Genomic DNA, 144,179 nt, shown 5'->3' on the forward strand with positions numbered 1-144,179 from the left:
TTCTTTCTTTCTTTCTTTCTTTCTTTCTTTCTTTAGAGAGAAAGGGAGAGAGAGAGAGAGAGAATCTTAAGCAGGTTCTACAATCAGTGCAGAGCCTAGCACAGGCTTCGATCTTATGATCCTGAGATCATGACCTGAGCTGAAATCAAGAGTTGGACACAACCAACAGAGCCACACAGGTGCCCCAAAATAGTTTATTTTGCTTATAAATATGGGGCTTGACTAGGATGTTTCACTCAAGGTTTCTCATGCTGATGTTTCCAGATAGTGGCTAAGGCTAGTCATCTCAAAAGCTTATTCACTCATATGTTTGTAGCCTAGTCTCAGGAGACTCAAACAGCTGAGGGCTGAAACAGCTGGGAGACCTTGGCATCTCTCTCTTTCTCTCTCTCTCAATAGAGTCATTCATTGTTGTTTCTGTTTGCAAAATTGCGGTTGTAATACTTTGTTGAATATATCACAATCTATTTAATCCATTCTGCTGGTGGGCATTTGGGTTGTTTCTAGTTTGGGGCAATTATGAATAGTACTGGTAGAAGCATTCTTGAATGCATTTTTTGGTACACAAACGTGTAGATTTCTCAGATATATACCTAGGACTGGAATATTACAGGTTTAAATAAAAAATTAACATCTTTTGAAACAGTTCTAGTGTATATTTGAACAGCTGTGATAAAAGTTTCAATAGCCATTTTCTTTGCTTGCTTTCTTCCAACTGTCCCTACTCCTACCACAAAGACAAGTGTTTTTAATAACTCTGTGATCTGGTGTAATCAAAATTGTAAAATGAATCATTTGCCCTCTCAAATTATTTAAAAAAATAAACAAAAATAATTTTTTCTTCTTCTGGATGAAACTGTTAACTGTGTCAACACTTCTCTGTAGCTAGAAACCTTTCTGAGTTGTGCCCGGAATTTATAAAATCTTTTTCTTAGAATGGTAGTCAATCCATCCATCACCCATCTATTCATCCATTCATTAATTAGCTCACAAGGGCCACATCTATCACAAGACTCTTATAAAAAACCCAGTATAAAGTATAAGTATAAAAAACAATATACTTAATAGCAACGTAACATTCCTCTCTGATATGGGAGCAAAACACATATGACCACTGTTACTACTTCTATCCAGTATTTTTTTCTTAACAAGTGCAAAAAGGCTAGAAATAGACATAAATGTTAAAGAACTAGGAAAAAAGAAATAAAAAACTGTTATGATTTGCAAGTGATATGATGCTGTTTATAGAATATCCAAAAGAATCTATTGACATGTTTTTAGAACATCTAAGTGAATTAGCAAGGCCATCCAGATGCAAAATCAACACACAAATATCAATTTTACTTCAATGTACCAGAAGCAGATAGGTATAAGATAAAATTAAAAATTGATACCATTAATAGGGTATTTAAAACACCTGGTATTAATGAATAATTCCAATGACTTCTACACAGAAACTTATGAGTTATTGAGAAGAATAAAACAAACGTAAAGGAAGTACATATGTTAATAGATAAAAACCTCAGTGTTGTTTAGAGGTTAATTTTCCTCTCATTTATTCCTTTTTAAAAAACTTTTTTTATTTGAGAGAGAGAGAGAGAGAGAGAGCAGGGGGGTGAGAGCAGAGGGAGAGGGGCAGGGAGAAAGAGAATCTCCAGCAGACTCCACGCTGAGTGCAGAGCTTCTACTGTGGGGCTTGATCCCAGGACCCTGAGTGAGATCATGACTTGAGCTGAAACTAAGAATCAGACGTGTAACCGATTGAGCCACTCACGCTCCCCTCCTCTTAATTGTTCTTGTATTCAGTGTAATCTCATTTGAAGGTGAACAATTTTCTTGTTAAAAATGACAAGCTAATGCAAAACTTTTAAAGAACCTAGAATAGCCAAGACAGTCTTGAAGGAAAGGAAGAAAAGAATTGGAGGGATTTCACCCGCACATATCATCGACTTAGTCAAAGCTATAGTATTAAGACAGCATGCAGGGACGCCTGGGTGGCTCAGCAGCAGCGCCGCCTTCGGCCTGGGCTTGTGATCCTGGAGCCAGGGGATAAAGTCCCACATCGGGCTCCCTGCATGGAGCCTGCTTCTCCCTTTGCCTGTGTCTCTCATGAATAAATAAATAAAATCTTAAAAAAAAAAAAAAAAAGACCGTATGGAATACAGATAAACAAATACACCCGAAAAATACCCATGGATATTCATTCTGCCAAAAAAGTGGCATTTCAATTTAGTGAGACAGGAGAAAGACGGTCTCTCTCTCTCTCTCTCTCTTTTTTTAAAAAAATATTTTATTTATTTATTCATGAGAGACAGAGAGAGAGAGGCAGAGGGAGAAGCAGGCTCCATGCAGGGAGCCCGATGTGGGACTGGATCCTGAGTCTCCAGGATCATGCCCTGGGCTGAAGGCAGGCACTAAACCGCTGAGCCACCCGGGCTGCCCAAGATGGTCTTTTCAGTAAGTAATGCTGAAGTAATTAGGCATATGTAAGAAAAAAAAAATGAATCTTGACACTTACTTCACACCATACACAGAAATCATTCCACAATGATAGCAGATCTAAATGTCAAAAGTAAAACAAAAATGATTCTAAAATAAATCTTAGGAGATCATGTTCCTAAATTTGAAGTAGACAACCATTTCTTTAAAGACACAGAAAGCACCTATTCTAAAGGGAAAGATTGGTAAAAAGTAATATAATTAAAATTAAAGATTATTTTCATCAGAAGATATTAATCAAATATTAGAAAATTCAAGCTACACAGTAGAAGATATATTTAAATGTACATAATTGACAAGGCACTCATATTTAAAATACATAGGTATCATACAAATAAAGTAGAAGAAACAAGTAATCCAATAAAAAATTGAGCAAGAGACTCAAGCAAGCACTTCATAAAAGCATAGGTTAATATGACCAATACATTTTTTAAAAGGGTGCTCAACTTAATTGGTCATAAGTAAAGAGTGAAAACAATAAGATGACTTAATGCACCCTTGCCAGAACAGCTGATGTGAAAAAAGACAGATAATCCAAAGTTGTTGAGGATGTGGAACCACTGGAGACAATAGTATAAATTACAACAATCACTTTTGAAACCTGTTTGGCAGCATCTACTAAAGCGGAATATACATATGCCCTACAACTCTAAAACCAGTGCATCTAAAGACAAACACAAGAATATCTCATAGCATCACCCTCTGAAATGCCCCAACACTGGAAATATCCCAGTGTTCAATCATACAATATAGTATGATAACCACACAGAGTGGAGTACTGTACAGCATTAATCTAATATAACAATTTTAAAATCTCAAACAGTAAAAAAAGTTTCATAGTGGCTACTTTCAAATGTTACTTAGTCTTTAGTTAGATGTTCAATTTTCTGTTTGATGGTAAGCTATGGATTTGACATAGTCTTTTTAAAATTTTATTTATTTATTTTTAAAGATTTTATTTATTTATTCATGAGAGACACAGAGAGAAAGGCAGGCAGAGACATAGGCAGAGGGAGAAGCAGGCTCCATGCAGGGAGCCTGATGTGGGACTCCATCCTGGGTCTCCAGGATCACACCCTGGGCTGAAGGTGGCTCTAAACTGCTAAGCCACCAGGTCTGCCCTGACATAGTCTTATAACAAGTACAGAGCATTTTCTATTATCATATATACATCATATGTTATATGTTGGAAATAGTGTGAAGGGGACTAACTGGAGAGAAATACTCAACATGTGTTCCTGACAAATGCTTGGTTTAAGTGTTATATGAAAATACACAGAAAGAAATCATAGTTCATGATAAAAGTAGTTTTCCTCTTGTCAATTAAAGCTTGTTAGATGCATGTCCTAATCATTTCTCAATAATGTAAATTGCATAGTATTTGTAGCTCAAAAGGATGAGGCACATTGAATTGTGTTTCAGCTTTTTAAAACTGCATAATAATTTTTTCCACTCCTGTAATATCAAGTATCTACATAAATTTTCAGGATAGCATTATGGGCCTATGACTTTTGTATATTGCTACACAATTGTCCTGAGCCTTAAGCATAGTTTGTGAGCTATGATTTAATATAAATGATAAGATCATAACTCAGTCAAATAAGTTATAAAGGGTAGACTTTCTCTAATAGATGCTTCTTCCTAATAGCTTATTTACTTTGCTATAATTTGAAGGATGGATTTTAACTAGAAGCTGACAAAGAAGTTATACAATTTCTATTCAATCTTCTTAAAGAAACTGTCTAGCAATGGAGTAATCTGAGTGAATTGGAGTTTGTGATTCTGATTTTGCTTCCTTCTGTGTGTTGTCTCAAGATGTATTAGAAGCTGACTGAAGCAGAGTTATTATTATTATCGTTATTATTTTCTAGGAATTGCTTAGAAATTTAAAACTCATCCATCACCCAGAAAACCCCTATGAAATAGTTATTATTCCCATTCTACAGAAGAAAACGAAGATTCAGAGAGATCATACAATAGGATTTGAACAATAGCCTGTATGAATCCAAACATTATGCTTTAGCCATTGGATTCCTGTGTTTTATTCATTTGTTCTTTTAACCATTAAGATTCCTGGCTCTCATCAGCTTTCAATCTGGTAACAGAGATGGATATAAAGCAAATGAGCAAATACATAAATAAGAAAGATATAAGATAATGGTAATGCAGGAAGGAAATGAAAAGAAAGTGATGTGATAGAGATTGAGATATCTGAGGATATATCTAAGAGGAGATGCCATTTTAACCTAGATCTGATTGACAATAATAACCTGTCATAACAATATCAGAAGGAACTCTTTCCAGGCAGAAAGAACAACTAATGTAAAAACCCAAAGGCAAGAATCTAGTTCTATGGACAGAAGAAGGTTAATATGGTTGAAGTAGAGTTAGTGATGTGAAGCATAAGGGAAGATGAATCAAGGAGGCAGGCAGAGCAAAATCATTTAAGACTTTGTAAAGTAGGGAAATAATTTATATTCTAAGTGTGATGGAAAACCACTGGAGAGTTTAAACTGGCTTTTGTGTGAATACATAATTGTTTATAATAAAAGTAAAGATGAAGGGTCCAGCTCGGGGTCACTACAGTGATATAGAGAGATAATGTTAGCTTAACATAGGAGGTAACACAGATAGAAAGAAACAGTTTTTGAGGCAGAGTTGACAGTATTTTTAAACTGATTAGATTGTGTAGGAGGGAAAAAGAATCAAAGATAGCTTACTGGCATAAGCAACTTGTTGGATGATAGCACTATATATTGAGATGTAGATTAGAGGAAGAGTTAGTTTTTGGGTGTCATAACCACCTGTTATTCATCCCATTGGTGAAAGAAGGGTCCTGTGCCCTAAAATATAGGAGATGGTCAAACACACAACACCTGATACTGGACAAATGAGATTGATAGCAATTTATTAGTCAAGGGGAAGAGTACACGGCATAGTATGGTAGGCCATACATGTGTTGTACTTGGGAGCTGGGTGAACCAGAAGGGTTGTGGGAGGCAGGCCTGATAGTAACAGGAAGGTACGGTGCCCATTGGTTCTTGCAGGCAGATATGATTAGCTTGTTTGGATGATTTCATGGGTTAGCAGGGAGGTGAATCTGTTAGGTTGAATATTAGCTTGGGGGACAGTGCAGCTGGTCTAGCTCATGGGAGTAGTATTCAGATGGGGAAACTTTCCCCCTGGGTAGGAGTACTTCTGGCAAGATCAGAGGAACTCACAGCTAGACTTTTGGGGCCCTGTGAGGCTCAAAGATGTCAAGGCAGCACTTGAAATTTTAGATCTTATAATATAGGGAGGGTGGGTATTGAGGTTTTTTGGCCATGTTATGTTTGAGATGTCTGTGTGAAGACTGCATTTGCATGGAGGTGTCAAACTGGATATACAAATCTAGAACTGTGAGGGTCAGAATTAGAGGTAATGATTTATCCTTACATGGATGTGTAAAATCATAGTCCTGGATGGGAGAGTAGAGTAGAGTATATAGATAGAGAAGAGAAAAGGGCCTAAGACTTAGCTTTGGATACATTTCCACTTTGGGAGCAGTACCAAAGAGACCAGGAAGAGTAGCTGGTGAGATAGGGAAAACACCAGGAAGGTGAAGTATCATGATCCAAGAGAAATATTTCAAGAAAGAAGTGAACATATGTGACAAATGCTCCAGAGTTGTCTTGTAACTTAAGTAGTCTCTGGATTTACAACCTGATAACCTTGAGCAGAGAATATCTGTGGAGTTGTAGGAAATGGAGAGGAAACCAGACTTTCTGTGCTGGTCTCAATTTGTAGCTCAGTGAAACCAGTGAGTCTACTGGTCTCTAGATTTAGTTGTTTAATTTTGACAATGAAATCTGCTTGGAATCTAAGTCATGTGGATCTACAAAATAAACATTCAGGGGCACCTAGGTGGCTCAGTTGGTTGGACATCAGACTTTTGATTTAGGCTCAGGTCATGATATCAGGGTTGTGAGATCAAGCCCTGCATCAGACTCTGTGAACAGTGGGGAGTCTGCTTCTCTCCCTCTCCCTTGCCCCTCCCCCTGCACACTGTGCATGTGCTCTCTCTCTCTCTCTCTCTCTCTCTGTCGCTCTCTAAAATAAATAAATAAAACTTAAAAAAAGAAAAGAAAAGAAGCATTCATTCTTTTTCCATAGGAAGTTAGCCTTATCTGTCTTTCAGAGAGCATTGTAGTAATTTATGGGGTGTTTCTTATCTTATAGGGTAAGTACTTAGTCACCTGACAAATTGCAACAGGTGGAGGTATAGGCCACCACCACATGCCCCTGCCTTCACTAATGCCACATTCCCTCAATAACTATTGTGAAGCCTTGTTAGCCTTTTCGTTGCACAAGCAAGGCAGGTACCTGCTTCAGGATATTTGCATATACTTTTGTCTGTGCCTGAAAAAACAATCTCCATTTTTTTCTGGATAATCAGGATCATCCTAGGTTTCTGTTTAAATGTCTGTTTCTCAGAAAGCTCCCTGGCCTCTCAAGTTAGGTTATGTTTCCTTGGCATGTATTCTCAGTGTAAATTTTTCCTTTACAACTCTTTGATGGTCATGATTGAATGCATATACAGGTAATTAGTTGAGTACAGGTAATTATTATCTCTTTACTTAACCATAAGTTCTAAGATTCCTGATCTCTATTTTGTTCTTTTTTTTTTCTATTCTTTTTTCTATTCTATTTTGTTCTTAATGACGTTTCTAGTGTTTTGCAGAAGTCTTAGCATAGTGTGAATGAACCGTAAATCTTTTGGGTTTTCTCTTCTCAATCATAAGTGGAAGTGGAAGGAATCCATTTAACAGTAAGGATAAAAACAAAACTGATTTCAACTGCTTTTTCATTTTACCTTGTGTCTAGGATAGTTTATTGGAATTTTTTTAAGACATTTTATTTACTTATTCATGAGAGACACAAAGAGGCAGAGACATAGGCAGAGGGAGAAGCAGGCTCCCTGCAGGGAACCCGCTGCGGGACTTGATCCCGGGACCCTGGGATCCCGGGATCATGACCTGAGCAAAAGGCAGAAGCTCAACCACTGAGCCACCCAGGTGTTCCCAGCTTATAGGAAGAATTTTTTTAAATATTATAATAACTTATAATAGCTTTCTGTGTTCCATTTCACTCTAAAAAAATCTATTAAAAGCCATTTATTTCTCCAGTCAAACTTGGCCATCATCTTTTCCTTCATTTCATCCCTGATCTTAAGAGGTTGATCTCAGACAAGGAATGAATACATCTGTTTTAAACAGTATGGTAATAAAGGTGAATATTTCATATTAAAGTCTTCCTGAAATTAAACAAAAAAAATGATTGCATTAATGTTTCTGGGCCAAAATAAAATGTTATGTACCCAGGAAATCCAACAGCTTCGACAAATAATGTAGAATAATAAAAGATTCCTTTCATTGCTTGTAATGATTCAGGAAATTTACTGCACACCAAGTTTGACCTGAAAAGTTACAGAGAGGAAAGGCTTTGGTCATTTGTAATCATATTAGTGTCCATTCATATGACTCTGATGCATGGCTAGAAGAACCCAAGGAGAACGTGAGGAAGATGCGAGCACTTGTTTGGTTGTGTGAATCTAGATTGGCATTATAAAAGCTGGCAGAAATAATCTATTTTTTTGGCATATTCACATCTCGATACAGTTTTTTTTTTTTCACTCAAGACAGTTTTAGTATTGGCTTTCTTTACTCTTAATTTTGAAAGTAATTTAACTGTTAGTGAAAAAAAAAAAACCCTTGTGGATTATTTAAGTCTCCTTTCCTTTGTATACTCTGTTCTCTATGCTTGAATTTTCTTCTCTTTGGAGAATTCGTATTTATCCTTCAGGATTCAGCTCAAACATCATCTGTGAAAATTATTCTCTATGCATCTCCTCTTTCCTTGTAATTCCAGAGAGGCAGAGGTGCTCTCCTTAGTCTATTCCCATGGTGTCTCACAATAAATCTTAGTCAGTTATTATGTTGAAGTGAAATTATTGTTCATAAATGTAACTGAGCCTTAATATTTTGAAGATTCAACAAGATGGATTCAACAAAGATAGATGCTATGTTTATCAATAGTATCTTAGTGACAGATGAGAACTGTAGTCCAAGAGAAAAAAAATAGAGGAAACCAATAAAAGAAAATGACTATATAATAACCCTTGTTGTGATTCCATGTTCATCAATTTTCTGAATAATTGTTTTTCCATGTGGGACATTAATGTGCTAGTTAGCCAATGTTCTGGTATTTTCTCCAATTTCCTGTCAGTTTTACTAAAATAATATAATAAGAATGAGGACTGGAGTTTGTTTATTCATCAGGATAACTAGACCTCATGAGATGTCTGAGCATCTTACTGATCAGCATCCTCTCTGAAAGCACTACATATTTTGAGACACTTGGTAATGGTAGTGCATTTACTTCAAAATTACCACCTTAAATGCATAGTATTCAGATTTAAAGATGAAGATAGCAGAATTTGAAAGGGTTGTTTGTTTCCTAAGATTATTATCAGAGACAGACACATAGAGCCTTTACTTCAACCAAGTTCGTGTGGCTAGATCTGACTACTCTAGTCAAAGTCACAGATAGTTTCTGCAGTCAAGCTTCCTGGATTCAATGTTAAATTTTACCAGGGCACCTGGGTGGCTCAGTCAGTTGAGCACTGAACTCTTGATTTCAGCTTAGGTCATGATCTCAGGGTTGGGATGGAGCCCTGTGTTGGGCTCTGCACTCAGAGGGGATTCTGCTCAAGATTGTTTCTCCCTTTGCACATCCCCCTCCTCGCTCATGCAAAGGTTTCTCTCTCCCAAATAAGTAAATAAATCTTTAAGATTAGGGGTGCCTTGGTGGCTCAGTCAGTTAAGTATCTGATTTCAGGTCAGGTCATGATCTTGGAGTCCTGAGATTGAGCCCCCCATCTAGGTCCCTGCTCAGGGTGGGGAGTCTGCTTGTCCCTTTCCATCTCCCCTGCTTGAGCACACTCTCTCCCTCTCTCGCACAAATAAATAAATAAATAAAGTCTTAAATTTTTTTTAAGGGTTAACTTTCACCAGAAGCAAGCTGAAATTTGGGCAAGATACTTAAAATCTATATTCTGTGAGGACAATCATAATCCTAAATTGAAACATTACAATTGTTGCAACCGCATTCTGAACAATAAAATGTCAATCATTTAAGAGTATTAGCAATGCAATTACCTAATGTTTAAATATTTTTAGCTGCTTTCACCTGTATCTGTAGAGGTCTGTCCTTATTAGTCTGCTTTTCTGTTATCATATGAGGTGGGTGGGGACTACATTTTATATTTGACCATCATCTCCATGGACTCTGACAGGCATAAAAGGGAAATGACTGATTCATGATTGCAGAAGTTCCTTTGATTTCAGAGAGAAATCAGGAGGTGAAGTCTAAGAGAGGTTAAGCCAGGAGAGGAAACAGCCATCTCTAAACTTAGGGTGATAGGTTTTTCAGCATGTAGAGAACAACTAGCATGCATACTTTATGTTTCATTTTTTAAGATTTTATTTATTTATTTGAGAGAGAGAGAGAGAGAGAGAGAGAATGAGTAGGGGGTGGGAGAGAGAGGCAAATGGAAAAGGAGAGGCAGACTCCCCAATGAGCAGGGAGCCACGGGACAGGGCTCCATCCCAGGGCTCTGAGATCATGACCTGAGCTAAAGGCACACACTTAGCTGACTGAGCTGCCCAGATGCCCCTACTATGTATACTTTAGTTGTCGTACTCAGGGTCAAAAGAACTTGCAAAGAGGTTGCTTGATTTTGCTTCACTAGGAACTTGGAACTCCAAATCTGAAAGGTTTTCCATAATCCAAGAACAAAGAAAGATACTTCCTGTAAAATCTTTTTTGCATGCATATGAAGCTTGAAAACAACTTTTTTTCTAAAATATTTAAATTTTCCTTATTACAAGTTCCATTCCTCAGTGTTCATACAAAGCACTTTATTTTTTTTATTTTTTATTTTTTTAAATTAATTTTTATTGGTGTTCAATTTACCAACATACAGAAAAACACCCAGTGCTCATCCCGTCAAGTGTCCACCTCAGTGCCCGTCACCCATTCCCCTCCAACACCCGCCCTCCTCCCCTTCCACCACCCCTAGTTCGTTTCCCCGAGTTAGGAGTCTTTATGTTCTGTCTCCCTTCCTGATATTTCCCAACATTTCTTTTCCCTTCCTTTATATTCCCTTTCACTATTATTCATATTCCCCAAATGAATGAGAACATACACTGTTTGTCCTTCTCCGATTGACTTATTTCACTCAGCATAATACCCTCCAGTTCCATCCACGTTGAAGCAAATGGTGGGTATTTGTCGTTTCTAATTGCTGAGTAATATTCCATTGTATACATAAACCACATCTTCTTTATCCATTCATCTTTCGATGGACACCGAGGCTCCTTCTACAGTTTGGCTATTGTGGACATTGCTGCTAGAAACATCGGGGTGCAGGTGTCCCGACGTTTCATTGCATCTGAATCTTTGGGGTAAATCCCCAACAGTGCAATTGCTGGGTCGTAGGGCAGGTCTATTTTTAACTCTTTGAGGAGCCTCCACACAGTTTTCCAGAGTGGCTGCACCAGTTCACATACAAAGCACTTTAAAATATTTGTTAATCACCTGAGAAAATACAGCACCTTTCAAGATATAAGAGCAAGCAATTGAATTACAGACCAGAATATTAGGGAAAATTTCTGTGTAATTGACGAAACATAAGTGTAATGATTAATTATTTTGCATGATTATTTTCATATAAGGAGTATTTGCACTCATTTTATATTTTAACATCCATAGTCAAGAGTAAAAGAGGCTAATGATATCTCATTTCTCCATGTGAGTCTATACATATGTTTGTGGCGCATGCGTTTCAGATATGACAGCCATTAAAATCTGATTCTGAAATAGTCTACTACTAGGAGAGGAGCTACACATAATACTTCTCTTCTACAATTTCATCATTGCCAAGGACCAGTGCCAGGTGCGTGCTTCCATTCTTCCCTTTTCTGTATTTGAGTTTGTAATGATGTGGGTTCCATCCCTTCTCCACCATTGTATGCTGGATTTGGGGTGGAGCAAAAGGCTGATCATTTTAGACTGTCAGTTGTGGAACCATGAGTAACCCTATCCCGAGCAGGATGGAGAGGACTGCACTCCGCCTGGATATCTTGATCTTTGAACTGGAGGCAGTAACTGGATGCCATTTTGTGATGCCTGGGGGGTCTATGTGCAGTGTGGGGGGTATATTCTGTGTTGAGCACAAATGGTGTGCAAAGATATTTGGTGGTCAGATGGGTTATCTGTGGCAGAAGGCTAGATTTTCTTCAGAGAATTAGCCGCCCTCTCACAAGGTCTATATCTCTCTGGCTCCCTTGCATATAGGTGGTACCATGTGTCCAATTCTTGTCAGTGGACTATAATTAGTAATAGATGTACCCAAACTTTTCCCACATGCTTTGGTTCAAGAAAACACTCCCACTGGAAGCTGAGTTTTGAGAATACCACAGCCGCAGAGGGAAAGAGCTCAATTCATGGAGAACCACATACTCTAAAAGCAGGAATTCTACCTTTGGACTTTATCTGAAAAATAAACTGTTTAAGGTAAATTTTTTTTGTATCATACATTTAATTGCTCATTTAAGTAATGCACAGATGTATTTGGTGTTTAAAAGTCGAATTATAAAAATTATTTAAGTTTTGGGGGTGACTCTTACCTTTTTTGGGTGACTTTGAAGTGACTATATGTTTATAAGACTATTTTCAATTTCTGTCTTTAAATGAATGGCACATCTGATTTTAAAGCTATTTTTCCTTTTTTTAAATTGATATAGTTAAGTCATCAACTTTAGTAAATTTGTCATAGACCTATGCTTTCTGTACTACCATCTTCTTCTTTAAATTGTAGAGGACTAAGAAATCATTTGTCCTTAGGGTCTTAAAGCTTTTGGATTTGCAGTCAATTATCTTTTTACTATTCTTATGGTAAGTATTGCAGATCTCAGCTTGGGATAACAGACAGGAAAAACGCAGAGGACTTAATTGGCCACAGGTGGTGTAGGATGGAGGGAATGGATGAGGTGCAACATGAAGGGATGAGGCGGATACAATGGAGTTCCTGTGTAGCAAGGTCTACTTTGGTAAGTAGGGAGGTAAATTTCACAATTTTTTTGGACGTTAGTCTGGATGTCTATTCTTTTTTTTTTTTTTAAGACTTTATTTATTTATCATGAGAGGCACACAGAGAGGCAGAGACACAGGCAGAGGGAGAAGCAGGCTCCTTGCAGGGAGCCCAACGCAGGACTTGATCCCAGACCCTGGGATCATGCAGGGAGCCAAAGGCAGACACTCAATTGCTGAGCCACGCAGGAGTCCCTGGATGACTATTCTTAAGTAAAGAAACAGTATTGTTTTGACCTCTACTCATGAGGCCTTGAAATGAAAGGGTAAAGAGTTGTCTAGAAAATTTATGCTCTTCTTGATCTCTTGTGCCTTTAATATATAAGCAGAGAAAATTTAATTTCAACCAAACTCCTTCATTTTTTAGTAATTAGCCATATTTGTCAAGACTGTCATTTTAGCATGAATTCTCTGAATATATAAACATATACCTATGGAAAATTGTCTTTCAGATGTCTGGGTTCTTCCCCTAGTACCCAACAGTTTTGAGTCAGCTTCTCTTGCTTAAAACCATCATATGACTCTTCACTGATCCAGGGTCCTCATGCACTTCCCACTAGGTCAGTTTCATTTGGTCTCTCTTTGCCTAGTTTAGGTTCTCAGTGGCTCTTTGGATGCTGAGGGTTTGTTGCTATCATGATTGCTTATTTTGAAATCTATTAGTTCAACCATGCATCCTACAAATTCTCCTCACCTACTTCACTTAATTATCTAAGACTTAATGGTGCTGTGTTAAATTAAGAGTCATGTACTTTTGGGGTCTGCCCTTTAGAATCACAAAGTTAAAGTTTTACATGTTTTCATGCTTTCCTTAGCCTGGTGCATAAGCCTGTGCTCAGGGGATATATTTGTTAAAATGCATTTGTGTCTCAGGCCACCTAGGACTGCCCATACAGATCCACTCTTAGGTTATTTGGAGGTTGGAGGAAAATGGAACCCAACATTTGAGACCTCTGATACAAATCAGAATTCTGATTTAGCACACAGGAGCATATTCTGGTGCCTTTTCATTCATACACTATAGGATCTTTTCCTATAGATTTCCCAATACACTTTAAAACAAACTACAGGTGTTTTGTTATAAACTGAAAGAACATTTGACTGATATAAAATACAAATTAATCAAAAGGCTTCACCTTGTCCTCCTGAGATCTCAGACTGGGCATTTCAAGTTCTTTAGGAGGAGATTGGGTCAACATTCATTGTTCCTTGTTTGGCTTGTGAGAGTCACAGGAGTTATTTTAATCTCTACATGTGTTTATGAATATGACATTATATTTAGACAGTAATTACGTTAATTTCATCTAATAGTGATATCATCTGCCAATCAATAGCCAAATATTCTAACCTTTAAAAAACACAGCAATTGTTTTTTATGTTTGTAAGCCATGGTAACAATAAGCTTTATAAAAGTGGACATATTTCTTGTGAATACAATTAAAAAAGAAAGCTTCACTCTTTTCCTGCAGAATAATGCTCTTGAAAATTTTTGTAACTTATACAATATGTGCTTGTTAAGGAAAACGTGGTTAACGCAAAAATAAAAGGAAAATTTTAAACTGTGCATCTACTAATGAAAGACATTTACATAACATTTAAATATGTATTTTTTCCTCAAGGCACCTATAACAAACATCTACCATCATTATCAAATACCTAACGTGTGTTTGGGGAATTTCTACCAATGAGGCAGAACCTGTCTCCCATTTTATTTTATTTTATTTTATTTTATTTTATTTTATTTTTTTAAAGATTTTACTTATTTATTCATGAAAGACACACAGAGAGAGAGAGGCAGAGACACAGGCAAAGGGAGAAGCAGGCTCCATGCAGGGAGCCCAATGCGGGACTCCAGGATCCCGCCCTGGGCCAAAAGCAGGCGCTAAACTGCCGAGCCACCCAGGGATCCCTTGTCTCTCATTTTAATTTTTTTTTTTTATTTATTTATGATAGTCACACAGAGAGAGAGAGAGGCAGAGACACAGGCAGAGGAAGAAGCAGGCTCCATGCACCGGGAGCCCGACGTGGGATTCGATCCCGGGTCTCCAGGATCGCACCCTGGGCCAAAGACAGGCGCCAAACCGCTGCGCCACCCAGGGATCCCGTCTCTCATTTTAGAAGCAGAAAATCTAATATTCATTTTCAACTGGGCTTGTTGCTAAGGGCATGCACCCAGCCTAGGCTACACCAATCAGATGCAGCCACCATGGGCTTTGGATTGAAAGCTAGTGAAGCAAAGCAGCAGAGATGTAGGAGGACCCGTTCCAATGAAGATGGTGCTGCAGTGGTGTCAACATGCAATTTCCAGAGGTTAAAACAGCAGTATGTCAGCAGTGCGGGATGCTTGATTTTGATGATGGAAATTTTGCAAATAACAATGATTGTGCCCAGCAGTTCTGGTGGTGGTATTGCTACTTTCATGGCTCTAAGCTGTTCTTTTGCCTGTTGCCAGTGACTGCATTGCCCTAGGCCTGTTCTTTGGGTTCTCAGAAAGAGTTTGTTAGTTACCTGACATATTTTATAAAATTCTTTTTGACTGGGCAGCCCGGGTGGCTCAGCAGTTTAGCGCTGCCTTCAGCCCAGGGCGTGATCCTGGAGACCCAGGATCGAGTCCCAGGTCGGGCTCCCTGCATGGAGCCTGCTTCTCCCTCTGCCTGTGTCTCTGCCTCTCTCTCTCTCTTTCTCTCTCTCTCTCTCTGTCTGTCTCTCATGGATAAATAAATAAAATCTTAAAAAAAAATCTTTTTGACTAAGATTTCCTGAGTTCATTTCTATTGCTTGTAACCAGAAACACTGAATTAGTGGATTACTTTTTATTATATGATTGGAATCATATCACACATGCTTCTGAGTCTAGAATAAATTCTACCTATGCTCTAGAGTTTTCTGAAGAAAGCTCTTATGCTTAATTTCAGGATCTTTTGGGTTCCTGGACCAAATTCCAAAGTGTGTGTATGTGTGTCTGTGTGTGTGTGTGTGGGTGGGTGGGTGGGTGGGGGGAGTTTCACACACAACTACAAGCAATTTTCAGACACTAGCAGGGTGTTTGAAAATTCAATCAATTCTGACAGTCTACTTGTAGGTAGCATCAGAATCCATAGGTTAAAGGCTTGGTTCTATAAGACTGCTTCCTCACTACCCCTTTCCACTCTTTCTCTTATTTTTCTTCTAAGAGTTTAATGCTTTTAGTGCTGATTTTTAGGTTATAGATGCATTTTGAATAAATTTTTGTGTGTGATGTAATATAAGCATTCATTCTTTTGCAGGTGGAAATCCAGTTCTCCTAGCTGCATTTGTTAAAGAGTTTATTCTTTCCCCATTGAGTGGTCTTAGCACTCATGTCAAAAATCAGTTGGCCATAGAGGTATACAAGTCTGTTCCTGGATCCTTAATTCTGTTCCCTTGGTCCAAGAAGATGTCTATTCTTATGCCAGTACCATACTGTTTTGATTACCACAAATTTGTACTAAGATTGAAATCAGGAAGTATGATTGGAGCCCTTAAGTTTTGTTCTTCTTTTTCAAAATTGTTTCATCAGGTGATGCCTGGGTGGCTCAGAGGTCAGCATCTGCCTTCAGCTTAGAGCATGATCCTGGAGTCCCAGGATCAAGTCCCATGTCGGGCTCCCTGCATGGAGCCTGCTTCTCCCTCTGCCTGTGTCTCTGCCTCTCTCTTTTTCTGTGCCTCTAATGAATAAATAAAATAAAAATCTTAAAGAAAAATTATTTCATCAGTGTAGGTACACTGCAGTTCCATATGCATTTGAAGATTGACTTTTCCATTCCTGCAAAAGATGCTGTTTATAATTTTAATAGGGATTGAATTGATGCTTTAGATTTCTTTGGATAGTATTAACATCTTAACAATACTAAGTTTTCCAATCCATGAACATAGGATGTCTTTTCATTTATTTGTTTGCTTTTAAAATCTTTTAGTGATATGTTGTGGTTTTCAGTGTACTATGTTTATGCTCCCTTCAATAATATGCGATTGGATTCAGTTTACTAGGGTTCTGTTGAGGATTTTTGTAACTATATCCATAAAGGACATTTTCCTGTAATTTTCTTTTCTTCTGATGTTTTTATCTGACTTTGGTATCACATTAATGCTGGCCTAATAGGATGAGCTAAAAAAGTATTTCTTTCTCTTCTATTTTTGGGAAGAATTTGAGAAGGCTTGCTGTTATTCTTTCTTTAGTTGTTTGCCATCTGGTCCCAATCCTTTAGTTTTTAGATATTTTTACAATTCTATCTTTTTACTTGTTATAGATATTTGAGATTTTCTATTTCTTCTTCAATGACCTTAGGTAATTTGTGTATTTCTAGGAGTTTGCACTTTAGATCATCTAATCTAGTATTTCTTATAATACTTTATCTCCACTTTCATTTCTGAGTTTAGTTATTTGCATATCTCTCTTTTTTCTTTGACAGGTTAGCTAAAAGTTTGTGCAATTTGTTGATCATTTCAAAGAACCAACTTTTGATTTCATTGATTCTCTCTGTTGTTTTTCTATTCTTTCTTTCATCTCTGCTCTCATCTTTGTTATCTCCTTCTTTTAATAGTTTGGGGCTTAGTTTGTTCTTCTTTATCTAACTAGAAAGTGTGTAAAGTTGAGTAATTAATTTGAAATAGTTCTTCTTTTTTACTGTAGGCATTTATAGCTATAAATTCCCCTGAACACTACCTTCATTGCATCTCCTAAGTTTTGGAATGTATTTTTGTTTTCATTCATCTCAAGCATTTTCTAATTTCGCTTGTGATTTCTTCTTCAATATTTTGACTGTATAAGAGCATGTTGTTTAATTTCCATATATTTATGAATTTTCTACTTTTTGAGGGTTATTGGGTTCTAATTTCATTACACTGTGGTTGAAGAAAATATTTTTTTCTAACTGAAGTGGGAAGCCATGAGAGGATTGTGAGCAAAGAAGTGAAATGATATAATGCTATTTTAAAAGAATCACTCTGCTTGCTTTATTGAGAATCAGTTTTAGAGAGGGCATGGAGTAGAGGCTTTTGCAGTAATCCAAGTAGGAGATTATGGGGGCTTGGACCAGGTTTGTAGCAGTTGATATGGTACATATCAATTGAATCTTGGGGATATTTTAAGAGCTTAGAGGATGTCCTGATGCTTTGGATGCGTGGTAGGCTGGTGAAAATATTCTGCTTATTTTTTCTCTTCTCTTTATGATAAATTGATACAATAGGGTAGAGGATACTTGGCTTGTATCTGAGTGGGTTTGAGGAAGTGGATCAAGTGCAACTGTTGGAAATGGATAGGCAATGCTGACACCTGACATGGAATTGTCTCTGGGCACTCTCTTTGAGCACATGGGAGGAACACCAAGAGAGCAGTCTGTGGAGCCATCCTGGAAATCTCAAAAGAAATTTTTCTGCATTGTCTTCCTCATCTATTTTCTTTTGAAGTTTAACATTCCTATTCTTCAACCTGAAATGGCTGCATCTTTCCCAAGAAGTGAGTTTAGCCTCACATGTCCAAAGTCACTTCTATTAATTGGTTATTCTTAACCCTTCACCTACACAGCTTTCTGTACATATGGGCCCAGGGCCAGGTAGCAAATTCCCAGAACACTCATACATAATCCATGAAATCTTGTGCAGACTCTGAAAATAGCCCAGGTCTAAGTGATGGGAAGCTATGTGGCTACAAATGCCTCAAAGGGCTTTGGATGGAGGCAGAATGACACAAGCAAAAAATAATTTTTTTTTAAATTCTCCCCATGCAAACAGTGTTACTAATAATGTTGTTTTGAACATTTGTTTAATGTTTGGCTTTGCCCTATTCATGCATTAGCTCATTCAATTGAGGAAATTATTATTTAATCTATTTATCTATCTATCTATTTATTTATTTATTTATTTATTTATTTATTCTCTTTTTTATTGATATGTTAAATGAGGCTCAGAGCCGAATCACTTGCCCCAGGTTCTCCAGCTATCAGTTGGCGAGGCTTAGATTTAAACTCATCTGTCAATTGTTGAAGCCTTGAAGCTGTAGCTCTAAAATGCTATGCTCTGTACTTAACTTCATACTCTTTCTATTCTATATTGCAATTCATGTGCTCCTGCTCTTCACACAGAATATTTTTCTACATTTTGATAACTTTTATTTCTTTTTTTTTAAAGATTTTATTTATTCATTAGAGACACAGAGAAAGAGAAAGAGAGACAGAGAGAGGCTGAGACACAGGCAGAGGGAGAAGCAGGCTCTACCCAGGGAGCCCGACGTAGGACTCAATCCAGGGTCGCCAGGATCAGGTCCTGGGCTGAAGGCAGGCGCTAAATCACTGAGCCACCCAGGCTGCCTGATAACTTTTATTTCTATAGATGCTTTTCTTCTGCAACAAGGTAACTTAGGAAAACTAGATATTTTTAATGAGGAAAACTAAGGAAGAAAGCACAAAATAATTCTGAGGGTGTGTGTTCAGGCAATATAGGACCTTCCATAATATATATTTTGCTAGCCAGTAGGAAAATATTAGGACAGCCTTTGCTTTTAATATTATTTTTAATATTTTTAACGAAAAAAGCAAAATCAAATCTGTCACATATTAGCACGTATACAAAGGGTTTGCATGTATTAAATTATTCAGTATAATTAGAACAACTTAAAAATACTTTATTTACTAGCTACAAACTTTATATTCATCTATTTCTTATATACACAGAATTTTTTGCCAAGCTATTTTACAACATGCAATCACTGACCTTGTACAGAGCTATCATACTTTATTCATTTTTTAATTTAAAAAAAATTTTTTTTGTACTTTATTCTTTATTCTTGCTTAGTGCTGAGGGAAATTATTACAACATTATTCTACATGGCCGGTGTTATGCTTCATTTCCTTAACTTTTGGAATGCTATTAGCAACAAATGAGATCTCAATTTGTTACTATTAAAAGTGTGAGAAATTGTAACTCCCCGATGACTTTGCATTTGTTGGACTAATTTACCAGACAATAATCGAAGTTTTCTGATGAAATTCTGCATTAACAAAATTCAAGCTCAAATCTCAGCTGGCTAGCATTGATTTTTCACATTTAGTTTGTGCTTCTGAGGTTTGATACTAAGCTTCTTGGCATTCTTCTGTGTGCTTTGTAAGCATGGAGGTCACTTTGAAGTTGATCAGATCTCTGTTGATAAGAGATTGGCAGGATCTGGAAAAGAATACAAATTTGACTGTAGGTCAGAATGTCACCATCATGAAGGTGGGAGATGGAATAATGCAGCAGTATACTGAACTTGCTAAAAAAATAAAGATGTTAGATAAGATTCTACAATAATCATGTTTGCGTGAATTTTTTCCTCTGCAAGTAATTTCAAAAACACTTTTCCAGATTCAAAATAATGAAAATACAACATTCATTATTTATTTACTTTTGTCTTTTAAAAAATATTTAAAATGATACAAGTATTTCTAATTCTCTCTTTTATCTCAAAATATTTTGTATTTTTCTGTTGCTGATCTAAATCCAAAATATCCTACAGTGTTTTAACTAACTGCCTCATATTTCTAGCCTGCTTTTACCTTCAAATAATGAAAAACATTTGCAGTGAACTTTAACATCAGAGAGTAGGGTGAGTTTTGGAGGTAAATTATCCCAAACACTGACAAATATGAAAATATCAGCATAGCTATATTTAAAGTGACCTCTATTAAAAATGATTTCATGTGTATTATTCTCAGTGTCAAAATTCAGACAAAAGGGCTAAAGTATTCTCTCTTTCACATTGTTCTTGTTTTATTATTATTTTTTAAACTTTTGACCTTAAAAATTCTGCTTAGTAAGTTTTCATTTAGGAGTCGTAAGTACTGAGTTAATGATGTCAGTTTTCCCAGTACTATCTGGACCTACAGAATTTCTGTCCCAGTTGAAGGATGATACTTGGTAAGCACAGCAACAAGAAATCTACGGAAAAACCAAAAGACAAAAAAACCAAAGAAATCAAACAAAACAGCAGATTGAAGCAGTATTTTTCCTTAGATGTCCTAGCAAATTATGCTAAATTTTCCTACTGTGCAAAGACCAGGAGTTAGGTTTTTCAAACTGTATTTGGTGGTGGCTGACTATGGTGAATCTGAGGGCTGTACTTCACATTCACATTTTGCAGCTGAGTATGGTCCAGTGTATCGAGAAGTTTATTTTTTTTAAAGATTTTATTTATTTATTCATGAGAGACCCACAGAAAGAGGCAGAGGCAGAGGTTAGAAACAAGCTCCATGCAGGGAGCCCAATGTGGGACTTGGTCCTGGGACTGTGGGATCATGCTATGAGTTGAAGGCAGATGCTCAACCACTGAGCCACCCAGGCATCTCTCAGGAAGGTTAATTAATGCTAGTCTCACAATCATTTGTAAATTTAAGAAGACAATGTTTGCTTTAAAATGTTAGACTTTTGGGATCCCTGGGTGGCGCAACGGTTTGGCGCCTGCCTTTGGCCCAGGGCGAGATCCTGGAGACCCGGGATCGAATCCCACATCAGGCTCCCGGTGCATGGAGCCTGCTTCTTCCTCAGCCTGTGTCTCTGCCTCTCTCTCTCTCTCTCTCTGTGACTATCATAAATAAAAAAAAAAATGTTAGACTTTTTCTTGACACTTTCACATTGTATGATAAACATTTACATGTTTTGGAATAGAACATTTAAAAAATTATATTCAACAATTAAATACTAAATAATGATAACTTTGCTTATTCAAAGCATGCACACAAGCTTCATAGATTTTGTTAATCTTTTTGTGGCACCTCTGTAGTAACCACTTACTATTTTGGCATTCAATTTTGAATTTAATTCTTTGAAGCTGTTGGGATCTCTGGGTGGTTCAGCAGTTTAGAGCCTGCCTTCAGCCCAGGGCGTGATCCTGGAGACCTGGGATGGAGACCCATGTCAGGCTCCCTGCATGGAGCCTGCTTTTCCCTCTGCCTGTGTCTCTGCCTCTCTCTCTCTCTCTCTCTGAATCTCTCATGAATAAATAAACTCTTAAAAAATAATTCTTTGAGGCTGTTACATATGTTAGAATTATTGTATTTGCACACTTAGCCTATGTGTATACACATATACACATGTGTCCATTTATTGGTACAATCAGAAGAAGATGGAGTTCTTTAGAACTTTAACACTTTGTAACAATCAGGTATGTCTGGCTTTGGGTTCAAAATAGGAAAGAAGACTGGAAAATTTAGTGTAGTAGCAGCAATTGACCATGATTTGTTTTTGAATAATTGCTTTTATCTTGTTCTTCAAAACAATAGTTGTTTCTATACTGATGGAGACATAACAATCCAGTAACACATTACAGGTAATTATTTTCACTGGATAGCTTAAAAAAATCCCACGGAATATTTTAAACTTTCTGAAAAGTTTGTATTATACATCCATATTCTCAGAAGGTTTCTCCTTTTTTGAGCAAAATTGACAATATCTTTAATTCAAAGAAAGAGGATTTAAAAGCACTGAGGTCTGGAAGATAAATTCTACACTTAAAGTGTTTTCTTGTGTGTGTGTGTGTGTGTGTGTGTGTGTGTTTTCACTATGGCTCTCAGAAATATGTCAATAAGTTTTTCTTATAGTAAACAGGTGCTCCTTTAGGACCATTAGCTCATTTATTCCTGGGAGATGTCTGAATTATTTAAACAGACAAAAGGAAAGTTCTCTGTGGAAAGGTGTGTATTATATTCTTGTTTGCCTGGTATTAGTTCACATGTATCCAAACTATTGTCCTGCTTTCTATTCTAACAGTTGATTGATTCACTTTTCTACATGTTTGTTAGTACATATAGGTAGTACATAGACTTTCTTTTCTAAGGATTTGCATTTGAGTATATTTTCTGATACTTTTCCCTAGTCCTTACTCTTTTTTTCAACGGAGGGAGAGGAGGGGAGAAGGACGCTATACAATTGATAAAGTCGATGTCCATCTTAAGCTTTTTCCTTGAGTTATGGGGTAGAAACACTTCTTCCTTTGGGGCTGTTAGATGTTCCTGTCTGCCATCATAATTATGAATTACTATCTTTAATTGTTGCCTAAAAATTGGTAGTCCATTTCAGAAACGAATGAATTTCCTCTCTTCTTCATTAGAAGGCATCTTTAGTGTTTTATAATCTGCCTGTTTTCTAAAAATTTTTAAATATTTGTGAAAAATAACATAAAGAGGATCATAAGAATTTTCTTTGTCCTTTTAAGGTCCTTTTGAGTATTTTTTAGTTTAGTATAGTCAAAAAGTAAAGGATTATTTTTTTCTTTTGAAGCCACTGTCTCAGAGAAAATAATAAAGAGAATGACATGTACAGCTGCCTAATAATTTTACTAGATTTCCTTTCCAATTACATTTCATGGAGAAGATCTTTAAATTTTTTCATCTACAAAGTGAGTTCATTTGAGCAAAGATTTTCATTAATTCCTACTCTTTGAGGCAATTTTCCTTCATTCTAATGGGAAAATGAGTCATTTAACTTTTTTCTGTTTTATAGCTATAGATAAAAATGAAATGTTTCTTTTATATATATTTTGTTTTTATTCACTCACAACATTATGTTTTTAAAGCTTCTTTCATCTCTTGGAAAAATCATATATCACTTTAGTATCATAAATGTATATTGAAAATTTTAAATGAGAAAAACCCAACACTCTAGAAGTACTTTTCAGATGTCTCTTTAGTTTCTTTCATGTAATAGTTTGGAGTTTTCAAAGAATCAATGGACAGCCCATTTTATTTTTGAGGGGACAGATATCTAAATAGTGTCTCTGTTACATTTCTATTCTACCTTTCTCAATTGAAGCATAGCTGCCCTCCAACTTGCCCTCTGTTTCCAGAAAGTAGGTGGGATAGGACTGCTAAACAGGATAATGGGGGATATGCTGACATCATGATGCCCTCACACTACTCTCTGAAGTGAAGTGAATTTAGGAATATTCATCCACAGATGTATAGGGTGAACTTATAAAACTTGAAGTGGTGGAGGCAGATTTGGAATTCCTGCGGGAGCAGCCACTGAAGCTTGGATCTCTTGGAGTCACTCTCTTCTTCCGACTGGATTTGGTGTTGTCTGCATCGCTGGGCTCAAACACTACTGTCATGGACTCCATCCTGGTTACTGTATACAGGCTGCTGTGCCGAGTCGGGTGAAACCTGATGGTCTTGAGCTCCAGCTCATCATAGTTAGAAAGTTCAATGAAAGGGCACCAGCGAAACGCTCTCTTGAAGCCAGCTCGAAATCTGAAGAGAAGCAGGCCACACAGAAAGAAAACATCATGTTTTTAGGTGGAAATTTCCTTTAATTGCCACAGAAAGCCCTACTTACGGCAATTAAGCAAAATCAATTTTTGAATAGGATTTTCTAGCCAAACTCTTAAAGCGTATGCCACAGGATTGGTACTAGTGTTTTCAGTTTTCTTCTTTGGATTTTAATTCCCTATCAATGAGAAGCAAGTCATCAAATAGTAAAAGCACAGTACTGAGTAATCCATATGCCAAAGAAGCGTGTACCTTTCTTCAATAATATTGTACATTTACTGAAGTGTAATCAAATTAGGTTTGGTGGTTAAGGCACTTAAAAATGACAAATTTAAAAACAGCTTCTTTCAGAAATGTTTACACATTGATAAAGTCTCATTTAATGTTAGAATTAATTACTGATCTTAATGTTTTTTATCTAATCATATATGAAAGTGCAAAATCCTTTGCTTAGTAAACCATTAAATGAAGTTGATTAAAAACAGATGCACTGCTTGTGGGATGGCTTGAATTGATATATGGCTTATGCAATTAATGAAAAAAAAAAAAAGGAAGAATTAAGTATTTAACAAACTTAAGGCACAGTGCAGTAGAGGCCCAACTGGAAAGAGTTTAGAATTTAGCTCACAGTTACTTACATGAAATTCTATTTCTTGTTGTGCTCAAAACACATTGGTTTCTTAAGGGAATTATCAATCTTAGGAAATTTAACTCTGCTTCTCCATGTGCTGACCATACACCCAAGGTGATTTAATCTGAAAACCACATTTTGCCTTTCCCTCAAGTCTTAAATTTGACTGCAGTCAAAATACTGCCTTTTAAAAACTGGACTTTAAAAGCAGCTTTTCCCTGACCGCTTCAATTTCTTCACAACCCATTTCCATGGAGACTGCACCCTCTCTTACTCACTAACCTCATTATATAGGCAGAAGGATTGGCGTTCTCCTTGCCCTTACTGTTGATTCTATAATCCTCACAGCAACATCTTAGATTTTGAAGTCCATTTATAAGACATCCTTGTTAATAGAGTTCACTGACATATGACATCATCTCTCCATCTTATAGAAATTACCTGTATATTTTATGAAGTGTCCTCATTTCTCTGAGGGCTTAAGCACATATTCAACTCACCTCCTTCAATTATGATGGAAATTTTTTTTCTGTGCAGACAAAATTCTGAAGGGTTTGGAGGGAGACTTTAGACCATATAAAAATTTCCCATTTAGACCTTTAAGTTCAGTCTTTTGAGGATGTAACTGTAAAGGTGGGATATTTCATAAAGTAGGAGGAAATTTAGAAAAAAAAATCAAACTCTGTACTCCTCTCAGTGAATTTAAAAATATTTCCTTCTTTTGGGCATTTTTAATTTGCACCAAGAAGCTGGAACAACATTATATGCTTTCAGCTAAGCCAGGAATTATGAGAAACTTGGGTTTGGTAATCTTGTTTCTACCTTTTATTCAGACAGCAGTAGATGATGGGGTTGTACATGGTCGAGCTCATTGCCAGCCAAAAGCTAGCCAGGTAGACCTGCTGGATGTATTTCCACCTATTTAACTGTTGATAGATTGCAGTGAGGATGAAGTAAATATGATAAGGCAGCCAGCAGATGGCAAATGTCACCACAACAATTATCATCATTTTTACAACCTAGAAAGAAAGAAGGAAAGAGGTCAATTTTGGAAAATTTAAGTCATTAAATATATTAGTTGCAGTAGCTTACTGCAAATCATTTTTCTGCCAATACAGTTACATACATAGCATGCCTAAGGATTAGTATTTAAAAAGTGGGAGGTAATATAGGGATAGCTGCCTAAGATAAATCTCAAGAAAACATGCTGATGTCACCATTCTTTCTTTACCGAACCCAAGTGAATGGATGGCACTAAATCAATCAGAAACAGGGATGCCTGGGTGGCTCAGTGGTTGAGCATCTTCCTTTGGCTCAGGGACTAATCCTGAACACATCAGGCTTCCTGCATGGAGCTTGCTTCTCCCTCTGCCTATGTCTCTGTCTCTCTCTCTTTGTGCTTCTCATGAGTAAATAAATAAAATATTAAAAAAAGATTTAAAATAAATCAAACAGAAACAAACGTATTATTTGGCCTGAAGACAGTAAGTGTTTATAAAACTCTAACAAGCCTAGGGGAGAGAGGAACAGGATTTGGCTGTGCTAGCATGAAAGGTAAAATAGCAGAGATTCTGTATCTAAAGAAACAGACTGTTGAGTCACTGTGGGGATAATGTAAGCTATAAGGGTTGGGCTGGTTCCTCAGTATTTATAATAGTCTGAATATAGCTTAAGACTCTTCAGATTTTTTTATTCTACTACCATGCCCACTAAGCAAACTTCTGAACATTAATTTGGTTTCACTTGTAATCTGGTATTGGGAAAAGTTTCTCTGGATAGTGATTATGTGTATTCACATTAGTCTGAGGAAATATCATTAATTTTAAATTTATACATAGGCAGCCAACTGGTCTATACATTAAGTCATATGAATTTGGTAAGCACGGATCATTTCCTTGATTTCCACACCTTTGAAAAAAAATATTCTGGAAAACCCTGGCCAAAAATAGCATATCAACCTTTATTCTCTACCACTAAGGCTTTTTAAGTTCCTAAATGACAGAAAGGATGTCTTAATTATCTTAATATTCCCAGCACTAGCACAACCCGAAGTATATAGCTGAAGGTAAATAATTAGATATGGAATGAATGAATAATGAATGACAATGCATATTTTGCTATAATAAGTTGAATGGGAGGATGTTTTATGTGTCCCTAAATGAAATAAAATCTGTCCATTGTCTATGAATATAAGAAAAGTAGACTCAAAGCAGCTTGGCTTTGTGTGGAAAAGGAAATAGTATTCTATGATGACTTCATTTGATATTTCTCATTAGTAGCCTACCTACTAAATTGGGCTATACTTCTTTTGGCAATTTAGAAATAGGAAAATAAAATATTTAGAATGATATATGTTAAATAAAGTAATTTCAGGGTTTACCCTTAGTCAGATCAGCACACAAATCAGAGAGAGTCCTGACATAAATGATCTATGAGGCATCTTAGACTATGAAAATACAATATTCATGGACTGGATTCATCATTTCACAGCAAGTTAGGGATTTGGATGGAAAATTGGCAAGGTTAAGAGTCAAGAGAGATATGATTCTAGGACTAGGCAAATCGTGAAGTGGATCAATCTGGAAGGCTCTTTCCCAAGGTCCTAATCACTGAACCATCCAGGTAAGTAGTATTGAGCTGATGGAAATTGGTCATCATAGCTGAAGATCCAGGTCAATAGCTCACTGAAGGTCATTACTGGCCCTACCATCTAAAGGTTTTTCTCAGTGCTCTTTAAACTTTAAGCCCTTTTTTCTTTTTTCTGAAAAGCTGTGTTCTGATTTCTATATTTATGTCTCCTATTTCTTATGCATGTATTTGTGGAATATAAGAAAGAATGATATTTTATTATAATACACATTTATACAATGTTTCATGTATTTAACAACTTATTAGTTGATTTTCAATTGTGCTTTAGGAAGCTGAGGCAAAGGCTAAAAGATTTGACCACTGTGATTCATGAAACAAAGCTGGAGTTTTAAAACTAAGATTCTTAAGTCTTTTTTCTTCCTGCTTACAGTTAATAACATTTATTAAACATCTACTGGGTCTAGAAAACAGTATAGAGAAAAATAATGAATAGAGGACTCATTTCTTATTCTGAAGAACCTTACAATATAATGAAACAATGTAAATAAAATGCATGGAAAAGTGTGGAATATAAGCATGTGCATACAAAATAGAAATAATATTTATGAGAACTTACTATATTATGAGCAAGAATGAAATGACTCGGTACATAGCAACTGTAGGCTCAGGGGATATAAGACTAAATTAAACAGGTTCTATTGCCTTTTTATCTTGAATATACGAACATCATACTATTCCTTAAATACAACAGTAAAGCTCCTGCCCCAAATTATTCTCCCACCAGAATACTCTTCCCCTAATTATTCCCTGTGGGTACCACCCTCACATTCTTCACACCTTTACGCAGCTGTCCCTTTCTCTGTGACTCCCATTCTGACCAACCTGTTTGGAATTGTAGTCTTCCCTTCCAGCACCAAATTCCTTAGCTTGCTCTTTATTTTCAGTTTGTTATGTTTATTCTTTACTTTCTGTCTCCTCATGTTAAAATATAAAAGAGCCAGAATTTTCTGCTTGCTTTGTTTGCTAATGTATGCAGGCACATAGACTGGGTTTCATAATAATCAGTGCTCAAAAATTTTTTAAATAAATAAATGAAAGTGAATACAAAAAAGAAAAAGAAAAAGAAAGAAAAAAAGAAACTAAGAGTCATATAGGCAGTTAGGAGATGTCCCTAATTTTCCTCAGTCACTAATTACAGGTATCATTTATTTGTCTTCTGAGTTTAAAATGGGCATGGATGTATAAAATGAGCCTGATATTTTATTGCTATCTTACTTTTATAAGGCAAACAAATTCAAAAGAGTTTGACTGTACAAACAATATAACCAATATATGATTTTGAGTGCATGAAAGCATTAAATTTTATTCTGAATAAATGTTAAAGGGCAAAAAAAAATCTATGACAATGTGAACATGGTACAGGTTACTCTGTTAAATACAGTATCAGCAAATATGCATAAATGCTTCTTTGAATGTCTTTGAATGCTTTTCTACAGGCTGACCACAAACTCCAGGTGCATGAAATTGTTTTCTAACAATAGTTAAAGACCTACAAAGACTATCAGAATCTTTTAAGTGACTTCCAACCATTAATGTGGAAGAAGTCCATAATGTGGAAAAATTAAAGTGCATGTGGAGAATTAAAATAAATGAAAATGCCTCTGGAACAGAAGTTTCAGACAACTTCTAATTACATATACAGGGCCTTATGGACTTTGTTATAAAATAATTAGAAACTTATTTAAAAATAAAGAAAAAACTTAAAAGACCCTAAAAGATTAAAAAATAAGGAAAAATCTAAAAGACCCTAAAGAAAAGAATCTTTTACAGCGAATCATGGTTATAATATACTTCACCTACTTATTTCTGTAAAATACATTTTAACTATTAGCTTCAGTCTCTGCTCAGAATATCTTGTGGAATTATTTCAGATATCAAACTTTCAGGACCCCAGGTGTAATGTAAATGCAAAAGCAGGGTCTTGGGTGAGAGAAATTGCATTGATTTGTGAAGTGCCAAAATCATGAAATTGTAATCCTACTCTTTAAATCGCTAAGGAAAAGAGGACTTTGAAGCACAAACCTCGATAGATGTGCAAACACTGTCTCATGGCAGGACAATGGCACTAGCAGATACACACTAAGCGGGAAAGGTGCTCAGTTGGTAGACTTCCTAGAAATCCTGAAATTGTTAGGCAAGATAAGAGGCTGGGATAGAGACAATTCAAATCTTTCACCATGTCTTAACAAATTTTGTTACAACTAGATATAAAGATTGATTGATATTGGGTATTTCACAAATCTGAGACATGTCCCACTTCTAAGGCAATGGGATTTATTTTCCAGGGCAACATGAACAGTTGTGCCTACCTACTGTCCTTGGCACACTTACTAGCAGGAGGAAGAAGGAATGTGGGACAAGCGATGTAGCTCATACAATTCTACTGCCTGTTTTTAGTAGTTAAGAATCCACTTTATGCACATTGGTGGGATGGAAATGCATGTCCTGGTAAGTGAAAATAAGCTTTGGGCACCTTTTCTTTGTGTATTGAAGAAAAAAAAATCTTTGATTTTTGTATCCTGTACAGGTTACACTGGAATGCCTGCAGCTGTTCTTATCTTTCATATTAAATTAGTGTAAGAGGGATGATTTTCAGGTTTAGGTCATAAAAGAGAAAAAAAGTAAGTCTAGGGAATGAAATAAAATAGTGCCAACCATAAAAAATGTCTAGGAGTTATATTCTTCAGTGTAGGATTTATTCTTTCTAAATGTCTGAACTGGAAAATTTCAGCACCATGTGATAGGAAGCTTCTTGTTTTGATTAGAACCCCCACAGAATGTATGTTCTGGAGAACCATCCTATGGATCACACCCTACCACTTCACCATGCCCTTTTGTCTGCACAAATGTTCTTAATGGACTGTTATATTTCTTTAAGTCAAAACTTCAAGCCTGTTTATTTTAACCACACATTAGCAAATTAAAATAATATCCTTAAGAATAGGATATGGGAAAAATTCAATAAAAGCCATCAAAGTTTAAAATACTGTTTCATGGGCTGTTAGGTTGAGCTTTTGCCACTTCAGTTACATTCAGTAAGCTTAAAACTTTCAGTTTGAGTGTGAAAATATGAACTAAGTAATAATAGTTGTGAAAAAAAGTGCACCATGGTCCAGAAGCGGAGTTGAATTTTTCTAGTAATTTTAGAGTGAGATGAGAATACAGGCATATTGTGTTAGAGTTGTCCAAGAAATGGGATGTTCGTGCCAACTACAAGTAACATGGGCATGCAGTTAATATTAGTTTACAGTAATGCCTGGAAGAAATTATGTCAAGCCCAAACAAATGGAAAAAACCTCTGTATGTCTGTGTGCAATTGTGGAAATCTGTGTGTGTGCGTGTGTGTGAGTGTGTGTGTGTGTGTGTGTGTGTGTGCAGTGCTGTATTTGGACTCCACTCTTTTATGTGTTATTGGTCATGTTTTGTTTTTAGTGTATTTTCATTTTTTCCACTGAAAACTTAGACTTTGAGACCAACATTAAGATTTTAGGCTTACTACGATCTGAAGCCAAAGAAAGTGATGCAGCCACTCAAGAAGATTAGGTAAGATTAGAAAAGGAAATACATTAAAGCAAGACGAATAATGACTGATGTTATGGGATCCTGGTTGGAGATCAAAATGTATGGAGGCTTCTTATGGACAAAATCATGTTTCCCCCATTTTTTTTTAAGTTTACAAGACTTGCTTAATTCTTTCTTTCTTTCTTTCTTTCTTTCTTTCTTTCTTTCTTTCTTTCTTCTTTCTTTCTTTCTTTCTTTCTTTCTTTCTTTCTTTCTCTTTCTTTCTTTCTTCTTTCTTTCTTTCTTTCTTTCTTTCTTTCTTTCTTTCTTTCTTTCTTTCTTTTTCTTCTCCTTCCTTCCTCCCTTCCTTCCTTCCTCCCTCCCTTCCTTCCTTCCTTCCTTCCTTCCTTCCTTCCTTCCTTCCTAGCTTTCTTGTGATATAATTGATACCTAATGTGTATGTTTAAAGTGTACAATGTGATGATTTAATACGTATATGTATTGTGAGATGATTACCACAATAAGGTCTATCTCCTTGTTTTTGGTTTTTGCATGTGTGTCATAAGCACATTTAAGATTTACTGGCAACTTTCAAGTATGTAACCCAATAGAGTTAACTGTAGTTCCCATGCTTTACACCCGATCCTCAGACTGTATTAATCTTATAACCAGGCCAGTGGGAGAGCTGCAGGAAAGGCATCCCCAGCTGCTTATGGACTGGCCTCCCATAGAGTCCATGACAGGTTGGTAGAATCCAAGTCCCTCAGATAAGTTCTGTTTACCCTGCTTGCTGTTTTCCCAGCCACTCACCTGTCTCTTAGTTCTGCAGCTCATGAATCAGTTCTCTGGATGGAAGGAGAGAGAAATGGGCCTTTTCAGCAATGCCCTGCAGAGCTGGGGCAGTAGGTACTCATTCGTTCTCACTCACTCACTCACTCACTCACTCACTCACTAATGTGCTTTCTTTTCCTGCCTTGGGAGAAATCACCTCTGAGATAGCCCCTCTTAGCCCTGGGCTGTCACTTTCAGGAAGAGATGATGTGGGTGGGGTCAAATGGTTTCTCTTACCCTCTTCAGTGCATCTGCAACAGATTTTTTTTTTCTCTAATGCTGTTCTTCTCTGCTAGATTCCTGGACTTCCACGTGACTCTTTGGTCCATGGGTGACTGTCTAAATCAGTGTTTTCCAGGGCTCCTGGATTGTAGCTGAGAGGAGCTAGAGCTGGTTCAAGGGCCACCATAGGTGCACAGTTGCATGGAGGTCTCTATATCTATTACCCGGCCCATAGTGGGTGAGACTCTATGGTTTTGGTGCTGGCGAAAGAACCAAAGCCAAATGGGGTTATTTTCAAGTTGTCAGGGGTATAGAGCTATTTCTGTGTCTACAGCTAGGACCCTTTTTACCCTCTTGGCTGCAGGCCTGCCTTCTCAAAATGACTCTCCTCCCTCTTGGACTGTACCAGATCTATCTGGATCCTTCAGCTCTCACAAAGGCACCTTTGCCTGTGGATGTATACCAAATTGTTATTCAGGATATGACAAGAGATGTCTTATTTTGTCATCTTGCTGACATCACTCTTCAAAATTCGTTTTATGTCCTAATCCTCATTACCTCAACATGAGACTGAATTTGGAGGTAGGGTGTTGAAAGAGGCAGTTAAGTTAAAATGAGTTCATTAGGATGAGGCCTACATCAGGATGACTGGTATCCTTGAAAGAAGAAGTCATTAGAACACTGACATGCAGAGGGAACACCATGGGAAGATAAAGGTTTGCAACCATCTGCAAACCAAGCAGAGAAGCCTTAGAGGAAACCAACCCTGACGACACCTTCAACTCAGACTGCTCATCTCTAAAACAGTGAGAAAGTAAATGTCTTGTTTAAACCACCATTCTATTGTATTTTGTTATGGCAGCTTGAAAAGACAGCAACAGTGTTTAAGATGTTGAGGACACTAGATGATATGGCTTCATGCCAGCAAAATAGGAGGCAAAATACTATACAGGGTCCCAGAAAATGGAGATTTCAAGAAAGGTTATACAAACCTTTGTATAAAGGCCTGTAGAATTGCTTTTAGCAATATCAGAAATAGACTAAGATCTCCAGTTGCATCAGATGAGCCTCTCTTAGGTTATATATGGTCTTCCTTAGGAGCGCTGTTTTCCTTGATAATTCCTTTGCAGCAGAAATAATGACACTGCAAGTTGAAAGCTTGTTTGCTGAATGAGAGGATAGATTTTTCTTGGTTGTTATACAATTCAAAAATCCAATTGAATCTGTCACTTGAGCTTAAACTGAAGAGTGGTCCCTTTGATTAAGGCAAGGCGCTTCTTTGTTATCACATTTAGGTGTTCACCTCTGACAGATCAGAGCTGTTATGGCTTGTTAGGGTAGAGGAAGAAAATTAAAATAGAAAATAGCCAGAAAACAATTTCTATGATTTACAAAAACAGGAGAAGTAGATTTATTTACCAGCATTTCACGGGTATCCAAATAATCAAGAGCAATTTTACAGAGAGTTTTTGAAAAGGAATTGTCACATTTTGTGAATATTGGGACAAAGTCATGTTCCTGAGGCTTCTGTTTTATTAGAATGGGAAGCAATGTCAGAGTATGGTTAAACAATGCGGATTACTTTTAAATACATGTTTAGCAAATTAGGGCAGCCCGGGTGGCTCAGCGGTTTAGCGCTGCCTTTGGCCCAGGGCGTGATCCTGGAGACCTGGGATTGAATCCCACATCTGGCTCCCTGCATGGGGCCTGCTTCTCCTTCTGCCTGTATCTGCCTCTCTCTCTCTCTTTTTTTCTCTCTCTCTCTCTCTGCATCTCTCATGAATAAATAAATAAAATCTTAAAAAAATATACATGTTTAGCAATTAACACAATAATGTAATACTCTTGTACTCTTGTATATTATTCACAACATGTTGACAAAACATAATACTAATTCATAATGGACTATGAGAAGGAAGTCTGGTAATGGGAATGAAGTTTGAAATTCTTTGATCAGTATCTTGTGCTCTAAGGGACAGGGGGTGGGTGGGTTGTTAAATTTTAAATGGAGTATAGTAAAGAGCCCATTCCTGACTCTGCATTTCAAATTTCTGCTTTATAAAGTCTTGAAGGTACAGCAGTGTTTCCAGAACTTATCCTGTGTTCTACTTAATGACTTTCATCCTACCTTTCAAAACTTCTATTAAAAAGAAAAAAACCCAAAAAACAAAAAACTTCTATTCCCTTATCTTTTCCCTGATTACCTTCCTATACAGACTTTGTGTATACAGACTCTATGCTACAGAATGCAATGTTCAGCACAAGTTCTGTATTTTATGCATTGACCAGGTAGTTCTAACATGCATTTTGAGACTCAGCAAAGGAAAATCATACTGATAGCAACATTGTCCTTTGAGAGAGGCAAGGCCAGCAGACACATTTGAGGATGAGACTGGTGGATGATTCAGTGGAGTCATGATCACTTTTGATTTTAGTAATAGGCGTAGTGCTTTTTATAACCATTTAAAAAAACTCTTAGATATATGAACCTATCTAACGTTCATGACAAATCTTTGACTGTATAGCTTCTCTATTTTATGGATGAGAGACTTAAAACCCAAAAGGTAGTTGCTTTCTCAAGATCCCAAAGGCAGCTTCAGAGCTAGGATTCCTGGGTCTCTTAATTCTTCATTAGTTAAGGGCTCATTTTGTATACATTTTACTTCTGGATACCTTTAGAAATAGTCCTGGCTTCGTTCTCTATTTAGTAAGCTAAGGAGATGCTCAAGTGAAGGGTAGTAAAACTACCTTATTTTGCCAGGAATTTTGCCCATCTGAACTTTATGGAGGATAGTTTCCTGAAGCTGGAAGATGAAAGAGTGAGAAAAGAAGTTGGAACAATGGAGCAGGCTGGGACTTGAACTTGGAATCTAGTTTATCTATTGCTATGGGAATATGGACAGATTTATCTGCATTAAAACTGTGAAATAGGGACTCAGCCCTTCAAATGTTTTATGGGATTGTGTGGTACCACTTGCTTCCACAGACTGCATTTATGTTGAGCATATTTAAAGACTAATGGACAGGAAAGTATAAATTCTTGACAGTCTCCTATATTCTTTATACCTAGTAGCCATAAAGCAGATCTGCTGAAAGGACTACTTTGATCCCAAATAAATAGTTACTGTTAGAATTTAAGATCTTTTGACATTCACAGAAGGGGAATGAGTGAAGAATATTTCTGCCTCAATTACCTTTGCGCCGAAGTGAGTGTAAATGAACAAACAACTGCAATCAGCTGTCAGCCTGCTGACAACATGGCATAGGGTCAACTCTTCCTATTCTGTTCCAGGAGTTGCCAGGGAGGGAAATCTGATATTTTGGGAGTTTGCCTGGCCAGGTAAAAAGGCTAGGCTGACATCATTTGCCAGACCAAGAAATTTTATGTCTTGTTCTACATTGACATAACTTGTCCTTTTGAAAATACACTGTTATTAATATATTGTAGTCTGAAATGTTAAGTCATCCAGTGTCTTACAGTACTTTTGCAGTTGGCTTTTTGTCTGTTTATTAATTTTATTTAAATTCAATTTGCCAACATATAGTATAACACACAGTGAGCATCACTTCATATGCCCTCCTTAGTGCCTGTCATCCACTTACCTCATCCTCCCACCCACCTCCCCTTCAGCAACCCTCAGTTTTTTTCCCAGATTTAAAAGTCTCATGGTTTGTCTTCCTCTTTAATTTTTCCCCATTTAATTTCCCCTACTTCCCTTATGGTCTCTTGCACTATTTTTTATATTCCACATATGAGTGAAACCATATGATAATTGCCTTTCTTCAACTGACTTATTTCACTTAGCATAATGCCCTCCAGTTCCATCAACATTGATGTAAATGGTAAGTATTCATCCTTTCCAATGACTGAGTAATATTCCATTGTGTATATATATGACCACATCTTCTTTATCCATTCATCTGTTGAAGGATATCTCAGCTCCTACAACAGTTTGGCTATTGTGGATATTGCTGCCATGAACACTGGGGTGCAGGTGTTCCATCGTTTCACTACATCTTTGGGGTAAATACCCAATAGTGCAATTTCTGTGTCATAGGGTAGCTCTATTTTTAGCTTTTTCAGGAACTGCCACACTGTTTTCCAGAGTGGCTGTGCCAGTTTGCATTGCCACCAACACTGTAAGAGGGTCCTCTTTCTCCACATTCTCTCCAACATTTGTTGTTTCGTATCTTGTTAATTTTCACCATTCTCACTGGTGTGAGGTGGTATCTTATTGTAGTTTTGACTTGTATTTCCCTGATGGAAAATGACATGGAGCATTTTTCATGTGCCTGTTTGCCATGTGTAGGTCTTCTTTGGAGAAATGTCCATTCATGTCCTTCTGCCTATATCTTGATTGGATTGTTTGTTTTTTGGGTGTTGAGTTCAATAAGTTCTTTATAGATCTTGGATACTAGCCCTTTATCTGATATATCATTTGCAAATATCTTCTCTTATTCTGTATATTGCCTTTTTGTTTTGTGACTGTTTCATTTGCTGTGCAGAAGCTTTTTATCTTGATGAAGTCTCAATAGTTCATTTTTGCTTTTGTTTCCCTTGTCTTTAGAGTTCTGTCTTGCAAGAAGTTGCTGTGGCCAAGTCAAAAAAGTTGCTGATGTGTTCTCCTCTAGGATTTTGATGGATTCCTGCCTCACATTTAGATCTTTCATCCATTTTGAGTTTATCTTTGTGTATGGTGTAAGAGAATGGTCTAGTTTCATTCTTCTGCATGTTGCTGTCCAATTTTCCCAACACCATTTATTGAAGAGACTGTCTTTTCTCCATTGGATATTCTTTCCTGCTTTGTCGAAGAACAGTTGACCATATTGTTGAGGGTCCATTTCTGGGTTCTCTATTCTGTTCCACTCATCTCTGTTTTTGTGCCAGCACCATGTTGTCTTCATGATCACAGTTATAATACAGCTTGAAGTCAGGCATTTTGATGTCCCCAACATTGGATTACTTTTTCAACCTTCCTCTGGCTATTCAGGTCTTATCTGGTTCCATAAAAATCTTAGGATTATTTGTTCCAACTCTGTGGGAAATAAAAAACCCATGGTATTTCGATAGAGATTACATTTCTTTTATTAATGTAGTGTATCACATTGATTGATTTGTAGATGTTGAACCACCTCTTTAGCCCAGGAATAAATCCCACTTGATTGTGGTGAATAATCCTTTTATGTACTGTTGGATCCTATTGGCTAGTATTTTGGTGAGAATTTTTGATCCATATTCATCAAGGATATTGGTCTGTAATTCTCCTTTTTGGTTTTAGGATCAAGGTAATGCTGGCCTCATAGAAAGAGTTTGGAAGTTTTCCTTGCATTTCTATTTTTTGAACAGCTTCAGAATAATAGGTATTATTTCTTCTTTAAATGATTGGTTTAAATCATTCAAACCAAATGATTGGTTCTCAGAATTCCCCTGAGAAGCTATCTGGCTCTGGACCCTTGTTTCTTGGGAGGTTTTTGATGACTGCTTCAATTTCCTTGCTGGTTATTAGTCTGTTCAGATTTTCTATTTCTTCCTGTTTCAGTTTTGGTAGTTTATAAGTTTCCAGGAATCCATCCATTTCTTCCAGATTGCCTAGTTTGTTGACATATAATTGCTCATAATACGTTCTTAAAATCATTTTATTTCTTTGTTGTTGGCCATGATCTCTCCTATTTCATTCATGATTTTATTAATTCTGGCTCTTTCTCTCTCAATCTTTTTTTTTAAAATAAGTCTAGGTAGGCATTTATTTTCTTATTAATTCTTTCAAAGAACCAATTCCTAGTTTTATTTATATGTTCTACTGTTCTTTTGGTTTCTATTTCATTACATTCTGCTGTGCTCTTTATTATTTCTCTTCTCCTGCTTGGTTTAGGCTCTTAGGCTTAATTTGCTGTTCTTTCTCCAGCTCCTTTATGTGTAAAGTTAGCTTGTGTTTTTGAGATTTTTCTAATTTTTTGAGAGAGGCTTATATTGAAATGTACTTCCCTCTTAATACCACCTTTGCTGTATCCCAAAGGTTTTGAATAGCTGTGCTTTCATTTTCATTAGTTTGCATGAATCTCTAATTCTTCTCTAATTTCCTGGTTGATCCATTCATTCCTTAGTAGAATGTTCTTTAAACTTCAAGTGTTTGAGTTCCTTCCAAATTTCCTGTTGTGATTGAATTTAGTTTTCAAAGCACTGTGATCTGAAAATATGCAGAGAATGATCCTAATCTTTTGCTATCAGTTGAGACCTGATTTGTGACCCAGCATGTGGTCTATTCTGGAGAAAGTTCCATGTGCAGTTGAGAAAAATATGTATTCTATTGCATCAGAATGGAATGGTCCATATATACCTGTGAAGTCCATCTGGTCCAGTGTGTCACTCAAAACCCTTATTTCTTTGTGGAGCTTCTGCTTAGATTGTCCCTTGCTGAGAGTGGGGTGTTGAAGTCTCCCTCTGTTAATGTATTATTATCAATGTATTTCTTTACTTTGGTTATTAATTGGTTGATATAATTGTCTGCTCCCACATTAGGGGCATAAATATTTATAATTGTTAGATCTTGTTGGGTAGACCCTGTAAGTATGATATAGTGTCCCTCTTCATCTCTTACTATAGTCTGGTTTAAAATCTAATTTATCTGATATGAGGATTGCTACTCCAGCTTTATTTTGAAGTCCATTTGCATGGTAAATTGTTCTCCACCACCTCATTTTCAGTCTGAAGGTGTCTTTAGTTCTAAAATGCGTCTCTTGTAAATAGCATATAGATGGGTCTTGCTTTCTTATCCAACCTGATATTCTGTGTCTTTTGACTGAAGCTTTTATCCCATTCATGTTCAGAATAACCATTACAAGATATAAATTTTGTGCCATTGTGTTACCTGTACAGTCCTTGTTTCTGCAGATTGTCTCTGTTTCTTTGGGCTACCTCTTCTTATACAGGATCTCCCTTATTATTTCTTGCAGGGCTGGCTTGGTGGTCATATATTCTTTCATCTTCTGTCTGTCCTGGAACTTCTTTATCTCTCTTTCCATTCTGAATGACAGCCTTGCTGGATAAAGTATTCTTGGCTGCATGTTTTTCTCAGTTAGTACCCTGAATATATCATGGCAGCCCTTTCTGGCCTGCCAGGTCTCTGTGGATAGGTCTGCTGTTAATCTAATATTCTTCCTCTGTATGTTAGGAATCTATTGTCTCGAGCTGCTTTCAGAGGTTCTCTTTATCTCTGAAATTTGCAAGGTTCACTATTATATGTTGGGATGTTTATGTACTTTTATTGATTTTTGGGAGGTGTCCTCTCTACCTCTTGGATATGAGTGCTTTTTTCCTTCTCCCAATTAGGGAAGTTCTCAGCTATGATTTTCTCAAATATACATTTTGGTTCTCTCTCTCTACCTCTCTCTGTACTCAGGAATTCCAATAATTCAGATGTTATTTTTTTTCAAACTATCACTTGTTTCTCAGAGCCTCTCCTATTTATTGAGCTCTTATTTTTCTCTCTTTTCCTTAAGTTTCTTCCTTTCTATCAACTTGTCTTCCATATCACTTATTCTCTCTGCTGCCTCATTTGCCCTAGCTATTAGAGCATCCAGTTTAGAATGCATCTTAGTTAGAGTATTTTTAATTTTGGCCTGATTAGATCTCATTTCTGTAGTAAGATTATCTAGTCTTTTATGCCTTCTTCAAGCCCAACTAGTAACTTTATAATTGTAATCCCAAACTCTATCTCTGACATTTTACTTAAATTCATATCCATTGGATCTGTGGTGGAGAAAGAACCAGAGGTTCTTTCTTTTGTTGTGAATTTCTCCTTCTAGTCATTTTGTTCAGTGCAGAATGGCTGTATGAGTAAACAGTCAAAAATATCAACCTCGACCCAAGCAAAATAAACACTAGATGATTCTGAAAAGGTCAGGAACCAGAAAATAAAAGAAAAAGGACAAGGGAAAAGAAAAACAAATAAAAAAGATAAAAATAAAAAAAGGAAGGGAGTTAAAGGGGCAAAGAGAGAATATAATCTCACAGAGTGGCCAAAATAGGGGGTGATCCAGTTGGTCTTGAGTGTATTTTGGTCTCTTTGTTAGATTTTGGTCTCTGTGTTAGAAGATTCTAAATTCCAAAATTATAAAGAAAATAAAACTTATATTTATACAAACATAAAATTGAATACAGTGAAAGGAAGCCAAAAATTAAGAATATATGTGATAACGTCATTGTAAAATATGAAAGTTACAAAAGAAAAGATTCAACCACAAAGAGTTGATAAAATAGGAAACTTGCAAAAAATGGTCACTTTTCTATTTATAGAGTTCCAGTCATTCTTTCCTCACATCTCAGGTTGAATTTGTAGGTGTTCAGGATAGTTTCATAGTTATCTAGCTAAATTAAGGGGATCAGATGAAACGAGGAGCCCTACTTGTCCACCATCTTGCCTCCTCTCATAGGCTTTTTGTTTTAAAAGGGTGCATACTTTAATTGCTTTTTGAAATGGCATAAATCTAGAATACTTGAAATAATATGCTTTTCTATACTAAATCTGGTAGAAAATAAGATCAGCCACTGAATATTAAGATTTTTCTCTGTGATATAAGACAAACTAAGAAGGTGTGGATTGTAAATAATGTTATTATCCTGATTTGTAGTTAACTTTGAAGTAAATCTATGTGATTCTCACATGCTTATCACTCTGGAATGCCATGATCCGATATCTTTTCCTATAAAATTCTCTGTCCACCTTTTGAGAGGTCACCTCAAGTTCACCTCTCTCAGTAGCTTCCCTTATTTCTTCACGCAGGTAGTGTTAGGTTTTTCCTAATGATTTTAGCATATCATCTTACACCTTATAACACAGATTCATGTTACAGTCAAGCATGTTTCTGTTTCCTTCAGTCCAGATATGGGCATATGCATTATTCGTTTTTGTGTCTCCAGAACCTAGCATAGTTCTTGACATTGAATAAATTGTCTGTTGACTGAGGTATTGGATTTTCATTTGTCTTTGTCTCACCAGTATTTTGTCCTATCATGTACATAATAGGATTTCAAAATATATATTTTTTGAATTAGGAAGGTAGAATTTCTTTTTATTTTTTCCTTCTCCCCTCACTCCCTATACTATGCCTTTTATTCTCAGGACTTATTCATTCTGTGACTGGAAGCCTGGATCTTCCACTCCTCTTCACGCATTTTGTCCAATTCTCCATCCCCCTCCTCTCTGGCAACCATCAGTTTGTTTTATGTATTTATAGATCTCAGTGAATAAAACAAAAATACATTTAAATATCTTATATCTACATTAAAATAATTATGATGACCCTTGACTTTTGTGTTTAGCAGGATGTTTAAAAAGAATATTTGAACCATGTGATGGCTTAAGCTTAAGAAGGAAGTCAATTATTTTTACATACTTAATTTATTGTACACTTATATAACAGTTTTCCCACAATAATGCCAATTTTCTAAAGAAACCAAGGCTCCAGACTCTAGAGATATGGTGCTAAATTAACAAAGAAAAAATTGTTATCTATTTCCACAGCATTTATATCCTTTCAAAGAGACATTTGTTAAATAATAAGTATACAAAACATATCAAATTAACTCTATAGAGAAAAAACAATCTTTTCTAGATTTGTAGAATACAATGGAAGGTCTATTTGAGGTAGCACTCTTTAAGCTGAAATCCAGAGGAGGTATAGACAGAAGAATAAAGGGCACATCACACTAATAGTGTGAGTAAAACTGAGAAGTAGAAGAAAATTTGATGTGTTCAAACAACTAAGAGCAAGTGTTATTAGAACACAGTGTATGAATGGCAAAGTGGCACAGAATGAGGTTGGCAGAGTAAATGGTAGCAAGATACATAAACTAGATGACTTAAATAATGTATAATTATTTTCTCACAGTTCTGGAAGTTGGAAGTCCAAGATCAGGGTGCCAATATGGTCAGTTTCTGGTAAGAGTCCATTTCCTGGTTTGTAGGTAGCCACTATCATCTTACTGTGCCTACAAGACCTCTTTGTGTGCTCAGAGAGAGAGAGAGTAAACTCTTTGGTGATTATTCTTATAAGGGTATTATTCTTATGGACGAGGGTACATTCTTATGACCTCATTTAACCTTAATTATCTCCCTATAGGGCTTATCTTCAAAAATAATCACTGTAGGGGTTAGAGCTCCAAAATGAATTGGGGGGGGGGAAACAATTTGTCCTTAGCAATAATAAATGTAAGATAATATTGTTTCAAGTGCTCATTTATAGATGTATTAGTTCTTTTATTTTCTAGACTTTTCCTTTGAGTTGTTAATTATCTATTGTGTTTTCTAGAAAGTGACGTTTTTCTTTCAATATTAGTTTTAATATTTATATGGATGTATTTCATTGTTTTGCCTAGGAAGAATGATTTCCAAATTTGGAGAGTTACAAAGCATACAACTTATTTAAGGAGTTGCTGAGAAGAATTCTTTCCCTGATATTTTAAGGATTTATTAACTTGGTTCTATTTAGTGTTTAGGCAAAAAAAAAATTAATGGCTCATCACATGGCTGCCCAGTGGTATATGTTTAAACATACAGTCTCTGGAATAGTTATAAGCAACTTTGAAGTCTTCATTGTACAGTGATGTACTACAGTGTCAAGAGCACTAGACTCCAGGATTTTAATTTAAATCTGGGTCTTGTTCATAAACAGCTACATGAACTTTAGAAAATTGCTTCATCTTTCTTCACATCAATAATAGTAGTAGTAAAGAAAAGACAAGAATACTTATCATGCAGGGACTGTGGAAGTTAAATGGAAATGTGGATGCCAGGCTCATCAGATACTCCGGGCATACTGAGATACTCATTTTTACTTCATTCCCCAATTTGACTAATTTATAAGCAAAATTTAAGTCATTGGTACCATGGCCTAAATTGATTACAAACATGTCTTTAGTAAAGGCAAAGAAAGGCTGTGGTGGCAGGCTGGGGACAATGGGTAAAATGCAGATTGAGAACTAGAGAGCCAAGGAATTTTGCCAAATTTTGTAACAGAAAGTGTGCAGATGATAGGAGTCTTAAAAATGGCTCTTTTCTCATCATAGTCTTGCTACCTGTGTGTGAATGTGAATGTCTGTGATTGTGAATGATGGATAGATAGTGAAAGAGGGAAAGAGAAAGTGAGAAGTGATATTAAATATATGTTTTCCATTATTGCTTAAAAAAACAAGCCTAATTATTTTAGTTATAGTGGCCTTGTCATTTCACCAACATAGCATATTTCTATAAAGTAACAGGATATCAGGTATTCCTTGAAAAGCTTTCCTACATTAAAAAAAAACTGTTATATTACCAGGAAGAGAAAGAATAATAAATGTGGTTTTTTTTATTTTTATTTATTTATGATAGTCACAGAGAGAGAGAGAGAGAGAGGCAGAGACACAGGCAGAGGGAGAAACAGGCAGAGGGAGAAACAGGCTCCATGCACCGGGAGCCCGACGTGGGATTCGATCCCGGGTCTCCAGGATTGTGCCCTGGGCCAAAGGCAGGCGCTAAACCGCTGTGCCACCCAGGGATCCCTAAATGTCTGTTTTTAATATTTGTTTTAGCTTTACCACTAGAAAATCAGCAATGTGAAACTTAGTTAATAAAAATATTAATTGAACAGTAAAAAGATCATAAATGTGTTAAAAAAGTTAAACTCTTAGACTGTCATGGTCATTTAACTAGAATATTTAGAGCGTAAAATTAATGCAAGGCATACAATCTTGGAATTTTTTCTATTAGTATTTCAGATCTCATTTGGCTTGTGAAATTCATTTGAGAAAAAAAGGAGACAACCTGTTTATGTACCTATTCCTTTAGATGCATGAATAATTTCTGGGAAATAGTGATGTTCTCTGCTCTAATGATTCCAGAAATATATTTTAAAACAGCAAATTTAAGTCTTCCCATAATGTGTCAGGAAAATTGGAAGTGATTTAGAAAATTAAATGATATGGACCCAGATCAGTAATGTCAGAAATTAGCGACTTGTGCTAGAGGAAACTCCTAGGTGGGATATTAGAGAATATGAAGTGAAACAGTGCAAGTGTGTGGGTTACTACACAGCACAAAAGATACAGTAAAGATAAAGGACAGTATGTATTATAAAGATATTTCCAATATAAGAAACATTAATATATTATATAACTTGTACATAAGCTATATAAGTATACATATAGTGTATATTTTATTATATATTCTATATACACAGTAGCTTGTATATGTCTTACACACATACACATGTATATGTGTGTATATATGTATATGTATGTGCATATGCAGATAAAACATTTTTCCCAAGAACAATTATAAACTCTTGAAAAAATATAAACAATAGTAACAACAGCAAAACTGTTTCATTGCACTGGAGACTGATCAAGAGGAAGGTGCATCTGGAACTATATAAACTGGGTGAAATTCATATATTTATATATACAAACTTTTCCTAAGTCTGTGGCTGCCCTGCACTGTATATGCACAGGACCAAAGCTATGAGTAACTTGGGAAGCAGACAATAGATGAAGGCTGCAAGAGTGTAGAGATTTTATTTTATTTTATAATAAATTTATTTTTTATTGGTGTTCAATTTACCAACATACAGAATAACACCCAGTGCTTATCCCGCCAAGTGCCCCCCTCAGTGCCCATCACCCATTCACCCCCACCCCCCGCCCTCCTCCCCTTCCACCACCCCTAGTTCGTTTCCCAGAGTGTAGAGATTTTAGTAGCCACTTCTAATATAAAAGACAGTTTTAGAGTTTCAGTCTCCACAAACTAGAGGGTCTCAGTAAACACCTTGAGTTTTCCCAGAAGAACTAGGCCTTAGGAGTAAAGACTATGCCCATGATTAAGAGATTAACCCTAAAATGAAGATCAAAGCTAAACAGATTTACTCTAGTAAAGTATAAAACAAATTTCCACCAAATTTGAACGTTCCCACCAGTAATTTTACTGCCTGCTAAGAGAAAGCACAGCAGTTTTCAGATGAAGATAATAGCATATAGAGTCCTAACATCATATCTCACAATATCCAGTACACAACCAAAAATTATTACACATGCACATATAAAAATGTGATATATAAACAAGAAAAAGATGAATCAATAGGTTCTGCAGTTAGGAAATAAGGCCTTTAAAAAAAAAAAAAGGAAATAAGGCCTTTAAATAACTATGATAATTATATTAAAATAATTACAGGAAAAGGTGGTTATAATGAATTAAAAGATGCAGGCTCTCAGGAGATATATCAAAACTGAAGTGAAGATCTTATAGAAATATCTGAAATCAATACAGAGCACTGGATTTCATTTCAATTATGGTTATGTGAATATTGCTAATAATTATTTGATAATACTTGATTAATTTTGTCAGTATCTATATTACTTTCTAAAGTTATATTCCTATAATAAGACATTTTTTTCTATCACTACTAGGAGAGAAAAATAAATTTCTTAGAACCTTTAAATTAGAAAAATCATTGAAGCATTGAGTTCCCATTAATTGCTGCCATTTTTGGCTAGAGTCTATTCTTGTTAGTAAATCACAAAACATGAAAGTTAGTGTAAAATATCTTTAAAAAATTAAAACCAGATTTAGACAGCCAAAATGAGTCATGATCTTTTAATATTTGAGTCATAAATATTATAAGACTATGATTCATTTGAGTCAGGTTTAAGACAATTAAGCAAGCAACATATGGTAAAATTTGATTAATTTTGAAATATTCTATCTTCCCTGTTAAGTATAAACTTTCATATGTGATAATAATTATTTTAAAGTAATGACTCACTTAAATAAAGGAATAAAAGAATTTAACTACCATACATCCCCACTTTGAAAGAAAATGTGTTCATCAGGCATCCAGGAATAATGGCAATTAGAAAAAATATACCTCAAGATCCCATGAAGTTTATAGATAAAGAAGAAAAATGAATGAAAAAGAATGCAATGTATTGAAAATTCAGTGTCTATGGATTTCAAAGAATCAAATTCTCACTATATTTTCAGTCTTCCTTGAAGGGCATTTGGTCATCAGGAAAAAATATGCAAGGAAAAGATTCATTCATTCATTTTAAAAGCATTTATAGGGTTTGTGAATTATGCTAGACACTCTCTAAATTGTTGAATATCTAAAGGAGAATAGGACATGAACCCTGCTCTTCAGCTTTGTAGTTTGTTGGAAGATAGAGTTAAGCAAGCAGATGTTTTCTATATAACATAGTAAGTTGCATACTAGAGTTTTCTATTTGATATTGTAAATGTCCAGATGCAAACGGGGAGTGGAGGTATCAAAGAGGCTTGCTAGAGGAAGAATTGGCTGTGGTACAATTTGAAAGACAGGAAGTAGCTAAGTGAGAGGAGCAGAAAAGGGGTGGAAGAGTAGGGGAGAAGAGTGTCCTAGTCAAAGAAAATAAAATATGCAAAACTTATATCTCACTCTAGTACTACAAACGATTTGACTAACTAGGATGACGTGTATAATATAGGATGGAGAAACTGGGAATGAGAAATGGAAATGAGATTAGGGAGGGGCAAGGTGCAGTTTATAGGCTGGAGAAATCAAAGAAGGATTTTTAAGGAAGGTTATTAATAGATTTAGATCTTAGAGACATCACTATGAAGACAGTGTAGAATAGATTTTATTTGAGTAAGATTTAATGGAGGCGAGAGAATCATTAGTAGGCAAGGATATTATTCTAAGTGAGAAATTATGTAGATCTAAATAAGAGTAGAGCAGGAGCTTATGAAAGAAGGGAATCTATCGAAGTGCTTTCAGAGTTAATTTGAAGAACCTTGTTACTGATAGGATTTCAGATGATGAAAGGAAGATATAGATTATTTTCAGTTTGTGTGTGTGTGTGTGTGTGTGTGTGTGTGTGTGTTTGCTTTGATCTGGGCCACTATTTGGCTGTTAGTAATACTCTATGAAATGGGGAAGAAGAATGTCAGGAATAAAGATGATTATATCATTTTGACCAGCTTATTTTGAAGTGTTTAATATATTACACCTAGGGCTGGGGTGAAAAATGATTGATAGAATTTTAATCTGGAGCTTAGAGCCTGGACCTCAGAAGGAAAGTCTAGAAGTGGGCATAATGTAAATGTAGATTTGGAAGTAATTTTCAAGTGTCCTAACGTAGATGAAATTATCCAAATAAGACTCCATATGAAAGCTATCAAAATATGAAAAATGGGCTCCTAGAGGTAAAGAGTAGCACTTTAGTGGTTGTTAGAGAAAGAAAAGCCAGAAAAAGATACTGAAGAGGAATTGCCCGAGGAAAGAATAAAGGCAAATACTATAGGAGAGACATCTCAAGTGAAAGATGATCAGAAGATATCTATTCTTCAATCTGGTCATAGACTGAATATCTCCAATGAATTTAGTGACGAAGGCAAAAGTATCTTTGGCAAAGATAGTTTCAGGAGAATGGTGGGTTGGAAGCCAAAAAGTTATAACAAGAGGAGTAAAAGATTGGTAAACAAGAGAAGAAAGCAAATGAAAACAGCAAAAGATGGAAGGGATGTAAGCATGCTTGCATTTTGAGGAGAATCATAGTGACGTGAAAGAAGGTTTAACTGATGGAAGAGTACTCTTGAGTAGGAAGTGCCAAGGATCCAGAACACAAGAAATGGATAGATGAAGAACATGAGAACACTAAGACTAGAGGAATATTGCAGAAGCTTGGAGAGGTGTGCAGACAATGAGCCTTGAAAGCAATCTATGGTCACTTGAAACCCTAAGCTCCACCCTGAAATAAATCTGAATAGAATGCTGGGAATTGTTCTGTACTGCAGAAGAGATGTGTTGCTATGGAACTCAATTGCAAGGAGCAATCAAACCCAGGCGTGACCATTGTTAAGGCCGTTAGGGAAGAGGACTCATCAGCTATAAGGAACCACACTTCCTAAAATTAAAATGAAATCCATATTGAAATTTGAATCAGAATGGAGGACAAAAAATCAATGGGAATGCTATAAGTTCATTTGTTGTATCTACCTGTCCAAAAATTGAAATATACATACAACTGTCTTAGAAAAAGTATTCAAAATAAATAGATTCGTATTTTTCTCCTTAAAATTAATATAAATAAAACTAGAAGCTAAAAAAAGAACTAGAATGTTTATTTTTCAGCCAACTAATATAACCTGGTACTGTAGTTGGATGAGAAAAGAATGATTATGTGTGAAGCAACACATTTCAGAGAGCTGACAGAATCTGATCTGTTGTTCAATCACCCAAAGACTTGGATTCTGTGAGTTCTCTCTAAAACTTAAAAAAAAAAAGAAGAAAGAAAAAAAAAGAAAAACCGCATGTGCTGTAAAATAGTTCCTTTTGCTCATGGCAAAAATATTTTTGTGGTTTGTCATTGCAGAATATAATAGAACAGCCATTTGTATGCCACATATGTATTATAAAATGAAATCACCTCAGTAAAATGCTCCTGCACTATGTTTGCCTTTTGGTTATGGGACTTGTGAAAGGTACAGGGAAAAACCTTCGCATTTGATTAATTTTCTCAAAGCTGCTGACATTCTAAGATGTCTTATAGGAAGATAGGAGAACAATAGAAACCAAGTTGTAAGGTCTGTGGTCTCCCAATCAATGTATTACAGGTCATCCCCGAGTAAATGCAAGTTGACTTATTGTCTCCCAGCAGTGGAGTTACAGCTCTCTATACAGAGTCCTTCCTAGTAAAATGCCTGGTCTTGTAATGAAATGTTCTAGGAAATGTCTCATGAAATCTTCTGGCTAGAAGGAAGACTGGGATTGTGATGATGGAGACCTGATTTGTTTTCTCAGTCAAGTGACAGTGTCTTTTAGTCCTCCATGAAGCCTTGTTTTAAAATAAACTAGTCTGTGGTGTTCAAGCTGGATTAACATGGTATGTGAGTTTATGGCCATCAATCATGCGTTTTTCAATTTCTGGTAAGGTACTGTTAATATAAAGGAAATTAGTATCTCATACTTGATCTTCTGCCTTTTAATCAGAATGGATAATGCTGGAGGATCTATTGTTTATTCTAATTAATACTGAAGTTTGTATTCCCTTTTGCTATACAACTACTATTCTATCCATTGTTTTCAGTTCTTTTACGATGCTCTTTTCCTTTACATTTTAATATGTGAAGCATGTATGTGTTCCTTTAAGGTGTCAGTGAAAAACATTCTTCTCATCTGGGCTTAGATGGCTATGGCGAAAGGCTTTAGAAATTCCTATTTCGGAGATTTGTATAATACTTCCAGATCATGTTGGAGAATGATGCAATAATGAAGCAGAAATAATCTGCAGATAATACCTGAGAATGAAAATGTAAGAAGTATTCACAATGTATTATTTTGCTAGTTCTAAATATTTCAGAATGTAAACAGATTAAAGACAGGTTTGGAAGGAACAGAAATGATTTGAAAAAATACATAAATTTGGAAATACACTGAGGAAAGCATATAGAAGTACAGAGAATCATAGTTCTTTAGGATTAACTAAGTAAAGGAGTAGAGGAAAGTCTCTCTGAAATCTTTTCAGAAATTAAATAAAAATAAAAACAGGAGCACAAAGACATCTGAAAAAGACTTAGAGGAAATAATTAGAATAAAGGGTCTATGCAACATTGTGTGACAGAAAACAACATCGACAACAACCTTCCTTTTCTTGTTTAAAAAGATTTTATTTCTTTGAGAGAGAGATAGAGAGAGAGAGAGAGAGACAGAGATGAGCAGGGGCAAGGGACAGAGAGAGAGGGAGAAGCAGACTCCTCTCAGGGCAGGGAGCCCCATGTAGGACCTGGCCCTGCGATCATAACCTGAGCCAAAGGCTGACACTTAACTGACTAAGCCACCCAGGTGCCCCCAACATTATTATACTATCTGTAATCATGTCCTGACATGGAGGAGAGTGACATTGAATATAGGGAGGATATAGTGTTTGCTGGGAAGGGTAATAGATATAGATCAGAATTTGGACTATTTGAGTTATAGGACAATACTACAATTGGAACTGTAGGAACAGCACTAAATTGAAAATTATGAGTGCATGGTCTTTGGAGCAGAGAAATGGATCAAGGAGAGGCTGCAAAGAAGGGACAGGTGGGGAGGAAGAAGATGAAGAGGGAGAGACAGACATAATTACGTGGTTGCTGACTTGAGAAGACATGCCAAAGGAATTTTATGTTCTGAGAGGCAAATTCCCCCTTTTGACTAATCTACAAAGTCCATGAGGTATTTGCATATTTCATTCAGGACACGTGAAAAAAAGTGATACACATGAAGTCAGTTAAAAACCAGGTCACATAACTAATGGTAAATGACAATGGAAGAGTCCTGGGAACTGGCTCTTGATAAACATGGGGGGGAGTTAGTCACTCGCGAGCTCTGTGTTGGGGGGCTTGCGTATCATGCCAGGTACTTTATTTTTATTTTTATTTATTTATTTATTTATTTATTTATTTATTTATTTATTTATTTATTTTTATTTTATTTTTTTTATTTATTTTTATTTTTAAAAAATATTTTATTTATTTATTTATTTATTTGAGACACACAGAGAGAGGCAGAGACACAGGCAGAGGGAGAAGCAGGCTCCCTGTGGGGAGTCTGATGCAGGACTCCACCCCAGGACCCTGGGATCACAACCTGAGCCAAAGGCAGCCGCTCAAACATCGAGCCACCCAGGTGCTCCATGGCAGGCACTTTAAAAGATTGCAAAGATTATGTAAAGATGGGAAGGTAAAGTCTTTTCAGAAGGCACTGTTTCTTTGAGGGCAGGAATGAAAAAAGAGGACTGGAGGAGAACAGGGTAGTGAAGAGGGCTCTCACAAGCCAACTGCCAACTAGGGATGAGAAAGAATAAAACATTCAAGTCCAGCAAACAGAAAAATGGTTTCGGTTTTCTGTCAGCTGAAGATAAGCCTGTTGGAATGAAGTAGAGGGAAGTACTACCCTAACCCTCCCATTTAGTGTACTCTCTCTCCCTTGTTAAGGAACTTGCATCTTTATAACAGCAGAAATACTCCTTGGTGCCAGCAAGCTGCCAGAGCCCTGAAGTGACTTAATCAGAGGGTTCCTTTCCAAAAATTATCAATGCCCCCCCTTCTCGAATTTATATGTTAAAGTTCTAACCCTCAATACCCGAGAAGGTGATTGTATTTGGAAACAGGACCGTTAAGAAGTTAAATAAGGTAAAGTGAAAGTCCTATGGGTGGACCCTAATTTAATATGACTGCTGTCCTTATATACAGAGGCAAGTTACATGAAGACACTGGAGGAAGATGGCCAGCCACAAGGCAGGGAAAGACACCTTGATCTTCTAAGCCTCCAGAACTTTGGAAAAACAAATTTCTGTTTTTAAGTCACTTTGTCTGAGGTTATTTGTTATGGCTTCGCTAACAAACTCATACATTTTCTTTCCATCTTTCTCCCCCACGTCATGTCACCACTTCTAAATCATATGTGGGAGGTATTATGAAATATAACTGATATTTGTGTTCTGTTACCTAACCTCGATAGATCCACGGTGAGTTCCATCCATGTGCAATTCACATAGCTGCTCCTGTGGCTGAAGTGGCTAATTTAATCTGCTATCTCTTACTGGTTACCTGCAGCAGAGAGAGCCCTTAATTCTGTCAACCCCTGTGTCCTAGCTGTCAACCAAAAGGACACTAAGAAAGAAATGCTTGTTCTTCATGTATTCTCTGGGTTTTTGGAAGGGATTTTTCTTTTTAGAAAAAGATTTATGGTTGATGTTACCAGCTGAGGGCATGGGGCAGAACAGGAGGTTTGTGAAAATGTTTGCTAGGACAGCAAATCTGCTATGCAGATACACAATACTTAAGCCTAGGAGTATACCCTCTGTTATTCATTGTTCTGTTAACTGAACCTCTCTATTAATTATTTTACATGGTCAGGCAATTTATATTTGATATTGATAAAGTTAGTCCTGCAAAAACACTGAAATGATTTTTTCCTTTATGAAAGAAAGGAGACTTTTTTCCAGCATAATTTATGTTACAGGAATTTGGAATTATGTAATGAGAATTATATGCATGCATATAAACTCGTTTTACTGACTGGACTTCTTAGCTTACTGGAATACTTTATCAAGAATCTGTACAATAGAGAGAGTCCTATATATTACCTGTGGCAGGGCTAAGAATATTTTTATTTAATGAAATTTAGAAACTTTTCAAGTTTCTTCAACTCATTCAGCAATAGATCAGTAGACTTCATTTTTTAGCACTGAGAATATTAATATAGTCCTGAAGACATTCACTTTATTCCACAGACTTAGCCTAAAATCTTTCCCATGCATGCTGGGACAAGGGGCAGAGGACCAGGGTAGAACTCAGGAAGTCTAAATTCCAGAATTGTTCTCCCCTTTCATGATTTTGACTTTTACCCAGTCACATCAGATAATCTCACAAGCTGAAGACTACTACTACCTTATCATTTATAGTAATACAGGCTGTATGACTATGATGCAAACAGGCATAGAAGAAGACAGATATTTATTCACTTTCACTTTTGAGAGCACAAAAATAGCTGCATAAAATGTCAGTTAGCTATTCACCTGTTTCAAAGAATATTTTACTAGGCTGTTATTAATTGGTTACCTCTAGTAAAGAGTAACAATGCTATCAGTGGAATTTTCTGCAGATTGAAAGATATTTATTTAACAGAGTTGAAAATAATAAAGTAGAAATAATGGAATAAATATAAATAGAAGCAGACACTTCTGGCAAAAATATTTTTCTCTGCTCCTCTAACTTGGGCTTTAGGTGGTTGGTGGTGTAGAGAATGGGAGGAAGGAAAAAGAGACATGAACAGAGAAATTTGTGCTCATGATACTTGGAAGGGGTTGCACCTATATTCATAATTATGTCCTACAGAGGGTGGCAGAGAATGTTCTGATGAAAATTTCTAATCACAGTACAGAATAGATTGATTGACCACCATGCTCTTAGATTCCAGGAGTGTGAAACATTTTCCACAGTTGTAACATGAGTTGTCATCTTCTTAGCACAAGTAAGTGTTCCCTCTGCTGGAACACATCTCCAGCTGTATGCAGACCATTTCCACCTTGCTGGATTCTCCTAAAAGTGAATTCATCTTCACTCCAAATTGCTGGATTTGCTCACAGGCTTCATGTTTCTTGTCACTAGCATCTTAGTTTTTTCAGTAATTGAGTCTTTAAATAAAACTTTTAATTTCCTCTTTCTGTCTTCATATCTAATCAGTCACCAAATTCTGATGATTATTTTAAGTTTTTCACATTGATCTCTTTCTACTTCACCTCTACCTTCTCTAACTTTGACTTCTTGCTTATGTATCTCTAAAGTAAGATAAAAACCTTTCCTGTTGCTCCGAGAGCATTGTTGTGAGTGTAAAGTAAAATAATGTAGAGATTGTGTGTTATAAATGTTATGGAATTGGAAAATTCTTTCATCATAGATTCTGAGCTAGTTGCAGACTCGATTGTTTCCTTGCCTCACCATCTAGTGCACTGCTGCAGTGCATATAAAGACATGTAAATTTTATATGAATACATATTATATAAGTAATGGACACAGAACTACTGCATATAAATGACATGACCTTGAACTATAAGCATAAGTTGATACTCTAAGCATTAATATTTCCTGTGATTTTCCTTCCTGTTTTCTGCCCCATGAAACACTTGCCTAAACATACATCAAAGCACATACTTTTTCTTTCCCGCAACTAGATAGGGGTCAGGGTAGGAGATGGAAGTGGAGGGATGGCTGAGATCACAGAGAAGAAATGTAGGGACTGAAGTGCTACAAATTAAAAGAAGGATAGATTTTATTTTTGAATGGAGGGGACTCGATGCTTAACTGACCTTAAGTGCGGGTCTTTCTATCCATCTATCTGCATGATACATCACTTTCAGACAACAATATAATTATGTGTAACTTTGATTGCTTGAGTGGGGTCAGAGAATCGAGGGAAAACTTTGGTATGTAAGCAAAATCAACTGCAGAGAATCCATTAGAAAATTTTCAGTGAGCTTGGACCACTAATATCTCTGACCTGAAATATATCCTCTTTTAAGGTGAAATAAAATCACTTGTGCACAATGCCTGGTATATACTAGATGTTGAATAAAGATTTTATGAATCTTAGTCACAGATATTTATAGTTGGAATAGAACTTACAGGTGATATATCTCAATCTTCTTATTTTTACAAATAAGCAATGAATCCAGAGAAAATTGATGATTTAAATAAGAGAATGATGAAATATAGCAGGTCTAGCACTCAGTCATCCTGAGTCCCAGTTTTACCTCCACTATATTAGAAAATGTTTCATTTCTTCTGTTTTGTATCATGTGTATCACTCTCCTTGGTTTTCTCTCCCTCCTCACTCCCTCTCTTCTTCTCCCTCTCTGGCATACAGAAAATGTGTTTATTTGACTTTACATATCTAGATTTCCTCCAAATATAATAGTTGTCTAATGATAGTTGGCAATGGTAATATCATTATTGAGAAATTGTTTTAGTTGTTGCAAAACAATAACAGCATTCTTTAGGGTGTTATATTAACTAAGGGGAACTTGGGAGGATTGTTTTTATTCAGTATATATCAAAAGGAGCTTTAGAATATTAACAATTGATCTAAGCCAAATATAGAAAAAATACTATATATTGAGCTGATTTACAACTTTTAATGATTAGCAAACACATTTTTAGTGTACATTTAGTGTGCATATCTAAAATAGATGCCTCTTCAATTTGGTGACTGCATGCAGTCTTAGTTTACTGATGGATTGTTTTCTAAGAATTAATTTTTAAATTGACTGTTGGTACTGTGAAATAATTATTCCTTAAAAACCATGTTATGGGGGATCCCTGGGTGGCGCAGCGGTTTGGCGCCTGCATTTGGCCCGGGGCGCGATCCTGGAGACCCGGGATCGAATCCCACATCGGGCTCCTGGTGCATGGAGCCTGCTTCTCCCTCTGCCTGTGTCTCTGCCTCTCTCTCTCTCTGTGACTATCATAAATAAATAAATAAATTTTTTTTTAAAAAAAGTGTTTTTTTAAAAAAAAAACATGTTATGTATTTTGGTTAGTTTAATCTTCAAAAGCCTTTTAACTCAGAGTATGTCAATAAATAATACAATAATATCATTAAATTGTACTGCCAGTAATTAAACAAATTGAAATAAGTGAAGGAGTACGTTATCTTATTTACTCCCCCCACCTTGAGCAAAGTATGGAAATGATCAGTATAATAGATTAAGAACACATCCTCTAGGGGTGCCTGGGTGGCTCAGTCAGTTATGTATCTGACTCTTGATTTCTGCTCAGGTCATGATCTCAGGGTCTTGAGATCAAGCCCTGCATCAGGCTCCACACTCAGCAGGGAGTCTGCATGATATTCACTCTCCCCTCTTCCCCTATCCTCCTCCCCCCATTCTCACTTGTGCTCACTTGCTCTCTCTCAAATAAATCTGAAAGAAAAAGAACATGTTTTGTAGAATCAGATATGCTGGGTTCAAATCTTGACTTTATCATTCAGGAGACTAGGCAATTCCTTAACCCAACTATTAGCTGCTTCTTCATCTGTAAAATTCCTCATGTGGTTGTCTGAATTCAGTTGGCTAATCTATTTAAAGCACCTGAACAAGTGTCTGGTACATAACAAGCACAATGAATGCTTGTTGATTTTATAAAGCTATCATAAACATTATTCTTTTTATTAGTGATCATAATTAGGTTTATTTTTGTCTCATGAATAGACAAAAATAAGTGCAGACCGGAATTGCATATTTATGAGCATTAGGTACCAGATAATATAATACATACATTATCTTGATTAGTTCTCATCAAAAAGTTTCAAGAACAGACATAGTATTTTGGTATTTCATAAATGAGAAATGGAGGGTGAGAGATTAAGGGTCAGAGAATGAGTAGCAGACAATACAGGAATTAAAGCAGCCTATCTGACTTCACAGTTCATGTTTTGTTTTGTTTTTTTCTTCCCATTAACAATGCACAAATATGTTACATGTGTTTATGTTAGGCATGATTTCAGAAATGCAAGGAAGTCATGATGGCCCTTTTCTTACAAAGAAATCTTTACTTATGGCTTAAGAAACCTGTAGCAAAAATAAGTATATATGTGACACAATATAGTTGAAATACACATGACACATAATAAGAATCAAGAATAGAGAAATGATATTTCAAATACCATAATTCAATGAGCAAAATGTTAAGAGAATCTTAATTTTTGTAAGAACCTAATGGTAGAATTACTAATTCTACTAATTTTCTTCAATTCTTCTATATTATCATAGTAAATGAGAATAAACACTAGTTGAAAGAACTAGTTAGTTTATTGTTCTAATATAAAAATATGATAGTCAGTACCCAGACGTGGTGATTTAAATTTCAATTTATATTAATAAAATAAAATAAAATAAAATAAAATAAAATAATTTTTGCTTCTTGTTATAGTAGCTGTACTTGGTGTCCATTCACTTGGGTACATGTGGCTAATGACACATTGGACAGATATAGAACATTTCCACCACTGCAGAAACGTCTGTTGGACAGCATTATTCTAGAGTATGTCAGAATGCATAACAGAATTGCCAGGAGGAAAATTTTAATGTGCAAAGTATTGTCTAGGGATTTAATGTAAAAGAATTGAATGTAATGGTCATCTTGCATTCCTTCTGAATAGGCTGCCAACTGTCTTACCAACTATCTAAGTTTGGGCAATTTTCACCTTCCTGGATCTTCAATTTCCTGATTTGTTAAATGGAAGAAAACACCTTCCACCAGGTCTACTTCCCCAGGGGAATTATGAAGGTCAGTACAGAAAATATATAAGAATGTACCTTGTATAATACAAATAATACTCAGACATAGAGTATCATTCTGAAACCTGGTTCTTTGGACTAAGTAGTTTTCTAAAAGAACAAAGTCCTAAAAACTTCTGTCTAGGATTCAAGTCCAAGTTCTGCCACTAGTTAATTTTATAAGTTTGGGACTCAGTTTCATTTTTTCTGTAAAGCAAGAAAAATTCACACAGATATTGTGAGAATTAATATATATGTGGAAGGAAGTCAATGTAGGTAGGTGGGGGGATGGATGACATAAGTGAAGGGAATTAACAGCACAAACAGAATTGTCAGTCAATATTATGTTTTAAAAGATAAATAGCCAATTTTATACCTCTTTACTTCACTACCACAGTATGCTTTCTGATCTCTACAGTACTGGCATCTATATTTACAATGAAGTACCTAAAGGTACCATTTACTAAGAACAGTTCTATGTGCTAGGCACTTTTTGGAGTATTCAATATTTATTGCCCATACTGTCTGTTTTATTACTATAGCTTTGTAATATAGTTTGAAATCAGGAAGTTAATACCGCCAGCTAGATTTTTCTTCCTAAAGATTGCTTTGACTATTTATATATATATTTTTTTGGTGGTTCCTACACATTTTAGGATTGTTTGTTCTATTTATGTTAAAAAATGTTATTGAAATTTTGATAGGAATTGCATTGAATCTGTAGATTGCTTTGGGTAGTATGGACATTTTGACATATTAATTTTTCCAATCCATGAGCATGGAGTATCTTTCCATTTATTTGTGTTGTCTTCACTTTCTTTTATCAGTGTCTTATAGTCAGTGTACAGGTCTTTCACTTCCTTGGTTAAATTTATTCCTAGGTATTTTCTTATTTTTTGATATAATTGTAAATGGGATTGTTTTGTTTATTGTTTATTTCTCTTTTCTGATAGTTTTTTTTATCAGTGTATAGAAATGCAACAGATACCTGTGTGTTGATTTTATAGCACTTTTTATAGATTTCATATGCTAAGCTTAACTTTCCCATGAGAAATCTATGATTTCTGAACCTGGTCCCAATATTCTCTGCACTTGTGATTGCAGAATAAGAACTATTAATGGGTAATCCACAGAGAAATATTTTCAAGTGATTTCCAAGCACTTAGGGGCTGCAGACATTTCCTTCAAAAGTGCTATCATTTGGGGATCCCTGGGTGGCTCGGCGGTTTGGCACCTGCCTTTGGCCCAGGGCGTGATCCTGGAGTCCCGGGATTGAGTCCCGCGTCGGGCTCCCTGCGTGGAGCCTGCTTCTCTCTCTGCCTCTCTCTCTCTCTCTTTCTCTCTCTATGTTTATCATGAATAAATAAATAAATAAGTAAATCTTTAAAAAAAAAAAGTGCTATCATTTCAAAAGGAGTAAACATTTCCTCTTCTTGAGTGCTACTGGCATGCCAGAAAGAAATACAAGTATTTCATCGCTTCTCGGCCGATCAAGATCAAGATCAAGATCAAGTGCAGTTAGAAGTATATCAAGGTAATATTATTCCTATGTATCATAAATTTCAGGTACTCTTTTGATTTTGTTTTGATCTTCATTCTTTTCCTTGAAGACATCGAGGTTTTTAAAGACCCAATCATATAAATTTTCATCTTATCCCAATGGATTAAAATATGTATATAATTTCCAAAATAAAAAAAGAAAAGCAGATATGTTCTAATGATGCTCATTGATTTTTTTTTCTTTGAGTATTTGGGATCTTTTTTATTTTTATACACATGACAAGATTTTACACCAAGAATAGTCAGTTAAATAGTATAAATTTACATTCATGAGGAATGTTAAAAAAAAAAATTCAACTAGGGCAGCCCGGGTGGCTCAGCGGTTTAGCACCGCCTTCAGCCCAGGACATGATCCTGGGGACCTGGGATGGAGTACCACGTCGGGTTCCCTGCATGGAGCCTGCTTCTCCCTCTGCCTGTGTCTCTGCCTCTTTCTCTCTCTCTCTCTTTCTCTCATGAATAAATAAAATCTTAAAAAAAATTTTAACTAAAAAACCCACTTCTTTTTGTGACCCACAATCCCAGCATTTTACAGTGTGGGGGAGAAGGGGCTGGGGGGAGCTTCCAAAACAAGTCTCTCCCAAAAGAAATGACTTAAATTTCACGTTCCCTCTCCACACAGGATCCAAATGGTGAGAGTATAATTTGTAATTCATCTTTTTAAGCTGTAGATTTCTTTACTGCCCCAGGGGCTGGGGAAGGGCCTGTGCTCAGTGCCACTGTAGAAGGGCAGGGGGGTGTGTCTGTGCACTCTGGGCATGGGCCTGTCCTTACGCAGCTCTTCAGAGGTTTGGGCTTGTGTGACTGAGAGTCAGTGTGTATGCATGTGTCGGCATGTTCAAGTGAGACTGTGTCATCCTGTATGTGTGTACTAACGCACCTGTAGGGGGCTGTGTGCAGGCTACGGGGCACCTGGCAATGATTTTGAGTGCTTTGCCCACAAGAAGATCTTGTTCAGAGGCCTGTGTTTGTTTTCCCATACACGCAAGTCCGACTCGGCGCAGCAGGAGTAAGGGTGTGTCTGAGGACATGACTTGGAGCTGTTTGCTTGTGCATAGATGTGGGTGCCTGAGTCACTGGCTGAGTTCTCATCCTTCCCTGTCACCTTCCTTCCTCCATGATACCATCCTGTTCATCCTCACCCAGTTGTTCTGCAGCAGCGCTACAACTCCCTTTCCCAATACTTCGTGGTGAAAAAGGAATTAAATTCTCATTTGCATTTAAAAATCTGTCTGCTCTCCATCTGGGGAGGGGGCAAGACCATGGCTTTGGGGTTCAGCAGCACTATTTCCCGCAAGCCACCCCAATAATCCTCCTAACCCTGCCTTAATGAGTCCAACCTCTGATTCAGACTTCCTGGGAGTCCCTCCTAGAGCCTGGGACCACCCCCAAGGCAAATATAAGAAAAGCTCTCTGCACCATCCCCACCCACCCCATCAGCTGACTTCTGGTGTCTCCCTGCCTCTAGACTCACCTACCTTACTTCCTTCCCCTTTCTGGGATAAGAACAAGTTCCAGCAAACAAATGACACGTGGGGGCTTTGTTGGGAGACACTGAAGGAGGACAGGGAAGGTGAAGATGGGCAAGAGAGGCCAGGCCCTGGGCCCCAGCACATAGTGGGTGGGGACCAGCCATCCTCCCTCCCACCTTTGTCCTTTACCTTTAAGCAATAAACCAAACCTCACTTAAATTAAAAAACAAAACAAAACAAAACAAAAACGAAAACAAAAAAAAACCCCACAAACTGTTCTAAAAATATATGAATGAAAAATAGTTGATAAATTATCATGAACTTCTAAAGTGCTCACCATGTTTATTTTTCTTTATGGAGGAGACATTTTGCAATACAGAAAAAAATTTAGAAAGATATTTTATAGTTCTTGATTTTCATTTCCCTAGGAAATTTACTACTAAAATACTGGTTTTACACCTGGATGATAGTATATACATTTTAAAGGAAGTAATACATGAGAAGGTATATGTGTTTCTTAAAATATAGAGATAATTTTAAAGGGATATATGGTTTTATGATTAATAATATGAATAATATTATTATGGAGATTATTGGGGAAGATGCATGAAAATAAGTGGAAATGTGCCATGGAGGCATACAAATGAGGGAGGGATACAGAGATAGGAAAATCACTCTGAATTATACGCTCGCTTGTACATTTACATAATGTATCAATATTTAAAGTCTACATCATATAGATAACATCAAGTTTTTTTTATTGCAACAAAATGAAGTCCATAAAGATAAAACAATTGGTCATGGGAAAAAGTCAGACACAAAACTTCTAGTTTATTCACAAAGCCAACACTTCGGTAGATTCTCAATCTAAATGTTTGCCACCGCTGACATTACACAACTAGCTCTCTTTTAGAAAAATATGCACATATTGTGTTACTTTATTTGCTATATAGCTCAGTAGGTAAAGGAAGACAATTGCTAGGAAAAAATCAGATTAATAGAATAAAATGTGATGTAAATTTTAAAACACAAGAGAGGGAAATGTGCTATTAAATTATTGACTCACCTTGTTATAATGGATATTTTCTAAGAATGAGAGGCTTATAGGCTAAATCTGAAAAATTGAAAGTTACACTTTTCCACATGTAGTTGAGCTACTGTTGTTACTTTGGCTAAATGTACTCACAGGAAATCTTCCATTTATATTTTTTGTAAATTAATGCATAGAAATAAACAAGCAACTCTAGGCCACGTGGAAATGGATTTTATCCTTAATGTAGTTTATCTCAACTATAAGTCTTGATAAAATTTATAGCTGTCTTGAATACAAAGCATTGATTTATTAAAAGGAGTAAAGTGAGAGTCAGATATAAATGACTAGACCTGAGTTCTGCATTTAGTTTTAGGTTCTCCGTATTGAAAAAGGTAGAAAATGGCTCAAGAAGAGGGAAGTTATCATCAGGAATTAGGCATCTGCTACGTAAAAGTCCTGATGCTGGGCATTAGAACCACAGAATTTTAATTCCAAAAGGTCATTTTTCAAACCTGCAGTCTTCAGTACACAGGGCCTATGAAAGTTAAAGAGATATGTTTAAGATCATACTTTGATAGGGCAGTAACTAGAATACAGATCATTGATGGGGCAGCTGGGTGGCTCAGTTGGTTAAAAAGAACCTGATTCTTGATTTAAGCTCAGGTCATGATCTCAGGGTCATGAGATCAAACCCCAGGTTAGGCTCTGCATTCAGAGTCTGCTTGAGAATCTCTCTCTCCCCTTGCTCTCTCTCTCTCTCTTTCTCTCTCCAAATAAATAAATACATAAATAAATTTAGAGAAAAAGAGAATAGAGATAACTGACATCCAAGACCCTGCTCTTTCTGGTCAGCCACGGGATCAAGACCATACATCATGTACATGGCCCCATGGTTTTGTCTTTCTTAGTTCTTAATTCAGTCATCTAATATTCTGTCTCTATCTGTAGACTTATTTTTATCATCATCAAAGAGTTGATATTCCTGTTATTGATCAAGTTTGAATGAGCTAGTACTGAGGACAGAGCTCTGACATGCCACCTTAAAGCCTCTGTTTAGACTGATATCCTCTTCATCAGCACACATGGAACATCCAAATTCAATAAATATTAGTGCTATTTGCAACAAGGCCATTTTTCTTTACCTGATTTGTAAGAATATTACAAGACAGCATTTTTTCTGATATCAGCAAACTTAGTGGTCTTTCCATAATAGGAACTTTTAATAAATAACCTTTGATGAATGAATTGAAGTTGATATAATGTATTTCCTATCATTGTTTTCATTTCTATCTAGTTGCTATTTATTTTTCCTATTGATGCATTCAATAGTTACAATTATTTGAAGTACTAAGCTATGTTTTATGTCCAACTCATATATCTATTAATAGGTATAATTTAGTTTCTTCCCATCTTGAAAATCACTGGTCTTCTGGAATTTATGTTCTACATGGTTACTCCAAAATTCCAGCAGACTCACACATATATTTTGGGATCTATCTTGTCATTGTCAAGAATTTAGTATCATTTATAAAAGAAGGTCACTACTTTTTTTTCACCCACATCGCCAAGAAAGTAGTAAATTTTTTTAACAACTTTTTTTAAAAAATTTTATTTATTTATGATAGTCACAGAGAGAGAAAGAGAGAGAGGCAGAGACACAGGCAGAGGGAGAAGCAGGCTCCATGCACCGGGAGCCTGACGTGGGATTCGATCCCGGGTCTCCAGGATCACGCCCTGGGCCAAAGGCAGGCGCCAAACCGCTGCGCCACCCAGGGATCCCAAAAGTAGTAAATTTATAAGAATGCTAAATGGGAGAGATGGATAGTAACTCTTCCAAATTCTTTCCAAAATGAATGAGTTCAAACTGTAGCTCTGTAGATTTAGTTGCAGATAAAATCCTAACTTAAATAAGCATTACAATGGCTTATGAGGCAGTAACTTTAGTTTTCTTAATTCTAGATACAAAGAAATGGAACAATATTGACAAGAATGAAAAAAAGTCAAAGAACATATTTTATTTCTTTTACCAAAATATCCTAAATATGAGATGCTAACACTCCATACTTATTTTCTCCTTATACTGCATTTGATTTTAATCCAGAATAGCAGTAAGCAAGGGATACATGAAATTAATATTCTGATCATATCTGTCATTCTAGAATAAATTTTTAAAACTGCAAATGTATTTTAAATTAGTTTGTAAGTTGACCACTAGATATTTAAAATCATATTGAAAAAGGTAGAAAATGGTTCAAGAAGAGGGAAGTTATCATCAGGAATTAGGCATCTGCTCATGCAGGGTAGGATTTACATCTTTGACTTAATTTGTCATACTAAAATATATAAAAACATGATTACTAGATAATTGAATTCCAGACCATATAAGACATTATTTTAATTTTAGATACAAATAAAGAAATTAAGAGAAAAACTAGCTCTATTTTGAAATTTAACTTTTTAGACAAAATGAGTGTTACTCCTGAGATACTGATAATCATTCAAATACATGCCTGAGAAAGAAATCCAAGGGCAAGGTGATTTATTATGAGAAGTCAATGGCATTGGATGTCGTTTTGGCTTATTTTAGCCCAGAACACAATATGACAGAAATAAGGACTGGAACTTTTAAGTGTCTTACCTTTCTGAAATGTTCTAGAAGAGTGACCCTCTCAGTTTGAATTGTTATTTATACTTTGAAATTATAAAGAAACAAAAGTAAACATTTCTGCCTTACTCTCATCAGTTATATAAGGGCAAAGACAAAAATATTCCCTCTTGGTTTTCTTCCCTCTGGGACTTAAATCAAAAAGTCTCCTGGGTCCCAGGACACAGAGATTTGCCTTGTCAAAAATAAAACAGGAATACCCACTTCATGCCTTGCTAGAAAATAGTATATGAATATGAGAAAAAGAGAACTTAATTAACAATTACTTGGCTTATTTTAAATTGTTTAGGAGATAGCAAGGAAAAAATGATAAAAAAAAAAAGATTCCTAACCCAAAAGAAAGAAGTAAAAGATGGGAAACTAAGTGGGTAGTACAGAAACAGACATTATTCTGAAATACCTATCAGTTATTTAATGTGATGACACCTAAAATATAGCTATAAAAAATATTACCCCCAAAAGCATCCTGCAATATGAGCAAGATGTTGGAAAATGAGGACTGACACTACAAAGTATAAAGAGAAATGTTCTTTTAAGATGTGTTACTGGCATTCTGCTAGTTTTAGGAGATTTTTTTTTGTGTTTGTTTTTGGTGCTAAAGGCATAGTTCGACTGTGCACTTCATTCTTAAGGAAAGTTTCTTTGAAAGAGAAATAAATCCAGTTATCCATATTATAAGCTGAAATGACTAAATTAGTGTGTAAAAGTTCATGCTTACTTTTTGTTTTCAAATACTAGAGACTATGATAAAATGTGGACTGAAGTCTTATCTTCCATTATTTATCAATAACAGAGGAAAAACATAACAGTACTAAAATGGAATCAATTTGCTACATTAGATTTTATAACATGATTGATCTTTGTTAAGTGAGTGTTTGTAGGTAAGTGGTTTTTAAATTGTTGAGTGTTTTTTAAGGGAAGTGTCCATGTAGTAGGTAGTAGTTCTACATAAATAAATGAATCAGAAATGGAATAAATAATAATTGGCATAGCCAGTATGACTTTTATCTCTGGGAAAACCTCTCTGATTTGAACTGGAGAGTGAAGATGGAATAGATAACTCTAGGATTCTTTTTAACTCCACAAATTTTTAAAAAAATATCACTTACTGAGTCACATGATGATAGAAAAAATCTTAATGAAAAAGTAGTTCTAGTAAAATGTCAATATAATAATTTTAGAGGCTTTTTGTTTAATGCAAATTGTTAAAAAATAAGCTTTTCCTTGCCACCCAATAAGTCATAAAAGAGTATTAGTGCAGCTCTTATCTCTTAATCAGACTTATATTATGGCTGGGTAGAAACCAGATGGGGGGGAATGCATGGGTGGCTCAGCGGTTGAGCGTCTGCCTTTGGCTCAGGGCGTGATCCTGGAGTCCCGGGATCGAGTTCCACATTGGGGTCCCTGCATGGAGCCTGCTTCTCCCTTTGCCTATGTCTCTGCCTCTCTCTCTGTGTCTCTCATGGATAAATAAATAAAATCTTTTTTTTTTTAATAAATAAAATCTTAAAAAAAAAAAAAAGAAACCAGATGGGGATGGGGGAGGAGGCGAGGTGTGGGTGGAAGGAGAGAGATAGGTAGATGGATATTAGGAAATTATAACACAGGCTAGGAGAGATTCTGGGATAAAGCTGTTGGAAGATTAGAGGACATCAGAGGCATTCTGTTCAATAAAGGACAAAGATAGCTACAGACAGAAGTATAATCACTGGGACTTAAAGTGAAATTTCAGAAGTTTCAGGTGGATGAATTGACAGTATTCAGCAAAACGTAATAAAAGTCTGGTTTTAAGAAAGTGAATATTCCAGTCTGATATTGTACATAGACAATGCTTATAGAAGACAGAAAGAAACTAAAATATTGATAGAAAGAAAGAAAACAACACAAAAATAGGAGTAAAGCATTAAATCATATTAAAACACCATAGTTAAGTTTTCGCCCTCTCTGATGGGCCACTTGCACAAATGTTATAAAATTATATGGACAGTACCTTTCTTTTAGCCTTTAGCTGCTCATGATACTTGTCACAGGTATCTCCTGGGATCTCTCCTCCCCAAAGAGTAATTCCAACAATGGTGTATGTGACGCCCATGATGAGCAATGGGAAGCAGTATACCAGTATAATGACAATAATATGGTAACTGCAAGAAATAATAAAAAAAACAACACATGCCAAAGAGCATATTGAGATGCAATATGTGAACTTTGAATTCATCTCCTTTTAAATATTAATTGACAATTCCAAAGATTATTTCCACATTTTCTCTAAGTCGTCATTTCACAAATCCATCAAGATATGGTGTTATTGTCTACTACAGTCATGGCTACCAGTTGATTTTTGTCAATCTTTGATTCATATACAAAAACTATAGCTGCAATGCATTGCTAATTTAAACTACCCATACTCTCCTTGCCTGGAGGTTCAGGATGAATGCCATTTCTCTGCTTGGAAATTATTGAATTAACCTAATTAAATTTATTATCAGAGAGAAAGACATCAAACAGAAAAAATGAATCAAATTACAGATATTTTTTCCACACATAAAATTATTCTATGTATCCCTGTAACACCAGCCATATTTGAAATAAATTGTGTTTTTTATCCAGATAAAAAATGTAATAGGTATTCTAAGGCACTTTGGATCTCTAAGCTATATGACTGTAATTTTAAAAATCAGGTAAGGACATTACACACATTCTTTTCAATGTCATGACACATTCAGTTGCATTGTTGATTTGGTAAATAACATTCAGATGTTTAGTCACACCAGTGTCAGGATTAACAAACTAAATTCTAGGACTTCATAGCTTTCAGTCAAAATTATAAGGATGCAGTTGGGGAGGAATAGGAAGGCAACTGATAATACAACTATGCAATTAGAATTTGTATAAAGTTTTGTGTAGCTTCTACTGTCTTAGGAAGGCTTTAAAGTAATTAAAGAATTTGGTACACTAGGCTTCTCAATATCCGTTTCTTTGTAAAGGGAATCTTTTACCTCCTTGCCTTCCCATTTCCTGATAGCTAATTAGGTATTGAATTACAGTAATGGGAAGCAATTCTGTCAACAAGTAATTTCATTTTGTTACCATGATTACTTTTGTTTTCTTATACAGATAAGATTTATTAATATCAGATAGAATAACAGCACTCAGTGTAATGACCGCTGCCTGCTTTTCCTTCGATAAATACACCCTAATATTTTTCTTTAAAAATCTGGACTCATTCATTTGGGGAATATAAATAATAGTGAAAGGTAATATAAAGGAAGGGAGAAGAAATGTGTGGGAAATATCAGGAAGGGAGACAACATAAAGACTCCTAACTCGGGGAAACGAACTAGGGGTGGTGGAAGGGGGGAGAAGGGCGGGTGTTGGAGGGGAATGGGTGACGGGCACTGAGGTGGACCCTTGACGGGATGAGCACTGGGTGTTTTTCTGTATGTTGGTAAATTGAACACCAATAAAAATTAATTAAAAAGAAAAACAAACAAATTTGGACTTAGAAAAAAAAAATCTGGACTCTGGGCAATCAGAGAAAAAAAATACCATGTGATTCCACTCGTATGTGGAATTTAAGAAACAAAACAAATGGGCGAAAGAAAAAAGAGAAACAAATTAAGAAACAGACTGTTAGCTACAGGGAACAAACTGATAATTCCCAGAGGGGAGGTGGGTGGGGGGGAGGGGTGAAATAGGTGATGGGGATTAAGGAGGGCACTTATGATGAGCACCAGGTGGTATATAGAAGTGTTGAATCACATATTGTACACCTGAAACTAATATTACACTGCATGTTAACCAACTGAAATTAAAATAAAAACTTAAAATTAAAAAAATCTGGACATTGAGTATAGACCAGTTTGTTAAAACAGCTGCTTTAAAAGGTAACCGTTATATTTGTATCATTTGTTATTGTGAAAGGGAAAAGTAGGACACTACATAAGATTTTATTGGATTAAGATTTAAATAATTGCAGTAAAAAATGCAAACGGGCGCTCAGGTGGCTCAGTCAGTTAAGCTGCTGACTCTTGGGGAGACTAAGTGATGGCACTGAGGGGGGCACTTGGCGGGATGAGCACTGGGTCTTATGCTATATGTTGGCAAATTGAACTCCAATAAAAAAATTTAAAAAAAAAAAGCTGCTGACTCTTGACTTTGGCTCAAGTCATGATCTCAGGGTCCTGGGATCGAGCCCCATGTTGGGTTCTGCGGTCAGCGTGATGTCTGCTTGGGATTCTCTCTCTCTTTCTCTCTTTCTCTCTCTCTCTCTCTGTCTCCCTCTCCATCTCCCTCTGCCACTCCCCCTGCTCTCTCCCTCTCTCTCTCTGTCCTAAACAAATATAAATATTTTAAAAAATTCAAACAGTTGTTCTACTGACTGAGCCAGCCAGGTGCTCCATGTATTATGCTATTTTAATGTGTCTCTTTCCCCAAGTAATGTGTGAACCCTTCACAGAAATGTTTATCTTATTTGCTTAATTGTTGCTCCCAATCTGTAGTCCCTCAACTGTTCATTAAATTGAATTAACAGCCATAATAGAGAATTAACTTACGTGAAATGTTGTTTGGGACCTTCTGGCCATTGCACATAGCAAAGGGTACGGCCTGGCATGACTTTAATTTTGGAGTAAAGACACTGAGGGAAGGCAAGTAGGAATGCTAGAATCCAAATACTTCCGATGACAATCTTGGTTGCTGTGGCAGACAGTCTGGGCTTCAAGGGATCAATAATGGCCATATACCTATATAAAAACAAACAAAACCATTTTGTTGCCTCTCTTGCTAGCAAAGTGAAAGATGGAGTTTCAAGGGAGTTATCTCTCTGGTAAGCAAGTTAATGAGGATTTTGCTCATAGAGGCAGCATAGAATGATAATCATGGCAGAGTCTTAGGAATCAGGCAGACTGAGGTTCAAATCCTCTTTTGTCACTTATTTAATATTTTTAAACCTCAACTTCATTATTTTAAAAATAGAAATAAGAACATCCGCCTTGTAGGGGTAAAGTAGAGATCAATAGAAATAATTTAAGTGAAAGGTATCGATTATTTGGTGCTGTACCTGGCACATTATTAGAATTCATAAATGTCTGCTGAATTGAATTGGACAAGTGTGTAGTCAATGTTTAAAAATGAGTTCTACACCTCAAAACTACCATTTTTCTTCTATACGTTTAACTGTTCAGAAGAAAATTCTAGAGAACTAATATGGCTATGATTGACAAAGATGAGGAGCCCCCTGTAAAGTATATCATCAACTTCACTTAAAACCTTCAAGAGACAAGTTCAGGACTCAAATAATAATAAATAAGTCAAGCTTGACTGAGGCTATGTCTTGCTGTTACCTCTAAATTGAAGTCATGGTTTATCATGAAAATATTCATAGTGTCTATGTAACTACACATAACATAATAGTTATAGGAAAATATATTTGAGACTCTGAAAAACACATATATGATTTTTTGAGTGCAACTTTTTGGGAAATTGGAAACTCTGAATATGCTAACAAAACTCAAGTTTATTCACTTGGTAAAATAGTGAATCAATTTACAGTTTTAAATTGAATAACATAGTTAATTACCAAACTCTGGCTAATAGAGCAGAAAATTAATTACAAATTATACATAAAATCAATTGTATTTCTGCATTTCTATCAATAAAACATTATTTAAATATTTTACTGTTGACCATTTTGTGTTTCTCAAATGTATTTTGATTTATGCAAAATTTTCAAAGGCAACAATTTAATCAAAGAATGAGTGTTACTCAAACACAAAACATTTTAATCTTAAGAATAAATATCTCAAGATAAGGATAATTTATTAATTTGCTTATTGCTCTTTGCTTTATGAATATTAGACAGAATTGGACCTTTAATAGATATATTGGAACTTATCTATATACCACTAATAATATTAACTTTAGTTGAGATTTACTTAAAGGAAACATCCTCATTATTATGTATGACAGCTAATAGATAAAAGTGAATGTTAGGTATGAAAAAAATCATAAAAACAGTACCATAGTTTCAGAAAATAAAGTGAACCACAATGAAAATAAAATGCATATATTTGAAACTGAAAATTGTTTAAAATGTACCTCTTGTGCTTATGTTGGTGAAAACTAGCAGCATGTACTGATTGCTAACAATGAGCAGGCAATTTATTATACACATTATATATATTTAATATCCAGAACAATCTAATCAACTGAATAATATTATCGCTATTTGTTTCTTTTTTGTTATTATCTCTATTTGATAGAAAACTGAAGCTTAAAGACATTAAGTAAATTGTTCAAAATGACCTCAGATGGTAAAAGCAGAATTCTAAACCAGTCCTGCCAGTCTTAAAAGTCCATATATTTACAGACTATGGCTTTGAATATGACTGTTCATGTAAGGAATTGTGAAAGAGAAAGAAAAATATATGTGGTAGATGCCATCCAAAGAACCACATTATGCTTCAGATCCAAAAGTGTTCATGTTCAATATTAAAGACAAAAGTCAAGCATAGAAAGGCAATAATTGTAGTTGGGCACTTCTGTTTACACTGCTGCTGATTATGATTCACCACAGCATTTCTCTCATTATATTGACTTGTTGCTTAATGGGCATTTCTAGAGCCAAGCACAACACTTATCAATAAATTTTTGTTGTACTGAACTGAATATTCTTCAACTCTAACATAATTTTTTGCTTTTCTGCTTGCCTCAGAAGTGTATGAATGCAATATTGATGTTTAAACAGTTTATTTTTTGAGACTAAAAAAGAGAATTTGAGTGACATGAGCAGAGTTAAGAGTTCTACACAGTTACTCTAGCACATATAATTCAAAATAAGGTGCAAGTTGCTTATTGATTTTTTTTGTAAATTACTCTATATTACAGAAATTATTTCCTGACAGGTATTGTTTCATATGAATTATATGAAAACAAACAGTTTATGTTCTCATTAACTAACACTTTAGTAAAAATAGAAATTTAGGAACTTCAATTTGACATTTTTGTCATTTCTGGTCTGATCCATTATTCATTCAACCAAACATTTGTTGAATGCCTACTGTGATATTCCAGACACTATAGTGATACAACACTGAGGAGAAATGACCTTCACAGAGCTCATACTCTAGACTAACCAAATAATGTAAAATAAACATAAAATTACAAATATGACAAGTGTTACAAAGGCAAGCAATATATAGACATGTGAATGCATTTATTGAGAAAAACATATTTGGAATGTGACTCAGTCTTCCCTAAGAAAATTCTGGGTTGAAATTTGGAAAGGTGACTATGCAAGGTGGCAGAAGAATAGGAATTACCAGGAAGATTTCTGGAAGAACAAAGGATATGTGAAAAAATCCTGTGTTAATGGGTTTTTATTGGTTGAGTTGTGTCTCTCTAAAAAAGATATGTTGTATCTTTTTTTAAAGAGACACAGAATGTGTCTTAGTTGGAAATCAACTTTTTATAAAGGCAACTGAGTCAAAATGAGGTTATTAGGGTGGGCCCTAATCCAATATGACTGATTTAAAGGAGAAATTTGGGAACAGAGAGAAACATATGGAGAAGGCTATATGAAGATAGAGAATTGAATGATGCACCTAAAAGCCAAGCAATGCCAAAGACTACCTGCAAACCACAAAAAGCTAGGAGGAGGCAAGGATGGATTTCCTTACATGTTTCTGAGGGAGCGTGGCCCCTGCCAAACCCTGATTTCAGACTTCTAGCTTCCAGACTGTTAAGACAGTGAGGTTCTGTTGTTTTTAAGTCACTCAGGTTGTGGTACTTTGTTAAAACAGCCCCAGGAAACCAAAGCAATGGGTAAGGATGGGGGAAGCATTAGGCACTTGAGTAAACACTACTGTAATAGGAACATGGAAAGTGAAAGGGGAAGTGGTTTAAGATGGAGTTGCAGAGCAGATTGGTATTTTGTCCTATGGCAAGTAATCAAGATGATTAGTCAGAGAAGAATAATCAGATTTTAGTACAGAAAAGGAACTGAAGGAGGGAAAAGAATGGAAGCAGGGGAAGAAGTAACCTGGCTATTGTTTTGGTTTGGATGAGAAGACTGCTGCCTGGTGTAGGGTGTTACTGGAAGGTTGAATTCTGTTAAGGGTTTGACGAAAATAAGAAATGCTGAAACACTGTATAAAGGGAGAGCCAGTTGGCCTAAGAAGTAGGTAGAGTTCCAGGCACTGCTGACAAGACCAATTTGAAATTGGTAATTAGGGATTCATTGTGGCATCAACATTTCCTATTCTGTGACTGTCTCCATAATAATTTGCTCAAAAGTAGGCATGAAAAAAACCCTGGATCTTTAAGGCTCATCCATATGAATATCCTTGGGGCCTGAGAAGAAATGATCCAATCTGAGATACAGTATCATTCAAATGATTGTCAGTACTTTATTTCTCCTTTAAAGAAATGCATACCTTTGATGTGATCAAAGGTTAGCTGTTCCCAGGCTGGGCTTCTCACTACCATTCTTTTCTCACTAAACAGATTCGTAAATGCATTATTTTTCTTGGTATGGTCATTTTGTATGTAATAGCTACGACTGGATTCTTCACTCTTCCAATTAGCATAATCACCTAAACAAGTTTAAAATCACTTTTTCATTATCCATTAGTCTGAAATTCTCAGAAGCATCCATTGAAAGCTCATATTTTTAATGCCATCTTTTTATCAATTTCCCTTTTCGTTCTACTATAAGATTCACATTCCTTTACCACCTATATTTTTCTGATATAATTTAAGGGTCTTTTCTGGTCCTTTGATGTCTAAAATAGAATATTTTGACATAATTTTTTCAATAAGTAAGCCTTTTCCATTTTGCAATTGTTCTTGATATCTGGTATAATTCTTCCTTTTGTGAACATTTTTATTAAGCTCTGTTTCTGGATCTTTATGAGCCTCTTTGCATTTTAAAGCTTTAGTATGAATACAGAGTACACTCTGCAGATGAGTACTTGATTATATTAACAATGCAAAAAATATTTGCCTGAAAAGACATGGATTTTGCTGTTTTCCAATTTGCTTCTGGCCACGGTAGACAATGTTTTAGTCTCTAAAGCCCAAATATAATATGCTGTCTGGCTATTGTCTGTGTAAAATAATTAGTTATAACAGCTGTTCATGACCCATAAAATTTCAACTTCAGGCCTTTGGTGCTAAGGCATTTTCTGCTTTGAAAAATGGCTAGAGAGAAATATAATCTTTTATGAAATTGCATTTTGTAGACAAATTTTATTTTGTGCTTTTTCATAGGTGTTTTAAAGAAGCAAGAGTGAGCCAATTAATTTATTATAAATATTGTCTTAGTGAATTTTGAAGGGAACAAGTATTTATTAAAACAAACATATATACATATATTCAAATATATGTACACATATAATAGGAACTTCAAAATATTATCAAGCAAGGAACAAATCACTTGTTTACTCAAGTTTTTGTTTTGTATGAGTAAAATTTATAAACAGGCATTTGAGGGAGACTGTATTTAAAAAATAAAGTTTCTGAATAGAAAACGTACTTGACTTTCAATGTATACACATTCAATTTAAATTTGACAATTAGGTTTGTCTATTCATTTATTAATCTAGTATCAACTATTTGTTTTCAATTATTTCTTGAATGCTTTTTTCCAAGATTGTATTACATTTTCTGGCCATATTGGTAAGTGAAATAGATATAGTTCCTACTCTTGTGGAGTTCAGAGTCTTACATAGAAGAAATACATTATTCAAATAGTCACAAAATACTTCAGAAATTACCTAAATGTTGCTTGGGAAACATTGACTCAAGGATATTTAGTTAAACTTTCCTTGGAGCTTTATTCTAATGGCCTGCACACGTTCAGCATCCTCCCCCATGATTTCTAAGTGATATCCAATCTGACCTACTTGGTACCCTCTGTTTCTGTTCTTGAAACCATGTCAAAAACATTTATCTCACCCATTGTGAACCTGGAGTGAAATTGTACTGTCATATGATTTCCACAACAAATCCAATTATATAAAGAATTTCAGATTTCAAAATTTTAGGAGTTTAGGGGAGGAGAGAATATACCACTAGTCTTCATCCTATGATTCTAAACCTGACTTTTCTTCTTTGTTATACTCACTTTATATTATGCAATTAAAAAAAAAAAACTCTACATGTACCATGGGTGACCCTGTCATTTACAATGCTTTGAGAAGTTTAGCCCAGTTCCCTGTACTGTCAATAGACTAGTCAGTCTAGTGTAATCCTTTGGGAAGTCTGCAAAATAAAACTGTCTCCATTGTGTACACCAGGATGCTATAAAGAATGTACTAGTAATTATAAAGCATACAACAGGTAATTTGACCTAGGTTGAAATGATGGTAGAGATATATTAGTAGTCATGGCTTTCCTGAGGAAGCAACATCAATTTAGAATGATAAATAGGAGTTAATTAGAATGAAGGTGAGATTGGAAGAGAAAGCAGAATAACAAGTCCTGAGGTTGGAGAAACCATGAGGTATCTGAGGAAATAAAAAAGCCAGCTTCGCTATAGCACAGAGGAGGGGAAAGCAGAGGTGTCAAATGAAGCTGGAGATGGAGTATTTATTACTCATGACTTCACTGATATTATATATTCAATATATATTTAGATTTTCTTTTTTGACAATAAAAGCAATAATTGTTGAAATATGTCTGGAGTGACTCAGACACTCTTCTAAGAGCTTTATATGTAAATCATTTAATCTTTAAATTCTATTTATAGTAATTATAAAATGAGTTATAACAAAAAGCTACCTCATTAAGTATGACATAAAACAATTTCTTGTCAAAATTTCAAATATGAATTTAGAAGTGGTTTTCTTTTTCTTTTTTTTAAAAGATTTTATTTATTTATTCATGAGAGACACAGAGAGGGAAAGGCAGAGACATAGGCAGGGGGAGAAGCAGGCTCCCTTCAGGGAACCCAGTGTGGGACTCCATCCTGGGACTCCAGGATCACACCCTGGGGGAAGGCAGACACTCAACCGCTGAGCCACCTAGGGATCCCTAGAAGTGGCTTTCTGTATTGACAATATAAAACTTATTTATAAAATAAAAGATTATTTTATGTTATTTATACTATCTCTGATGATATAATTCAAAAATCAGAATATAATAGATTATTTCATCCATGAGATACTATAAAACTCTTAATCATTTTTTCAGAGTCCAACTAACTAACATCTTGTGTCATCTCTATATTGTCTTAGAAGATTAATGGAAGGGATCCCTGGGTGGCTCAGCGGTTTAGCACCTGCCTTTGGCCCTGGGTGTGATCCTGGTGTCCCGGAATTGAGTCCCACATCAGGCTCCCTGCATGGAGCCTGCTTCTCCCTTTGCCTGTGTCTCTGCCTCTCTCTCTCTCTCTCTCTCTCTCTCTCTATCATGAATAAATAAATAAATTTTAAAAGTTAATGGGAACATACATAACCACTTCTATACATCACTTCGAAAGTGCTGCTTTCACAGTCACCTTTATGTTATCAATCAGATATTAAGAAACTAATTCCCCTTGAAAATACTTTTGAACTCTTGGCAGATTATTTTCCTGGAAGCAATCCCCTCATTTAAATGTATTTGAAGTTGAAATTGACCTATAAATATTTTTAGTATTCAGTGTTTCATAGAGATAATACAAAACACTATATACCTAATTGTGTATAACTATACATGATATTCTATTTATACTATAACATGCTTCCTAAAATGCATACACAAAGCCTCTTTTGGGGCAATACAAACAGATATGCATCCAGTTTTATTTTGTTTTATAAGGAAAAGAGTTTTTAGATAAAAAGAGAATTCAAAAGGCTGCCCCAAAGTGGAGGAGTTAGAATAAGAGCTAAAGAAATTCCCAGGCGGGAGCAATAGACATGTAAAATTATAATCAATGAACAAAGGTACTGAAATTTCTTTAGCAGAGAAGACTCAGGACACTTGCTAGCTTTAGTCAAATGTATGAAGAGCTATAGAGTAGATAGAGCAGTTTGAGATCACGATAGGAGGTAAAACTCAAACTACACTTCCTGGACAAAGATGAATCACAAGTCTCTAGGGGACAATAGATTGTCTCCAGTGGTATTAAGTCTTTTTTCTTCTTTCTCTCCTTTGTTAGGGCACTCAGGAATCAGAAATAGAATGAATCACCATTTACTGAATGAATTAAAGGATTATAAATGTAAGGCAAATTGTTGAAATATGTAAAAGTAGTCTCCCACGCAACTTTGAGATTCTAATTTTAATCAGAGAGAGTTTGTCTGAAAATTAATTATAATTCCAGTCCCTTATCAGAGAATTATAACAGGAAGAAGATTGTTGGGACAATTGAGTGAAATAACTTATTACTTTGTATAATTTTCAGAGTACGACATGTATGACTCATATATTAAATGGTATTGAGCCAAAATTCACTTCCTCTCTATCAGTGTTGCCTTAAAATTATTTGGCTTCCCTTTTTATATGGCTTTTATATGCATGTGGTTAAGTAAAGTTACATATTATAATTGGTACTATAAGTCAATAGTTTTGGCAGACATTTTTCTTAACTAATGGGCAACATTAAGAGTATTATGAGAATACAGAGAAACAATGTTATATCTACTCTTTTACAGTGTCAATGACTTCAGAAAAAAGCATGAATTACTACTCACATTTGAAAATATGTTCATGCTTCATTAATAGGCTTTTCACTTTTGGAAAATGAATACTTTTTTGAGTATGAATCATTGTAAATATCATTCATATGTGCATATGAGTTACTCTGAACCCCTTTATTTTTCTCATTTTCTTTGCACAATCATAAGCCTTATCAGTTCAACTTCTGACATCACCAAATCTGTTCTATTGTCCCTTCCAAATCTCAATTCTTGGACTATTGGAACATTATCATAATGAATTTTCCTGATGCTACTCTTTCTTTGCTTTATTCACAATGTCTTTAAAGTTATCTTTCTAAATTATTTCACTGTTTCTTCACTTTCGACAGAATTAACTGCAGTGCTGCACAATCTTTACTACAGTGTCACTAAATATCTTACTTTATGCTCAAATTTACTACATTGTGTCAGTCAGAGCTCCAGGGAAAAGAGATTGCACACTGGAGTGGGAAAACTGAAGAGAGTTTAATAAAGAGGCCATTTATAAAATTAAATAGATAAGCCATTTAACAAACTCCATTTTACAAAGGTGTTAAAGGAAATCAACTTGAAATGAACATTCCTAGGACTAGGAATGGGAATGACTACAATTAGAGTGAAGTTTCTTTTCGGGGAAATAAAAATGTTCTTAAATTAGATTGTGTTAATGGTTACCTAACTAAAAACTTATGAATAATTATTGAATTATGTACTTAAAATGACTGTATTTTATGGAATGTAAATTATAATTCAATAAGGTTATAAAAATATCTCAACAGTAAGAAAACAATCTAATTTAAAAATGGGCAAATGGCTTGAACAGATACTTCATGTATGAAGAAATATTAATGACAAACAAGCACACAAAAATGTCCAACATTATTATTCATTAATGAAACATGAATTAAAACCACATTGATGGGAGCCTGGGTGGCTCAGTTGGTTGGTTAAGCATATGACTCTTGGGTCCTGTGGGTCATTATCTCGTGGTTGTGGGATCAAGCCCCACATGGGGCTCCGTGCTAAGTGTGGAGTCTGCTTCAGATTCTAACTTTCTCTCTCACTCACTCACTCTCTCTATCTCAAAGAAATAAATATTAAAAAAAGCACATTAAGATACAATTACACACACATTAGTATTGCTTAAATAAAAACAAAAATACTGACAATATCAATTGCTGATGAGGATCTGGATAAGCTGGACTCTCATATACTGTTGGTATGAATGCAAAAGGGTATAGCCACTGAGGAAAACAGTTTCACATTTTTTTCTTTTTTCTCTTTATTAAAGTATAGTTGACATACAATATCATTAGTTTCAGATGTACATGACACTGATTTGACATTTATTTACATTATGAAATGTTCACCATGATAAGTGTAGTTATCCATCTGTCATCATACAAAATTATTAAAATATTATTGACTATATTCCCTATACTGTGCTTCATGTCCCTGTAACTTACATATTTTATAACTGGAAGTTTGTAACTCTTAATTCCCTTCACCTATTTTGCTCATCCACCTACCCACCTCTCTTTTGGCAAACACCAGTTCATTCTCTGTACTTGTGAGTTTGTTTCTGTTTTGTTTGTTTTATCTTTTAGATTCCACATACAAGTGAAATCATAGGATATTTGCCTTTCTCTATTTGACTGTTTCACTTATCATAATACCCTCTAGGTTCATCCATGTTGTTGCAAATGGTATGATTTCATTCTTTTTAATACCTAAACAATATTCCATTGCATACATGTAGCATATCTTCTTTATTCATCTATTGATGGACACTTAGGTTACTTTCTTATCTTGGCTATTGTAAATAACACTGTAATGAATATAGTGATTATATAAATATAATATATATATATACACATATATATATTTCAGATATTTATTTATTTGTTTGTTTATTTATTTATTTATTTATTTATTTATTTATTTATTTCAAATGAACCTTTTTTTGTTTTCTTTGGATAAATACCCAGAAATGGAATTGCTGGATCGTATGCTAGTTCTACGTTTACTTTTTTGAGAAACCTCCATACTGTTTTCTATAGTGGCTGCACCAATTTACATTCCCACCAGAAGTACACAAGGGTTGCCTTTTCTCCACATCTTTGCCAACACTTGTTATCTATTGTCTTTTTGATAATAGCGACTCTGACAGGTATGAAGTGTTATCACAATTTCTTACAAAGTTAAATATACATTTATTATATGGCCCAGCAATCCCACTTTTGTTATTTACCCTAGAGAAATGAAAACTTCTGTTCACACACAAATCTTTGCATGGGTGTTTATAGCAACTCTCTTCATAATCACTCAAAACTAGAAACAACCCAAACGTTTTACCAAACGTTCCAGAAGTGGATGAACAAACTTTGGTACATCCATACAATTCAATATCCTCAGTAATAAAAAGGAGAAAACTTTTGAAATACTTGGCAACTTAGATAAACCTCAGAGATGTTATAGTTAGTGAAAGTATCTGGATTCAGAGTTTACATGTTGTATGATTATATTAATTAAATATTTTTTTCCCCAAAAGACTAAACTACAGTGGTAGAAGGCAAATAAGTGATTACCAGGTCTTAGGGCAAAGAGAAGGTATGAATACAAAGATATAGCAAAAGGGAAAAAAATGTATTCTGATTGTGGTGGCTGTTAAATGAATCTATTCACGCATTAAAAATCTTGCATTTGTACATCAATTAAAATCAATTATACTGTATGTTAATTATAAATAAAGTTATATAGTTGGAATTCATATTTTCATACATCATTGAAATCAAGTTTGTGATTTCTAATCATATTAGATATTTTTGGTATTAAAATATTTCTGTGAAAGAGGTTATTATGTAAACACAGTCTCCCGCCCCCAAAAAAGTATCACAAACATTAGACTTTAAGGCATGAAGTGATACAAAATGTAAAGATAGACATTTCATAATGATACAAGGATACATTCAACAGGAATGAGAAAGAAATCCTAGATTTGTATTAACATTGCTTTAAAATATGCAAAGAAAATTAGACAGAACTAAAATGAAAAATACATTCCCAGGCATAGTTGGACTATTGCATACTTCTCTCAGTAACTGGTAGAGCAGAAAACAAAACAACAATAACAAAACCTAGTAAAGATGAAGAAGAGCTGAACATGATTAGTGAACTTGATGTAATTATAGAGGAGAGTTCATCACATCAGAAAATGTTAACACTTCTCTCCATTTATTTTGAAACTTTATATATGTGGTGCTTGTAGAATTTTTTAAACAACCTATCAGAGTGATTCCCTAAAAATTAACAAATCAAATAGTGGAACCATATCCAAATAGCAAATGAATGGAAAATACTGTGCAAAGGGTCATTAAATCTCCTTTATTCCATAACTCCATAGATTTGTAGGAACAGTACCTCAAAATGAGTTTTACGGAACAGGTCACAGCAAAGGCAAAGCCGATGTAAATCAGCAAAGTAATAGAATAATGAGAAAGCATGTGAATGTTCAGGTCTTTCTACAAAATGAAATTGTGGGAAAATAATCTTCTCCTACTTTATAGAAAGTTACTCCCCCCTCCCAGATTATGAAACTGAGGATACTAGGGTATATTAAGAAGATACAGGGGCTCCTGAGTGGATCAGTTGATTAAACTTCTGCCTTTAGCTCAGGTTGTGATCCAGGCTCCTGGGATGGAGACTGAATTCAGGCTCCCTGATCGGCAGGGGCTCTGCTTCTCCCTCTCCCTCTGCCCCTTCCCATGCCCATTCTCTATCTCTAAATAAATAAATAAATAATAATAAATAAATAAATAAATAAAATCTTAAAAAAAAAAGAAAATACAAATTCCCTATAATTCTGTCACTAAGGGACAATATTGCTATATATCCTGGTTCATTTTTCATTTCTTTCTTTTTTTTTTTTTGCAGGGGTGGGGGGGAAGGATGGCTTTTATTTATTTATTTATTTATTTATTTATTTATTTATTTAATAATAAATTTATTTTTTATTGGTGCTCAATTTGCCAACATACAGAATAACACCCAGTGCTCATCCCGTCAAGTGCCCCCCTCCGTGCCTGTCACCCATTCATCCCCACCCCCCGCCTTCCTCCCCTTCCACCACCCCTAGTTCGTTTCCCAGAGTTAGGAGTCTTCATGTTCTGTCTCCCTTTCTGATATTTCCTACCCATTTCTTCTCCCTTCCCTTCTATTCCCTTTCACTATTATTTATATTCCCCATTCATTTCCCTTTTACTATTTTATTTATGCATATGCATATTTATGCATGTATCATTATATCCTGTACCTGTTTATAGTAATATACATTCTCTGTAATTAATATTTTACTGTATGCTCTTTGAATATAAATATTCTTGAAATGTTATTCTTAATCACTACACACTACTCTAAAATGTGCCTAAGAATATCTATTTCTGACCTATTATAATGTGAAAAAATTGAAAACAATAAAGTCATTCTTTGCAACCTTATTTTTTATGGATAGATACTTGGAGTTAGAATTGCTGTGTCTAATGGAATGAGCAATTTTAGTATATTCATTACCAAGTTGATTTCACAAAATGTTTTTTGATTTCTATTTCCATCAGCAAAAATTTAGAATGGCTGCTTCTCTAACTTTCATTAGCAAGGTATAAAATATTTTGAAATGAATATTGTGAAGATAAATATTTTTTCATTTATTCTGTAATAGTTTTATTCTTTTAAAAATTGTCACATTTTGTATATTTGCATTAATATTTTCTTGATTTATAGGAGCTTATTATAAATTAAAATTATAAACCCTGTGTCTATAATTTATACTGAAAATAATTAAAACAGTTTGCTTGCTATTTAATTATGCTTTAATATTTTTGATTTTGTGGTTAAACTATATGTTTTGGTTATATAGTTTCTTACAGTCAATGCAACTAATATCTTACTCTGTATTCTTCTGCTGTTCTGATGCTTAGAATTTTTTTCCTAGCTAAGATTATTTAATGATAAGATTTTCTGTTTTTTTCTTCATGGTTTGATTGTTATATTTTAACTATTTAGTCTATCTGATATTTATATTAGCACATTGTGTAAAGTGAGACTCTAACTTGTGCTTTTCCAAAATATTAGATAAATTCCAAATTTCTTATTGGACTAACTATGCTTTTTATTAGTTTCTGGTATTTTCTTTGTATAATCCTTTTTAATTCTATTTGCATAGCTTTATAATTTGTATCACTGACAAAGGTATGTTTTTTTAAGTTTTTATTTAAATTCCAGTTAGTTACCTTGCAGTGTAATATTATTTTTTTTGCAGTGTAATACTAGTTTCAGGTGTACAATGTATGATTCAACATTCACATACATAACTTGGTGCTCATCACAGTAAATGTCCTCCCTAATCCCCATCACCCATTTAACATATCCCCAACCCACCTCCCTTCTGGTAACCATCAATTTGTTCTCTATAGCTAAAGACTGTTTCTTGGTTTGGTACCCTCTTGTGCTCTAATTTTTCCCCTTTGCTTATTTGTTTTGTTTCTTAAATTCCACATACAAGGGAAATCCTATGGTATTTGTCTTTTCTGATTTATTTTGCTTAACATTATACTGAGGCTCCATCCAGGTCATTGCAAATAGCAAGATTTATTCTTAAGTAATATAATAATTATCTTTGGTGAATAGAATGGTCTGTATGTGCTAACCAGTGTGCAACTGTCTGAGAAAAAAAAGTATTTATTACCAAACTTAGGCAATTAAGTTGTGATGCCTAACATGCCAGCAGTTCTCACTTAGAAAAGTATGGGAACATGATAATGACTATGCAAGTTGAAACTGTGCAAAATGATCTTAATAATCAATGAGAAAAATGACAGATTTTCTGTAACCTTTAAAAATTTCTGCAAAAAACTTAAAAATCTCTTTCAGTCATGTGTACATAAGGAAATGAAAAAAATAGTAAAACTAATATTTCATGCAGTGTAATTTTAAACATTCGAAATGTTGAAAAATAAGTATGGTTTCTTTCTTTCTTTCTTTCTTTCTTTCTTTCTTTCTTTCTTTCTTTCTTTCTTCTTCTTTCTTTCTTCCTTTCTTTCTTCCTTCCTTCCTTCCTTCCTTCCTTCCTTCCTTCCTTCCTTCCTTCCTTCCTTCTCTTTCTTTTTGTGTGTGTAAAAGTAAATATCATGACACTTCTGGTTTCTGGGTTCTGCATGCAGAGAGCTTGGAAGTTACTACTTCATCCTAACTAGTAAAAAGTTGCACAGACTGAAAAATCAGCAATGTTTCTCAGATCTGGAGGAGAGGGAAGGATGCAGGGAAAACCACTGAACCAAAGTTGAGCAGACAGGCAAATATCTGAACAGAGGTTCACAAGCAAAAACTCCATCAGAACTAGTATGCGGGTAGGAAAACCTCAGCTGTAGTATATGAATTGCTGGAGGCTCAGAGTGGACATGTCTGAGACCTAAAGACTTCAGGGAGACCCAATCATAAGGGGGCCCACAATATTATCAGAGTTATCTCCAGGAACTTGACCATGTTGCCACAGTAACTATCGGAGAAACACTCCCTCATGCTCTGGCAAGGAGAGGGGGAAAGGAACTATTTGAAACACATTAAAGACTGTTCTTAATTAGGTGCCAATAGGGGGAAACTAGTTAGCCAGAGCCTAATCAGACAAGGTATTATCAGAATCTAACTAACTGTCTTAGGGGAAAGGTATAGCAAAATCCAGCCCCGTATAGCCTTCCAAGTAGGAGAAGGGAAGTATCCTACTCTATCATACCCTAGCCTTCCTGTCCTAAGGGGAGAGAAAAAAAGGAAAAATGCATATTAAGTTCATTCGAGATATTTATCAGCAATGGTTCTGTGTGACAGGTGAATGAGTAATATCTTGCATAGCAATGATATTTTAATCTATTATTTAAAAAATAATATTGGATTATACTCATTTTGTTTGATTCTGAAACACTGTAGCCTCCAACATGAAATTAGGATTATGTATGTCTTTGTTGAAGAGATATTGACAACATCTTGATTTAAGGAGTAAAAGATTTTGAATTTATCTTATGCCGAGTAGTTAGCTTATGGGAAAAATTACATACATATATCCATTCAGTTTGAAGGTATATAAAACCAATACACAGGGTACTGTGCCATCTTTTACATTCAATAGGTTTCTTTTTCTGGGAATTCTGAATTGTGATTAAAGGTACTTACTCAACATAAACACTCAATTTTGTGAATATTTTGTTTTCTTCAAAATTGTTTCTTATGCTTTGAAAATCTCCAAGCCTTTTTCTTTATTGATAATTCAGCTGGATATTATAATCATGCATTAGGCTGTATAGAGTATTTAAAATGTTTTATTTTTACTTAAATATTAACTACTCATAGTCAACTTATTAGGAGATAGTTTCTATTCCTCTGTACAATGAACTTTAAAAATGCTTCTACAATTTCTATCTTTTTCTATTCTAACAGTCTACATGTGCTTTCCCCTACTACATATTCTTATAGTTATCAAAAATTTTATTATTCACTCATTTAATTGAAATAAAGGTCTTATCTAGTCCTCATAGAACTTACAACCCAGTAGGACAGACAGATAGAAAACAAAAAGCATTAAAGATGAACTAATTGTATAGTATTTCACAGGATCCCTGGGTGGCTCAGCGGTTTAGCGCCTGCCTTTGGCCCAGGGCACGATCCTGGAGTCCCTGGATCGAGTCCCACGTCGGGATCCCGGCATGGAGCCTGCTTCTCCCTCCTCCTGTGTCTCTGACTCTCTCTCTCTCTCTCTATGTCTATCATGAATAAGTAAATAAAAAAATCTTTAAGAAACTGTATAGTATTTCAGAAGGTGATACATATGATAAAGAATAAATCAATTTTAAGTAAAACAGTTATAGTTCAGAAGTAGTACAGGGAATGAGGAATATGGCTATCTGGAGAAAGCATGTTTCACATAGAAAATGAAAAAGGAAAGATCCTGAAGTGAAAATATGCTTACTATATTGCTGAAACAGAGGAGACTAATGATGGTGGAGCAGAGTGGTGGAGTAGTGAGTAGCAGGAGATAAAAGCAGAGAGTAACAAAGGACCAGTTGCTACAAATTTCTATAAAGCATTGTAAGAACTTTGATTTCTGTCCTGAGAGAACTGGGGAGCCATTGGAGAATTTGTTGAGGGGAAAATGATCAGATTCATTACTAACAGGATACCTCTGGTGGTTTCATGTAGAACAAACCAAAAATGAATAAGAGTAGGAGTAGGGAACCATGTTAGGTGAGAAATGGATTAAGACTAGGAAGGCAACAGTAGATATCTTAAGAAGTGATTAGGTTCTACATATATTCTAAATATAGAGGTGTTAGATTTGTCTCTAGATGGATTGGATATGGAGTAGGAAATAAGAGACGAGTCAAGAATATGTTTAAGAGTTTTGACCTGAGGCTCAGATTTTGACCTCAGAAGACTGCAGGAAGAATAAGTTTGAAGGAATGTAAAGAACTCAGTAAAGTCTGGGGACATCTCAACCCCAGGATAGTCTGAGATGCCTGTTAGACATTTCACTGGTAAAGTTGAATAGGTTGTTGGATTTAAGATGCTGGAATACAGCTGAGGGGTTCAAGTTAGATATATTAATTGGTTTCATTAGGATATGAGCCATATCTACCTTGTTTATCCCAATGTGTGTACCATATCTATACAGTGTTTAGTACTTAGAAGGTACTCAAGAAATACCCGTTGAGTGAGTGACTACAAATATAGTGAGTTGTATGCTGGTAAATGTTAAACTACAACCACACTGGGTGAAAAAAATCAAATGGAAAACAAAACTTCCCATTTCTAGTGTTTTCAGATTTTTGTGGTGTAAACTCCTACCATGATTTCCAGCTACCAAACTAACATCACTAAATGTAGAGTTGGGAAGAAATGTGTGCAGTTGAGTCCCTCTAGCCAGTATAAACCAGCTCCAGAACAAAACTGAGCCAACTCTTACCTAGTGATATAATCATATACATATTTTCCTTACTTATAGGTGTGCATAAAAGAGAATTTTAAATAATCTTGATACTTGGGCAGATAGGAAGGAAAAAATCTCATAGATTATAATAAAAGCTCAAAATGTGATATTTAAGCAAATATTTAAAAACCTATGTCACATACCAAACTAAGTTTATCTTGTACCATTAGCCAGGCTTTTAAGCTATTCCACACAGCTGAGATATTATTATACAATTCCTGGAAAAAAAGATTTCATAGCCTATAAAATAATCTATTATAATGTTAACAGTACTCTCTTGCCAGAGCTTTCTTCATAAATTCAAACTCAGCCAGGAAATATGTTTAAAAATGTTGCCATAAGACATCTACCACAAGAATGTCTATACAAAGTTTAATCAAGCTATTTAGCTCTGCAGTTCAAACTATTTGGCATATATCTCAGAGTCACTATTGGTTCTTTAAAAAATATTTAATTAATATTTGAAAAATTTGTGCTGCGGTAAAACATATATAAAATTTACCATTTTAACTATTTTTGAGTGTATAGTCCAAGTATTAAGTACATTCATATTGTTGTGCAGCCTTCACCACTATCCACAGAACTTCAATTAATTAATAATTTGCTTCATGTAAAATAAGCACATGTTGTAGATAATTTAAAAAGAAAAGTACAAAACAAAATAAAGTTACCCAAAGTCTTACCATTCAGAGCAAATAAACCTTTTGCATATATAGAATTATATCAGACTGTTAAATCCATAGTCTAAAAATTCCTCATGTGTTAGAAATCCTGCTGAGTCTAAAATGGGATTCAGACTCTGACTGTGTCTAATGAGGTGGTAGGGCTGCAAACCCCAATTGTGTATTTTGCAGAATTTATTTAATATACCAGTGAGCAGGCTTCAATAAAAATGATTTATGCTCAGAGTTATGAGGCATGGGGAAGAGGAGGTATGGACAGTTCCCCATCCTGGACATATCATTTATTGCTGAGCCCAGGGAGAGAGAATTGCAAGTGGAAGATGAAGGAATATTGGTCATTAGGAAACTGTTAATGGAACAAAGATTAGGAACAAGATCATTTCTTCTAAATGCTCTTTCAACACAAATAGTCATCACAAAAATTTCAAGCACAGAATAAAGATTGTAACTTATGAATTTTGCAGATTTCGATGCAATGTGCCCAAACAACAATCTGGAGAAAGACAGTGTTTCCACCTCAAGAGATACTGTCATGCTCTCTACCAGTGTGATGATACTGCTTTTTCTTTTTCTTTTTTCCTTAGGGTGGGATGGGGAGATTAGAAGTGCTAAAGAGGACTACTGATGAACCGTTATCAGACCTTCCTAAGGACTCTGAAATCATTGGAGACTACCAAGAAGTATTTTTTTGTTTTGTTTTTGAGATTTTATTTATGTATTTGTAAGAGAGAGAGAGACAGCGAGAGAGTGAGAGAGCAAGGGAACACAAGCAGGGGGAGTAGCAGAGGGAGAGGGAGAACCAGGCTCCCTGCTGAGAAGAGAGCCCAATTCAAGGCTCAGTCCCAGGACCCTGGGATCACTGCTTGAGCGGAAGACAGGCACCTAACTGACTGAACCACCCAGGCGCCCCAAGAAGTGGTTTATAAGGAAAGGTTATGAACTAAATATATTGATATTTCTGCTAATGTTACCACATTTACACATGTGTGCCTGGAGACTTGAGAGGACTAATGTTATATTCAAATATGGGATTTAAATTTCTACACAGAATTTCATTTTGGCCTCATAGATGCCCCATCATTTATTTGATCATTTTCTTTTGTTGGAATTTTTAATGTTTTCATTAAACTTTGAATGTTTAATTTAATGTTTTCATTAAACTTTGAATTTTGATTTGAAAAATATCCTTGAGGGGTGCCTAGGTGGCTCAGTTGGTTAAGGGTCTGACTTTTGATTTTGGCTCACGTCATGATCCTAGAGTCCTAAGACGGAGCCTTGTGAAAGGATCCTGCTTAGAATTTTCTTTCTTCCTCTCATTCTGCCCCTCCCCTGTTCTCTCCCATGCACACTCGCTCTCGCTCTCTCAAAAAAAAAAAAAGAGAGAGAGAGAGAAAAGAAAGAAAGAAAGAAATAAAGAAGAAAGAAAGAAAGAAAGAAGAAGAAAGAAAGGAAGGAAGAAAGAAGAAAGAAAGAAAGAAAGAAAGAAAGAAAGAAAGAAAGAAAGAAAGAAAGAAAAAAGAAAGAAAGAGCCTTGGTGGCTCAGTTTAGCACTGTCTTCAGGTGTGATCCTGGAGACCTGAGATCAAGTCCCACATCAGGCTCCCTGCATGGAGCCTGCTTCTCCCTCTACCTGTGTCTCTGTCTCTCTATGTGTCTCTTATGAATAAATAAATAAAATCTTTAAAAAAAAAAGAGGAAGAGAAAAGAAAAATAAGAAAAATATCCTTGAATATATTGGCAAATTGAACTCCTGAAAGGTTTCGACAAAATATATCCAATTGTTAGGCTAAATGATATAGGATGTTGACATTTTATTTTTTATTTTTTTAAAGATTTTATTTATTTATTCATGAGAGACCAGAAAGAGAGAGAGAGAGAGAGAGAAGCAGAGACACAGGCAGAGGGAGAAGCAGGCTTCATGCAGGGAGCCCAATGTGGGACTCGATCCCGGGACTCCAGGATCACACCCTGGGCTGAAGGCAGGCACTAAACCACTGAGCCACCCAGGGATCCCCCAGAATATTGACATTTTAAACTAAAAAAAAAATGGCAGTTGCATATGGTTGAACCTAAAAGCATATATAAAAATGCCCTGTTCACTACAAACATACTTACCAATCTCTGCCAATTTTAATAAAGAGTTGTATTTCATTATTTTAATTTTCATTTGCTTAATTACTCTTAAGATTCATTTATTCAATAGTCTGGATTGTGTGCTACCATGTGTAAACCACTATGATCAGCGTAAGCATACAAAAGGCACTAAGATCAGAATTGAACCTGTCTTCATAGTGTTTACAAGTCTACTAGAAAAAATATACAAGTCTATTAGAGGAAATTATTAATCAAATATTCCTAAATAAAAATGAAATTTAAGGTATGAAAAAGGCCATGACTGATGTGTTAAGAGAGTATATAAAGGGACATCTAATTTAAATTGGAAGCCTCATGGAAGGTTTCTCTGTAAAAGTGACATTTGATCTGTTATTTAAGAGGAGTACCTTTGAGGAACTTGGGTGGCTCAGTTGGTTAAGCATTTGCCTTTGGCTCAGGTCATGATCCCAGAGGTCTGAGGATCAAGCCTGGTGTCAGGCTCTTTGCTCAGCGGGGAGTCTGCTTCTCCCTCTCCCTCTGCTCCCAACCCACCCAGGTCACTTGTTCTCTCTCTCCTTCTCTCTCTCTGTGTCCCTCTCAAATAAATAAAATCTTTTTTTAAAAAAAGGAGTACATTTGACTAATGAGGAAATGGCAGAAGGAAATTTGAAATGGTAAATTGTTCAAAGATTTTGTGGCAGGGCAGCCTGGGTGGCTCAGCAGTTTAGCACCGCCTTCAGCCCAGGGCCTGATCCTGGAGACCCGGGATCAAGTCCCATGTCAGGCTCCCTGCATGGAGCCTGCTTCTCCCTCTGCCTGTGTCTTTGCCTCTGTGTGTGTGTGTGTGTGTGTGTGTGTGTCTTTCATGAATAAGTAAATAAATAAATAAGATCTTTAAAAAAAAGATTTTGTGGCAAAAATAGAGCATCATACATTCAGGGACTTGAAAGAAGATAAGAGTGCCTAAAACAGAGATTACGCCGGTTGAGCTGTGGTATGAGTATGAGATGAAGCTAGACAGGTGAAGGAATCAGTCATTATAGTCTGGATTAAGAATATTTTTTTTCTCATAAGAGCAATGGGAAAACACTGTAGGATTTTAAGCAGGGGTACAGAATCATGGTCTTATATATATTTTGAAAGCATCATTCTTTGTATGATCATAATGATAGCTGGACTTGGAAAATTGGGGTAGAGACAGAAAAAAGGTAATAGATTTGGGAGCTATTTGAACAACTGAATGGATGCTTGTACTATTTGTTGAAATGGGGAACATTGGAAAAGAAAAAGGTTTAGAGGTAAGGTAATGCATTTGATGGGGTTTAAGGGGCTTTCAGACATCCAAGTGGAAATGTCAAGTAGGTAACTGAATACATATAACCACAGCTCAAAGAAGGTTTAGATATAGGATTTTAAATTGTGAGCCATTTACTTTTTGAATTTTAAACAAAATATATGTATTGTCTATTAAAAATTTAAAGAACATTATACAGCAAGATAAATCTCTATATTCTTATATCAAATAGTGTCTGAGATCTATAATTTGTTCAATAAATGTTTATAAGTGGGGGAGGGGCAAGATGGCGGCAGAGCAGGGTCTCCAGGTCACCGGTCCTCAGCAAATTACCTAGAAAACCATCCAATCATCCTGAAAACCTACGAATTCGGCCTGAGATTTAAAGAGAGACCAGCTGGAACGCTACAGTGAGAAGAGTTCGCGCTTCTATCAAGGTAGGAAGACGGGGAAAAAGAAATAAAGACACAAAAGGCCTCCGAGGGGGAGGGGCCCGCGAGGAGCCGGGCTGAGGCCGGGGCGAGTGTCCCCAGGACAGGAGAGCCCCGTCCCGGAGGAGCAGGAGCTGCACCGACCTTCCCCGCGGAAAGGGGCTCCCTGGGAATTGGAGCAGGATCCCCAGAAAGGCGGGGATGCCCTCGGGCTCCCTGGGACAGTAACAGAGGAACTGCGCCCCGGAGAGTGCGCCGAGCTCCCTAAGGGCTGCAGCGCTCGGCGGGACCCGGAGCAGCTCGGAGGGGCTCGGGCGGCGGCTCCGCGGAGGGGGCTGCGCGGCTCCGGGAACAGCTCAGCGGCGGCGGCTCGGGCGGAGGAAGAAGCTCCGCGCGGAGGGGGCTGCGCGGCTCCGGGAACAGCTCGGAGGGGCTCGGGCGGCGGCTCCGCGGAGGGGGCTGCGCGGCTCCGGGAACAGCTCAGCGGCGGCGGCTCGCGCAGAGAAAGAAGCTCCGCGCGGAGGGGGCTGCGCGGCTCCGGGAACAGCTCGGAGAGGCTCGGGCGGCGGCTCCGCGGAGGGGGCTGCACCGCCGGGAGCGCGAATCCAACAGCGCAGGCCCCGGAGCACAGGGCGCCGGGACACAGCCCAGGATCCGGCCTCCCCCGGGACAGGCAGAGGCCGGGAGGGCCCAGGACAGCAAGGACGCTCCTGCCTGGAACTGAGCAGATCAGCGGCCCCGCCCCGGAGCCCCCAGGCCCTGCAGAAGGAGAGCCCCGGAGCTACTGCGGGGGCTGACTCCAGGGTCCCAGAGCTGCCCCCGCCACTGTGGCTTCCTCCCGGGGCCTCACGGGGTCAACAACCCCCACCGAGCCCTGCACCAGGCAGGGGCAGAGCAGCTCCCCCAAGTGCTAACACCTGAGAATCAGCACAGCAGGCCCCTCCCCCAGAAGACCAGCGAGACGGACCAGTTCCAAGGGAAATCAAGGGACTTAAACTACACAGAATCGGAAGATACTCCCCCGTGGTTTTTTTTTGTTTTTTGTTTTTTTGTTTTTGTTTTTGTTTTTTTTTTTTGTTTTGTTTTGTTTTGTGCTTTTTTTTTTCTCTCTTTCTTCTTGATTTCTGATTGCTTCCCCCACCCCCCCTTTTTTCTTTTTTCTCCTTTCTTTCTTTTTCTTTCTTTTTCTTCTTTTTCCCCTATTTTTTTCTTCTTTCTCTTTTTTCTTTTTCTCTTTTCTTTCCTTCTCTCTCTTTTTCTCCTTTTCCCAATACAACTTGTTTTTGGCCACTCTGCACTGAGCAAAATGACTAGAAGGAAAACCCCTCAAAAAAAAGAATCAGAAACAGCCCACTCTCCCACAGAGTTACAAAATATGGATTACAATTCAATGTCAGAAAGCCAATTCAGAAGCACTATTTTACAGCTACTGGTGGCTCTAGAAAAAACCATAAAGGACTCAAGAGACTTCATGACTGCAGAATTTAGATCTAATCAGGCAGAAATTAAAAATCAATTAAATGAGATGCAATCCAAGCTAGAAGTCCTAACGACGAGGCTTGACGAGGTGGAAGAACGAGTGAGTGACATAAAAGACAAGTTGATGGCAAAGAGGGAAACTGAGGAAAAAAGAGACAGGCAATTAAAAGACCATGAGGATAGATTAAGGGAAATAAATGATAGCCTGAGGAAGAAAAACCTACGTTTAATTGGGGTTCCCGAGGGCGCGGAAAGGGACAGAGGGCCAGAATATGTATTTGAACAAATCCTAGCTGAAAACTTTCCGAATCTGGGAAGGGAAACAGGCATTCAGATCCAGGAAATAGAGAGATCCCCCCCTAAAATCAACAAAAACCGTTCAACACCTCGACATTTAATAGTGAAGCTTGCAAATTCCAAAGATAAGGAGAAGATCCTTAAAGCAGCAAGAGAAAAAAAGTCCCTGACTTTTATGGGGAGGAATATTAGGGTAACAGCAGACCTCTCCACAGAGACCTGGCAGGCCAGAAAGGGCTGGCAGGATATATTCAGGGTCCTAAATGAAAAGAACATGCAACCAAGAATACTTTACCCCGCAAGGCTTTCATTCAAAATGGAAGGAGAGATAAAGAGCTTCCAAGACAGGCAGGAACTGAAAGAATATGTAACCTCCAAACCAGCTCTGCAAGAAATTTTAAGGGGGACTCTTAAAATTCCCCTTTAAGAAGAAGTTCAGTGGAACAATCCACAAAAACAAGGACTGAATAGATATGATGACACTAAACTCATATCTATCAATAGTAACTCTGAATGTGAACGGGCTTAATGACCCCATCAAAAGGCGCAGGGTTTCAGACTGGATAAAAAAGCAGGACCCATCTATTTGCTGTCTACAAGAGACTCATTTTAGACAGAAGGACACCTACAACCTGAAAATAAAAGGTTGGAGAACCATTTACCATTCAAATGGTCCTCAAAAGAAAGCAGGGGTTGCCATCCTTATATCAGATAAATTAAAATTTACCCCGAAGACTATAGTGAGAGATGAAGAGGGACACTATCTCATACTCAAAGGATCTATCCAACAAGAGGACTTAACACTCCTCAATATATATGCCCCGAATGTGGGAGCTGCCAAATATTTAAACCAATTAATAACCAAACTCAAGAAATACCTTGATAATAATACACTTATACTTGGTGACTTCAATCTAGCTCTTTCTACCCTGGATAGGTCTTCTAAGCACAACATCTCCAAAGAAACGAGAGCTTTAAATGATACACTGGACCAGATGGATTTCACAGATATCTACAGAACTTTACATCCAAACTCAACTGAATACACATTCTTCTCAAGTGCACATGGAACTTTCTCCAGAATAGACCACATACTGGGTCACAAATCGGGTCTGAACCGATACCAAAAGATCAGGATAGTCCCCTGTATATTCTCAGACCATAATGCCTTGAAATTAGAACTTAATCACAACAAGAAATATGGAAGGACCACAAACACGTGGAGGTTAAGGACCATCCTGCTAAAAGATGAAAAGGTCAACCAGGAAATTAAGGAAGAATTAAAAAGATTCATGGAAACTAATGAAAATGAAGATACAACCGTTCAAAATCTTTGGGATGCAGCAAAAGCAGTCCTGAGGGGGAAATACATCGCAATACAAGCATCCATTCAAAAACTGGAAAGATCTCAAATTCAAAAGCTCACCTTACACATAAAGGAACTAGAGAAAAAGCAACAAATAGACCCCACCCCCAGCAGAAGAAGAGAGTTAATTAAAATTCGAGCAGAACTCAATGATATCGAGACCAAAAGAACTGTGGAACAGATCAACAGAACCAGGAGTTGGTTCTTTGAAAGAATTAATAAGATAGATAAACCATTAGCCAACCTTATTAAAAAGAAGAGAGAGAAGACTCAAATTAATAAAATCATGAATGAGAAAGGGGACATCACTACCAACACCAAGGAAATACAAACGATTTTAAAAACATATTATGAACAGCTGTACGCCAATAAATTAGGAAATCTAGAAGAAATGGACGCATTCCTGGAAAGCCACAAACTACCAAAACTGGAGCAGGAAGAAATAGAAAACCTGAACAGGCCAATAACCAGGGAGGAAATTGAAGCAGTCATCAAAAACCTCCCAAGACACAAGAGTCCAGGGCCAGATGGCTTCCCAGGGGAATTCTATCAAACGTTTAAAGAAGAAATCATACCTATTCTACTAAAGCTGTTTGGAAAGATAGAAAGAGATGGAGTACTTCCAAATTCATTCTATGAGGCCAGCATCACCTTAATTCCGAAACCAGACAAAGACCCCACCAAAAAGGAGAATTACAGACCAATATCCCTGATGAACATGGATGCAAAAATTCTCAACAAGATACTAGCCAATAGGATCCAACAACACATTAAGAAAATTATTCACCATGACCAAGTAGGATTTATCCCTGGGACACAAGGCTGGTTCAACATTCGTAAAACCATCAATGTGATTCATCATATCAGCAAGAGAAAAACCAAGAACCATATGATACTCTCATTAGATGCAGAGAAAGCATTTGACAAAATACAGCATCCATTCCTGATCAAAACCCTTCAGAGTGTTGGGATAGAGGGAACTTTCCTCGACATTTTAAAAGCCATCTACGAAAAGCCCACAGCAAATATCATTCTCAATGGGGAAGCACTGGGAGCCTTTCCCCTAAGATCAGGAACAAGACAGGGATGTCCACTCTCACCACTGCTGTTCAACATAGTTCTGGAAGTCCTCGCCTCAGCAATCAGACAACAAAAAGACATTAAAGGCATTCAAATTGGCAAAGAAGAAGTCAAACTCTCCCTCTTCGCCGATGACATGATACTCTACATAGAAAACCCAAAAGCCTCCACCCCCAGATTGCTAGAACTCATACAGCAATTTGGTAGCGTGGCAGGATACAAAATCAATGCCCAGAAATCAATGGCATTTCTATACACTAACAATGAGACTGAAGAAAGAGAAATTAAGGAGTCAATCCCATTTACAATTGCACCCAAAAGCATAAGATACCTAGGAATAAACCTAACCAAAGAGGTAAAAGATCTATACCCTAAAAACTATAGAACACTTCTGAAAGAAATTGAGGAAGACACAAAGAGATGGAAAAATATTCCATGCTCATGGATTGGCAGAATTAATATTGTAAAAATGTCAATGTTACCCAGGGCAATTTATACGTTTAATGCAATCCCTATCAAAATACCATGGGCTTTCTTCAGAGAGTTAGAACAAATTATTTTAAGATTTGTGTGGAATCAGAAAAGACCCCGAATAGCCAGGGGAATTTTAAAAAAGAAAACCTTAGCTGGGGGCATCACAATGCCAGATTTCAGGTTGTATTACAAAGCTGTGGTCATCAAGACAGTGTGGTACTGGCACAAAAACAGACACATAGATCAATGGAACAGAATAGAGAACCCAGAAGTGGACCCTGAAATGTACGGTCATCTAATATTCGATAAAGGAGGAAAGACTATCCATTGGAAGAAAGACAGTCTCTTCAATAAATGGTGCTGGGAAAATTGGACATCCACATGCAGAAGAATGAAACTGGACCACTCTCTTTCACCATACACAAAGATAAACTCAAAATGGATGAGAGATCTAAATGTGAGACAAGATTCCATCAAAATCCTAGAGGAGAACACAGGCAACACCCTTTTTGAACTTGGCCACAGTAACTTCTTGCAAGATACATCCACGAAGGCAAAAGAAACAAAAGCAAAAATGAACTATTGGGACTTCATCAAGATAAGAAGCTTTTGCACAGCAAAGGATACAGTCAACAAAACTAAAAGACAACCTACAGAATGGGAGAAGATATTTGCAAATGACATATCAGATAAAGGGCTAGTTTCCAAAATCTATAAAGAACTTATTAAACTCAACCCCAAAGAAACAAACAATCCAATCATGAAATGGGCAAAAGACATGAAGAGAAATCTCACAGAGGAAGACATGGACATGGCCAACATGCACATGAGAAAATGCTCTGCATCACTTGCCATCAGGGAAATACAAATCAAAACCACAATGAGATACCACCTCACACCAGTGAGAATGGGGAAAATTAACAAGGCAGGAAACAACAAATGTTGGAGAGGATGCGGAGAAAAGGGAACCCTCTTACACTGTTGGTGGAATGTGAACTGGTGCAGCCACTCTGGAAAACTGTGTGGAGGTTCCTCAAAGAGTTAAAAATAGACCTGCCCTACGACCCAGCAATTGCACTGTTGGGGATTTACCCCAAAGATTCAGATGCAATGAAACGTCGGGACACCTGCACCCCGATGTTTCTATCAGCAATGGCCACAATAGCCAAACTGTGGAAGGAGCCTCGGTGTCCATCGAAAGATGAATGGATAAAGAAGATGTGGTTTATGTATACAATGGAATATTACTCAGCAATTAGAAACGACAAATACCCACCATTTGCTTCAACGTGGATGGAACTGGAGGGTATTATGCTGAGTGAAATAAGTCAATCGGAGAAGGACAAACAGTGTATGTTCTCATTCATTTGGGGAATATGAATAATAGTGAAAGGGAATATAAAGGAAGGGAAAAGAAATGTTGGGAAATATCAGGAAGGGAGACAGAACATAAAGACTCCTAACTCGGGGAAACGAACTATGGGTGGTGGAAGGGGAGGAGCGCGGGTGTTGGAGGGGAATGGGTGACGGGCACTGAGGTGGACACTTGACGGGATGAGCACTGGGTGTTTTTCTGTATGTTGGTAAATTAAACACCAATAAAAGTTAATTTAAAAAAAAAATAAATGTTTATAAGTATATTAAATTAAAAATGACATAATGTGACATTATTTTAGTAATAAATGAAAGACATTTGTATTTATGCGTGTATATAATATACTAAGCACCAGAGTATGTGTATAAATATCATATATATATGAGATGAGATTATAAATCACAAAATGAGAGTTGAAATGCAAATATGAAGATCATAGGTTGGCTATATTTGGGGAGTAGTATAACCATATGTAAATTTAACCTCCTAATATTTAAATTTTTGAATTTTTTGCACTGTGCATATGTGCCTCTTAAAATGAATGAGTGAAAAAAAATATTGGAATAAAAGACTGGTAGAGAGGATAGATAAGGATCGGAGATTGGGGGCTGGAAGGAAGATGATTTGGAGAGCTTTAGCCATACCTTACAACTTTGAGTTATCTGCTTCTCAGTCTATATCCAGGGTTCAGGTGAGAAAAATACTTCTGGGGGAAATGTACTTTATCCTTTCTTGTAATTTCTTCAGTGCATCCAACCTGACCATCTAAAAACTGTTCAAAAAGAGATTTGGTATCCTGAGGACTTCATTCACTGAATTCTGCTTTGAAACATGCCTTTAGCTCACCCAGAGGAACCCTTAACAAATAAAGGGACATTTAATTTAAATTGGAAGCCTCATGGAAGGTTTCCCTGTAAAAGTTACCTGCCCTACGACCCAGCAATTGCACTCTTGGGGATTTACCCCAAAGATACAGATGTAATGAAATGCCGGGACATCTGCACCCCGATGTTTCTAGCAGCAATGTCCACAATAGCCAAACTGTGGAAGGAGCCTCGGTGTCCATCGAAAGATGAATGGATAAAGAAGATGTGGTCTATGTATACAATGGAATATTACTCAGCCATTAGAAATGACAAATACCCACCATTTGCTTCAACGTGGATGGAACTGGAGGGTATTATGCTGAGTGAAATAAGTCAATCGGAGAAGGACAAACATTATATGTTTTCATTCATTTGGGGGATATAAATAATAGTGAAAGGAAATAGAAGGGAAGGGAGAAGAAATGGGTAGGAAATATCAGAGAGACAGAACATGAAGACTCCTAACTCTGGGAAACGAACTAGGGGTGGTGGAAGGGGAGGAGGGCAGGGGGTGGGGGTGATTGGGTGGCGGGCACTGAGGGGGGCACTTGACGGGATGAGCACTATGTTGGCAAATTGAACACCAATAAAAAATAAATTTATTATTAAAAAAAAAAAAAACCCTGTAGGAAACCTGCTTTTGTATTTGTGACAGTGTAGTTGAGGACAGTATCTTCTTTACTGCCCATACAAAGAATTTCTTGAAACCTAATACCAGGAATTCCTTAGCTCTTAAGGAATGTATTATTTTATGGACAGTGTAGGCTATATTACTAATTGTATTTTTTGCATATATATCAAGAATCTCAGACATATCTTAAGTTCAACTTTAATGATTATGACTCTTTAACTTGATGTCTATGCTATAACTTTACCCTGATTTTGTTTCTATTTTCTCTTTATTTTGTCCAGACTTAATTTTTCATTCATTTATATTTGTCTACTGTACAGATTGTTATGTGTCTTTACAATCCAGAGGAAAACCAATTAGATGATAGAAAAAAAATGAGAGCTCTTTATTCAAAAGTGAAAAATAAAGCCATGGGTTTGGATGAACTTACTTGGGGAGAGAATAAAGTTAGGACAAACTCAGGCCCAGGATTTAGCATTGAGGAACCTATGTATTTAATTACTATATAGAAGCAGAGAATCAGAAATACAAGCATGGAAGACAGGCCAAGGAGGAAGGAGGGGACCTGGGAAGTGGGAAGCCAAGAAGCAGTAGCTACCTGATAGGAATACTACTGAAAAATCAAAGGGTTGAGGACTGAAATGCCTACTGGGTTTCACAACTTATCTTTAGATAGTGTTAGGAGACGACTTCAGATTTGAGTAGTTTGAGGAGCAAATAGCGGGTGAAGGAATGCAGATATGGATTGTAAGCAGCTCATAATTTTATGTTTGTTAGACATTTTTACTTCTATGCGTTTTCTGTTCATATCTTTTGTTCTTTTTATATTAGTGTTGTATCTTGTTAGTGTATACATAAAATATATATACATGTAAATATATAATATATAGATACAAAATTTATATAATATAAACAAGCACTAAAGTCTAATTTAAATGAAGGTAATAATTTTGTCTAATTAAACTCTACAGTCATCAGGATTCTTTAGGAGCCATTAAGAGTGTATTATAACCTGAGAATAGCACAGACCCATGAGTGGATTACAGTGTCTTGAATCTTTGCTGTACTGCATGATCTTGGGAAAAAGAATGGTAGAGGGGATAGATAAGGATCAGAGATTGAGGGCTGGAAGGAAGATGATTTGGAGAGCTTTAGCCGTACCTTACAACTTGGAGTTATCTGCTTCTCAGGCTATATCCAGAGTTCAGGTGAGAAAAGTTCAGCATCTTTCAAATAAATGTCATGTTTAAATGTTAAAATTCAGGGGGTGCCTCGGTGGCTCAGTTGGTTAAGCGTCTGCTTTCCACTCAGGTCATGATCCCAAGGTCCTAGGATAGAGCCCTGCACCACATCGGGGGGCTCCCTGCTCAACAGGGAGTCTGCTTCTCCCTCTGCCCCTCAATCCACTCATGCTCCTTCTCTCTCTCATTCTCTCTCACTGTGCACACTCTCAGTCTCTCAATGAATAAATAAAATCCTAAAAAAATGTTAAGATTCAAAATGGCAAATTTGGGAAGGATGGTGAAGAGAAATGCAAGCTCATTGGCAAATAATTGTAATGTGCTGTGGGTGTCTGTGGGCATGGGTATTAGACTTCCAGGCATGAGGGAGGGGACTGTGTAGAACTGAAAGATGCTTTCTGAGCTAATAAAAATAGCTTTGCAGAAATTTCTAACAAAGCAAAAGGGAAAATGTGTCAGGATAAGACCAGAACCTGTGACCTCACATGAACATCTTTAGCAGAGTTACTAGTAACATACAAAAGCAAAACAAAACAAAATGTGGTCACAGTTAGCTTGAGGTTCTCCATTTGCAAAATACATGTGTTCATAAAAGGAATACCTACAATCAGGTCTACAATTTCGAAGTTCATAGGAGATTGCAAGCATTTTGCTACAGCTGAAGAAAAGCCATTTGTGCTTGACTCAAAGCTGAAATCATTTTCAAGCTCAGAGGGTCTTTTGATTTTATGCAGAGGGATAGAGTGAGTTAAATATGTTTTCTCTTTAGCCTAGGAGAATGCAATTCAGTTTATATTTAATGAGGATAGAAAGCACAATAACAAGTATTCATGTTGCAGTCTAAATAATGTATTCCTTTATCAATAAGAACTAATTAGGGAACTAATAACCTTTATGATTATTTCAATAAGCATTAATTATACGGGAAAATATAATTTCTGTGAGCATCTGCTATTGCCTATGTTCCATATGGGGTGTAGAGTCCATGCAACCATAACCAAAGGCACTGTGACTCACCTGAAATTTCTCAGGGTGTGTATGGGGGGGGGTCAATCTTGCAAACTTGAATCTACAAAGTAACTACAAATACCACAGGACTAGTATGTCCAGTTCATATTTGATAAGACACTAGTGCAGATGGGATGGTAAACTATTGAGAATTCTAATAATTTATATTCATATAGTCTTTGATTCTAAAAATTATCTTAAGTAGATTTTTCTATATGTTTGTATTTCTTTTTGTCAATGGTATGCTCAAAGTATTACTTTAAATAACAAGTTTTTAAAAAGCTTTTCAGTATCTAAGCCAAACATTCTTCAAATTTTGTTACAAATTGCATGCTCAATAAATTTTGTATTGTTTTGGTGACTGAATAATATTTTCTACTAAAGAAATAGTAAAGAATAAGTATTCATTAAGATCAGGTCAGTGATTGTGATGAAATAGCATTATATTATCAACTGAAATAACTCCAAGACCACTTCAGATTTTGTATAAATGCTGGCAGAAAATAACGGAAAAATAACCCTTGTGTACCCTTCAGACTTTGAAATGCCTATTTCCCACACAGTAAATTTTAATCAAATTTCATAATGAATTATTAATAGCTCAAGAAGATTGTGAGAATTTTAAAACATGATATACTAATGCCCCTCCTGATTCCATTAAAAACCACATGTTTACAAGTAATTAAAAAAAAAAAAAAAAGGAAAAACGAAACCAAAACAAAACAAAAAAAGGAAGATGCTTAAACCAAAAGAACATTCATTTTATCTTGGTGGAGTAAGGTTAGAGGCAGTTTCACCTATCCCTCCACTTGGAGATGCTTTGTTCCTACTTTGTATTCCTGTTTCTGTAAAAGTAAAGTGGTGAGATATATGTGGAAGATCAGAGATAAAGGGAAGATTGACAGTTTCAAGGCTTTTAGAAGATATGATTTTGTGCTTATTTATCTTAATTAGTGGCTACTAACTACTGCTCCTTCAGTTTAATCCTCTGAGCCTAGCATGTAAAAGTAGTTATTAAAGATTTATGTTTTCAGTATCTTTGTGCTCACTATTTCAAAATAGTAAGTACAGAGCATGGATTTATGGAAAGAATTTGTTTTTTCTTGTTTTATTTCACAGTGGTGGCTTAATGTAGTAAGAATATTAAGTCTTATTTTATTTTGAAACAGGCTGTTAATATAGAAAAAGTACTTTCTTTTCACAGTTAAAATTGAGGCTTGAAGTTCAAGTCACATCACCACCTCCCCTACATTTCCCATGCAGCTGCCAATCACAGAACAGAGAGGAATCAACTGGTGTTGTTGAAGTTTTACAATAATATTGAATTAAAGTGTAACCAGCTTTCAATAATATTGAATTAAAGTGTAACAATAATATTGAATTAAAGTGTAATATTGAATAAGTAGGGGTTCACCATTGTCTTAACACAAGTATGCATATTCCATAATATTCAATAGGAGAAAGCAAATGCAAACAGAAAATTCAAAAACTTAAATACGAGAACAAATGTTGGTGACTTATCTAGCTTCTTTTAATTGCTTAACAATCTCAGAAATCCCCATTGTAGATGGGGGAATATTTAAAAAAAACTATTAGCTATAAATTATTAGTTAAATTAAATAGCTATAAGGTAGTATGTCTCATTTTTAACCGTTTATTATTTTTTAAATATTTATTTATTTATTTATTTATTTATTTATTTATTTATTTATTCATGATAGACCCAGAGAGAGAGAGGGGAGAGAGAGGCAGAGACACAGGAGGAGGGAGAAGCAGGCTCCATGCAGGGAGCCCGACGTGGGACTCGATCCCGGGACTCCAGGAACGCGCCCCGGGCCAAAGGCAGGCGCCAAACCATTGAGCCACCCAGGGATCCCCTTAACCATTTATTATTTGAGATTTTCCCCTCATCATTTGAAACATTTGGTTGTATGTAATCTTCCAAGAACAACGTGTACCCAGCTCATAGCCTCCCCAGATCATTGAAAGTGAAATCTAAGGCAAGACACTGGAAACTTCCAGCATAAAGCAGTCTTTTGGGGGGTCGTTGTTACCTCTAGTGCATGCTCCATGCCTGGGAGCCCACGCCAGTATTGGCTTTGGAGCAAGGATAGGGAATAGGGCTGGTGGGGATGAGGACCAGCAGACCAGAGAGAAGGGGGAAAGATGGAGGGTGACTCATAGTCCATTTCTCTGACAGAGTAGTGACTACTAGAAAGAAGGAGGACCAAAAGAGACCATGAGGTTTTCAGCGATTGTTTGAAGCCACTCGAGAAAGCTTGCTAGCATTGTTTCGAGCTGAGTTTGTCCTACTTGGAATGACAGATTTCCCCCATCTCCCTCATTTGTCTTCTCAGCCCCTCTAACCGCCCTGAATGGCATCAGGGGGTTGGGGGACAGCGGTGGGAGGCCGCAGAAGCAGAAACTGGCTGAGCCCGTTGGAGGACTACGTGTCAGTGACCTCCTTTCCCAAGAGCTCCTCCTGGGCCCTTGCCTTTAATGGAGATGCATCTGGTGGTGACTGTATCCCACTGCCCGGCCCTCCCCTCTCCCCTCCACCCTCCACCCTCCACCCCCACCCCCACCCTCCTGCCTCCCTGCCCTCGCCTCACCTGTCCACCGCGATGGCCGTCATAGAGTAGATGCTGGCGAACACCGCCGTGATCGGAAAGAAGTTCTGGAAGCGACAGTAGTTGGCGCCGAAGTACCACTCGCTGTGAAGCGCGTAGATGAAGTTGACCAAGGTGTTGAAGGCAGCCGTGGAGGCGTCGGAGAAAGCCAGGTTCACGAGGAAGTAGTTGGTGACGGTCCTCATGCGCTTGTGGGCCAGGATGATCCAGATGACGATGAGGTTCCCGAAGACCGCCACGGCCACCACCAGGCCGTAGGCGAGGGACCAGAGCGCGATGCGCCAGGACGGCTGCACGAACTGGTTGGTGAGGTTGGCCCGGGGCTGCGCCGGCGCCGCCGAGGCCGCGGAGGGGGAGGCCGAGAGGTTGCCCGCTCGCCCCAGCAGCTGCAGCCACTCGGCCCCCGCCGCCCCCGCCGCCGCCCCCGCGGCCAGCGCCGCGCTCAGGTTGCCGCCGCCCGCGCCCGCGCCCGCGGGGCCCGCGCGGTCCGTCCAGGCGGCGGCTGCGGGGAGGGAGCCCATCGCCGCGCGTCTCCAGCCGCGGGTCTGCGCGCTGCAGCCGCCCGCCGGGCCGCCCACGCCCTCCGAGCTCCTGCTTCCCGGTCCTCTGGCTGCTGCGCGGCCCGCAGCTCCCGCCTGCAAGGGAGGCGGAGACGCTACCGCGGCCCTTGCTGGGTGGAGATGCTGCGAGCCAGCAGGTGATGCGGGGGCGGGGGGGTGGGGGGGGCAAGGGAGGCACCTTCCCCGAGGAGGAGTGTGCGACTCCAGCAGGCCAGAAGGCGGAGAGGGGAGGGAAGGGAGATGTTGGGAGCTGTCACCAGCGGGGCACTCCGGGGGCCCGGGCGCTGCAGCGGGTCTTTATAGTCTCTTGCAGTCCCCTGCTTCGGTGACGTTGTGGGGGCCGGGAGCTGACGAACCCCTTCGTGGGCTGCGACTGAGCTCCTCTCCCCAGCGCGCCCTTGGCACGCATCTGGTTCACTCGCTCCTGGAAGCCGCGCGCAGGACCTCAGGGGGTTGAGGCGCTCGGGAAGGGCTGCACTTCTTCGCTTGTAATTGAAATCTGTACAAGATTTTTTTTTTTTTCCTCTTTTAGTTTCAAGCTATTTTGCTAAGGTCCATGCTCTCAGACCTTTATTACGGGCTGTTCTTTTCTAAACCAGTCAAAGCATTCACCCCCAAAGCGGAGGCAAGATCCCGGGAGACCACAAGGGCGTGTGTGGGTGTCACGGGCTGCAGGCTGTGGGCACAGCTGGGACGCGCGCTTTGTTAGGGGTTCCCTGGCTTTTGGAATTTCGCTCCACTTTCTGCTTGTGTGTTTATGTTCTCACTTCTCACATCCTTCTCCCTCTCGCTCCCACTTGCTCCCACTTCTGAGGTCTCTACCCATTCGTCCTCTTCTAAGCTCCATCACTTAGAAATCAGTTTTCTCTGACTTCCTCCCAGGCAGAAACTGTGGTTTCTCCTGGAGGATTCTGCTCATGCTGGAATGCCATAACACGCTGAGGGTAAATCAGAAAGCCCCCGGTGTAGATTTTTTTTTTTTAATACAATGATGAGAATTGAATCACCTCTTTTCCCTGGTGTGAACGTATCTTGTAAGTGATCTGAACACATTCATCTGATTATATGGCTTTGGATATTCGGTACCTTAGTTTTTGGCTCTGACCAAGAGGACACACTGAGAAGGATGAGTGACAGTAACCTGTTTCCTGTGCAGACCCAGGGGGCTTGACTTCTGAGCTTTGGCCTGGAGCAGGTGAGCAGCAGTGTTGCGTGGAGTGCAAGCTGGAAGATGTAGTCCGTGCTTAGATGGATGATTTATCAATATGTTCCAGAGTAGAAACTCTAGTTTCTTGAGGGGAGCAGGGATAGAGAGATTTACGGTTAAGCATATTTTAGCAGCCTCCCCCAAACATTGAACTCTTTGAACTTGAGTTTCCTCATTTGAAAGTGAATATTAAGAAAATCTTATTTACAGGATAATTATGGGATGAGTAGTTTCAACAGACTTTCAGCAACAGGAGGGAAGAGGGAGACCTCCATATGTGTTAGCAGCCTTTCCTCTTGTTATCATTGTCTGTTTCATCTAGACATTTTCAGGTAAATAGACTGGCACAGCAAGTTTTATTTGCTTCAAGAAGAGATAGCATGTGATTTGTGAACATTTTGTATTCTTTAGTTTCCTGGTGAAGGATGTATTTTTCCAAAACTCTGCAGTGAGGATTGTACAAATGAACTTAGGATGTCTGGTAATGAATAATGTTTTCTTTCTTGTAGTCTTTATGACAAACAAGGTAGTGTATAGAAATGTTTGAGGCAACCTGATAAGTATTTTGATACAACCCTGCTTCAAAATAAATGCATGCTGAAAATGATGATTTTCAAAAGTTATTATTTACTATTTCTTCTCAGAAAGTCCTGTGAAAATATGTGATGAATTATAAGAGAATTTAATAGAGATTCCACATGTCCTGCTTACTAATTCTAAATGTAACTATTTTCTTTTGAATGGCAGATTATTTCTTTCTGCCAATTCACCACTTAGAAATTACTTGAGTTACAAATGAAAACCTCTTTCTTCTCTAATGAAATCAAGGAAGAATTAAAAACTTTTTGTGTGACATGCACCAAATAAGTCATGTGGTGGCTTGGTAATCATGGATATTTTGATAAAATATTTAACGTAGAATTACCTACTTGTGTAGAAATCCATTCAGTTTACTCTGTTGCTTTACTTGTCTGTACAGAGTATCATGTCTGTGATTCTGCTTTCATTGAACTTTTCCTTGACTGGAAATGATATGAAAAAAAAAAAGTGATAATGACAGGATTAGAAGTACTTACAATGCCAGGGTTTTAATCAGTGAGTTCTTTCCTTTCAGAGGAAGAGAAAGATCCAGGTCATGGCTTTCCTTTTAGATCTGCCTTCCACAGAACGAATCTCTCTGTACCCAAGTAGAGGATTTATTGTTCATTCATTGCTTCAGTGATTCTTCCCATCAGTACTGGATATACTCCCTTACAGGAGCTGGGCCAAGTACTAAGGATGGAGGAATGAAACTACAGGGAGAAGCCAGATATGAACCCTGCCCTCACTGAACCTGCAGTCTGGCAGTATTTTTGACATTAGAGCAAGTATTACATTAGAGTATAATGAATAGTAGAATAGGAAGGTACAGAGGAAAATGGGAGTGTGCAACTGAATAGGAGGATGTTGTGTTCACTGGATTCTGGATTCTTTCTACTTCTCTTAAAGAATTTCTTTGTAATTAAAAGATATGCACCTCTCTGTTTATTGCAGCTTTATTTACCATAGCCAAGATACGGAAGCAACCTAAGTGACCGTTGATAGAAGAATGGATAAAGTAGTTATGGTATATATACACAATGGAATATTATTCAGCCATAAACAATGGGATCTTGCCATTTTCGACAACTTGGATGGACCTAGAACGTATCATAAGTGAAATGAGTAAAAAAAGACAAACGCCATATGATTTTGCTTATATGTGGAATCCAAAGAACAAAACAAACCAACAAAAAAGCAGAAACAGTCCCATAATTATAAGGAATATGCTGATGGTTGCCAGTGGGGAAAGGAGAGGGTGGGCAAAATGGGTGAAGGGGAGTGAGAGACACAAGTTTCCGGTTATGTAACAAGTAAGTCACACAGGGATGAAGGCAAACATACTGGAAGCACAGTAATCAATGATGTTGATAGTGTCATGAACCATCACTTGCAGGAAACTAGCTTCACAAAAGAAACCTACAAAAAGTATATCTGAGATTATGTGAAATCGATCAAAGGCACACTTGAAGAACAGAGGCCAGAAAGAGTAAAACTTTTTGTGACAGGAGCTGCGGAACAAATCAGGCACATACTAGCTAATTTCAAAACTTACCAGTTCTTTATTGGAGAAAACATGAATACAGATGGCATGGTTGCTCTGCTGGGTTACTGGAGAATGGAGTGACCTCATCTATGATTTTCTTTAAGAATGGCTTAAAATGGAAAAATGTTACTGAATTTAGCTATTATTTTGGATATATCACCTGTTGTCATAACTGGCTGTTGCTCTTCACTCACACAATACTAGGACTTAGACAAATGGGCCTGATGTCATCTTGAGCTCATCATTTCTTTTCACTCTGATTTATTTGGAGCAGAGGCATAGTTTTTAAGATATATATATATATATATCTTATTATATATATATCTTATTATATATATATATATTATGTATCATGTAGATACGTAAAGATAAGTTGCATTTAAACTCTTTGAGAGAATGCCTCTTAGTTTAATAGTTACACCCATCCTGTGTTGCGTCCTGGAGAAACTAGAGCCTGGTTGTAGACTACTGCTAGAAAGCAGAAGACTAACTGCAAATGACTTCTACAGTGAAAACTACTTCTGGGACCGGAATTAAAGAAAATAAGAACTGAAAGTATGATTTCTGAGTTCAAGTAAAGGGAAAGGCCATGCTCAGCGCTGTGCCGATGTTTGAAGTGGATTCCTAACACGTTTCATCATGTACAAACGGAATTAGTGGTTAACTCTGGAAGAGATTACCAAAAGAATAAAAAGAGACGTGTATAGTAAGGGGGGAAAAAAGCTTAGGAGTGTGTTTGAGCATATTTAAACCATATGCAAATACACGAGGCTGCTAGGAAATAAGCCAAGCATAGTATCATAGGAGATGTTAGTAGGTTTTATATAATAGTGATTAAATTTTGGTTTGACTGCATAAATGTTAATACAAATTATTATCTTTTATGTGAATGTTTGTTATTTATTCCTAATGACCAAGAAATGTTTTACTATTTTATGATGTGTAAGAGATTACATTTCCTTCAAGTTTCATTTGTTTTCCATATTTTCACTTAGAATGCATATTGGTAATGTGCCCCAGTAATTTGCTAACAACTTATAATAATAAAATGAATATTGATGACATGCTTTCCCTGCCTCCTTTCTCCTTTTATTCTCTCTCATACAACTCAAGGAAACCATATGGCATATTTCACACTTGCATTTTTATTTTAACAGTCCTCTTGAAAATAATAAGGTAGAATTTCAGGTATTGGTGCTGGCTAGTGAAGAAGTTATTTTTAGAAAAAACTTGTCAAAGTTCCAGATTTCTCTGACAACCACTTCTCTTTGACAGTTTGGTTTCAGTATGTTCACTGTTACCACTTTTTGAGATTTATTTTTCTTTCCTATGAATTTCAGGTCTGATAGTCCACACTTCTACTCTTGCTTTGCACTTTTTCCCTTTGTTATTTCATCATACTCCTTTGCAATTACCTCGGGTCATTTCCACTTTCTGAGTTTTGGACTCCTACAGTCAGGCTACTGAGTACTGCTGGCAATCAATCACTAATCAACAATCGATACAACTGCACTCAATTGTGTAGACAGGTGTTCCTTGAAAATGCTTGTTGTCTGCCAGATATCCCACAGAAAAGGGGTATTGTGATTCCTATTTCCCAAATCCAAACTTTCCTTCAATTTTCTTCTTTCTTCATCATCCTTCTCCTGCTCAGCAAGTTATCTCCAATTTATCTGAAAACAAAACAAAACAAAAAAAGAAACAAAACAAAACAAAAAACCCCTAAAAGCCAAAAACCAAAAAACATCAGCCAAGTTGGAGCTCCTAGGTGGTAGTTAAGTGACTGACTCTTGATTTTGACTCAGGTCATGATCTCAGGGTTGTGAAATCAAGCCCTGCATTGGGATCTAAGCACGGAGTTTGCTTGAGATGCTCTCTCTCCTTTGCCTTCGGCCCCTACCCCTGCTTTCTAAATACATACATACATACATACATACATACATACATAAATACATAAATAGATTTTAAAAAATCTTAAAAAAAGAACATCAGCCATGAATTTCACATTTCTGTGCATTTCATCCATCTTTTCATCATTTGTTATCATCTTGGTGAAAGTGCTTTATCTTCTACTAAAACCGATTCTTTTATCTGTGCTACCTGTTCTTTCAACAAATCCTCTCTTTTGTCTCTCTTTTAGCATCTTTTTTTTTTCTTTAGAATTGAAGCATATCTAAGATTCTACATTAAAATAGCTCTTTTCTGACCACATTCCTTTTGGTCACCACTTTTCTTTCTTTTCTATTCCCATATGAGCTTCTTTAGCAAAATATCTAAACTCAATATTTTCACTTCCTCACTCACAATAATATTCTTAAGTATCAAATATTTAGTACTTTTCTTTTAGTGCACAGTCCTATCAATTATCTGCATGTTAAATCAAACTGTCACTTTCTGTCCTTAACTTCCTTGACCTTTCTGTAACATTAGTATTTGACATTTATATCAGTTTTCTAGGGTTGTCATAATAAATTACCAGAAACTGAGTGGCCTAAAACAACAGAAATTTATTTCCTCCTTTATTTTCCAAGTATGTTTATTGGAATTTTAGAAAATGAAATGCACATATAATTTATAGAGTTATAGAGGGATGATAATTTTGCTACCTGCATTTATACCCTTGAGTAATTTGGAGACAATTTCCAAAGAAAAGCATACTTGTATAAATTCATTAACAGAATTTTAATAACATTAAGATGTGTTTATTTTTTTGTCTAAGAGAAGAAAGGGTTCTACTCAAATAAGTATGGAGTGGTAGGTGAGACATCTGTTGGTTATCTACGAACACTGGCATTTCCCATGTTGATTCAAAATATACAGGTGACATAATTAAGAGAAGAATTAATCTTTCAAAACTCATTAAAGTATCTATTACTCTAAATTAAAAACTGCTAAAAATGTGTGTGAGTAGGTAGGGGGGATAATTCAGCTTTTTTTAGCTCTCAAAATAAGAGCTCCTTGGAGAACTCCTATTTGTTAATTAAATCAAAGGTAATCAGTACAATTATGGGATTCCGTGATTGGTATATAATTTCTGTACTACACATTCATTTACTATCATTTAAAGGAGGAATCAGAAATTAGTGTGTAGAGGAGAGGTTGATATCTTTATTTAAGTAGCTTCGTTTTGCTTGGCATGATTTTTCATTTCAAATATGATCACTGCATAAACTCCACAAGAATGGAAAGATATTAAAGAGAAAATAGGTAAACTTTGCTCATAATAGTGCACAAAATTTTCTGGATACATATTTATTCCAAAATGTCCGTAGTGGTTTAAGAAGATTTCTAAGAACATAATCTATAATCAAATCAGCATTTTATATAGTTTAATCTAAATCTGGTTTAGATTAAAAAACCAAATATAGCTAATACTCTGAGGCACAAATTACCTTCTAATCTTTGTAGCATTATAAACTGACTAATTTAGTATTTAGCTGTTGATCAAGAGCTGAAAAGAAAGCATCATTATATACTTATGCACAAATAATATATAAATTGCATTATTGCACTAACATATTATGTACATTTAAGATATTATGAAAATGAAAGATGAAACCACTGACAAGTTTTTATTTTTTTAAGATTTTATTTATTTATTCATGAGAGACACACAGAGAAGAAAGAGAGGCAGAGACACAGGCAGAGGGAGAAGCAGGCTCCATGCAGGGAGCCCGACGTGGGACTCGATCCCAGGCCTCCAGGATCACGCCCTGGGATGAAGGTGGCACTAAACCGCTGAGCCACCCGGGCTGCCCAACAATAGTTTTTAAAAATACAGTTAGGATCCCAATATGTAATCTCCATCCACATAGAGTAGATCTGGTCATATATATGAAAATTCCCCTTCTGTAATTAATTTGAAATATTAGTAATGTTTCATAGTAAAAAAAATAAATTTCATAGTTACTTTCCTCACACAACCTGTACAAACAAGTTATTTGCAGCCCTGCAACTTGTGTGGCTGTCTACGCAGCTGGGAGTCAGCAGGTGTGTGCAGAAATGCTTGTCCTAATTTTTATAGTATTGATATACCTCCTAATTGATTGAAACATAGATATTTTCCTTTTTTCTTCTTAGGAAGTTTTATTCTCTTCCCTGGGAACATTTGGAATTCCTCAGTATCCCCAAAACTAAAGATAAAACACTCCATACTGAAGTACCTGTAGATGTTAGTTTTCATGGGATTGGCAATTGAGGGAATGATAACTATAGTACTGGGAAGTTGATGCATAGTATCTTGTTTCTATTTTGGGGGCTCACTCTCACAACCGGGAGCATGACTTGAGTGAAATGAAGAGTCAGACACTTAGTTGACTGGCCACCCAGGTGTCCCTTGTGGGTATATTTTTAGTATCAGTTGAGGCTACCTCCAGGTGTGTTGACCTCCTACTTCACTTGTCCAAAGTATCCCTCCAATGCTGATTTGAAGTGTTGATAGTGCTCTTGTAACTAAATTGTATATATTTTGAGAAGGGTCCCTGAACCTTTTTTCCCCGTATACCCTGTTTTTTAAATTTTTTAATGTAGCTCCTTATTTTTCCTGAACAGAAGTCTTTCAAGTACATATACAAGGTATTATAGTACAGTTGACCCTTCAACAAGGGTTTGAACTGCATGGGTCTACTTAGATGCAGATTTTTTTTGATAAATATAGTATTGTAAGTGTATTTCCTCTTATTATTTTCTTAACATTTTCTTTTCTCTTTCTTACTTTATTGTAGAAATCCAGTATATAATATATGTAACATATAAAATATGTGTTAATTGACTGGTTTTGTTATTGGTAGGGCTTCTGGAAGACAATAGGATATTAATATTGAAGTTTTTGGGGAGTTAAAGTTTGGATTTTTGACTGTGCAGGGAATCAGTGCCCCTAAGTCAACTATAGACATGTATATAGTCCAAAAAATTATATATATATAGAAGTATACTACCATAATTCTTAACATCTCTATTGTATGAGTGAGGAAACTAACAGAAAAGTAATTTGAAATTTAACTATCAGGGCCAGCATTCAAATCCAGAGGTTTCAACAGCAAATCCCACCCACTTAACAACTTTAAATTATAACCATTTTAAATTTGGCCTCATTTTAATTGGGAAGTAATTGGAAGAGGCTAATATGTTTTTTTTTAAATGTCAAATCATCATACAGAGTGTAAAATACACAGGGTGTACATTTCATCAATAGGTCAGAGACCAAATACATTTACTGCCAAAATGTATATTTTTATATCTTCCTGTGCTTGTATATAGATAATATTAAGTAGTAAAACGCCATATTTTCTTCAGTAATTTAACTCATGTCAAAGGTCTTTGACCTATTGATGAGATGTAATCACTGATTATACTTAGGAACCTCTTTAGCTAAAAAGAAAAATCTTTAAAACTTATTTATTTATTTATTTATCTTTTTCCCTAGAGTATAATCAATTTATGATTGTAATGATTTTAAAAATAACTTTTTTCTGGATAATTTTATTTTTTATTTTATTTTTACAGATTTTATTTATTTATTCATAGAGACAAACAGAGGGAGACAGAGACATAGGCAGAGGGAGAAGCAGGCTCCATGCTGGAAGCCCAATGCAGGACTCGATCCCAGGACCCTGGGATCAAAACCTGAGCCAAAGGCAGATGGGCAACCACTGAGCCACCCAGGTGCCCCATCTGGATTCTGATACATTTCTTAAAACTAATAAATGTGTTACTTTAAAGTATATTTTTAAATCAGATTTTCTTAGTGTTTCCATAATGCTGTTTTGCTGTTCCAGAATGTCATTCAGGCTATCATAATACACTTAGTCATCATATACTTTTAGATCCTCTAGGCTGTGACAGTTTCTCAGACTTCCTGTGTTTTTGATGATCTGAAGCATTTTTGAAAACTTCTGGTCAGCCATTTTATAAAATGTCCTTCAGAGACGCGTAGGTGGCTCAGCAGTTGAGCATCTGCCTTTGGTTCAGGGCATGATCCTAGGATCTGGGATCAAGTCCTATATCAGGCTCCCTGCGAGGAGCCTGCCTCCCCCTCTGCCTGTGTCTTTGCCTCTCTCTCTCTCTCTCTCTGTCTTTCACGAATAAATCAATCTTTTAAAAAATGCCCTTCAGTGTGGGTTTATTGAAGTCTTATCTCATGATTAGACCGAAGTAACATGGTGTGGGGAGGAAGACCACAGAGATGAAGTTATTCTCATCATATGGCATCAAAGGTTCATTATATCAATAAGACTTATCTCTGTTGATACTGGCCTTGATCACTTGACTGAGGTAGTGTTTGTCATGGTTAGCCATTTTAAAGTTACTCACTTTTCTTTCTCTTTCTATACTATATTCTTTGTAAGTAAGCCACCATTTGTAGCCCATGCTTAAGAAGTGTGGAATTGTGCTTACCTCCTTCAGGGCAGAGTAGCTACATAAATAATTTATGTATTAGGTATCTTCTGAATGGGAAATTTTTCTCTTACCCATTTATGTACATATCTATCTATCTACCTATCTGTATAAGTACAGACTCATGGATATTAATTTTTTATTTTGGATTATAATTTAATACTACTGTATTTTTATTTTCTTGCTCAAATTATTTCAGCTTTGGCCTTTGGGAGCTCTTTTGGTTGTCTTCCATGTCTCTTTGACAAATTCCATTGTTGTGTAATTATCATTATTATTATTATTTTAGCATTTCCTTACTTTCTGGCGCTGTAAGATGTTTTAGCCTTATCTGGTATAATTCCTGTCCCAGCTTAAGAATAAGACATTTATCTAAGAAGCCCTATTTCGTTTGATTGGTGAATGGTATTAGAAATCAAAATCGGGATGCCTGGGTTGCTTAGCGGTTGAGCGTCTGCCTTCGGCTCAGGGCATGATCCCAGGGTCCTTGGATTGAGTCCCATATTGGGCTTCTCGCAGGGAGCCTGCTTCTCCTTCTGCCTATGCCTACCTGTCTCTGTGTGTCTTTCACGAATGAATAAATAAAATCCTTAGGAAAAAAAAGGAATCTAGATGTGGGCTCTGAGTGTGTTCATTGCTATTGGCTGTCCTTGATTCTAGGCCCTCTCAGAGGACAGAACAAAGATGTGTATGTGCATATAGTAGCTTGTGTATAGACTCATATCTACAAATATTTCTAAATGTATCCATCTTTTTCTCTGTTAGGCTAAACATGTACTAGTATTGATGTGTCTAACTGTAATCTAGTACTACATGGATCTTTCTACCCTTCTTTTGGCTTAACCATAATATTCCATTCCACATGTGATGAACCTGGATCTCACCATCACCCATCAATTTATTTATTTGTCAATTCCATTATACCTGTATAATGATGTCAGAATTGTTAACTTGTACCTCCAAAAGAAAACAACTTTGCCAGTTAGAGTACCTTGCTTGTGTTCAGTTTCTTTTGGCTTTAAACATACAAACTCAGCCATTTTCAAAGTAGCTTAGCTCAGAAGCTAAACTTTCTTCCTTACTCCCACAAATGAGGTTATTTAATGTATTTTTAATATGGTTCAATTCCTTTGTCACAGTCTGAATTCCACTCTACAATCCTTTCAACCTTTCAACCTTGTAAATGATTTTTTTTAAGTAAGCTTTACACTGAACTCACAGCCCTGCTATCAAGACCAGAGCTGAGATCAAAAGTCAGACAATTAACCTATTGAGCCGTCCAGGCACCCCTAAGTGATTTTTAAATTTAAATGTGCATTCATTAAGATTTACTCTATGGGGGATCCCTGGGTGGCGCAGCGGTTTGGCGCCTGCCTTTGGCCCAGGGCGCGATCCTGGAGACCCGGGATCGAATCCCACGTCGGGCTCCCGGTGCATGGAGCCTGCTTCTCCCTCTGCCTGTGTCTCTGCCTCTCTCTCTCTCTCTCTCTCACTGTGTGCCTATCATAAAAAAGAAAAAAAAAATTCACTCTATGGGTGTAAATTACCGTGGGTTTGGACATGTGCAGAATGTCATGTATCCAATATTACAGTATCATATTATAGCTTAACCACCCTAAAAATATCTCTTTTCATAAAACCCTGGCAACTACGATCTGTTTACCGACTTCGTGGTTTATCTTTCTTAGAATGTCATAAAAATGGAACTATGTGGCACTCTCAGACTGACTTCTTTCAATTAGAAATATGTATTTAAATTCATCTATATTTTTTATGGGGCTGAATAGCTTATTCCTTTTTGTCACTGAGTATTATTCCATTGTGTGAATGTCTCATAGTTTGTTTATTCATTTTCCTATGGAAGGACATCTTGGTTGCTTCCAGTATATGGTGATAATGAATAAAGCTGCTATAGACATTTATATGCTGGTTTTTATGTTGGCATGTGTTTTCAATTCAGTTGTGCAGGTACCCAGGAGTGCCATTGTTGGATCATGGTAAGGCACTGTTCAGCTTTGGAAGGAATCGCCAAACTGTCTCTCAAAATGGCTGTGCCATTTACATTCCCACCAGCAATGAATGAAAGTTTTTGATGTTCTGCATTCCTGCCAGCAATTTGTATTGTTAGCTTTATGTAATGTAGCTATTCTAATATATATCTCTATCTATATATAGATATATATCTATATATACCTATATATCTATATATCTATATATAGATATAGATATATATTCGTTTATATTATATTAGTATATATATGTATATATATACACATATATATATTAGTTTATTTTGGGAGGAGGGGATTTTGAGTAGCTGAGATGAGTCATGTAGATGCTGCGTGCTTGTGTGACTGATCTCCAATAAAAACCAAGACATCAAAGCTCACATAAGATTCCCTGGTTGACAACATTTATCATGTGTTCTCACACATCATTTCTGGGAAAATTAAGTGCATTCTGGTGTGATTCCCTGGGTAAGGATACCAGGAAACATATGTCTGTTTTCTCCTGGATTTTGCCCCATGTATCATTTCATTTGCTGATTTTAATCTGTCTCCTTTCATTGTAAAAAGCCTTAGTCATGAATATAATAGCTTTCCCATGTTCTGGGCAGTCTTTCTAGTAAATCAGTGAGCCTGAGAGTTGTCATAGGAACTCTATCACATGCTCTTAACATATTAATCATAATTATTTTGTATTTCTTTTCTGATACCTCCAACATGTGTGTCATATGTGAGCCTAGTTCAGATAATTGTGTTATCCTTTCCCACTGGGTGTTCTTGCCTCTTTGCATACCTTATAATATTTTGTTGCAAGCCATACACGTTGTGTTGGGTAATAGTAAATAAAGGAAATCAGCCTTGAGTGCAAGGATTTTTATTTATCATCTTAGAGTTGGACTGTGTTTAATATTTGTTGTAGCTATAGGTGCAAAGGCTTTAAATTCTTCTAATGACTTTGTTTTTGTCTTCTCTCCTGTCCTAGAGGCTTCCCCATTATTGTCCCTCAGAATCTGAGTTTTTTCAGTTGTAATCATTATTATTAAATGAGAGCCCTTGGGATGTCTGGGTGGCTCAGTGGTTGAGCATCTGCCTATGGCTCCGGGTGTGATCCCAGGATTCTGGGATTGAGTCCCACATCAGGCTCCTACAGGGAGCCTGCTTCTCCCTCTGCCTATCTCTCTCTCTCTCTCTCTCTCTCTCTCTCTGTGTGTGTGTGTGTCTTTCAAGAATAAATAAATACAATCTTTAAAAATAAATACATAAATGAGAGCCCTTTTTCTGTGGTAGTAAGGTGTGGGGGAGGGGAAATTTTTCTATTGTATTTTGGTTAAGACTTAGTCTTTTAGTGGGACTTTGACTTGGACTGTGTCCTTCACAAATATTCCTGACCTTCTTCCATTTTATAGCTTTCTTTTTTTTTTTTTGATGTTTCCCTTGCCTGTCTGAAGCATTCCTAATTTATAGCCTTCTAGTTCTGTCTCCTGTTGATTATAGTTTCTTCCCCATAGTGAGGCAAGAAACTCATTTTTCTTCTACTGCAGAGGGACTGCTGTGGATAGGAATTCCTTTCACTCAGCTAGATAGGGTTTCAAAATTTTGCTCCCACAAAGTTTTTCCCCTGGAAAGTAGGCTTTGGGAGTGTCTCACATTGGCTACTATTCTCCTCACCCTGTCAGAGCCACAAGGGGAACTTTCTTGGATCATTACAGTGAGCACCTGGTAGGATTCTTGGAGGGGAAGCCTATGAAAGGATGAGTTCCTCTAAAACTACAGCCCTATTCTCAGTCTCAAAATTACCACATTTCTTCAACTTAATGGCTCTATAGGCTTCTGCTCCAGGTAAGCAAATCTTGGTTGTCATACTTTCTGGACATACCTCTTTTTCCAGATTTTGAGTGACATTTGCCCTATGACTTCAATTCTATGATGGATCCAAATGAAGGCACCAATTTTGATTATTATTGCAACTTGTTTTCATTAGCAGGATGAGAGGGAAAATGTATAAGATCTTTACATGTTAGGGCTGAAACTACAAGTCTTCTAATGAAGTTTTAGAACACATATTTCATATATTTCTGCTATGCTTTTATGAGCCATCAAAGTAATGATTCTTGCTATGTATTGTTGTTTTATAAATATATGTGTGTGTGTTTCACTGTCTATTCAATTAAAAATTATGTGTTAAAATGATTAAGTGAAATTAGCATAGACTACATTTCATAAGGATCATTAAAAATCAAGACAGATCTTCCAGAGTGTTGAAACACAAACAGAAAAGTCACAGTGTGTTTTAACACTTTGTTGTATTTGCTAGTCAAAGAAGGGACTAAGACAGTTTTCTTTATTATAAACTAAATTAATCTTTTCTAGTTTTTCAGAGAAAGAATGCTATATCCAGAAACTGGTATCCAGAAAATATTTTTTACGAAGTGAGCCATTTGTTTTGAATGAGGTAGGCTAGAAAGATTTTTTATTTCTCAGGTTCTAAGTTACTTAAAAGATCATCAAAAAAATGTTGTTCAAAAGATACTTATCATGAAAATGCAAAAACTCATTTCTCAATCTTCTTTCAATGGGTAATCTATAGTTTCCATCATTCTTTAACCTGAAACTTTGTGACTCCTTATAATTTTGTTCCTTTTTGTATGTTAAGCAAAATTTTGTGCTAGCTATATTAGAAAAAGTTGTTTTAATATTTTCAGCCTATTTTAGAAGATCTTACTCTTACATTTATCATTGCCAATGATATAAAAGTTTCTTTCTTCTTTTAAACACTAACTCTAACAGGAAATTGGCAAACCATAATTGGTTTTAAATGGAAAATGGAGAACAGATGGGCATCAATATTTTTTTTTCCTGAAGTATAGAGGGATTGTTAAAATATATTACATATCTTTCAAAGCCCAATTCAGGGCAAGTCCCTTCCATTAGGTTATTTGTTGTTAGAGTTGCTTTCACTGATATCTGCAATTCCTGAATTTCATTCATGCTCATAGTATAATTTCCAAAATTTGACAATTAATTTGTTTGCTTTTAACATGATTTTTTATTAATCTTTCATTGTAATGTTATGTCTTTGTGGCAGATTATATTTTACAAAGATGGCTACACTAATATTTCCCATCCTTTATGTTCTTTGACAATATGACCTTGACACTTATCCCCTTCCCTTGAATTCTGGGTAGGCTTATGAGTCAATTGCATCATGACTACAAAGGCTATGTCAGAAAAGATGATGAAATGGTCACCATGATATTTGCTTTTGGAGCTCTGAAATGCTATTTAAGAATTTTGATTACTTTAATGCAGTCATATTGTGAGGAAGTGCAGGCGTCATGAAGAGGTTCTGTGGAAGTCTCAGCTGAGGACCCAGCAAATAGCCATTATGAATTATTATACATATGTGTAAATAAACCTGTAGTTGATGCCAGTCCTAGGCTGTGGAACAATGATCAATGTCATTCATCTAGTCTTTTCAGCAAAAACAAACTATATTTAATGTACCCTATCCAAAGTCACCATCCACAGAATCCATGAAAAAAAATTATTATTTTAAGCAACTAAATCTAAATCTAATTTTTTTTTAATTAGCAATGCCTAACATTTATTTCCTTGACATTTGTCTTCCAAAGAGTTCACAGTGTTTCAGTGTCAGTTGAAACAGGGGAAGAATCTCAGGGAAGAATCCTTCACATAATAATAGGACCATTGGTGATAATGTCTCTCAGTTCTTTCCAAATCCATAAAGATGCATTTCCTGATGAATGACTGAGCTCGGAGTCCAAGTCCCTGCTCCGCTGTGTCCGGTATACTTGGACACAAGCTCCAGCTTGTAAATAAACCCTCGTGTGTTTGCATGGGTGTTGGCTTCTCTTGGTGGTTTCTCGGATTCGCCATCTTGGGTACAAGACTTGCAAATGACCTATCAGATAAAAGGCTAGTTTCCAAAATCTATAAAGAACTTATTAAACTCAAAACCAAAGAAACAAACAATCCAATCATGAAATGGGCAAAAGACATGAACAGAAATCTCACAGAGGAAGACATGGACATGGCCAACACGCACATGAGAAAATGCTCTGCATCACTTGCCATCAGGGAAATACAAATCAAAACCACAATGAGATACCACCTCACACCAGTGAAAATGGGGAAAATTAACCAGGCAGGAAACCACAAATGTTGGAGAGGATGCAGAGAAAAGGGAACCCTCTTACACTGTTGGTGGAATGTGAACTGGTGCAGCCACTCTGGAAAACTGTGTGGAGGGTCCTCAAAGAGTTAAAAATAGACCTGCCCTACGACCCAGCAATTGCACTGCTGGGGATTTACCCCAAAGATGCAGATGCAATGAAACACCGGGACACCTGCACCTCGATGTTTCTAGCAGCAATGGCCACAATAGCCAAACTGTGGAAGGAGCCTCGGTGTCCATCGAAAGATGAATGGATAAAGAAGATGTGGTTTACGTATACAATGGAATATTACTCAGCAATTAGAAACGACAAATACCCACCATTTGCTTCAACGTGGATGGAACTGGAGGGTATTATGCTGAGTGAAATAAGTCAATCGGAGAAGGACAAACAGTGTATGTTCTCATTCATTTGGGGAATATAAATAATAGTGAAAGGGAATATAAGGGAAGGGAGAAGAGATGTGTGGGAAATATCAGAAAGGGAGACAGAACATAAAGACTCCTAACTCTGGGAAATGAACTAGGGGTGGTGGAAGGGGAGGAGGGTGGGGGGTGGGGGTGACTGGGTGGCGGGCACTGAGGGGGACACTTGGCGGGATGAGCACTGGGTGTTATTCTGTATGTTGGTAAATTGAACACCAATAAAAAATTAATTTATTAAAACATTTTTTTTTGTTATGTAGAAGTAGTAATTTGAATTATCTTACATTATATGACAAGCTTTGGAGGGAAGTAATTATGTATTGCAATTCATTTGTTCCTATGTAGTTCTCTGGAATGAATAAGGGAGGAAATTTGCTTCATTTATGTCATAAGCCCTTCTTTCACCAAAGAGGAATTGTTATAGATTGTCCAGTTTTTAAGGCTCTAATTGGACCATGATTGTGAGTTGGCAGAGGTGCTGGATTAGGAGGTCATGCACTAAGGTATGGAGTCGTCTTTCTCCATTTTGTGGTGAATAGCCTGTACTGCTCCCACATAGGAAAACTCTAACTTTCTTACTTATCTTGTACTCTCTTCTTCAAAGTTGCTAACTGGATTGTGGTAAATTTCAAAGATTTATATCAAGTCCTAGAAAGGAGAGAAGTTCCTCAAACTCTCTACTTAAGCCAGTACTCTCAACCATCTCTACGTTATTCCTAAGATTAAGATTTGATGCTCAAATCCAGCTATACTAGATTTTATTTCATTTTGCTACTTATTATCCTGTGCTTTCAACTCTCCTGAGGTCTCTCTCTTGACAGAAGTATGAGTTCCAGAGTCTAACTGGACTTCATTAGTCCATTAGTCAAAAACTACTTACTAATTTAATTTTCAAGAGTATAGAGATGATCCATTAACTTCTAATTGAGAACTCCTAAAATACTGCTTAATTGGTTGATCAACAACTGAAGTCTATTACTTGAAAATTATAGCTAATAATAATAATAACAAAAACAATAGCATCTAGAATTTATGCAACATTCTTTGTGCCGACTTCTTTCTAAACTCTTTTCATGTATTTTGTCTTTTAGTAGCTCTATTAGGTTTGTAGGGTAAATATTAGATAATATTTTATTTTATTTTTTAAATATTTTATTTATTTATTCCTGAGAGACAGAGAGAGAGAAAGGCAGAGACATAGGCTGAAGGAGAATCAGGCTGCCTGTGGGAAGCCTAATGTGGGACTCAATCCCAGGACTCTGGGATCATGACCTGAGTCAAAGGCAGATGCTCAACCACTGAGCCACTCAGGCGTCCCAAATATTAGATAATACTTTAGATGGCATATTTTTATTTTTGGATATGAAGAAACTAAGGAATAATTAGTTTTTCCTACATCGCACAGCTAGTGAACAGTAGCACCAGAATAAACCCAAGCTATCTGACTAGGAGTTAATTCTTCAACCTACATTTTTCTGAAACTGGAAGTAGATTGCTTGGGAAATTTGCTTTTTTATTGTTGTTTTCAAAGATTATTTTTATCTTCAAGCACATTCATGGTGACTAGAGTCCTATTCTATTGGAAGACGAAGCCTGAGAGTATGAAAATATTTTTATTTATGAAATACTTTCGTTATTGAAAGCTCACATTTAAAATTTTCAATACAAAGCATATGTGAAATTTTACTGCATAAAGGAGTTTACCTAGACTTGACTAAACTGGAAACCAATTTGCTTAGTGTAAGTTCAATTCTTTGATCTTTTAATTGATTACAGCTTGCAGTGGGGGAGCTGCTATATCACTTCACAGATGTTAGTACCTTTGATTGACCTAGGGAATGATTTGATGTCAATCTAACATCAATATTTACTTATAGGGGATCCCTGGGTGGCTCAGCGGTTTAGTGCCTGCCTTCGGCCCAGGGTGTGATCCTGGAGTCCTGGGATCAAGTCCCGCATCAGGCTCTCTACATGGAGCCTGCTTCTCCCTCTGCCTGTGTCTCTGTCTCTCTCTCATGAATAAATAAATAAAATCTTAAAAAAAATTACTTATATATTCCAATCACAGAATTGAGGGAATTTAGACACAAAATATAGACTGAAGTGAATTACTTGGAGGCAAGAAGATAGTATATCAAATACATAGTCATTCACTGCAATACTGCAGTTAGCTCTGAGAAAATATATGATAGATTAAGCTGAGAAGCCTCCAAAAAGATATCTTAAGATTGTATATGCTCGTTCTTTTTTCAATTATAAATATAGCTACATGCCACAATATATTGACTACTGATTATAGAGGCTGCTTTATGTCATGTAGTTAATTTATTTGCCCAACAAACTAATTTAAAATTGTCACTGAGCATTAAATAATGTGTCAGGGACTTTGAGAGACTTTATATTTTTTTTTCTCTACTACATGTAAATACTTACAAGTTTACTTACAAGTTTTCTATTTTTTGACTATTTGTATTCCTAATAGACTTATGCATTAATGCATAATATGTTTTCTAGGAAAATTTGAGAAATGATTATTGCATACACAATTTAAAAAAGAACTAATATTAATAAAATGCTTTGGTTGTAAATAATATTCAAGGGCTTAAGATATACCTAAAGAGACAAAAGATTTGAAATTACAAATGAAAACACTCAAAGGCAAAATAATGCTGATATACAATTTCATAATAAAACTCAAGTATGCAATTACATATTTTTAAAACAGTGATACATTGCTTTGCATTAACTTCACTTTAATGGCTCCCGATGTAAGAGTTTTAAAAATCCATTAATTAAGATGTTATTAAATACTCAACAGAGATGCAATAAATGAAGATATGAGTTATCAGTAGTTGCAAAGTTTTAAGAAAAACATTTGCCTAAATGACCAATTTTAAATTGGCTTCTCTGTTCTTGTTTTCTCTAGAACTGATCATAGGGTTACTATTTGGACTTTCAATTTAAGGTAAGGGATGATATAGAAATGATCGCACTCCTTGGTATGCATGTGAATATTGTCTTACTTTTACTCCACCTCTGTTTGGAAAATTAAAAGAGGCAACTCATTCCCAACAGTTTCCCACAGGCTCTTTCCAATCCAATGCAACTTTATTTTATGCCCTCAATATTCTCTAAATTAGCATTTTCTTTCCACTTGCATTGTTCTCTGTTTGCTCACCCTGCTTGTACTCATCATGAATACCTTTATTTACCTTTTAAAATAATTCATCATAATAAAATAAAGTACTGTCATATATACACTTCTATAAAAGGGAGAAAATGATTATTCTTTAGTATTGAATATGGACAAATAGCATAACACAAAGGACTAGGATTGCTCATTAGAGATAGCTGATGAAAGCAAAGAGAACTCAAGGCAATGAAAAGATTCTGAATTGTAAATTAGGTAATGTGTCTGGCTTTCTGGTGTAACACAATATTGCTCTGTTGATAATAGTGAATAAGCAAAATAATAATTTAGTGTAATAATTATAATAAATCAGAGTTTAAAAAACTTAAAATTTAATGAAGCTCTAGTTAGTGCTTTATTAGGTAATGCTAAATTATGAACTTTATCATTACTTCCAGTTAATATGAAGTTATTGACATAATAGCTTTCTTTTTATAACATCGAATACAATTTATTTATTATTTATTTATTTATTTATTTATTTATTTATTTATTTATTTTTTCGAATACAATTTAAATAACTACCATGTTCTGACAGTGGCAGTTCTCTAAATCAGAATTTTTGTTTGTTGAAACAAACAAAAGTTTTTAGTTTTCCCAGTAGAGTCAACATTATCAAAAGGTAATGATGAAGAAATCAGTTGTGTTCAATTGTATCAAGCCAGTGTGAGTCTCACAGTGCATTCATTCAAAAGCATTGTGTTCATTCAGCTGGTATTCATTAAATGTCTCCTGTGTGGTGTGGTGGAGGTACAGTGGTAAACAAAGCATACCAGTGTCTACTCTTTTGAAACAAGGAAGACAATTGGTAGGTAGTCACAATTGGGGGAGGATGATCCCAGTGTGTAAGGTTGAGTGGGGGAATAGTCTATGACTTCCACAGAGCAGGTAAAACAAATCTCATGATATTACAACTCTTGGCAAGGATTCTAGGCTAATTTTTTTCTAAGTTTTTTTTTTTTAATTCATGAGAAAACACAGAGAGACAAAGACACAGGCAGAGAGAGAAGCAGGCTCCTTGCAGAGCTGGATGTAGGGCTTGATCCATGGACCAGGACCACGCCCTGAACCGAAGGCAGATGCTCAATCACAGCCGCCCAGGCATCCCTTTTTCTAAAATTTTTAAACAAAAACCAAACAAGATATTTTAAACTTTAGGTTATTTAAATACAATGCAGTGTCATAAATATACATAAAATGTGAGGTGACATTATCATATATATTTATTATAGCATTATAATGCATAAAGGCTGAAATTATTTCTAAAAAGTACTTCATGAGATTCATAAACCATTTTCAACTGCATTCATAATCATTTTTTCCTATTATAAAGACTTTTTCCTACAAGGAAACTTTTAATTTATATTTCATTCCAATAATTTTACTTTGATTAAATATGATGAAATTCATAAATCCTACTTCATAATATTTTACATTTGGTAGTTCAAAAGAGAGGGTTGTGTGGAAGAATATGGGTACCTAGATTTAGTTACTAGTTTGTTTTTAATGCTACCATTATTCTAAAAATTGCTTCATGATATATTCATGTTCCTTGACATTTGTGGATAAAAATGGTCTTATGATAATGGAAATCACTGATAGCTGCTTATCTAATGTCTACATTCTTTTCTAAGAGAAGCTGCAAAAATATGATTCAACCAAAAGTCATTACTTCAGCCTGCCTTAAGCAAGGATAACTTGTCAGTTCTGGTCAATGAAACTTCAGTGGGAATCTTTTGGTGTTTCTGAAAAAGTTTTGGCATTTCCTTTTTCCTGCCTGGCATTCAGATGAGAGGCTGAGGGCTGACTGGCCATCTTGGTAGTATGAGATGATTATGAGAGCAGTAGAGAAGAAGTTAGAACAAATTTAAGACACTGATGATTTATGGACCTATTGAAGACACTGTATATGGGACTCCATGTTTACAAAACAATATGTTTTGTAACCAATATGGTTAAAACCACTCTAGCTGAGTCTCTTTTAAACGAAGCTGAACTCATGCAATGACCAAATAAGCAAAGAGTCTTGTTACTACAAAATCTGTATGTTAAGTTCTAGGAGTTCTCAAAAAGGTTTGCGGCCAAAGAAGAATCCTTTTATTCATGGAATACTTATTAATACATCAGCAAATGATAGTGAAACCTGCTTGAAAAATCATGACATAGTTATGATTTTGTTTGAATTCCCATGTTCATCCTACCGTACTATATGTTTCCAGAAAAAAATCATATAATAACACAGAACTTTTATTACTGTTGTACTTTGTGTGCTTAAAACATGTTAAACATTAACTAAATTAAAAATATAACTTCAAGTAGGATGGGTTTAAAAAATTAGCTACTAAGACCATGCAGTTTTAGTATAGTTCTCAAGAAAAAACTTCACTGCAATTTTCATTAAAGATTTTATGTTTATTTATTTATTTATTTATTTATTATTTATTTATGACACAGAGAACAGGGGGAGGGACAGAGAGAGGAGAGAGAGAGATTCCCAAGCAGACTCTGCACTGGATGTGGAACCTGACATGGGGCTTGATCCCAGGACCCTGAGATCATGACCTGAGCTGAAAGTAAGAGTCAGATGCTTAACACGTTGAGACACCTAGGCACTCCAAAACTACTGCTTAATCTCAAGGAAGAATGAGATTACTACTAACTCTTGGTGAGGTTCCCTTTGGAAAGATAAAACTAGAGATGAGGTTTGAAAAGAACTTGAATTTACCTGCAGAGGGAATGAGGAAAAGTTATTCCAAGCAGAATGAGCATGATGAGTGCAAAGGCACAGAGGTGTGAGAGTGTTGGTGAGAATAGATTGAATGTGCATTGGAAAGTTGTTTGCTGTGAGATGATTATGTACACTAGGGTCAGATTCATGAAGCACTTTTATCTTATGCTAGGAATTTAGACCTTTATCCTAAAAGTGTTGAGGAACCATTGGGAGGAGCTTTAGAGGTGGAGTGATACTGCTAGATACATGTTTTTAATAATTTGGGGAAGCTAACATTTATAGTAGAGGTAAGCTAGATGGTAAGGAGAGGTAGAAGGAAATTAGAAGGAGAAAGATTAGTTAGAATATTTCCTTTAAATCATTTAGTTAATATGCACAAATAAATTTATCAGTTTATTTAAATTCTACAAACCGTACTGAACAGTGATACCACAGAGAGAAAAATATAAGAAAAATATTTTTATAGCCATATAAAATGTTATAGAATACTTAAATAGAAACTCTTGAATTCTTTAAAATTGGTAAAGTAATATGGGCTGTGATCTGAATCTGTGGTTTCATCAACTAAAGATTTTGTGTTTCTCTTCCTCAAGATACCTTCCACAAGTATCCTTGTGATGAAGAGGGGGTGTTAAAATATTAACCTGCCATGTATGTCTCTATATCCATGATTTGATTTGCTGTCTTTGAAACCTTTCTTTGATACCTTTGAAGCAGAATTATGATTATTCGCTTGCTTTTCCCCTCAAAGTTGTAAAGGGTTTCCACTGGTTAATATGACTAATTCTGTGCCATTATTTCAATATTTTTATTTATCTGAGCAGTTATCAAGTGACCAATGGGACATCATTCATTCTTGTTCTCAGGGACTTATTTACATGAGCAGATATTAGTTAAAAACTAAGAAAAACAAGCTGCATCAGTTTACATCAAACATTAAATAATAGAACTATGTTCCCTATATAAGATAATAATGCTATTTTTCTATGATGAGATTATCAATTCAGAGACCTAGTATAATATTGATGAAGTTAAATGGAATATAGTGGAGAAAATAATTATACAGAATACTCAACCTGAATTATATAGAATTGTGCCAATGCTTCCTGCAATAGGGAAGTGACATTTATTTTGATGAATATAATGTTACCAGGTATAGGTGCTTTTGGAATAAACTACTTGGAAGATAAGAATCAAGTAGTGTTGTCAAAATAAAGAATTAAGGACCATTTTCAGTTTTTCTGGCTTCTGAAATATATTTATTGCATTATAGCCAAGTGCTAGCTACCAGATAGCAGTATTATCATTGTTTAAACCATTGTTCCAGATTGCTTCTGACTGGGAACATATTCATAGTAGGCAAGGCCACTAGATACAATTGAAAAATTCCTGCAATGTGTTTTCTAGCCTCTCAAAATTGTCAGAGATCGCCTTAGTAAACAGAGCCCTCTTCTTCAGAATTCTTATGGAATATATCGTTCATAATAAGTTTACTCATTTATTTAATGAAAGTTATGGAAGTCAGCTTATGTACCTGAAAGAAATTGTGATATATTATATGGTCTAATTCCTCAAGAAGCTCAGAGTATAATGGACAGAATGAATAGCAAATCGCCATTAGGTTTTCTGTATTAGAGGTGCAATGTTTGGGATATACAGAAGATTGTCAGGAAACATTTAAAAAAGGGACTTTTATGCAGGCTTGGAAGAGGAAATCCTTCCTAAAGAATTTGATGAATTGTGCTACCTTGGAGATGATTTAGTGGTGAAGGCATGCAGAGAGAGAAAATACCATCTACGAAGTCCCAGACACATAGTTGGTTTCTCTTAGAGAGAAGACTGCAAGTTAAGGGTTGAAGCTAGAAAAAGGTAGGAATGAATCAGCTCACCATATGTCCTGTGTGCTAAACTAAGGAGTTCAGAGCAATAGAGCATCATTGAAGGCTTTTAAGAAATAGTGTTAAGGATAGAGCCCCAGTGGCTGAGGGAAGAATAGCTGGGAAGAATAAACCTGAAAGAAAGGGCCCTGCTTAACACATTTGTGCAATGACTTACATGGAAAGCCTTAAAGAATTGTATTAAAGCCCTTAGCTTTTAATTTCCTTGGGTCATGAGCTCTTTAAAGAGTCTGATGAATGCTGTGAACTCTGGCATTGCATACTCACATTTATTTGTGATAAGATAGAAAACACCATTCCACAGATTGTAGAGCTTGCTCTTATGAGGAAAAAAAAGTCAGGAATGAGGCCACACTGCACTTCTCTAGAGATTTCAGGCTTCCGAGTTCTGTGTATAATGCAATGTAGGAAGTGTGTGGGTACCAAGTAGCATGAGGATGGCAAAAAGACATGGCAAAAAGGGACTATGTTTAGACTGGAATTGCTTTGTTTTTTTTTTTTTTAAAGAATTTATTGATTTATTCATGAGAGACACACACAGGCAGAGGGAGAAGCAGGCCCCATGCAGGAAGCCCGATGTGGTGGGACTCGATCCCGGGTCTCCAGGATCACTCCCTGGGCCAAAGATGGCACTAAACCACTAAGCCACCCAGGCTGCCCTGGACTGGAATTACTTCTCTCAAAATAAATTTAAGAACTGAATTCAGTAGAGGAAATACCAGAGGATTTTAAATTGCTGAATCTTATCCCAGACAACAAAATAAATAAATAGATCGATTTTCAACGATTTTAGAACATTTTAAATGTATAGAAAATTGTAGGTGCACCTCAGTGGCTCAGTTGGTTAAGTGTGGGAGTCTCAGTTTTGGCCCAGATCTCAGGGTCATCAGATGAACCACATGGTGGGCTCATCCCCCTCTGCCCTTCCCCTTGCTCCTGCTCGCTGGCCTGCCTACCCTTGCATCCATAGTGTGTGTGTGCGCAGCTGGCATGCTCTTTCTCAAATAAGTGAAATAAATAAAAATCTAAAAAAAAAAAAAAAGGAAATTGTTAAATAAATATCCATTCTTCCCCCCACCACCAAAAAATAAACATGCCCAGAAATCTTCACAGGGAAATTCTATGAAACTGTTACAGATTGCTAACTATAATGCGAATGAAATAGAGTATTGAAAAAGAAAAGCTTCCACATTATTTTCATAAGGAAGCATTATATTTATAAAAAGACTGACAAATATAGTTCAAAGAAGAAAATTTTAGATCAGTCTCAATATGAATATTGATACAAAAATTCTAGAAATATATCTTGGCAACATAATCCAGTGTAATATAACTTGGATAAGTAAGATTTATTCCAGAAATGGAAACACAGATCTGTAATTCATAATATAAATATACCTAAAGAGAAATATCATATAATCTCATACAATCATGTCTAAATATACCAAAGGGACATTTGATTGAACAATGATTTTTTATAATTTTTTAGTAAAATATTTCTTTTAATATATGAACTGTATGTACATATCTCATCCTAAAGGCCAACCTTATGCTTAATGTGAAAAATATAGGTCATATCAAAGTCAGAAAAAGACAAAGTTGTTTGTGATTGCACTATTTATTTTATTTTTCTGGATTTTAACAATCATTTTAGTTTCCAACATTTCTAATTTTTTAAACAGCTTTTCACACTGTTGATACATAAAGAAAATTGGTTAGACAGGAATTATTATTCTCTGAGGAATGATGTATATTTATTTATTTGTTTATTTCTAGTCAGTCAGTCATTTTATTTATTCTGGGGATATAACTTCCCCAGCAACGCAGCTTGTAAAAATTAAAAGGGCAAGTTTTCACATACCGCATACCATGTGTCAAGCATTTCTTCAAACACTTTCCGTGTACTAAGTCATTTAATGTTCACAATGATCTGGACAAAACTCGGATATAGAGGAGTGGAGTAATTTGACCAAGGTCACATAAGTAACATGTTGCAGAAGCAGGATTCAGCATGGTCTCCAGCACTGAACATCTAGGTATAGTAATAGATTTATTTTTCCTTCTGGCAACATTAGTCAGTCACTTGATCTTAAAATTAAGATATTCATCCTCTTAACTTTTCTCTCCAGTGGATACAGCTTTTTCTGGAACTCCCTTTCGAACTATATGTTCATTTTGTGCTTATCTCTAGCTGCTATCTTTTAAAAACACTTTCAAGATGAGCTAATCCTGTCCAATTTCTCTTCTAAATTGGAAAAAACGCTTTCCTCTTTGGTTAAGTTCCTAAGTGTTCTATTTTCTTTCCCAGTGAAAACACGTTTTTAAATAGAAATTCAACAGGTATATAATCAAGATTGTGAATATTAAATGAGTTAACATACATAATATCATATCTATAACTTAATATGACATGATATTGTATACAAACTATTATATATGTAATGTGTAATGCTACAATATGTAACATCATTACATATATGTATACATGAAGTAAAAATTATTACATATATATCAATATAGTGACACATTCATATTATATATAAATATATATACCTCCATATTCTCCCTGAAAGCCTGTAGCTTTGATATGTACACTAATTATTTCAACAAATTAGGTACATTAGTGTAATAGTAAAATTATTTTGGAAGAATAACTTACTGAATATGAACTGTATCTACCATATTTGTATTATTTTAATAAAAATACAACCTTGGCTGTATACCAGATTCATCTGTGGAGCCTCAGTCCAGATCCACTAAATCAACATTTCTTGGATGAAGCTCTGATATGTATATTTTATGAAGACTCCCAGATAATTCAGGTCTAGAAGAATGAGTTCATCCAATGTGGTGCCAAAAAGCATACTTTTTGGAATGACAAAACTGTGGATTCTGAGACAGGGCTTCTCCACTTTACCAAGTAAAAGCTTCTCTGGGCCCTGCCCTTCACTATATAGTCTGTATGATACCTGTAGAATCATACTTTAGTAAGGATAAAATTCACTTTTTGATTTAACTAACACAATTTTTATTATATGGAAGCTGCTATCTAGAAACCTTGAATACAGTGGTTTAAAAGAAAGTCTTTGCCTCAGTAGGAGAAGAAAAAAAATGTAATCAAACAATAATAGTCTAGTAATAGTAAAGAAAAAGAATATAGGGTAAAGTGATAGAAGTTTTTCTTTCTGAGAAGATGATATTTGGCGAAAATCAAAGAAAGCAAGTCAATGAATCACGGAAATATGTGGAGGAAGATCATTCTAGGTTGTGAAGGAACTGACAAAGACCCCTGAGTTAGGGCCATTTGTGAGAGTTTCTACTGCATCTCAAGTTGTCCAGACTGGCTGAAGTGGAGTGATGTATTTAAGAGTGGCAATTGATGTTGGAGCTATAGTCAGATGCCAGATAACAAAGGCTCTGTGGTCTATTATTTTATTCTAGGCAATTTTAAGTTATTGGTGGTTTCCAGCAGGTAACTGATTGATCTGAACTTTATGTGACTTGCATTTTATCAGGATTATAGGAGTTACAGTGAGAAGAGCAAGCCTATAACTATGACCATAGTCTAGGAAATAATTATTGGTGGTTTGAACTAAAAGTAGTGAAGGTAGAGATGCTGAAAAGTCATTAGATTTCAGAAATATTTTAAAAAATAGTGTCAGCAAGACAAAATAGATGTGAAAGCTCATATGCTATTTCTGACCCAGTTTCCTTTTTGCATTTCCTTTCTATTATTATTTTAACATTTCCTATACTTCTAAAAAACAATCTGAGACCTCCCACACTAATCCTACCCTCAAACAGCTTAGGGAATTGAAAATTGTGTTCAGTATTTAATAAACTTTTCAAATTTCAAGTTAAAACAGAGCTTTGATAAAACATTTTAAAATACAGAACAAAAAAAAAATAAAATAAAATACAGAACACTGGGGCAGCCTGGGTGGCTCAGCGGTTTAGCGCCTTCAGCCCAGAGCCTAATCCTGGAGACTCGGGATCGAGTCCCACGTCGGGCTCCCTGCATAGAGCCTGCTTCTCCCTCTGCCTTTGTCTCTGCCTTTCTCTCTTTTTCTTTGTTGCTTATGAATAAATAAATAAACAAAATCTTTATAAATAAATAAATACAGAACATTAATCATTTCAACAGAAACAGCAATATATTTAGCAATAAATATACATTAAACACCAGCAACTTGGTGCACTAGATCATGAAAACAGTAGTTATAGTCTCTTGTCTTCTTTGTCCATTATTATGAAATTACCATTCCTGCCAAGTAGTTGACACATGGGGAGAATTTTTAGCCTACTGCCTCTATCATAGGCAATAGGAAACAAAACCAATGTCAATAGTTTTACTGGAAGCAAAACAAATTCTAATGCATTATAAACATGTAGCTATTATATTTTATAATGTGCTATAATGTCAAGTTTTGTTACAAAGTTCCTGGAGTCTTTGTTCTCAAATTTTCCTGTGCATATTTACTTTGTTCTATTTCATGAATTTGTTAACATAGCAAATTGCAATTTTTTTTACACATCCTCTATAGGTATACACATATTTTGTGTGTCCCTATGGAGTTTCATCCCCTTATTTTGTTGTATTCTCCTCATAATTTATTTTGCTAAAATTGAATACTTGTTTTGAAGCTATTTCATACTTATTTTCAGCTATTACTGATCATATGAAGGTTAACATATTTGTACATAAATCTTAATCTTTTTCTCTATTTTCACCTTAGTTTATATGATTTTTCACAGAATTCTGAGTCAAAGTTCTAAACACTTTTGTGGATCTTGATATGTTTTTAAATTGCTTTCCAGAGAACTTCAATGAATTTATGTATCTCTCGGCCATGTGTGAAAATGCCTGCTTCACTTTATTCTCAACTGTAGAACTCATTAAATATAAATTAGGATTCTAAGACGCATGAGACTGTTAGCAGGTTACATAAAGTATAACATATTTTTATCAGCTCTATGCAAATATATCACGGACATGGTGAAAAGCAGTAGAAATTCATATAAATTGCATATACACACTCCTACTGTTCCCTTAATAAATTAACAAACTAATAAATTTGGAGTCAGTGTTAATGTGATTGGGTAAATCAAATTTGTAATGCTTCTGGGGTGTCTGTATGATTCAGTTGGTTAAGTATCCATCTCTTGGCTTTGGCTTAGGTCATGATCTCAAGGTCAGATGGGGCCCCACAGTGGACTCCATATTCAGCAGGAGTCTGCTTGAGGAATCTCTCTCTTCTTTGCCCTCTGCACTCCCCCACTGGCTGACTTGCTCTTGCTCTCTAAAATAAAATAAATACAAATTTAAAAATGTATAATTCTTCTAACTTTTATGAATTAAACTGATGTTTGGTGTTTAAAATGAATCATTTAAGCATCAATAGTTGCGAAATAGAACTATTATTTCTATTGCTACTATCAACTAAAATTCTTGACAATAATTAGTAATAAATCAGCTGAAAAATAAGTAGAATATGGAAAATTTTTTATGATAAATTAACATATCAATAAACAGAGTGTTATGAAAGTTAACAGGTAACAATAAGCACTTAATGTAGCTTTATTTAAATGTCTCTGTGGTTTTGTGATAGAAAATAAAATAACTGATTGAACCGAATTACCAGTTCTCAGCTCAATTTAGGCACAGTTTATTCTGAGATTTTCAAGAAAAAAAGTCTCCTAAGGTCTCAACCTCCCTTTCTTGGAAGATTTCTGGATTTATGTCAGCTTAAAGTATTGTGATCACACAATTCTTACAGATGAAAACAACTTGTATAGTCAGACTCCATCAAAAATGTGGGGGTATTCTCACCACTGTTTTGCTAGATAGTTAAATTGTTTTCACTTCCTCACAATTACAAATAAAACTAAAATAAGCACCCTTGGGTCTTTAAAACTAAGCACTTGAATTTTAGTTTTTGCTCAGGTCATGATCTTGGGGTCATGAGATTGAGCCTCATGTCAGGCTCCACACTAAGCACAGAGTCTGCTTGAGACTCTCTCACCTTCTGCCCCTCCACTCGGTCCCCTCTCTTTAAAATAAATAAATTTAAAATAACTAAAATAAAATAAGTAAAATAAAATCATGTATTCTTTGGAAGATATAGATGACATGGATTTACTGGGTCAAACTGAATACATGATTTTTAGGAATATGTAAAATCGATTTCTGTCTAGAAATGCTACTTTCTTATACTCCCAACAATATTGCATTGGAATACCTATTGTTCCTATCAAACTTTGGATATGGTTGAATTTTTACTGGGTGACCAATGTTATTGTTGCTTTTAATTTGTATTTTGAATACAAATAGTAATAGTAAAGTTGAACTTCTTATTTTTTATTGGCTGTTTATATTTATTCTACTATTAATTACCTGGCTCATAACCTTTATGCATTTGCCTATTTAGATATTTGTCTTTTAATTTAAATTTATAGGAGCTTTTCATAGATGGGAAATATTAATTTATGTTACAATTATTTCCCCCAGTGCTCTTTTGTCTGTTAACTGTGTTGTCTTCGTCATAAAGAAAGGTTAATACTTGGTAGTCAAGTTTTACAATCTCTCCTTTGCTCTAGGAAGAAATTTTCTGCCTTAAGGTATTTTCCTTGAATGCTTTTATAGCCGTGTGTGTGTGTGTGTGTGTGTGTGTGTGTGTGTGTATGTTTAATGTGCATTTGTAGTTTATCTAGAATGTGATAAATGCTTTGAGATAGGCATCTAATATTTTTTTCCCAAGTGGACAGCCATTTGTTCCACAGCTATTTGTGAAACAGTTTCAATTTGCACCCACATAAAAACAAATGCCCCATTTAACTTGTATTAAATTCTCACATTAACAGAAATCAGCATATGTGCTCACATTCTGATTCATTGATCTTGTTTTCCTTTCTATAAAACTACAGAGATATGTTTGTATTAACCTGAGAGTTCTTTCACTGCCCTATAACTTTTAATTTTTCTAAATTAGCTATCCTTGAATTTTTTTCTAAAGTGACTTTATAATTAATATTCAAGTTCCTTGAGGAATTTTAAGGTTTCCTTTGGACTTACTTTGAATTCTTAGACTGTTCTTGGAGGAAATACTATTTCATGTCAAATTTGCACATAGGGAAACATGAGAAGTCTCTACATTTATTCGTGGGTTTTTTTTGACATCTTGAAATGAAACTTCATAGTTTTGTTTTGAGGGGAGGTTATCTGATCTTATCAGTTCTTGCATTTCTATAATTTTATTTTTGTAGATTCAGAAAGGCAAAAGGAAAGCTTTCTTTTTTAGTTGTCTTGCTTGAATTAGAAAACCTATTAAATTTTTCATTTGTTAAAAAAATGGAATAAATATATTCACCTTCACATGATTTTTTAAATGATTGAGATGATATATGAAAAGAACTTTACCTATATAAAGAATTAGATTAATATAAGATGATGTTACTATGATATTTTGAAAGATAAGGACTAGGCTTATTTGAAATGCTTTGTACTTAATAGTATATATATTAATATATACTACATATAAATATATTTTTATATATAAATATAGTATATATATATATATAAAAACTTTAATTTTGATTGTTCAAGTTCTCTGCATTTGGACAGAATCTATTTGACAATTAACTATTTTGCTCTACATTTCCCAGATGAATAACACCTGAGTAATAATGCCCTGGGACTCTAAACATTGTAAATATTATGTTAACCCTGAAAATAAACAGTTAAGTATTAACTTAAACTATTTGCTTGTCAGGAAAGTCAACTTTATCAGGTTAGGAATATGACTTCAACTAACATAAAGCCCCAGCTAATAATTCCTATTGTATTTTCTCACATGAAAGAAATTTAGAAATCAATGTTGATCTCTCTGCACCATAATTCCATAAAAAGACCTAGATAAGCTCCATCTTTGTGTTCTGCTATTATTGTGTGATCTATTCAGTGTCAAGGTGACTGCTACAGTTATAGCCTTCTTGCTCTCATTCAAAGCAAAATAGTGACACATCAACCCCAAATGAAGGACTCTTCTAGCAAATATTTTCTGAAAATATTTGTCAATAAAATATATTGGGAAAATAATTACTTTCCCCTGGAATCCTTCCTGTGCAAAGCAATGTCACATATAAACAACCCTAGATTTGAAAGAAGACCAAGAAATGGGTTTTACCTTTGCTAGCCTTTTGTAGAGGCAGCTAAGGATACGGAGGTTTGAAGGGTTTAAAATATGTTTTGGATCAACCGCTCTACATTTCCAGCCTAATAAATTTGAGAGGAAATGAGTGAAAAAAAATAAGATGTCCATTGACTTATGATTTATTATCACAAATGACATTTATTTTCATTATTTTAAATGTACCTGTATTCTTAGTAGGTCAAATGACTATACACAGAGAGCTTTATGACATTTTTCAAAGAATTACAGATAAATAAAAACTTTTTTAAATGTAGCAGCAACATGGGCCATCATGAATCACATATTAGTACACAATTTCCACAATTTGTTCTTCTGTTGGGTCTGATTCATCACTGAAGCTGGGAAATATTTCTGTCTATTAAGAGTAAACTGAGTTATATGGAAGATGAAATAAAAAGCACATACATAAATAGATTTTAATGGATAGTTATGAGGCTATTCTAATACTGAGTAATAACCAAAGTAAGGGAAACTGGAACAAATATTCAGGGTCTAGTATTGGACAGGCAGTAACTTAGGCACAGCAGATAAAATCTTCAGCAGTAGAGATACAGTCTCTGCTCTCCCATAGTGTATTGTTTAGTAGAACAAATAGAGGGGTAGCTCTGTTTTAGAAATTTATGTGCATAATATATGATAAGGCCAAAACGTAACATAGACATTATTGATCCTCACCTTGTTTTAAAGGAAAAAATTGCGGCTTAGGAGAAAAAGTGACTCAAACAATTACTTGGAATTCAAAAAAGATTAACTATTAGTCAAATAAGCCTGATCACAAATCGCCTACATTCCCCTAAACCACCATCCAGTGCTAAGTTTATATTACACTGAAGTTTAATTATTTATATCCTACCCATTAAAGTGTTTCAGTCTATCGAAGTGAAGCACGTCTCAGCTGAATCATCTAAGTCTTATCTCTTAAATATGCTAGACCTTGATTTTGTCATTTATAAAGCTGATAATATAATTTCTTATAAAATTGCCATGAGATTTTAATGAGAAAATACATATAAAAGACTTCATTATAGTACCTAGAAGTAGTTCATTAAGTGATAGCTAGTTTGTGATTAACAGTGAGATTGTAAACCCTAATGAAGTTAAGGACTTGTCATTAGTTCTTTTCAACATGAAGACAGATCTAATCGTGCATGTGGTAAGGACTCTACAAATACATGGGACTGGCCATTTGGTATTTAGAATGAGTAAACAAATGTTTTAATGAACTTAAACAAATTATAATTTTCTTTCTATACGAGATTCTTTCACTAGTAATCCAGTAACTATGAATTAAACAGTGGTGACCAATTATTTACTACTCACATATTTAGAAGGGAAAGGAAAAAAAAAACAACTATTGTCACAAACAATACATGAAAGTTGGCACTTTCATTCTGATTGTGAGCATCATATAGAAAGTCTTAAAAGGTACACTTTTTTTTTAATCCAATGACACAGTTTTAGGAGTTTATCCCGAAGGGATTATCAGAAATTCCATAAAATAATTAACATGAGAATGTTTACTATAATAGTATTTATAATAATAATATTTTGAACCAGACTATTAAATAGCTTATGATTCAACCATACAAAATACTACTATGCATCCATTAAAAGAAATTGTCTTAATAATCAAGAGTCAGATATTTAACCACCTGAGCCACCCAGGCACCCTGAAGCACTGTAAATTTAATCATGTTATAGAACCAACCTTACATTTCTGGGAAAAATCTCAAAAGTAATAGTTTATAATCTCTTTTATATGTTGCTAGATTTGGTTTGCTGGTATTTTGTTGAGAATTTTTTGTGTCTATATTCACAGGGATATTGTTCTTTAGTTTTCTAACATATTTTTTGTCTAATTTGACTTCAGAGTAATATTAGCATCTTAGAATAAGTTGGTAATGTACCCTGTTCCCATATTTTCTGAAAATATTTGTCAATAGTTGATATTAATTCTTAATTAAATAGTTGGTAAGATTTAACAGTGAAATCATTTAGATTTGTACTCAATTTCATGAGATGGTTTTAAATTAGTAATTCAATCTATCTGTATAGTTCTATTCAAATCTTCTAGTTCTTTTTGAGTCAGTGTCAGTAATTCATTTCTCTTTGGGAAGTTGCTGATTTCATCTACCTTATCTAATTCAATTGGGATACAGTTTTTCCATCTTCCCTTATAATCTTTTCTATTTTTGTAAGGTGGTAGTGCTGACCCTTCTTTTATTTTTTATTGTTTTTGAGTCTTCTCTCTTCTCTGTCAGTCTAATAAAGGACTATAAATTTTGTTGCTCTTTTCAAATAACTAACTTTTGGGTTCATTGATTTTTCTTTGTTTTTATATTATTGCCTCTTTCATTAATTTATTCTTTTATCTGTAGAATTATATTTAGGTGGATTTCTTCCAGAATGGATTTTGCTTCTTAATTTATTGGATTATGCTTTTTAATGCATTCTGACAATCTCTGATTTTCAATCACAGTGTTTAATTATTTTTTTGAAGTGGCTGTTGATATAGCTATAAATCTATCATCTTGCTGTTTGTTTCCTATTTTTCCCATATATTTTTGGATTATTAACTATACATTTTTTGTTACTTTTTTTTTGCTGTAGAGTTCAGTGTGCATTTTTATAGGTTAGCGTTTGTTTGTTTATTTATTTATTTATGTATTTATTTTTAAAAGATTTTATTTCTTTATTCATGAGAGACACACAGAGAGAGGCAGAGACATAGGCAGAGAGAGAAGCAGGCTTCCTGCAGGGAGTCTGATGCAGGACTGGATCCTGGGACTCTGGGATCACACGCTGAGCTGAAGGCAGACTCTCAACCACTGAGCCACCCAGTCATCTCTATAGTTTAGAGTTTATATCACACCTTTTAATTTATTATATTAATCATCAAATGATATACCACTTCATATTTATTATTAGAACTTTAAAGCATTTTATTTTTATTTCTCTACTTCAGACTTTTGTGCTGTTGTTGTCATACATTTTATTTAAATATAGAGTAGAAACAACCCTCTGCTTTGTTTTGGTTTAATCAGTCAATGTTTTTATGTGTACTTACACTGTGGCTATTCCCCTACTATTTATTCCATTATGTAGATCCAGATTTCCACATAGTATAATATTATTTCTGCCTGTAGGACTCTCTTCATTATTTCTGGCAGATTGAGTCTCCTGGTGATGAATTCTTCAAGCCTTTGCATATTTGAAAGTGTCTTTATTTTGCCTTCCATTTGGAAATATATTTTTGCTGGATATGTGCTTCAGATTTTTTTGACCGATTTCTTTCCAGTGCTTTAAATGTGTTGCCATAATATTCTTGCTTAACTCATATTTTATGAGAATTTAACCTTATCTTTGTTCCTCCTTACAAAATGTTTGTTTTTTTCCAGGCTGTTTTAAATAGTTTTTTTAATCTCTGATAGAAACCTTGGAGTTTCCATCACATTCCTTGTAATTCAAATTCATTATACTTCTTAGATCTATAGGATTATAGTTTAATTAAATTTGGTAATTTCATCATTTCCTCAAATATTTTTCCTGTGTCCTCATTTCTCCTCTCCCTTCAAGGACTGCAAATACATATATGTTAGGCCTTAAAGTTGTTTATTTTTTTTAGGAGTTTTGTTTCTCTGTGTCATGTTGGAATTTTTTTTATTGCTCTGTCTTCAAGTTCATTATTTATTTTTTGCAATATAAATTCTGTCATCAATCTTATCCAGTATATTTTTCATCTCAGACATTATAGTTTTCACCTCCACTAATTTGAATTGGGACTTAAAAAAATATTTTCCAAGCATCTATTTAAAATGCTCCACCTTTTCTTTGGCCATTTAAATATATAAAATACAGGTATAATAACTGTTTGAATGCTCTTGTTTGCTAATTCTAAAATCACTGAATATATAGATTGATTCTTTTTTTTCATTTTGGGTCATATTTTCTTGCTATTTTAAATGTCTGATAATTTTTGACTTTTTGAGTGGTGGATAATTTTGCATTCCTACAGTTTTTGAACTTTGTTTGGGAAGAAACTGCATATAGTTTGTTTTTTTTTTTTTTTTTTTTTTAGTAATGATTTAAGTACTTGGTATGGTGGACCAAAGCTATTGTTAATCTGGGATGAATGATTTTCCACTACTGAGACAAAACACTTCCTCTAAGTATTCTGTCCAATGCCAAGTATGGCTTGTAGGAGGAGACACTATTCCTAACTCTTTATTAATGCTGGGAGCACTCCTCTCATGATTTTGGGTGTTTCTCCCTTTCCTTGGTCTTCCCAGACCCTCAGCTCTATCTCCTCTAGTCCGGGACACCTCTTGCCTCTACCTCTTCTCTCTGTTCTGCCAGCAAACTCTTCCAAGGCGGGAACCTGAGACAATGGTAGGGCTTACCTTGTTTATTTCTTATATTTCTGGGATTTTCCCCCCTGATGCCCAGTGTCTTGAAAACCATTGTTTCACCTATTTTTTGTTTGTTTGTTTGTTTTAAATGGGAATCTACAACTTTACTCTGTTGGGTACTGGGTATTTTTGATTTCTGTAAATGTGTTGATCATTGCTCTGGGATACAGCCTGTTACCTGGAAACAGTTTGATATTTTGAGTCTTTCTTTTAAGTTTTTTGGGCAGGACTAATGGTATATTTATCCTAGGGGTTATTTATTTTCCACTTCTTAAGGAAGATCTTTTTAGTACTCTAAGCCATTTCTCAGAAATTATGAATTATTTTCCACTCTGGCTATTTGGAATGGGGACTGGACTGTTCCAGGTCCTATATGATCTTCAAGCTCTGCTCCTTCTAATACTTTCTAATATTCTGCCTCCACCCCCACTGCCTACCACTGCTTCCTAGCTCTGGGTTGTTTCCTTACATGCATGTGCCAATCAGTTCTCACCTGAATACTTCAGGGTGACACTCTGCAGATTGCTAGAATTTTATCTGTGTCTTCTGTTCCTTACTTGTACCTGTGAACTTTAGCTTTATGTTACATAGTTTTGTATATCATTTAGGAGAGACTAAGGTCATTTGTATGTTATATAGTTTTATTAAGTCATTTAAGATACTTACATTTCTACCCTTGCTTGTTTTCTATCATTCCTTTGAATGCCTTTGAATTTGAATACATGCTGTCTTGGAGTACTACATCTTTAAAATCATAAACATTTCTGGAAAAAGGTACAGGTCTAAAAAATGAACTAAGAGTATATCAGTATGTAATGATAAATTGTTTCTCTTACTCCTTTATATCTGATTAATATTTTATTTATTTTACAAAATCTTAACATTTTATTCTGTATAGAATTAACCAGAATTTGAGATTTCCATAACCATGATTTGTTTTTTTTTTTTTCTTATGAAGACTACTGGAGACAAAATGGACTCACTGTCCATTTCTTGGAATTTTGCTGGATAAGGGATTGTAGGGGACTTACACAATCTGCTATATTTCTCAACTACTCCAGTGGCTATTTATTAATGAACTAAAGGGTGGCAAGAATGAAGTCAAAATGAGTGATTAGATAGCTTTTGCAGCAATCCAGGTGAAATATCATAGTTGTTTCAACCAGAATCGGAGTAGAGGAAGTTGTAAAAAGTGGTCAAATTCTGGACATAATAGGTAGAACAACAGGATTTCCTATCTGAATATATGTGGAATGTGATAGGAGTAAAGGGTGACCTTAATTTTTGGGTCAGAGCAGTCAGTTATAAAATCATCATCAAGTGATGGGGGACACTAAAGTGAATGGGTTTAAAGAAGCCTATGGGTATGCCTGGGTCGCTCCGCAGTTGAGCGTCTGCCTTCCGCCCAGAGTGTGATCCTGTTGTCTGGGATGGAGTCCCACATCGGGCTCCTTGCAGGGAGCCTGCTTCTCCCTCTGCCTGTATCTCTGCCTCTCTCTCTTTTTCTCTCTCTCTCTCATAAATAAATGAACAAAATATATAAAAAAATAAAGAAGTTAAATCACTATAGTTAAATATTACGATAATTGCTTTTGAAATGATTTCACAGACCTAAGATCAGCTCATAAATTAGCTTTTGAGTATGGGAGTCTGTGGTAAAGGAGAGACAATAAGGCTAGAGCTATAAGTTTAAGGAGTTTCAGCATATGTAGATAGTGTTTAAGATCTTGTAACTGAATCTTACCAAGGGAGTAACTTTGGTTAGAGACACTATCCAAGAATTGTACTCTGAGGCACTCAAACATCAAGAGGTCAAGGAGAAAGGGAAATTATCAAATGAGTTGAGGGGAAATAATAAAAAGGCATAGAAATTGCAGTTTTCTAGAAGCCGTGTGATGTGTATAAAGGAAGAAAAATCATCAAAATAAGATCATATGCTGCTGATCACGTACCATAAAAAAATAAAAGTACACACAAAAACAACAGAAACAACAACATAAAAGACTTTTGATCATTAGATTTAGTAATATGAAGTAAGGTGATCTTAATGTGTAATTGATGATAGATAGTTAGATGTATAAATAGATCATATATGAATATAAGTAGATCTATAGGTTATGTGTAAATAAATAGCTTTTTAAAATAGGAATTTATCTTTATGCAGTTGTGGTAGTTGAGTGTATGGGGCAGGGAGCTGGGAGAAAATGAATGTGAAGTTGTGGAAGGAAGTTCAAGTTGGAACCTGCAAAGATACAAGGGACTCAGTAGGATCAACTAAATTTCTTCAGTGCTTCTCATGCTTCTAGCCTCCAATTCAATGCTATAGGTGTATTATAAAAGAAGCTGGAGCTCTTAGAGCTAAGCAAGCCCCTGGCCAAGGAATCAGAGAAATGGAAGGAGGATTCAGAGGGAGCTGGAGCTGCAAGAACAAAGCTCACAAAGTGAACCAATAAGTAATCAACAACATGGGCAAATGACAAAGTGCTTATTGCATTCTCTAACCTTCCCAGTGTATAAAACAAATATGGCTGCTATTTTATTTTTAGTTTCCAAGTTTTACATAAATGTTTACTGTAATGTATAACTCAGAACCATGCAGATATTCTCAGTTTAACTAATTTGATGCAGTGTAAATACATCACACTTGATAAGAGTTTCAGTGTGATTATGTGAACAAAACAATTTTACATTTATATGGGAAAGTGGAATTGGTGATGGGATATAGGCAATTGTTTCAAAGAATGTTGCTCTACTAAGGAGAACAAGGAAATGGAGTAATGGTGGAAGGGGAAGTGGGGCAATAAAGATTTTTTTTAAAACTATGAATGAAATAGGAGTGTAATTGTATATTAATGCATGTGAAACAATAAAGAAGAAAATTTTAGACACACAAAAGGGAGAGGGTATAGTTTCTGGCAAAATGCCTTTGAATTGGGAAATGGGGATAAGATCTAACTCATTAGAGAGAGGTTGACTTTGATGGATCTAAGACAGAAGAGAAGCCAAAGTACCGAAGTACAAATACTGGCAGAAGATATATGTAGCTGGGGAGCTGGTGGAAATTCTCCTCTGATCATCTCAATTTTCTTACTAAAGTTACAAGTCAATTACTGGATAAGAGAGAACACTGGCATAGGTATTTTAGTTATGAGGAGAGAAAAAAAAACATTTCAGAAGAACGGTAGAGTTAGTAGACTTGAGAAATATCATTATTAGGGAACATTAAAAGCTTTCTTGAGATTCAAGTTCATGAATTGAAACTGAGAATAGTCAGCAAAATTGTGTAGCCCTCTAGTTGTGTTCTATCACTCAAAGATAGGCATATGAGAGGCCTGGGATCTACCAAATAGATTTGTAGGAAAAGAATAATGATTCCAATTATGGGATTAGGTGAATTTAAATGAGGCAGCATACTTTTTGATAGAAACATGATGTTTTATTATTTTTAATAATAAAAATACAATGTTTTACATATAAAATTCTATGAAATATAGAATCATATGCTAATAGAAATGCAAGAGGCTTTGGATTTGAACGCATCTTTATTTGAATTTAAATTATGCCATTTGCATTTGCGACTTTGGGAAATGTAGATATGCTTCTAAATCTTAGGAATAAAAACATAACTTTGAAGGAAAAGTAGCCCAAAAAAAGGAGATCATCTTTGGTCTAGTATCTATGAAAAAATCAATACACATTTTATTTTCCTATTTAAAATAGAGAATTTATGAAAATATATTACCAAGTGGATTAAGTATATATTAACATAATAAAACTTGGAGGGAGGACACGATATCTTTCATCATGGGCAGAGTTTACTTTAATATGTTTCAATCAGACTTTAGAATTTCTGTCAAATGAATTTCTGTCAAATGATTTCACAGGAAATTATATTTTATCTTGATATCTGCATTTCAAGCTTGTAATAGATAATAAATATTATGTGAGAGAATTTAAGGAAAGGAACTATGCCAAAATGGTAATCAAAACTTTGCCTCAAGAAGGTGGAATTTTTGCTTTTGTGAATCTTTCTATGCAGTCAATAACATTTTTTGAAAAATGAAACACATTTCTAATGGATACCACTTTGCCTTATTGTTCTCCTTTGAAATGGGAATTTGAACTGACTGAATCAAAATATATTTTTATGCTAATATGGACTATTCTTTCTGCAATTCAGGGGTGATATTTCTCCAGTTGTGGAAGGAAGACTATCAGAAAAATGAAAAAACAATAAATGATATAGGATTCAAGAACTTCCAATTATAGGTCCAAGGAAAAGGAGATTCTGTAGAGACTGACGTTTAACTGAGAGGCTTCAGCAGAAGACAAAACTCTCATGGTGGGAAAAGTGCCAGCATAGGTCCAGTAAGCACTTCTTAGTATTACAAGAAACATATATACTATCTTTCCATCACAAAGGGGGGCACTTGATGGAATGAGTACTGGGTTATATGCTATCTGTTGACAAACTGAACTCCAATTAAAAAAATATCCTTAGTTAGAAACCATGAAAAAAATACTAATAAAAGGATATTAAACATTGGCTAAAACCAAACCAAAACCATGCAATTGTGCAATTCTGTTAAAGATAAATGTAATTGTGTTAGGGATAGTAGTTCTCTTTTTCCAGCATTTTGCTGGAAAATAATTTTCACAATTGTCTACACCTGTTCTCCACAAAGATATATATAAAGAAGCAAAATTAATGTTAGCAATAGCATAGACTGGGAGAGAGAAATAGAAATACACTCTTTTAAAGTCCTTAAATCTTCCATTATAAAGTGATATGTATGATATTTTCTTAAAGATTTATTTAAGATAGAGAAAGTGAGAGGCAGGGGCAAAA

The 144,179-nt window shown here is 35.9% G+C and overlaps 1 protein-coding gene across 1 annotated transcript; it reads right to left on the bottom strand.

Moving 5' to 3' along the window:
• Positions 1-23,565: 23,565 nt before the first annotated feature.
• Positions 23,566-102,498, bottom strand: TACR3 (tachykinin receptor 3). Its single transcript, XM_041760174.1, has 5 exons — positions 101,960-102,498; positions 67,892-68,080; positions 65,329-65,479; positions 25,399-25,595; positions 23,566-23,927 (listed from the first exon to the last, which is right to left on the bottom strand). The coding sequence occupies exons 1-5, from the start codon at positions 102,496-102,498 to the stop codon at positions 23,615-23,617; spliced, it is 1,389 nt and encodes a 462-aa protein (XP_041616108.1). The 3' UTR covers positions 23,566-23,614.
• Between the last annotated feature and the right edge of the window lie 41,681 nt (positions 102,499-144,179).

This window comes from Vulpes lagopus, chromosome 6 (genome assembly GCF_018345385.1).
Source record: "Vulpes lagopus strain Blue_001 chromosome 6, ASM1834538v1, whole genome shotgun sequence".
Classification (NCBI taxonomy): domain Eukaryota; kingdom Metazoa; phylum Chordata; class Mammalia; order Carnivora; family Canidae; genus Vulpes; species Vulpes lagopus.

Coding starts and splice junctions, on each gene's coding strand:
- TACR3 (XM_041760174.1), bottom strand. CDS start 102,498: ATGGGCTCCCTCCCCGCAGCCGCCGCCTGGACGGACCGCGCGGGCCCC. Junction 65,480..67,891: donor GGTCCCAAACAACATTTCAC/GTAAGTTAATTC, acceptor TATTTCTTGCAG/TTACCATATTATTGTCATTA. Junction 25,596..65,328: donor AGCTAAAGGCTAAAAGAAAG/GTACTGTCCATA, acceptor CTTTCTTTCTAG/GTTGTAAAAATGATGATAAT.